This window comes from Biomphalaria glabrata, chromosome 11 (genome assembly GCF_947242115.1).
Source record: "Biomphalaria glabrata chromosome 11, xgBioGlab47.1, whole genome shotgun sequence".
Classification (NCBI taxonomy): Eukaryota; Metazoa; Mollusca; class Gastropoda; family Planorbidae; genus Biomphalaria; species Biomphalaria glabrata.
The window spans coordinates 9,378,850-9,510,674 of NC_074721.1; the positions used below are offsets into that span (position 1 = coordinate 9,378,850).

At 35.5% G+C, this 131,825-nt stretch overlaps 3 protein-coding genes across 16 annotated transcripts; 1 reads left to right on the forward strand and 2 right to left on the reverse strand.

Annotated features, from left to right (window-relative positions):
* Nucleotides 1–10,125: 10,125 nt before the first annotated feature.
* LOC106054769 (uncharacterized) lies at nt 10,126–72,020 on the forward strand. Its single transcript, XM_013210781.2, has 10 exons — nt 10,126–10,284; nt 48,177–48,348; nt 57,044–57,336; nt 58,821–59,666; nt 60,194–60,561; nt 60,752–62,497; nt 64,298–64,410; nt 65,978–66,043; nt 66,571–66,711; nt 67,972–72,020. Exons 2-10 carry the CDS (start codon nt 48,193–48,195, stop codon nt 68,143–68,145), a joined length of 3,903 nt encoding a protein of 1,300 aa, XP_013066235.2. The 5' UTR covers nt 10,126–10,284; nt 48,177–48,192; the 3' UTR covers nt 68,146–72,020.
* Nucleotides 72,021–78,646: 6,626 nt separating this feature from the next.
* LOC106054771 (uncharacterized) lies at nt 78,647–80,038 on the reverse strand. The gene has a single exon (XM_056004306.1). It carries the CDS (start codon nt 80,036–80,038, stop codon nt 78,824–78,826), a length of 1,215 nt encoding a protein of 404 aa, XP_055860281.1. The 3' UTR covers nt 78,647–78,823.
* Nucleotides 80,039–82,599: 2,561 nt separating this feature from the next.
* LOC106054772 (TBC1 domain family member 5-like) lies at nt 82,600–116,291 on the reverse strand. Of its 14 annotated transcripts, none has more exons than XM_013210788.2 (25): nt 116,039–116,291; nt 114,748–114,797; nt 112,982–113,089; nt 111,916–112,045; nt 110,520–110,634; nt 109,336–109,444; nt 109,141–109,230; nt 108,440–108,514; nt 106,931–106,998; nt 105,953–105,982; nt 103,957–104,059; nt 100,722–100,810; nt 99,954–99,974; nt 98,722–98,772; nt 98,519–98,591; nt 97,943–98,127; nt 96,912–97,054; nt 96,710–96,816; nt 95,147–95,255; nt 94,143–94,289; nt 91,891–92,055; nt 90,853–90,929; nt 90,632–90,731; nt 90,263–90,342; nt 82,600–89,649 (listed from the first exon to the last, which is right to left on the reverse strand). In XM_013210788.2, the coding sequence occupies exons 4-25, from the start codon at nt 112,043–112,045 to the stop codon at nt 88,777–88,779; spliced, it is 2,940 nt and encodes a 979-aa protein (XP_013066242.2). In that variant the 5' UTR covers nt 112,982–113,089; nt 114,748–114,797; nt 116,039–116,291; the 3' UTR covers nt 82,600–88,776. The 14 variants fall into 14 exon arrangements, with proteins under 14 accessions (XP_013066242.2, XP_013066247.2, XP_055901503.1 ...); XM_013210793.2 differs by lacking the exon at nt 116,039–116,291 and adding an exon at nt 115,550–115,981 and having other exon boundaries at nt 95,147–95,252; XM_056045528.1 differs by lacking the exon at nt 116,039–116,291 and adding an exon at nt 115,573–115,980.
* Between the last annotated feature and the right edge of the window lie 15,534 nt (nt 116,292–131,825).

A 131,825-nucleotide genomic window follows, 5' to 3' on the forward strand; every position in this document is an offset into this window, starting at 1 on the left:
TAAGACTAGATAAGATTCTATAGTTGTATATTGTTTGTTTCAATTTAGAACGGCGAATTATAAAGGTGACTAATTCAGCTTATACCACCACTTCATTCAAGTACAATTTCTTTCCTTTGTTCAAGATACCAAACAAAGTAATGAATTACCAGTAGTTAATTAACTAATTGGTCAATATTTTTTTTATTGATTATTGTGTTGTCAGGAATAATCGTGCAAAATTGATCCGATTGGGTGTCGCAGAAAGAACGTGTACTAACGTTTTACCAGACAGACAGACAGACAGACAGAGTGAGTTGATAGAAGCTTGGTAAAAAAAGACAACGATTTATTATCTTAGGGTCCTTTCATCTTAATTTGGGGATTTTTAAGCACAGTAAGATAGAAAGAGAAGAGTATACAATAAGGACAACTGTGGAGGTGATGTAATGGAATTTAACAGAAACACGCGAGAATATTTTGGAATAAATCCACAAACGAAACAATGTCAAAATTGTCTATTGAAACATCCCTGTAGCTAAACTCAATAATAAATGTCACGTGGTCCTACAAGGTAAAGAGCGTATAAAATTAAATTGACAGTGCTAAAAGGTTAACTTTTCAAAATAAGTAGATGATTAACAATCCCTCTACTCTGAACAGGGGCGTCGTGGCTGAGTGGTTCGGCGCTTGGCTTCCGAACCTGGGGGTCCTGGGTCCGAATCTCGGTGAAGACAGGGATTTTTAGGGCGCCCCTGAGTCTGGACATGTGATCGCATGTCTTATAACCGAGCTCTCAAAGGAGTAAACACAAGACCAGACTCTCAAAAAGCTCCCTAAATGAATACCGAACCGACACCCCCGACAATGAAAGGCTAGCCATCATTCTGGTGCAGATCAGTTAGTGTCGGTGTTTCAAGCTACGAGTAGGGTTAACCAGACAGCTGGACGGACAAAGGAGGACAGAAAGGAGGACAAAAACGTAGCAAAGGAGGACAGAAAGGAGGACAAAAACGTAGCAAAGGAGGACAGAAAGGAGGACAAAAACGTAGCAAAGGAGGACAGAAAGGAGGACAGAAAGGAGGACAAAAACGTAGCAAAGGAGGACAAAATGAAAACAAACAAAAAGACATTAAGTACACCCTTAAAAATAATACTTACAATTTAATTGATGAATCGTGTCAGAAATCAGAGGCTGCACTGCCAGTATACGCAGTAAATAAGAGGCTGCACTACCAGTATACGCAGTAAATCAGAGGCTGCACTACCAGTATACGCATTAAATCAGAGGCTGCACTACCAGTATACGCAGTAAATAAGAGGCTGCACTGCCAGTATACGCAGTAAATCAGAGGCTGCACTACCAGTATACGCATTAAATCAGAGGCTGCACTACCAGTATACGCAGTAAATAAGAGGCTGCACTGCCAGTATACGCAGTAAATCAGAGGCTGCACTACCAGTATACGCATTAAATCAGAGGCTGCACTACCAGTATACGCAGTAAATCAGAGGCTGCACTGCCAGTATACTCAGTAAAACTGGCTGCACTACCAGTATACGCATTAAATCAGAGGCTGCACTACCAGTATACGCATTAAATCAGAGGCTGCACTACCAGTATACGCAGTAAATCAGAGGCTGCACTGCCAGTATACTCAGTAAAACTGGCTGCACTACCAGTATACGCATTAAATCAGAGGCTGCACTACCAGTATACGCAGTAAATCAGAGGCTGCACTACCAGTATACGCAGTAAATCAGAGGCTGCACTGCCAGTATACGCATTAAATCAGAGGCTGCACTACCAGTATACGCAGTAAATCAGAGGCTGCACTGCCAGTATACTCAGTAAAACTGGCTGCACTACCAGTATACGCATTAAATCAGAGGCTGCACTACCAGTATACGCAGTAAATCAGAGGCTGCACTGCCAGTATACTCAGTAAAACTGGCTGCACTACCAGTATACGCAGTAAATCAGAGGCTGCACTGCCAGTATACGCAGTAAATCAGAGGCTGCACTACCAGTATACGCAGTAAATCAGAGGCTGCACTGCCAGTATACGCAGTAAATCAGAGGCTGCACTGCCAGTATACGCAGTAAAACTGGCTGCACTACCAGTATACGCAGTAAATCAGAGGCTGCACTGCCAGTATACGCAGTAAATCAGAGGCTGCACTGCCAGTATACGCAGTAAATCAGAGGCTGCACTGCCAGTATACGCAGTAAATCAGAGGCTGCACTACCAGTATACGCAGTAAATCAGAGGCTGCACTGCCAGAATACGCAGTAAATCATAGGCTGCACTGCCAGTATACGCAGTAAATCAGAGGCTGCACTGCCAGTATACGCAGTAAATCGGAGGCTGCACTACCAGTATACGCAGTAAATCAGAGGCTGCACTGCCAGTATACGCAGTAAATCATAGGCTGCACTGCCAGTATACGCAGTAAATCAGCGGCTGCACTGCCAGTATACGCAGTAAATCAGAGGCTGCACTACCAGTATACTCAGTAAATCAGAGGCTGCACTGCCAGTATACGCAGTAAATCAGAGGCTGCACTGCCAGTATACTCAGTAAAACTGGCTGCACTGCCAGTGTACGTATTGTATGCTATTTCTCAGACAAAGCGACTTTTTTTTTTTGCCAAAGTTTAATCCTTCGCATAGAAATGGCATGACATATCTTCTGCTTCTTCAACTTGGGGAAAGATGAGTTCATAGAGAGTCCATTTCTTTTGTCCACTATTGTAGGACTGTAAGTGGATCGAAATCGCAACACTGCAATACAACCCAGGCTCCTCGTGCCTTGAGAGTATCCTGCTTTTCAAAGAAAAGGTTAGCGTTAGGACCTTCTTATAACATTCAGCTAAGACCACGGAGAAGGTGCTTATAATTAATGAACGAATTACAGTAGCATCAATTTTTTTATTTCGATATTTAAAAAAAAAATAGTAATAATTCAGCGCAAGACGAAATTTTAATTTTACATTATCGTACATAGAAGTGGAATGAACAAAACTAGTTTCATTATTTTAGTTCATTTATGGCGTGAACTTTTATGTCTATGTAAGAACTAGTGCAAACATGTAGGCCCTATGTCGTTTATGTACATCAAAAACAGTAGTTACACATTGAAAGGACAAGACAGCTTTATGTATGGAGGACAGATTATAAAAGTCAACCAGGCAAAATAAATAGTTTAAACCAAGCTCACGGTTAATGTTAAAACTTACTAAAAAAAAAAAAAGACTGTAAACTGTCTATAGTAATTAGTATCATGATTCTCAGACTATGCGACCTTTCAAAGTAGTTCATTACATTGTAAGACCTACGAGTGTATGTAAGACTATTGCTTAAATTGGTGGTTTAATTGGTTGTTTAATTTATTGTTATATAATATTAACACATATCAGTGGCCTTTTCTTTTTCGGAACGCGGACTGATTTAAGTTTTTTTCCAGTACCTCTGAGTACTACACTATATGATATTTGTCACATATTATTTTTATATTGAATTCGGATTTGTCTTATATATAGTTATATCGTCTATGTTTTAATAAACTCTTTAGTTCAGAATGTTATTTTCTACCGTTTTTTTTCTATATTACGGTCTCTGGTTTGTATTCTCTCTCTCTCTCTCTCTCTCTCTCTCTCAATTTTATTTTTCGCTCTTTATTTTCACCTTTCTATTTTAGCGCCCCCCCCCCGAAAGGAGAAAAAAACAAACACTATTAGTTTTGTGTGGAATGTCTGTCCATCCGTCCGTCCGTCTCGTTTAGATCTCGTAAACTAGAAAAGATATTGAAAATCCGACATTATGATATTTTAGATCTTTCAAAGTTCTCATGCCACGGTTACTTTTTTTCTTTTCTGAAAGTGAATTTTTTTTTTTTTTTAAATCAACTATGCAAGCAGTTTTTTTTTCATAAACATACACCATTTTTACAACTATTCACTGTTAATAGTAACTTGCATAGGAGGCTATTTAGTAAGAGAGATAATAATGTACTATATTTGTAACACGTTTATGCAAACTGTTTTAGATTTTTTGTCAAAAAATATTTTTGTTTACAAATGTAGGCCTATTGCTAAGTTATGTTATTTCTGTCATACCGGTACTAACTACTACATTAACCAAAAAAAAAATGTTTTTTTTTTTCAAAAAGAAAAAAAAAACTATTTAATATGCATATAAATGGAACATAATTTAAAACAACAATTAGTAGTAGATTTTCATATTATCGGGTGAACTGCAGGATTGCTCTCACACAAACAAGACACCAAACTAAGGATTTTAAAAAAAAAAAATTTTAATGAGGTTTTGAATAAGAGATTGACCCTATACAAAACAATTAGATCAATAAGATAATCAATATTTGATATCAGTTAGGCCAGGTTCACATCTAACTTCACCTTCACTTTCACGTATCGTTTGGTCTGCTTGACCGTTGGGCACCACACAAGATCTGTCAACCTTCTTTCTCCATTCTTCTCTGTCATTTGCCTTTCATAGAATTTCACTCTGATATTCTTTCTGAAAATATTGAATCCTGCCTTTTACCTGCCTGGGTGGACCCACTTCGGGGGGGCCGATTTTGAGTTTGTGACGTAGGGCCTACGTCTTTGTAACGTTGTTTTGTTTTGTTTTGTTTTTGCCTGCCAACACTCTTTTACTTATTTTTTCACTCCCCCTCTCTCTATTTCTTTCTCTCTTTAGCTTTGTCTCTTTTTTTTTCTGCCTCTATCTTTCCGTATTCTTTCTCTCTCTCTCACTCTCTCTCTCTCTCTCTCTCTATCTCACACTTAAATTCTGCCTCGGATAATATAATAGGCCTACATCAAGAGGGACGCCTTAAATATGATAGGACAATGGTACATTTTATTGAACTATCTCGTGAATAGAGTCACAATCTAAGGAAAAGCTTTACGCTTTCATGTATGATGTTCGCTTTCATGTATGATGTTCGCTTTCATGTATGATGTTCGCTTTCATGTATGATGTTCGCTTTCATGTATGATGTTCGCTTTCATGTATGATGTTCGCTTTCATGTATGATGTTCGCTTTCATGTATGATGTTCGCTTTCATGTATGATGTTCGCTTTCATGTATGATGTTCGCTTTCATGTATGATGTTCGCTTTCATGTATGATGTTCGCTTTCATGTATGATGTTCGCTTTCATGTATGATGTTCGCTTTCATGTATGATGTTCGCTTTCATGTATGATGCTCGCTTTCATGTATGATGTTCGCTTTCATGTATGATGTTCGCTTTCATGTATGATGTTCGCTTTCATGACGCAATGTTACTGTGTTCTAAAGTGGGAAAAAACAAAAGATCACACTAAAAACAAATCTATCAACTCTAGAATTCAAACACTTTTCATGATATCAATCAACGTGGCATTTTTATTTTTTATTTTTTTTTATGTTGTCGTTTTCTGTCTGCCTCTTCTTCCTTTACCTGGTACTGTTCCTTGAAGGAAAGTCTTTGAAACAAACATTGATAATAAAGCTAAAAAGATTTTAAAAATAAAAATCACCCTTTGGGTCAGGATTTTGTGATTGTACCATCACAAAAGAGTTACAAGACACCGATAGTAAAAGGCGACAGATACAAAAACAGGATAGAAGACTTAAAAGTAAAGTAGCAATCATACATAAAACACTGAACCATATTCTTCAAATACAAAAACAAAATCTAATAAAATACTCAGAAAGACACAAAGATAAAGGCACATTCCTCATTCCATATGCTAGGACAAATTTGTACAAATGCCCCTTCTTCTCTAGTGCTATTAGAGCATGGAATGGGTTGTCTGAGCCAGCCAGGAAAACCAGTGACTTCGCAGAATTTACGTCATTGGTTAACGTCATTGGACAGAAGACACAAACAGACACAAAAACTCTTTTGTTCCCCTGGCAATCAAATCATTAAATAGAAACTATCTGATATGAACTTTTCGCATGTGAATTATGAGTGAGTCTGGTGGTGTGAATGTAGGCTACATTTTGGTCGTCTATAGTTATAATGTTTTGTTTGGTGTAAGGCACAAATTGTAAGACAAATTTCCGAATGGATAATAAAGATTATTACTTTTATTATGAACGGTATCAAGCAAAACATTTATGCCTTCAAAATATCGTCTTCCTAGTTCTTGTCTGTTAACCTTGGTAGAGTCAAATGAATATCTGGGATGATGTCTTGAAATACAAGAAAAAAAGATCCAAATAATAGGAGCTAGCATAAAACCAAATAAATCATCTGGACCTGATGATATTCCAGCAGTGGGGTAGCTAGGGTGGGTCCAAATGTGAAAATCCCCCCGGGACCCCACTTGAGGGAGCCCCCCAAATGAGTGTCCGAAATTTGTTTTTACATTAAATATTATCGCCATTATCTCATGAATATGGTGTTGAATGTCAAAATGCAGCAGTGGCGTAGCAAGTACTCGTGGGCCCGGGTTCAAGAATAAGTTGGTGGGGAAATCCCCCTCCCCCCCCCCCCGACCCATTAATAAGACAAATTAAGTGTGTAGCGAATAAATCGAGTAGTCTGTATATTGACCAGAAAGACATTCAAATGGACTACTTTTATTCGGCTTTCGTAGGCCCCAATTGGTCACGAGCCCAACGCAATGAAATCCACACTTGCCATGGTTGGTACGTCACAGGCTTTGGGCCTCTAACGGTCTAGGACGTAGGCCCGGGCTACGCCACTGAAATGCAGGGGCTCATAAATAAGTCAATCCCCCTGGGCCCCCAAATCCCTAGCTACGCCACTGTATTCAATCCAGAAGGCTTAAAAAACTAAGCGACAAGGTAGCACCAGTATTCAACATCACTTAATTAGTTAGCTAATATCACTCCAGTATTTAAAAAGGCAGATAAATCCGATCCAGAAAACTACGGACTAGTATCATTTACCAGAATCACATGTAAAATACCAGAACAGATACTATTTAGTAGCACCATAAGCCACATAGATAAACACAATGTTCTTACTCCGCGCCAATTTTGTGTAAGGAAAAATAGATCATGTGAATCTCAACTAATGGGACTCATTGATGATGTTTCAAAAAGCCTAGATGATAATGAACAAGTAGATGCCATTTCATTAGATTTTTTCCAAAGCTTTTGACTAAGTTCAACACCGTAGCTTGCTTAAAAAAATATTTCGGTCCATTACATCAATGTAGCAGTGAAGATCATAACTAACGAATATTCACATTTGACTAGACTAACACCTTTAGTAAAATCACTAAATTTAGAAAGCCTTCAGGATAGAAGACTTGAAGGTAAAGTAGCAATTATACATAAAACACTGAACAATTATCTTCAAATACAAAATAAAGCCTAACAAAATACTCAGAAAGACACAAAGATAAAGGCACATTCCTTGTTCCATATACTAGAACTAATTTGTACAAAGGCTCCTTCTTCCCTAGTGCTATCAGAGCATGGAATGGGTTGCTTGAGCCAGCCAGGAGAGGCAGTGACTTGGCAGAATTTAAGTCTTTGGTTAACATGCATGACTAGATGCATGACGCGTAGGACGTAATCATATTCTTTTTTGAAGTAACGTCTGTATTTTATAAGATAAGATAAGTCAGTGGCGTCACTAGGTTATCACTTCCACCCTCTCTATCAATGTTTCCTCAAAACAAAAACATTTTTTTTCAATAAAAACTATAATTAAAAAAATGTGGTTAGTTTGTTTTCTCTGTTAAACTATAATGCAGTGATCTAATCACACAAATACGTTGATACTACTGTAAAATGAAAGTAGGTTATTTTAAAATGTATCAATATATTAAAATGTAAGATGTCAGTTATTAAGAGTAAAGAAAAACTGAAACAAATAAATTCAACTTATCTTGTTCGTAGTAAATATGCATCCTCTGTTTTTTCCCTCAACTCAAGAAAACATTAATAAACTGGAACAGACACAAAATAGCCAGTGAGATTCATAACAAACTAATATTCACATTTGACCAGAGTAACACCTTTAGTAAAATCACTAAATTTAGAAAGCCTTCAGGATAGAAGACTTAAATGTAGAGTAGTAATTATACATAAAACACTGAACCATATTCTTCAAATACAAAAACAAAATCTAATAAAATACTCAGAAAGACACAAAGATAAACGGTGGTGTACCTAAGGGGGGAGGGGGAGAATTTTAAGATCCCCCCGGGCCCCCGCCTGGGGAGCGGACCCCCAAATGGGTGACCGAAATTTATTTGTAAATACATAAAATAATATATTTGATTGACAAATAGTGTCTACGGGTGTCTTTTTTTTTTTTCAAAATTTATGAATTAAATTTATAACAAAGACTAAACCTAGATCTAGGTCTATCAGTACGTTGACTTTGTTGACATTTTAAAATATTTTTCCCACAGAGATCAAAGTTTTTTTTTTAAAGTTAGTTTTAGATTTTAAACTTTGTTGCCACGAATAAAACTGCATGATATACGGCGAATTCCAGGTATCTTGTTACCTTTACTAATAATAGATCTAAATGGCGAGTATTTTATGGCTACACTAATTAACCTTGAAGCAAAATTTACAGAATCGAGTATAGCCGATTCAAAAGTTATTCTTAATAATGCTAGAATAGTCCATTATTCGGGTTTGGCGTCTATAATTTCAGAATTAAACTTCACACTCGAGTTATTACCCCTCTATTCATCTTTCCTCAATCCAATGGAAACTCTCTTTTTATTTCCATCTAATCCTTTTGCTTTCGCACAAAACATAAACAACAAACAATGACGTAATATCATATAATATTAGCACATCCTTCCTTTTGAAGTTATTATCACACCCTTCTTTTAAAGTTCTTAAGAGTGATATCTACTAGGAACTTTAACAATTCGTCCACTTCTGGTTGTCTTGACTGGCACAACAAGTTCTCTAGACGTTGGTCTATAACTGTCTGTTTCGTTTGTTCCGACAGTTTGCAGTTCATTGTCTCCATCGAAATCATAGTACCCAGAGATGTCTTCATCGAAACTCTTATTCAAAAAGCGTTGATTTCTTCTCTATGTTTTTCCATCGTTTGTCTTTATGATGTAAGATCTGGGTGCTGAATTGATTTTTTTGTGCGTAAAAAACAGCTTTCACGATAAATAATAGACACAAAACTTTCTAAACAAATATTTTTTCGTCATATGACTAAATAACCAAGATGAGGCATAAGCCAAGCCGAAAAAAAAAAATTCTTTCTAAACAATGTGTTCAATATTGTGTCTAGAGTAGTCTAGACAATGTCGGTTGTCTAAGTGTTAACAGCCTTAGTGAACATTTGACTTGCAGTTTTTCAGAATTAAGGATTATTACTTCATAGTGCCAAACCTCCTGCAAGACGGCAGGGTGTGTTGGCTTGCAGGGTTCAAACCCAGGATAATCGTGGGACAGTCCGGAGCGCATTCCACTCAACCAAGTAGCTATGAGGGCAATAAGAAGACCAAGTCAACGACACATGGATTGAATATGAATGGTAGGCCTACATATATACAAGGTTTTCGGGGCTCGCAAAGACCTTCCTTCAGGGAACAGTACCAGGAAGAGAAGAATGAGGCAGACAGAGAGAAAGCGATGGGAAGACAACATAAAAGAATGGACGGGCCTGCCACTGAAGGAGCCAAGGCAAAAGAAAGAGAGGCATGGAGAAAGATGGTCGACAAATCTTGCATGGTACCCAATTTAAAAGAAAAAAAAAACAACCTAGAAACTATATGGCATTGCAAGACAATGCGATTATAAATTTCGATTCCTTAAAAATTAATTAAGTTTGGATTTAAAATAATTGATGCAATTTCACTCAATATTAAGTAAGGTTTTAAAAAAAGCATTTATCATATTTAACCTGTTTAACTTTGCGACATCACATTCATTCTTTTTTTTTTTTCATTCGCTGTATAACGTATAAAAATAAAACAAAATAAAACATTGGTTTGGGGGAACAATGTCATTGTGTGAGATCCACTGCTCTGAACGCTAGCAGACGATGTTTCGCCCCTCACCGCACTCCCCCTTTCTCGGCCCTCTCCTCTTCACCCCCAAGAAGAAAAAAAAAAGTTCTTTCCTTTTCATTTTTAGGCGGGATTTATATCGAGACTGGCTGAGTTTCCGGATACCTTTGGTCGCTCTCGGTAGTTTTCGGTAAAGCTCGTGTTTCACCGCCATCTTTGAACAGAAGCATCTATGAGAGTAGAAGACCAGACTGTTTCCTTCTTGTTTTCGTGTTTATTTCGAAAGGACTATGCCATGAAAAGTTAAAGGAACATTTGGGTAAGTTACCTGAGTGCTTTGATGTACTTTTCATACAGTTTCACGCAGTATTTAGCACTAGAATTCCTATACACGCACAGGTTCTTGTCCCGGGAGTAGGGCTCCCTATGTTACAGCAGGCTTCGGTGCTTCGCTACGCGAGGCATAGCGTCGAGCGAGGAAAAAAAAATTCCTCCACTCTTTTCTTTGTCGTAGAAAATGCCTACAAATACTTTTCAAAAATTCTTTACATTGGCCTTTAATTTTACCACGCAAACGTTTTGCTTTCCCATTGACCTATTGACTACAAAATATAGCATTGTCACCTGATTGTGTATCTTAATTGACTTAGTTAGGACGTCTAAGAATTTTACAATATAATATTCTAGATCTAGATCTAGAATCTATAAACTATAATAAACATTGAATACTATTTTAGATTCCAGGTGTAGAGTCTTACTAGATTTAGTTACTAGATCTAGATCTAAATAAATCTGTCTAATAATAATAGATCTAGAAAAAAATACTTAAATAGCTCTATTCTAGATTGTCTAGATGATAGATGTATACTCAGTCTCAGTAGTCCTGAGTAGTATAGACTATAGAAAAACTACATTCTTTTAAATTTCAATCTATTTGATCTAGATCTATAGAATCTAGGTAGTAGAGAGTGGATTCTAGATATACTTATAATATATAGACTTTTCACTAGAGACAGTAAAGTTCTGTATAGATTTGCCATATATCTAGGTCTAGTTCTAGTCAATCTAGATTAGATTCTAGAAATCAAGATCTATTTTAGCAGATAAGATAGCTGATAGATCTATCTAGACTCAAGACTGATTGTTTAGAATAGTCTAGATCCAGTCAGTAAATCTAGTCTAGACTGTAGACTCTAGTATTAAAGTATAGTGACAGTCTAGCTAGAAATCTAGTAGATCTATATTAAGTCTAAGACTATATATATATATATAAAATTACAATATATAGAGAAATAGACTTAACTGTCTTAACACTCTTGTCCCTTGACTCTACCTAGTCACCTAGAGTAGATCTAGATCTATATTATAGATCTAGATTCTAGATAGTGTATAGAGTAAAGATCTAGGCATTTTTCTAGGTCAAATCTAGATCTATAGTCTATGTTCTAAGTTTAAATCAAATTACAAAAAAAAAAAAATGTAATATAGATCATTGCATTCTGTAGATCTACATATTAAATTAAAATCTAGATCAATATTTGTGTTCATTGTTCATAACTTTAGGGTTAAGCCTTAAAATACTGAGTTCTAGATCTCATTGCAGATCTCGGCTAAAATACTTATCCCCAATATTAATCTTGTTTTGTTTCTTGTTTACACAACTAAACAGAAAAATGAAATTAGTAGTCTAAATGTCGATTACATGTGATGCATTTTCTGACATAGACTTAGACACAGCATACCCTGATGGCATACCTAATAATAATGCATCATTAAGGCTACTTTACAAACAATGTATGTCTGTTTAAAGTCATAAATAGGCCGGTAGTGTTTGAATTATTTAAAATAATGCAATAAAAGTTTGGGGTTATGGGTTTAACAAACTAATTAAATTAAAAAAAAAATTGGTTATCTGTTAATTATATTTCTTATCTCTTGACTTCTTATGGCCAATTTATTGACATTAACAATTTCATTATTTAGCTTTATTATTTCCTACTTTTAGATATCTATAGATTGTGTAGCATATAAATGTCAAATAGATATAGTTATTTTTAAATTAATTTTTTTTTTATGAATAAAAAATTTTGCAATAAAAAAAAATATGGATGAAAAAAGATTGTCGTTTGTTGTAGCTTATTAAAGTTTAATGTCCAAAATATAATGAACTAAAAAAAATGGTACTTTGTATGTCAAAACATCCATATTCACATTTTATCAGCTATGGCATTCGGTCTGTGATGAGTGTTGGAAGTTAAAACTCTAACCAGTTACATCCTGGCTATCTTGAATATTTTGTTAAGTAATATTTGACATTATCAAATAGACATTAAATCTGTAAGCTTGAGACAAGATGTTCTTTAAATGTTATTTCATGTTTCATCGCTATTTCTCAATCATTGAATGTTAATAATGTCTTAGAACTTCACCCCTAGTGAACATAACAAGCTTCTTCTCTTCACCACTAATAAAAGTTCATTGTGTTAGTTTTCCACACAGGATCTTAAACTATTCGAACAATTTACACATAAGATTTTATTTTTTTTTACCTGGCATGGAAAGATGCTTACATTTGTAATTATATCTAGTCACTTGTTTAAAAGGAAATGTTAGACAAATAATGAACTCTTTGATTTGGTAGTCATTAAATTTCATGCATTTTAATTTATAAATGTGTAAGCTAACTAGTAACTGAAAATAATTGTACACATTTGTCTATTACTTAAATGTTCATATTTAATCAAGATCTAATGACATCCATCCTGGCTTTATAAATAATAGTCATCTAAAAAAAAAATCAGTGGGTAATTATATTATACTGACCATTAAATAGACTTTAGAAAGTAATGATAGCTGTTTTTTTTTTTTTTAAATATTTCAAGAGTGTATGGAAACATAATTTATTTAGCATAAAGTTCTCAGCAACAAGTTAAACTCAAAGCTCCTTGTTCTGATGCAAGGGAGGAGAGACAGCGTGCACAATGTAGAGACTAAACTTTGTTTTCAGAGCTGATGTATTGAAAGATGATATCACAAAGATTTATCTATTAAAGAAGAAAAAAAAGGGACCAAGTCACTTGAGTGTATTCTGATCTTGCAGTCTTTTGTCTCAGATTTATTCAGAGTCTGTAAGAATTGTCAAACATGTTTCACTCTTCTTAACAAATACACATTTTTTTTTTTGTGTGTATTAACTTAATGAGGTAATGAGATGTCTATATTGGCTCTGTACTGATTCTATTATATTGTATTTCTCTTGCAATACAGTCCAGCACTTTTTTTTTTTCCAATCCCATCACTTTTTGCCTGAATGAGAATGAACTCAAAATAGATTCCATTAGAGTGTACATAAATTTTTTTTTTTTCTATGTATAACTTTGATTTTCCCTTTTCCCCCATGTGAATCTGATCTACAATTGTACAATTTAAACAATCATTTCTTCTCAAGGAAACATAAGCCAAAAATAAAAACATTCAAACAGCAAACAAAAAAACTCAACAACCAAGAACTAACAAATCACTGCTGTTTTTTTTTTTTTTGTTTTTTTGTTTTTATGGTGAACTTCCAGATAATCTTTGTGTGATTGGGTTCCATTTGTTACAGAACTGCTTCCTGGGTACGATTTATTGGGGAAGGGGGGGGGGAGGTCAGGGAAGCTGAGAGCTCCAATGTATGAAATATTGTTCCTGTGTGGAAATTGCTTTGACCTTTTGACAGAATAAATAGTTGGTGGTGAGAGCTTTTTTTTTTTTTTGCAAGCTCTTATGAGATGAATTATGTGTACAACGGGAGGGTTTGTTGTTTTGTTTTTCATCTAAAAATAGCTATGAAGGTGGCTCTGTGAGTTTTTTTTTTCTTTTAAATATTTATAGTGTTTTTTTTTTTTATTCTATATTCTGGTTGTAAGAATTTTGAAGAGAAGCTACTTTTGTTTATTTCAAGTTTAATCATTTCTTTTCTTAATATCTTTAAAGTTTAACTTTAATTCTTTTTGCGAATTTTACGTACAAAAATATAACAAGAACGCACAAAATAAAAAAAACAACGATGTAGAGTTTAGCTTTAAGAGAAGTTGTGATTAAAACAGCCTCATTTTAGCACATATTCCACTCTCCATTGATACACAAACTAGGGTCCGCGGGCCATATCCTGCCCAGAGTGTCACGTGTAGTCACGAAAGATCACCTCCATTGGACTCAGCAGTTTTTGAGATGATGTTGCCCCCATGACACTTGCTTTGGAAATTGATATGGTCCTAAAACTGAAAGGGTTTGCTACCACTGAAATACTCTATATAGTTGACTGTACGCTCGGTATTTCCCTTTAAAATCGAGAGCTTAATGTTGTTATTGATCTTTTCATTAGGACCCTGAAGCCCCCCCCCCCCTTTATTTGATACAATTTATCGTCAAAGCTGTGGTCTTCACCCCCCCCCCCCCCCCGGTCCCCATGCCCCCAGTCAATGTGTCATCTGGCAATAAAGAACCAATTAGGTTCGGCAATAATGAGTCCAAATTGTATTTTCAAACGATGCAGCAGTCAATTTAAAACTCGCCGGCTGCTCGGGTCGGATCAATTGATTATGAGACGACTTCAATTATTTTAATCTTCTTACAGGCTCCAATCAATTATTTCTACAAGTATCTCTCCCTGCTCGCCACGACTCGAACATTTAATGCCTACTTTAAAATGTGGAGGGTGAAGCGAGGGTGGGGTGATTTTTTTTTATTGTTATCGACTTCGTGGAATAAGATGAGCCAAGAAAATATTAAAAAGTCGAAATAATTTTTTTACAGTTGTGTTCATTAGCTTGTTTCCGAAAAAATCGAAGGATTGTTATATAATAACCAAATTCACCTATAACATGTAGCTTTTACTGCTGCGTGAAATAGTAACAATATAAGAAACTATGTTTCACCTATCCCTTAGTCCGTTGAACCGTTGGAGCACCATGCAAGATTCGTCGACCTTCTTTCTCCATTCCTCTGTCCTTTGCATTAGTTAGAACCTCTTTCAATGGCTGGCTCGTCCATTCTTTTATGTTGTCTTCCCATCGCTATCTCTGTCTGCCTCTTTTTCTTGATCTAAAGGAAGGTCTTTGCGAAAAAATATGTTTATATTTTCTTATCATCAGCAATATCTATAGCGTTAGATGTTGGTCTTGAAGTGTAATTGGGTCGGGGGGGGATGTCTTTGTTCTTGGTATGCATCAGTTTTCAAGGACTCTTGTCGTTGGATGATAGTTGATCGCTTCCTGTCCTTGTCTTTAAAGATTAGATGTCGAAGTATACATGGAAGGTTGTGGGGGGGGGGGGGGAGGGCAGACGCAATATAATTCATTGGCATGATACTTTTGTTCACTTTGCTGGCCTGTCGTTTTACTTGGGGAGATTAGTGTTGCCAAGACTCATTCACGAGCTAGGTCCACTTTTTTTTTTTAAAGTTGTTCTGGTTTATTTTACCATATCATAGATAGATCTAGGATATCGAGTGTATTTTGATCCTGATTCCACCCGTCGCCTTCACATGGAATACCTTACCCAGATCGTGCATGAGGCATTTGGGTTTGAGCTTACGCCGTGTCACTTAGCAGGTGGAGAACTCTACTCCTCAGTTGTAATCCATCGTTACGTCTTGTCGTGATTTTTTTTTGTTAACTAATTTTACGAGTGGTGGATAAATGACACTGTCGGCTGGTTATGAGTTAAACATTCAAGTTATGCATTATGCGTTTAGATTTCGCCATAAGTAGACACATTGGATATAGAAGCGGTTACGAGCACATTGCTGTGGGGCACTAGTGCAGGACACACAGAAAGTCTCTGGTTATTCACTGCGCCAGAACTCGTCCCCGGACGTCTTGACAGAAATGTTGCTTCTGGAAAAGGCTTTGGGGCGAGAGGTCGACGTGTTGAGTTACATCAGTTCAATCAAAAATTTTCAGCGCGAGTCGCTCAGAATATTTTTTCACCAACTAATTGTGAATATCTTCAATCACTGACTACATTGCGGTGACGCTCTTCGGTGTGTTTTGTCTTGTCTTATAAATTACAGACGTTACTTGAAAAGAAGATAATTACGTCCCACGCGTATCCATGTACCCATCTAGTCGTATATATGTTAAACTCTGCTAAATCCTTGGCTGATACCGGCAACCTGTTTCATGCTCTGTCCAATTCATTACATTTTCGTCGTTTTGTGTGGGTTTGATATGGCCGGTCCTGAAACTTTAAATTAAATAAAGTGTGCACCTCATTGCCGTGGTCTTCCAGCCGACTTAGACGTTGAATGAGACATCTCAAGGAAAACGTTAGCATACCCATGCATCTGTTTACTTGACCTTGTATGTATCTCGATCTAGAAACTTAGTCTTACAGCAGCGGTTTATAGGATGGAGGTCTGAATGCAAAAAAAAAAAATACCATTCCTTCTGATTGCCAATGATTGAATCAATAGGTACAGACTGCTGCGTTACATTTGTTAAAAGCCCGTCTCGGGGTAGGACTGCACTGATATACAAAGTAAATTGAACATAATCAGGTTCCGACCATAAACCTGTTGATCTTGTCAGCAGCGGTCAGGATCACATACAGGTGACAGTAATTGCTGGATGTCTCGCGGTGTGCGTCCCTCAGATTAAAACTGCGTTTTATCGTAATGTAATACAAACACAGGTCTGTTGGCCTCCCCCCCAACCCCAGTGTCTTCCCTTCTCTTAGACTCGACTGTCTCTGGAACTCGTTGCTTTATGGCATTTTCTTGTTGAACTTTCTGGTTTCAATAGCGAGTATCGTCTCCACCTTTTTTCACCCTGTTTTTTTTTAAATCTCGATACGAGACTATATCACTGTATGGTGTTTAAACACCGATTCTGTTGTTAAATTATCGATTCTAAGACCTAATGATTACTTATTGTAATAGTCAACTAAAAGTCACGACTCTTAAAGAAAAAAAAAGGGGGGGGGGTGTTCATTCATCAATCACGATAACATTTTACATTAATGTTGTAATACTAACCGTATTCTTGATGGCGTGCTGCTAAAAGTGTTCGGTTAGTGAGTACCACATACAGAGTGATTAATGAAATATATTTTTTTTTGTTACTTGTCATTTGTTATTTGGTTACTCGAACTGTCACAGCGCCCCTACGACGAAAGTCAAGGGACAGATGAGAGAGGAATGTTGTGTCTTGGATTTTTTTTAAATATTATTTTTTTAATCGTTTTATAAATTACTGCTACTAAGACTTTCAGAATTCAGATTATTACAAACTTACCTGCTGGAAGTCAGGGGATGGAGGCGGACATTTGAGAGGACAACCCAGAGGGTATACCGCACGACCAGGAAGCCACCTAAGTCGTACCTTTTTAATTAAAAAAAAAAGCAAACGCTAATGTCTCTTACAATAAGAAAAAATATTTCTATGAAGATTTATTTTATTCTTACACCGTTAGTTTAATTACATTAAGTTTTTAAAAAATATACGGCACATGCATAATGGATCATTATTTCATCATCAATGGACGAATTTGTAAAATCTACTTGATACAGCAACCAAATGATATACCGACTTCCCAATACGTTCTATAAAATGTAGATTTTTTTATCCTTGTGTATGTACTCTAGATGCAAATCAGTTATATTCACTGAGAGTTAATGGCGTTTGAAGATAATTATAAAATACATTTTTTTTAAAGCGACTGTCGTTGTTAATGCACTGCATTGTTTTTATAATCATTAAGTTTAAGTTCTGCCTAAACATGTGTGCTGTTACTTTTGGTTTTAATCCTGGAAATCCTTTACCGAAATATTCAAATCTCTTGTTACCATTCAGACAACGGTAGGCCTATCTATATATCATGCTATTCTCAACTTTGCCATTTGCCGAATTTTATTTTTTTTTCGGAAACGTTGGGGGTTTATCCGGAGTGGGAAGGGGGTCATATTTTTTTTTTACCTTTTCATATCCCCCTTTTAGCCCCCATTCCCTCTGCCTTCATACACCTCCATACCCTGTCAAGGGAAAAAAAAAAGCACGAAATAGTCGAGCTTCGCGCAGCTGGGTTTTATTACTCACTTGTAGGCAAAGGAGATGGTTAGATGAGCTCACACTCCACAGTGAAGTTTGAGGCATTTCTCTCTCTCTCTCTGTTTGAATGTAGGTCATGACACTTCCCCCGCCCCCCTCTTCCATTCAAATATTTTTGATGATTTATAGAAGACGTTGTTTACGGAACGATTCTTTTCGGTTATATTTGTGATTTATAAATTGATAAGATTTTTTTTCTAAGCGGAAAGTTGGCATATGGGGCGTGATGGCCGAGTGGAAAAGCGCTTGGCTTCCGTACCGAGCGGTCTTAAGTTCGAATTACGGCGAAGACTGGACTCTTATTCGGTATTTCTAGGACCCCCACCCCCCTTGACTCCAACCAACTCTAGTGTTACCTGACCTACGTTGAAGAAAAAAGTCGTTGGTGGTAGTGCGTGGCTTTACAGCAATAGATTGCAAGATCTGAAAGGCATACGAGATGTTGATTCGCCATTCTCGTCTAACTCATTACGTTCCAGGCGTGTTAATGACGGGAATACAACAACTGGTCCATGCGTATAGAACTATCAACTATCGCTTGTTATAATTTCCATGTAGCCACTAAGGAAATGGTTTTATTTTGTTATTTTCACTCTCCTAAGAAAGGCGAACAAACCTTGCCATTGATTTTCTGTTCTCTCGCTATTTCGTAAGTCTTGCTACATGGCCTGCCTTGCTTGCATCATCCATTCCCATGACTGTATAACTCCCCGTAAGGTCCTTCAATATGCATTTAGACGCATGGGCATGCCCGTGTATCCCTACAGAGAGAGAGAGAGAGAGAGATCTTCTTAAAAGTGCACGGATCGCATTAGAATTTCTGAACATAAAACCTACAGTCAAGTCTGTTACATCGATCCTCTAAGTATTCTTTTTTGTTTACAATATTGTATATTTGCACAATAAACTAAACAACGCTAACTTGAACTCTACCGTTGCCAGCTGAATAATACACACACAAAAAAAAAGAGATTTATTGAGTGCTAAAAGTCGGAAGAGATTAGAAAAGATTCGGCAGTGCTACAAAGTCGATGCCTTTGGGTCATTGAAATATTACCATACCACCAGGTGTCGGCAAAGGTTATTAGGCTACTTGTGGTAGATGAATAAAAAGACTTACTGTTTTCTCAGTTATACATATTCCTAGTTTCTTTAGATTAAAAAAAAAGCGATGCGTCTTCGTGTAAAGATTGTTTTATACAAATATTCAAGACATTAAATTAGAGTGAACATCGTTAAAGATACATTATATTCAAAACGGCGCTTTGTCTTAGAGTTATAATTGAAAAGGGTCATGGGTTCAAATTGAAAGAGAGCAAAACGTATGCTAATATTTGGGGGTAAATGACTCGTATTATAAAAAGTGAAAGTTACTTGGAATCCCTATAATAATTACGGTATTCGAACACCGGACCGTCGTATCGTAATCGGCAGCGCACCCTCGTCTCATTCATTGTAGAGGACGCACTTTCCTAAACCGTTTTTTTTTTTTAACACTCCTTGCTAGTAACGTGCGAGTCACTTTTTTTTTGTGTGTTTTGTGGCCATCTTATCGTAGATCTTGGACAAGTTGACTTCCTCTAGCGGACACGCGATTATTGTAGCGTACGAGAGAGACAGAGAGAGGGGGCTACTCCTCTAAACTGGACACGCGATGTCTGTGCCCCTCTCGCCCCCCAGCCTATCTTTCTTTCCACCCCTCTTCATTCCCGCGAGCGCTTGGAAGAAAAGAGCCTCTAATGGCCCTCGCTTTGCCTGGGCGGCGGTCAGTTCGCACTCGGCATGAGCTGTCCGGTCCGAACAGATTATAATGATGAGTTACTACAAGCCTAATGCCTATTTACTTTTTTTTTTCCCTCCCGGGAGTTTATGGTTGGTTAAGCACGCGGCTGTTCTATATCGCGCCGCCTTTGTCCTGATTCTCCAGCATAGGCTCCCCCCGTCCTCAATCTTAAACCATCCCCTCCCTTCCCGACCAGGTAAGCCAGTGAAGAGGACTTGGCTGTGTTTTTTTGGGGGGAGGGATAGGCTCGTGCTAACTCGTGAAAAAAAAAGAAGCAGAAAAAAAAAGGGGGGGGGGATGAATCATGACATTGAATGCCTTGTGACCCCGTTTCGTTAGTTCAATCCCGACCAGTTGATGTTAACTTTGTGTGTGTGTATATATACTTACCTCCCGTTGGCCTCCCACGCATTCGGTCCTTCGCCATGTCCCTCGACGTTTTTTTTTTATAACTATCTTATCCAAATCCAAGTACTTTGACTATAAAAATTAATAGTTGATAGGGAATGTGGAGTTATCTGAAATGACCACACCATTCTTGTCCTCCCCCCCCCCCCCCCCGTTTTACGTTGAAACGTTTTGGAAGGGATCGGCTTGGCACGCCTGGAATTTTTGGCCAACCTTTTTGGTCGCAACGATGTTGACCATTGGGTTAGCCATTGTCCAGGAGAGAGCACATGACACGACACTTCACACCGAGTTTCCTCAATATCTCACATCAACAACTACACCGTCATCCGGTCAAGTGTCCAGAACTTGAAACTGGACATGGTCTCTTTTTGTAAAAAAAAAAAAAAGTACTCTATTTTACTCTGGGATCAGATCATTTCTTTATTTCCGTCGTTAATCCTTACGATACGTTCTAGTAGCGCTACTACCCGTGTTTCAATGGATTCATTGCCAGGTACGTTGTGTCTGCTGCACGAACCTTTTTTAACTTGTGGATGGATCGCAGCGGCTTGCATTTTAAAGTGTGTCAACTCCTAGTGGGAGATAGAAGCGCACGGAAAGAAACAAACCGAAAAGGCTTCTCGTGTCTTCTTGGGGGCTAAAAGAAACGTTTTAAAGTCTTCCTATTTCTGGTGTTGAAAGGGGGTGGGGAGTACTTTCAAACTTTAAAAACAAATTGTGTCTACTCTTCGCCGTTGGGATTTATTTGTCTTAAGGCACATTCTGTTACAGTCGTCTTGAACCATCCTGTTATGCTTTGAGCGCTAAGAGTATTTGATGTCTCAAATGTCGTAGTTTAAAATTTAGCCAAATTTAAGTTATTTTCTTCTTATACTTTGAACAATTAAAACGGTCAAACTAGTTTTCCCAGTGTGGCCAACGAGCTCGCAATTCTTTTCCCAACGATATAATTTCTAATTTCTAAGAAAATCGTAAGAGACCTTTTCGAGAACCGTTTCCACACATCCATTAGGAATGTGCGACCTGAATAGAGGTATTGTAAGAAAAAAAAAGTGCGTTCAACGTTGGCGTCTTTCTGATTTGCATGTTTAGCACTTAAACACATATATAACCCATACGACATGCTGGTTGTTTGACAGCAGACAATATCGTAAGGGAGATGTCCAAGTCAAATTCAGACTACAACCTTTAGCTGGTCAGTAAAAAGTTATATTTTAATTTCGCTATTGTGGGGCATCACAAGAGAATGCTGACCATGTCCTTCAAAGCTAGCATACTAGATCAAGACTCTGGCCCCAAAACCCTCATATACACCAAAAACTAGACGAAGAACTGCCTGATCTGGAAACCACTTCGCGGTTGATCTCAGATATAGGATTACTGATCTGAACTCTCCGACATGTAAAATGAGAACGAAGAAGAAGAATTTCGGTATTGGGGCTGGGGGAATTCGTTTATCAAGATTCTTTCTTTTAAAGGGGCCATTCTTCCCATCTGCAGTGTTTTTTTTTTTTTTTTTTTTTTTGTATTCAGCCTATAAAAGTAAAGATTGATTCGTCTTGCGGAGTACTATCTCGTGCTATCTCCCGTTATATTGTCTTAATCTCGGCCATGGCGTTAACGTGTCTCTTACTGATGTTCTATTTAGGCATGTCACTTTTTTTGTTCTCTAGAACATTGCCTCCCTTCATTTTTGTTGCCCTGTGTTGGATCTAGACACAGCGGTCTCTCCACTTATTTCGGCGCCTTCCACCCGGACACGCCCCTGTAGGACTGGTGCATGAGCACGGGGTTCATCTTGATGTATGTCGTGGTCTCTTGGGTCAGGTGCCTACGTCCATCCACTCGGTAGGCCAGTGATTAGTGACATCAGGTACAGAATCTGACACATTCTTCTTAAACGACGACCTCCTTCTGACCCTCCTTTCCTCACTCGGTTCCTGACAGTATGCGGACTTGATCTCATTCAGTTTCATTCCCAGCTGTTAGTCTGGTATACCGTCTTTATTATAGAGGTTGTGATCATCCATAAAATTTAGTAGATATTCATAGAAGTATCACATAGATTTTTTATATCATTTTACACGTTCCATTTTTCTTGTACCTCAGTTCATTGGAACTGAAATTCAAAATTATGGCATTCTACATTTTGATCAACAGAAATCATACGACTTTAAACAGTTTTTTTTATAACATACTAGCCTGGCATTACCCGCAGTCTGCGGGTCTAAGTGTGTGTTTACTAATGTAGTGGATTGGATTTAGATGTATGTTAAACTTAGCTAATGATCCTTTCAAGTTTCTTCTCTTTCGCTACGAAAATGGGTTTACCCGAAGCCGATACATACATATCTATTAAAACGAAAAGAGCGATAGCTTTGTTAAATGAATGGGATTATTAAGTAGACAATTAAACGAAATAATTTTTAGTACCGGTACGCGATTCATGAATGAATATAGGCCTATCTCAACTCGGCTTCGCAGCTTTCATAAACGAATGTAGTCTATTAAAAATGCTTTAGAAAACCAAATTTGAATGTTAATTTGATCAAAATATGAAATGAATGGACTATATTTAGTATGTTCATGTGTTAAAGTATAAAACTTTCTGTGCGAAGAGAAGTTTTATCATCCTAGAGATAAATTAGAGTTTTAGATCTAAGGATGGAAAGAAACATTACGGTATTGTCTAATGAAAGAATGTTCGTCAGGAAATCTGTAGTCACAGATATAAGGAACTAATTTATGTAAAAAATGGTTTTGAAACACAAATTTGAAAGTTAATTTTATTATCTAATGAAATCAATGGACCTTCTTTTGTATTTTCATGTGTCAAAGTAAAAAACTATCTGCGCAAAGTGTATTTCTTAAAATTAGATCTAGATCTAAATCCTTTCAATCTTTTCTCATGTCAACATTGTAAACATGGCCTAGATCCATAAAATACTATAGCTGTAATAGAGTCGGACAACTTTTTTTTTTTTTGAGGGTCTTAAGTTTGTTTTAGGGCTACAATACATACACTACGGTCTAAGTTGGTACCCAAGAAACATTCCTGCCAAGTTTTATCAAGATTGGTCAAGCGGTTTTGATGTCTATAAGTCACATACATACACCTCACATTCTACTTTATAGTATAGAAGATTTTTGAGTTGTTCATGTGCAAATGTCATTGTACGTTAACTCCTGGCTAATACGCCATTGTAGGATCCTACTTCAAAGCTCAATTGAGTTCTTGACTTTAAAGTAGGTTCATCTAATAACTCCACTCTATTTAACATAATTCTTTATTATACCCTTTCACGTGAACGATTCTCGGAAACCAAAGTTATTGAACTAACGTTAAAACTAACCAGTATATTTCGTACTGAATCATTAACGCTCGAGATCGCCTTTGCTGAAAACGTCTCAGTGGAAATCTATAGTTACAAACGCCTGACACTCAATTAGTCAGCGTTAAATAGTGGCGCTTCGTCATAAAAAAAAAGTCAACATCAAACGTGAGTACAGCTCCCACTGCTGTAGCTGTACTCTATTACTCTTTAACACAATCATTAAATCAATATAAACTAGAGGTTGTTTTTTTTTTCCCCTCGTACTCCCTTTTTTAATGGCTTTGAGAAAGTGTTAACCGCAGCTCAGTCGCTAGTTCTTATTGTTGAACTATTGATTTTGATAGTTCGATTGGTCACTTTATTATGTGCGTTTGTAGCTTTAGTTGACCAGGTGCGTAATTGAGTGACCATTTTGCTAAAATAGTGTATTGGCGAACATTTATCTTACTTCCCAGTGTCACAAGCTTAAATAGTAGTTTTACAATAGGCCGTCCTCTGTCTTAATCGAAAACATTTTATTCAAACTACATAATACCTGTTTGAAGTTGTTTGTACTCATGCTCAATTGACTGGTTGGTAAACATCTCATCGGGTAAATTGAAACTATAGGTGCTTTAATTAATTGATCTTCTTATTTGATGGTCTTAGGTCAAATACGTAGGAAGCAAAAAAAGATAAACTGACAGAAGTAATGGAACAAATAGCCGCAGGCAATATGATATTCCATAGCTCCCAGCACATACTTAAAGGCAAAAGTATCAAGGAATTCAAAGAAAACTATATACAAAAGTATTATGATAAGACCAGTAGCCATGTATGCAAGTGAAACCTGAACACTGAAAAAACAACAGAAAATCTGCTTAATATTTGGGAAAGGAAAATCTTTAGGAAAACTATATACACGATGAAATTGGATTAAAGACCCACTAACTAGATTATGTGAAGACCCCTCCATAGTGACGGAAATAAATAAAGAAATGTGGGCTGATCATCTCTAAAGAATGCCAGAGAACAGAGGAGCAAAAATACTATACCGCAGAAAAAAAAAGGCAGGCGCCCCAAAGGCAGACCACGAATACGATGGCTTGGTAATGCAGAAAGAATCGGAGACTAAAGGCCCGGCAGGCCAGGGCCTCCACTGGGATGGGTGATTCGATGCCCGTTATCTTATGGATATAATCGACTCTCCCTTTTATCACCATTGCTGAATCGATGCCAAATGTAAGGTTTCTTCTACATATACACACATAACGGCTTATGTAGAATTTATTACAATGTTATGTTGTCTAGTAATTATATTGATTTAAAATATTAATACTGTGGCTGAGTGGCTTAACTCGCTTGGCTTACCTATCATGGAGGGTCGAGTTCTAACTTCAGCCGCATTGTGTTTGCTTAGCGCCCAAAGGCAGGACGGAAACCACCTTCTCCCAGATACACCCTCCCCTCACTATCAAGAAAGGAGATAGGACCATAGCACACTGACCATGCCCTAAACAAAGTAATGGAGTAAATGATGATAATGTTTTGCCTTAAGTCCGGCATTAATTTATTTTTGGAAAATGGAAATACAGAACATCAGAAGACGCTTTCCAATCAAACTTAAATTGAGCGACTGTAGATTGTCTTGTAAATACGGGACTGTTTTTCTAGGGAACTACTTTGAACAGATTTCCAGTCTTGTGAGAATTGTCAATTAAGTTATTTTCCTTGTTAGGTGACACTTGTAATAGTTCCACATCTTATTTCTTTGTTGAGTTAGTCCCTGGAAATCGTTCTCTTTTGTGTATGTCTGGTTAAAATTGTAATTTGAATATTTGTCTCTTTTTTTTTTCTCTCTCTCGCTCGCCTCGTCGTTATTAAAACTCGTCCTCCTTCGACCAGATGATTGTATGATTGTGATTGTTCTGTTTACTTTTACTCCGTGGTGGGGGGGGGGGGGCAGACCAATGAACTTGTGTTGATTTATAGCTTCGAGAATTACACAAATGACAATTCACTGGCACACACGGGCGCGCGCGCCGCGGTTGACCGAGCCATTAGAGCCTCGTTTTATAACGTTGTGCTGGCTTATACTGTGTACACACGTGAACGGTACACAGCCCCGGCGCCCCGGCGTGTGTTTGTGTACACGCCCGACCATCACCCGCTTCACTCGCCCCATAGTCTTGGTCTCATGATAGGCGCTCTTTACTAATGATGATCATTTCTTGATGTATGAACAGCCTGCAATGTGCTTGTATAGTGGACAAGATTTTTTATTCACACCTAGATCTTGTTATTGTATAAACATAAAGGTGTTTGAACTTGTGATGATTTATCCAATGCACTCCGCGCTGAAAGTCTATACTCACACATGCACACACGTGTTTTGTGTACTCACATTATTTTAAAGTATTTGTATAAAGTCTTGTATTGCATTGCTTTAGGTGAATCGAGTATTGCACATGAGTGGCGCAATGTGAAGCAGCATTGTTTGGTAAATGTTGATACGTCGACCAATATTGCTTGTTACCTATCTGTCGATATTGGTGTGTGGGTGTGTGTGTTGTTTGGCTTGATATAAAATGAAACATGTGGTTTGGATTCCTAAGGTAGATCATATCAAACATTGTATATAAACATAGCAATTACAGGAAGTAATTTTTTTTTTTTTTGGAAATGATTCATTGCGTGCACTCATTGGAAACATCCATCGTTGTTGGTCTTACTGGACACAGACATCGCTGCTAGTCTTACTGGATACAGACATCGTTGTTGGTCTTATTGGACACAGACATCGTTGTTGGTCTTATTGGACACAGACATCGTTGTTGGTCTTATTGGACACAGACATCGTTGTTGGTCTTACCGGACACAGACATCGTTGTTGGTCTTATTGGACACAGATATCGCTGCTAGTCTTACTGGACACAGACATCGTTGTTGGTCTTACTGGACACTCACATCGGTGTTGGTCTTACTGGACACCTACATCGTTGTTGGTCTTATTGGACACTTACATCGTTGTTGGTCTTATTGGACACAGATATCGCTGCTAGTCTTACTGGACACAGACATCGTTGTTGGTCTTACTGGACACTTACATCGGTGTTGGTCTTACTGGACACCTACATCGTTGTTGGTCTTATTGGACACTTACATCGTTGTTGGTCTTACTGGACACCTACATCGTTGTTGGTCTTATTGGACACTTACATCGTTGTTGGTCTTACTGGACACTTACATCGTTGTTGGTCTTACTGGACACCTATATCGTTGTTGGTCTTATTGGACACTTACATCGTTGTTGGTCTTATTGGACACCTACATCATTGTAGGTCTTACTGGACACATACATTATAGTTGGTCTTACGGGACACACACATCGTTCTTGGCGCACATCAATATTATGTAGATCTACTCCGTGTGTGTGTATGAGTATCAAAATGTTTTCAAGTTTAAATAGCCTCATCCTTGGTACTCATACAATAGTGACTAACAGCCGCTCTTTTTGACAAAACGTTTGAGCCGAGCTAAGTGATGTCAGTCTGAATCTATTAACGACTCACGAATCCCATCTAACTTGCACGGGAGTTGACAACTGCCGACTTTGTCCAACAACTGCATGCTTGGTAACGTCATCGTCTCGTCAGCTAAACTCTTCACTTAACATCACAATTAACATTGAAATTAGAACCAAACTTTGAATTACTTCTATGACCGAGGCAGGGTGAAGTGCAGAAAGGTCTGTCTTTGTCCTGTCCAGCGCGACATTGTAGTTCCTTATCTACTGGCATACCAGTGCCTCCTGTATTGATATTGATATGCGAAACTGTTTTATGTCCGTGTCTGTACTTTGAGCATTATGTAACATACAGCCCTGGTGTACTGGATCTTTTAAAACTCCTTGGTGGATCTACTTGAATCAATTGTCTTTAAGTTTGGCATATAGAGTGCCACACAAACCTTGGGTTTTAGGTCTGGCACATAGTGTGCCACACAAATCTTGTGTTTTTCTATGTGTAGACCTTTTAACATTTTCTGTTCTATTAATTGAAAAAAAAATAAATAGAAGGAAGTGACCGTGCAGTATTTCTCCACCACCACACTCCCACGTCCCATGTGACTAGCAAGATGCGATCATGCGAGACGGGAAAGTGGGGTTGCCGATAATACGATGCTCGCCTAGTGCTCTTAACGTGCGGCTGGGAAAGAGAGGGCGGGGGAAAGTAGTGGAAAGGAGGAGGGGGGGGGTGAAGTGGCGGGTGGGTATGTGATAGGTGGCGAGTCCGTAGAAAACTGAACAAATCCTCGTTGGAGGGCCTCGATTATATCTAAGCCGTCGATTGAACAATCAGTGCAATGTGTGCGTGCGTGTGTGTGTGTTGAGGGTGAATGTGTTAAGTGTGCGCCTTGACCATACCTTTCCTACCTGTTTCTGACATCCTTCCAACGGACAAATGTTGTGTGTTCTCTACTCCGGCCAGTGGTCATAATAGAACTAGCGTCTTTTTTTTTCCTCCTGTTCCTGTGTATACTAACTGTGAAACATACGACTGAAAAAGTTTGTAATATGCGAATAAATATATTTTAGATTCAAATGTGTTCAAATAATTTCTGATTAGTACTGACAGATCTGTTTCCTTGTAAAAGGCTTATGTTTTATCAAAAGTACTTTTCCCCCCTAAACTACACCAGTGCAGACATAGCTAAATATTCATTCCGCTGGCTGGCTTGGACAGTTGAAGTGTGTACACCGCATTGGCCAGGCCGCCAAGAAGTTATCTGTGTAATAAGATAAATTTTGTGATGAGTTTTTGTTAATTAGCTCTTCTCTGTGTTCAGTGATATGTCGTAGTTCTCAAACTGGGTAGGCCGGCACCCTAACGCTATGCCAAGGAATGTAATACACTTGTGTTCAATTCAGACTCGGATAGCTCGTTCTTGGTGTGGATAATCTTGAAGACTTGATCAAGTGGATTTATCGCTGGATTGTAGTAATGGCCTTCTGGTAAGCTTTTATGCGATATTTAGTAATTAAGACTCAACAGTTTGTGTTGATTTCAAGTCTTTGTTAATGCGTTTACTGCCTTAAGAGTGAGTAGGAATAGGTCGACCTTTTAATCACAACCCTTACGTGCTGTTAGAAATCATTAGTCTCACGTTAGCTGTTTGTTTAGCGCCCATGTTCATTTCACTTCGGGTTGGGCTGCCTGCTCATTCATCTCGTTTATTTTGTAGTGGGCACGGCTGTCTCGTATATCGAAATGATGCTCGTCTTTACAATTGTAATAAATATAGGCTATAAGGGTCATATATGGGGTCAACTAAAGTGTACCCTTTCCTTCCTAGCAGTAAAAACACACAAGCCTATCCCTTCACCAGGCTTTATGCGACGGTTGAATTCTATTTTTATATAAAAAATTTCCCTTTCAGACCTTGCGATCTATGGGGCAGATGATGTTTAGGTCATCTGTTTTTATGGCCAACGGTTTACGAGCATTGTGTCATGTGGCCAGCACAACGACCAACCGCCTTTACTTTTCCCAACTCATGTCAGGCACCTATTAGTTATTTAGTATTAGAGTTTGGTGGATTCAGGGGGGGGGGGGCGCCCTAAAAATCTAATTTCGAAATCCCACTATTGTTATATCCTAGTGACTAAATGTAAGTTGTTGACATACTTGGGTCTAAGTCCTAAACACGAAAAAAGAAGGCTGAACATAATACTGTTTTAAATGTATGTCTTGTGTGTTCAAAGTTCTAAGGCGGAGTTTGTCATTGTGTGTCGTCCAGAGTAGAGTAACTATTTAGTCTAACCGTCTAACCTGTTGGTTTAAACCCTGTCTTTCATGAGTTGAATATATACTATACCGTAAAGTCAGACCAAGGTGTAGAATAGATGGTTAGACTATGCGGAGACAGAGCACAGTTTGGTCTTTAAAAAAGAAACACAGAAAAGAACCCAGTGGACGAAAGAGTTGATCCAGGCCTAAGGCTAAACCTTTCATGGGATGGGTTTTTTGTTGACAGACTATATAGTTCAATACATTATTTAAACGATTCGTCTTATAGATATGTTAACACTGGTGACATGTTTGGAGTGGTCTTGTGCTTTGTCTTGCTAAAGGTAGTTTATTTAAATTCTATTCAAAGTAACAATGAAGAATGTTTTTCATCGTATGCAAATTAAATAATGTGTAATATTGCCCCTACTTCCTTTAAACAAAATCATTCTCAGCAAGTAGCGACCCTGTCGATTAAATCAGTTCACAATATTTATATAAACGTTTTTTTTCTCATTATAGGTTAAAGTTGAATGTAAGATTTGTAGATATTTTGTATACTTTTGGTAAAGTAACAATCAGGATTAGTGCATTAAGCAGATAGGTTACACAAGTCTATTGTTTAAACAGCATAAAATATCTATCCTGTCTATTTTATACTTTTCTATGTGTATCTATTATCCTATTTATACTTGCTATTCTATTTACAATATCCGATGTCTCATTCTCCCTATATTGTGCAAGGCTTGGATTTCAAATGACAAAAATGTATACAAATACTTCATATATAACTCTAGACGGTCCCCAGACACATACAGTGTGTGAACCTTTCTCTCAAGACGACGCGGGACATAGGTGCATTCATATATCACCTGTCTCTACAGTGAATGTTTATTGGTTGACGATGCATGCATAATTACTTTCATTGTAGCATGAATACAAAGTGTGTCACATTCACAATGTGGACTCGGTGATTGTAAGATATAGAATATTTGCTCTGTTTGAAGTTCATCTTATTCATTGGAAGACAGTGAATCTATTGAGTACCGGGTACTGTTAAAGAATAGAACAGTAACAGTGAATCTAATGAGTACCGGGTACTGTTAAAGAATAGAACAGTGACAGTGAATCTAATGAGTACCGGGTACTGTTAAAGAATAGAACAGTGACAGTGAATCTAATGAGTACCGGGTACTGTTAAAGAATAGAACCGAGACAGTGAATCCAATGAGTACCGGGTACTGTTAAAGAGTAGAACAGTGACAGTGAATCTAATGAGTACCGGGTACTGTTAAAGAATAGAACCGAGACAGTGAATCCAATGAGTACCGGGTACTGTTAAAGAGTAGAACAGTGACAGTGAATCTAATGAGTACCGGGTACTGTTAAAGAATAGAACCGAGACAGTGAATCCAATGAGTACCGGGTACTGTTAAAGAGTAGAACAGTGACAGTGAATCCAATGAGTACCGGGTACTGTTAAAGAATAGAACCGAGACAGTGAATCCAATGAGTACCGGGTACTGTTAAAGAATAGAACCGAGACAGTGAATCCAATGAGTAACGGGTACTGTTAAAGAATAGAACCGAGACAGTGAATCTGATGAGTAACGGGTACTGTTAAAGAATAGAATTGGGACAGTGATTTCAATTTTATAACTGTGTATACATTTTAAATAATGATTTACTATATAATCAAATGACATTCTTCTAAACAAACAACAAAGTTTTGTTGTTTTTTAAGCGAACATTTTAAAAGTATATTATTGAGAGTTAAAAAATGCCCCAGAGGGATAGGCCTGAAACTTATTTTAAAATGTTGACTTGTGTGCTCGGGTAGGGTAGATGGCGGGACCCTGAACACCAACCGTTGTACGACCATGGTCTCTCACTGACTCTTATACCTAGGCCAGCCGAGTACATTATAACTTCATGCCTCTGTGGCCGTGTTCTAGTCATTGCTGTGTGTGTGTGTGTGTGTGTGTGTGTACGTACATAAAGACGTCTCTATGCTATACTTAGGCATGGTTACACTCTACTGTGTATTTCTTTATATATTTGTGTTTCAGAAGTGATGATATTAACATTCTCAAGTCTAAACAAATGATTGGTCTGTCTCCTTACGCAGAGATCATTTTTTGTTGTTGTAGTAGTTTTCTTAGTGTGGACATAGATCAGAAGTAAAGCATTACGTTAAAATAAATGTATGTCCCATACAAATGTAGTATTACTGATAAGTCATTGGTCTTATAGTTAATCTGTTCTCTATTGCCAGTGCCCAGTACGAACCTAACCAATAATGTCCCATACAAATGTAGTATTACTGATAAGTCATTAGTCTTATAGTTAATCTGTTCTCTATTGCCAGTGCCCAGTACGAACCTAACCAATAATGTCCCATACAAATGTAGTATTACTGATAAGTCATTAGTCTTATAGTTAATCTGTTCTCTATTGCCAGTGCCCAGTACGAACCTAACCAATAATGTCCCATACAAATGAAGTATTACTGATAAGTCATTAGCCTTATAGTTAATCTGTTCTCTATTGCCAGTGCCCAGTACGAACCTAACCAATAATGTCCCATACAAATGTAGTATTACTGATAAGGCATTAGTCTTATAGTTAATCTGTTCTCTATTGCCAGTGCCCAGTACGAACCTAACCAAGAATGTCTTCTCGTTCTTAAAAAAAAAATTCTTTGTGAATCACTTTGAAATCAAACGATAATAATACAAATACAGATCAAAGGCCGTTGCGGCTATTCCCTGAGATTGACCAATATGTGATTGTCCGATATTTGGGTAGGACTAATATCAATCAAGAAAATGGAAGACTCTTAAAAAATGTAGAATAGGGATGTTGAAGGTGGCCATTTTAAAGAATGTAAAAAAAAACCCAACAAACAAAAACTCGTTTCTAAAATGTTTGACTTGCTAAAAATGAATTAGAAAAGAAACTGCCGGAGCCTCTCAAAGGAACTTCATTTTTTATATTGTCAACAGCGGGGAAGAAATTTAGTTGTAACTTGGGTGTTTTTGCTTCAGCTGATCATTGAAGTGACCGTTGAGTAAAAGAACAATGTTATATTGAAGGAATTATTTTTTTTATTCACATTTCTTCATGTTCATTAAATAGACACCCTCACACGACAAAGGATTTGTCTGTGTCAGGTGTGGGATAATATGCAGGTCTCAACTAGGTTTGCGTAGTCATGGAAACACGATCACTCATACTCATAGTTAATCGGAATCGAAGACATTGTCATTATTAGTGAACACATTTATTCCGTATACATTTGAGCATAATATATAATTTCTAAATTTTGGGTATATGCCAGTCATGGGTGTCAACCGGGCTCGTCTCTTCTGGTTCCCCTTTCGAAACAAGCCTTATATGGCATATGGGTGGTCTGCCGCCATGTCTCTCAGATGGACACAAAATAGTCCAGAAAGTATGTTAGAAATCTGTTCATAAAACAAGAAGAAGAAGAAAAAACACAACAAAGAAGTCGAATCATAAAAGTGCCAGAAAAAAAGAATCCAACTATCGTGTGTCTGCCATCAAGGCATGTAAAGGCGGCGCCCATTAAGTCACGTCAATTTTCGGCATCAATGAGACAGTTCTCGCTCGAATAAATCCGCCCAGAGTCGCATCATATCGTCTGCCACATTGTCTCGGGTCAGTGAACCGTGTTTGTTTAGACTTAGTTAATAGATCTAGCCTCCCTTCTCACATGGCGCGCCGTTCTATCTTCGCTAGCGTTATTTAGAAGGATATTTAGTAGATAAGACATTTTTTTAAATGCTCTTCATGCAACGCCAGAGAGCGAGAATAAACTGAGGCCCGATGTCATTGCATCCCATCGTCATCTATGTAAATCATTTAGTTTTGAAAAAAAAATGACCACTACCAAAGTGACAAAAGTTGTGTTCTCAACTCGTGTGTCGCTATTTTTCCCGTACGTCTGAACTGGTGTGTCGCTATCTTTCCCGTACGTCTGAACTCGTGTGTCGCTATCTTTCCCGTACGTCTGAACTCGTGTGTCGCTATCTTTCCCGTACGTCTGAACTCGTGTGTCGCTATCTTTCCCGTACGTCTGAACTCGTGTGTCGCTATCTTTCCCGTACGTCTGAACTCGTGTGTCGCTATCTTTCCCGTACGTCTGAACTGGTGTGTCTCGTGCTTTCTCAAGACAGCCAGGAAATCCAAACTAAAGACACCTTGCTACAAAGCTTATATCAACTCACTGTTTGTCTGATACACATTTTGAACACGTTCCTTTCTCGCATCAAGTTAACTTTGCACAATTATTAATTCTCAAAGACAAACATACGAATCATGTTTTTGTTAGTATTTTTTTTTATATGTTTTACTTGTTATAAAGGTGTACCGGTATATGAAATAGCTGGCAACAAAACAATGAAAGAATTCATAATTTGTAATGTGATGAATAAAGAGTTGTGCGTTCTCGGGAGTACAGAGATCAACTATATACAACAACACAAAAATGTGGTTTAACTCTTTTTTTTTTTAAAACACTAACATTGAATAGAAACCATTGTGGATGAAAGAGAAACATTTGGTTTGATAGTGTGTGAAATGTAGGGATGGGTTACTTTGACTGGACGTCAAGACTGGACACCAGAGGCACCCAACTCTAGCATTCTCTCTACCTTGTCACATGTGACTTGCCCCCCCCCCCTTATACAATTCACAAGTACTGACAGTTTGAAGCGCACTTTTATATATAAGGTTATAGCAACGAAAGGTTATAAAGCATCAAGAGAGACTTAGCGCTCAACTTTCGAAGTCTCTAGGCCTCCATTTCTAAGGGTATTTGAATTTAAAATAGTCAAGCGAGCTCATTGTAGCTATCGAATTCCGTTTCGTCCCTTTCTTTTTTTTAAATAAATATTTGCTACTAATTTTGTCAAGCTCTTTTTATAGACCCGTCTAACTACAGAGAAAAGCCATTACAGCATTCAACAAAGTCTAGACGCCAGTTGAAATCAACATGGGGCAATAAAAAATCATCATGGCCTGCGATCACTAAAACTATGTCTGCTGTTCTGGATGCCTTTCCAACAAGCCTCCTCTTGTAGCAGCTGCCATTTCACCGCCCGAATTGAACCAATCAGACTCTTTGTTTATATTCGAATAGTCCATTCGGGGAAACCAACTGTAAGAGACATGCCCACGTGACGTTTTATTGATTGAATTTATTTATAAAATAGGGTGAGAAATTAAAAGCGCTCGTGCGCCCTTAAACCCCTCCCCCCCCCACCCCCACCCAACCACGCACAATGAACGTGTGTGTAAGGCCGGCTATCACCATCTGTCTTCCGGAAACATCAAAGAGAGTTGCACACCTTTGGCCCTTTTCATGTTGTGTCAATCTTCGCGCGTTTCGACAGAAAAGCCAATTTTCGGCTTAACGACCCCCCGCAGAAAAAAATCTGAAACCGGAGACGTTTTAAAAGTAGTCCTCAGGGTGTGAAAGTGCACTTTATTTCTGCTGTAGAACCATCATGAATGTCAAGGTGGGAGCCCCGGGGGTCAGAGGACGTGGTCTAAAAAAAAAGTGGTTTACAGTTAATGTGCAATGATAATAGAGATGTTTAAATATCTGTGATTGGAGGGCGATGATGTCTCGTTGTGTTAGGATGTACTATCCTGACCAGAGATACACTGTCGTGTAATTATTTTCAGTATTTAAATATATAGCAGCTACGTGGTGTCGAAAGTGCTAATGGACCGCTCTTTTCTCTTCTTTATTTAGAACTTTAATCAAATATAATGATTTTAAAAAATACATTAAAGACATTTAAAGAACTGACTATTTGGGATTTTCCCACTACAAGTTACAATGCATTAAACTACGCTTTGTTTACACTTTGACTTTTGAGATACGTTAACACTAGTGTAGTTATACAACAATCCAATAAGAAGGAAAATGAGTAGAAGCCAATATAAAGAAATATGGTGGTGATGTAATGGAACCTAAAGAAAACGAAATGATAGAGAGGTATTTTGAAATAAATAAACTATACATTGCCAGAGATGACACATGGAAAGGTCACTGTTGCTAAGTAAATAATACAATTACTTGTTACAAGCGAAAGACCGTAACATTTTGATTCTCTGGTGCTTCTGAAATGTGAAAAAAAAAAGGTTTATTTTAAACACGTTGGAGGCGCTGAGCGGTAAATCGCTTGACTTCGAACAGAAGGCCCCAGGTTCGAATCCTGGTGAAGACTGAGATTTTTAATTTCGGGATCTTTGGGCGACTACGATTCCAATCAGCTCTAATGGGTACCTGACACTAGTTGGGGAAAAGTAAAGGCGGTTGGTCGTTGTGCTGGCTACATAACACCCTCGTTGACCGTGGGCCGCAGCAACAGATGACCATTACATCATCTGCCCTATAGATCGCAAGGTCTGAAAGGTGACCTTTTATTTTTTTTCTTGATTTTAATTACGTCGCTTATCAATATTTCAACAAAAAACTTCACGGTGTTGCCTTTGTGTATAAATATCTCCTTTTGGACACCAAAATAAAAAACTCATAGCTTAAAGATTTAATCTCGTACTTTAGTCATAAGAGCCATACATATGTGTCATTCTATTTTATAAAGTTAAACTGTAGCTGGTCTTCAGAGCTTACCATTTTTTGGTCATCTTAGGGAGACAATTAAGTTACCTGTCATATTTTTGTACAATGCAGAGATCGAACGGCTTCTGCCAAAATCTACTCCAGTTTTGATTGCGCTTATATTAATTTTTTTTTTTTATTGAAAGAATTTGACTGCTATTTGTGATTTGTTAGTCACACCATAGACAACAGTACAGTTGGTTAGCCTTTATGGTTATAGTCGATTGATAAGACCAATGTCTACACTATTAAATCTTGCTTTTGACCGTTTCGCCCTGTAATTGCACGAAAAGATGCGTACAACTGGCTTGCTTGTAGTCTCTATCCTGTTTTATCTACTTATTTTTAGTTGTATATTATAAAGTGATGAGTTGCAAATATGTATATATAAATATATATTCGGCTGTAGGACATGCACACACTCAAATGTCACGGGCAGTTAACTCTGTGCACCAGAATTATCGTTCATTGTGCACAGTAGACAGAATATAGCATGGGCGAAGCCACGGGTCGGATATCTTCCGCGGGTTGTAGTTTGGGTATTGCTGATTACAAAAAAAAAAAAAAACGTGTTATATACCATATAGACCTAGAAGACCCCATCCTCGCTTGGAAAGGGTAGTCCTGGTAGTCTGAACCCTCCTCCCCGCAACTACTGTTTTTTACCTCGGCAAACGTTCGCCATTCAACAATTCAGCTTTGAATGCCAGCAGGCCCTCTGTGCCTCCTCGTCATTCCGTGGTCCCACTTGTGATTCCGCGGTGCTTCCTCTCGCCGTTGTAAGCTCCCTTTGTAGGACTAGACCTGCCATAATTGACCCAGTTTTTCCCTACCCACAGATAATGATCGTTTGCATGGTTTACATGTGGATGGGGGGCAGGGGGAGGGAGGATCCAGACGCGTGGAGCCTATTTCTCTCCAGCACCCTCTTCATTTAACCAGAATTTTAAAAATCCTGTTATCTGTCCCCCCCCCCCCAAACCTATTATCAGGAGAACTAAACCATTGAAGTTAAAACGTAAATTAAAATTTAAAAAAAAAAAAAAGAATTGTTAGATGAAGGAAACCTGGCCTTATCATTTTGAACTGTCCGCTTTGGTTCACTGTATTAAGTCCCCGGTGCAGAACTTAAGGGTATGTTCACACTTGGGGTGGGGGGGTGGGGTGGGGGGACCTGTGTGAGCCGAGCGTAGTTGGCAACCATTTACGTCGCATATTTAGTAACATTTTGTTTGGATAAACAATTGCTTGCATAGTTATCTAGTGGAAGCCACACTCTCTTGTCATTTTTATTTTGGTATCTATTTGATTAAAATGTTTTGTTGTTGTTGTTGTTTTTGTGTGTGTGTAAACTTTCGCCTTATATCGTGATTACTATCTCATGTATGTCCAGGGTTGGCTTGTTTATCCTGCTGTGTCACTATATCTGAATAGATGTTGAGACATTCTTTTCTTATACACCTTAGTTAATTCTCTTTTAATATGGATGAGGTAGAATTCGGACAGTTCTGTAGCTGATACAGTTCTGCGTTTGTTTTAAGTGATTTTAACATGTAAATCAATGACGAAGTACGATGTATGGTATCTATTTCATCTGAGACACAAGAATTGCAAAGCTTATTATTAACCCACTCTGTCGTCTGCTACAATTTGTTTTTACGTTATTTCTCCCACTTCCTTTTCTCTGGTCAAGTTGAAACCTTACACTTTACACTATTATTCACTGTACCTAAAAACATGAATCAATAGGAAAATAAACAAATTACTTAATTAATTAGTGGTTGTTTTTTTTTTTGATAAATCGAAAAGGGGAAATAAATCCTGCAGTGTTGATATTAATGGCTGTAAATGTGAAGTTATTCCCATTTGATAAACTTGATTTTAAAAATAATTTGATTAACAAAATATGCTGGGCATAAAAACTACTACACTGTTACACACTAATCGTTTCTCAAACCGTGGGACTTTTCCCCATTATGCGAGGCTCACTTCTAGGGGAGGAATTTCTAAAGCTCGGAATATAGGAAAACTCGTGATCCCAGACTCTTCAGGAGTAGCTTGGAGCGCACTTTCAGAACCACTAGCTTGCTAGGAGGTTGAGGCCAGGGTAAAATCTGTTGGTACACAAGAGAACCTAAATGGACCGCCTCCGGACAACGGTTATATCTTCGAATGAATTCGGGAAAATATGTAGGTCGCAGATGGGACTGCGTAGCCACGTGAAATACTGCACTCCTCATTAATCTTAGGACTGGGAGGAAAGCCTTATTAGTATTAGACCGTGTCCTGTCTCCAGTGTGTCAGACGTTTGAGTACAAATCATGTCTGTGTTGCGCAAGGAGGACCTCTTGTATGTGTGGTTGTGTGCTTGGATGCCGAGACAATCATTGAAATCTCATCTTGATCGTCTTTATTACACACACACACACACACGAAGGGAGCACCACTGTAACTGAATCATTTCTCTTTATGTCTAAGTCCTCTTTCACTTAACTATGTTCCCCTCAAAACTATATCAATAGAGCAGCCTGCTAGTCAGCGGTTCTCAAACTCCTTTTTTTTTTGTTCCGCTTTTGAAATTTCTCTTTAAATTATACTAATGCCAATTTTAAACCAGTTAATATGTATGCTATTAAACGACACCAATAGACATGCTTTTACCGTATGAACTCGACACCAATCAATGATAACACCTCAGCTTAATGATCCCCAAACTAAGTCCCTTGGACCATAGTCATCTCTTCACACTGTCTGGACCCTCGAAACTACTGCTCACATTGCATAACCATCTAGGCTGACTTCCAATGGCTTCAACGATTGTTATTATTATTATTATGTTAGAAAGGAACTAATATTCATTCTCTGGCAGTGCCAGGGTCGAGCTTCGTTAGTGAAAAACAAGTCATTGTACTCCCTCGAACAGTGCCCACTGAGACATTTTTTTTAGTGATGTGGCAGGCCTGCAGCAGTACCGACAGGCAACGAGAATCTTTTTAGGGATGTTAACATTCTTGAAGGCGTCGGTGGGATCAGTTGTCAATATCCCATCAGTTGATATAGCAACAAGATATATATTTATTTTAGACAACCTCCAAAGCTTACTTTAGGCTCTATAATTTATTTGTTTTTCAATTTTAGTTTTCCTCATATTAAGGGATAGTAGTATTATTCTTCACTAATTTGGCCCCGGCAGACGCGTTAGATAATGTAAATGTCTACGTGTCAACTGGTTTGTCTCATTATTAGAAGCAGCGGAACATCCTCCGTAAAAGTGTTGTAACTCTTGTTACTCGTTTTTTAATATATTCATTGAAGTGTACTAGTGGGGGAGTGAGATAAAAGTTATCTACACCAGATAGCGCCATTAACCCCCGTCACGGTTATCATTCCAGTGTTACATTTTTGACAGTTCGTATCGCGTATCGACGCTTCTCCCTCTCTAGCTTGGTATTCCCACCGGTGGGGCGCCCATGATAACAGAGTAATCCACGCTTTTTTTTTTTGGGTGGGGGAATGGTGAAGTAATCCAGCGCCCCACACTCCGTCCCCCTGTGGCTAGCAACATGAAGTAACACTCCTTTCTTATTTTGTATGTTTGTTTTGTTTTCCTCCGTTACATCTCCCAATAAATACAACTATGTACTTACCACTATGCATTTCATATTTTTGTTGAGAAAGTTCATCTACATTCTATGTAAACTGAGTCGATGTATTACAACAACCTTTTCAATAGTTTTGGGCATTGTCTTAAAAAGTATTCTATGAAAGTGGACTTTGTATTGGTGCTTGGGGACAGGCGAGGGAAGGGAATAGCGTCTCTTCTCCATTCCGCTTTCTCTCTCTAGACTGTGTTCCCCTCAAACTATATCAAAAGTGGTCAGCGTCGAGCCATATCAAAAGTGCAGCCTGCTAGTCAGCAGGGGTTCCTATATCTCTTCTTTCATTTAACTAGGCTTTATAGTGAGTATTTTTTTTAATTATTTTTTTGGCGGAGGGGCGCTCTTCAATTATGAGCTACTGATGATATTTAATATTTCCCTCTAATTTTTTTCTCTTGTACAATTTAATCCATAATTATATTTAGAAGTCCATTGCTATGCTTTGCCGTATAATACTATATTTTGACCATTAGCTACTATAAACGTATTTAACATAACTACTTGTGCTAATTAGATCTAGATATGTGAAGCATTTGAAGAAAACATAATGATATTGAATCGATGTGTGCAGCTTCAAGGTTTTGGATGCACCAACACATTGGCTTGCTGAAAACAATCCATACATAAAGGACGCTTTGTCGCAGGGCTTTTCAAATGAGGTCAGAAATGGGGACTGGGTTAAAAAAAAAGGGGGGGGGGGAGGGGTACAGACTGAAGGTGTCCGTTTCTTGCCAAGGTCTTTCAGGGATTTCTGGGGCTCCCTAGCGAATGGAAATGAGGACATTTATAGGGAGATTTTTTTTTTGGTTCTTGATCCCCCCTCCCCTTTTGTTTTCCCCTCTATTCACTGACTGTACTTACATTTTCACTAGGAGGCTCAAGTATTTGAACAGAATCTTTTAACATATCCCCGCCTGGCCTCAAAGTTCATTTTATAAACATCCCATTAGGTTTGTTAGAAAGTAATAGTGTTAACTTCCAGTCACTTTTTTTTGGGTGTGTGGACAGTTTCTTCAAAATACTGCATTATTATTTTTATCCACATTTGCTGGGCATTTTACGTCAGATATTTCTAGAGTTTCTGCATATGATTCATGATCATTGATCAAGTCTTTGAATTGTTTCATTTGATTTTTGTTGTGTGATGTCAGCTCATGTGGACACCACAACCAGTAACCATCACTTGGAGACTGACATTCTGTTTTGATAGATATGTTTCCACACAATATGCAATGATTATTCGGGTAGTAGATCCAATAGCGACAGAGTGATTTCACCAAAATAAAACATATATTGCTTCGTTCATTTATATGAAATTCGAGCCCACCCCTTTACGTGGATTTTCTGTTATTAGATCAAGTAAACGCCACACCAGTCTGGATTAAACAGACTTTACAAACAATGTATATAGCAATCTGTCTGTGGTGGAGTCTCGTAGGAAGTTCGTAGATCTAAAATGTAGCCGGCAACAGTGGAATTTTTAAGCAGTCTACTTAAAAATTATTGCATATATAGATTGACATATTTCGTAACGGCTGTCATCAATGAGTAAATGTTGATAACCTTGTACTTATGTTTTACTTTTCACGTTGTTTCGTTGGAATCGCTTAGAACCATTGTGTGCTTTTCTTTTTCTAAAGCTTTAATTTTGGCCTTGGTGATACTGGTGTAGTCTCTATTCAAACTCAGAGTAATGTGTTCAAGTCTAGGGGCGTGTTGTTAGTGTGTAAAATATCACTGTGTTATTACGTCGAGAAGCGTGTTGTCCATGTGTGATGTCAATTCGCTTTCTGTTTTTGTTAGTTCGTTATGTTGTTATGCTAAGCAAAGACTTGGCAGCGTGTTGTCTGTGCCTAGCGTCAGCGTGTAGTTGGGTGTGTGTAAGCCTCCAGAGTTTGAACTCACCTAGCGGTGGAGAGGCCTACGCGTACTTCCTGTTCCCATCCATAAGGTGTGACCGAGACTTCGTAACGCTTCGCAGGCTCCGAACACTGCCTTGATTAGGTGGGGGGGGGGGGGGGGAAATGGTGGAATGAAAAGCTATTGTTTCTCTGCTGTAGTAACACACCGTCTAGTCGAGCTATGTGGGAAAGAAAGGGGGGGGGACTGATTGAACTATTTTACGGAATAGTAATGGGCCGTAATCAATAGTATTGTGCACTAAGAATGTGATTGTGTTCGCCTGCTAGCGTCTTGAGTCTGTACATTAGGAAATGGATTCACATTTGACCTCTCAGTGCTGCTAGTAATGGGAAATAAACTACTGCTCGAGCAAAAAACAAAAAAGTTACTATTGATCCTTTCCTTTCACGATCTGCATCGAAGTTTTTTTAGTTCTTCTTTTTATTTGACTGAGTAGTCGACACGCATAGAGCCGATTGGCTAATCTTATTAGCTCTACTATTCTGGTGTACTTCCCTTGTATGTTTTAATGAGGACAACAGACGTTCTGAACCATTCACTGCTGACTAGACCTGTCACAAGTTTGGAGCAAAGATATCTTTCACTCTTTATTCAAAAAAAAAAAAAATAACAAAAAATTCTGTATCTACGTTTTCGGGAACTCTCCATTACTTTTTCTTGAGTGGAACAGTCAAAACACGGAGACTTTGGTGGGGCGGGAGCTCCTCTCTGCTAGATCTAGGTTTAGAGTAAATGGATTTGCCTTTTCTTATTGTTTTTATGTCATTCATTCCCTGGTATTTCATAAAACATTTGACCGGATTACTTGAATCGCCTGTAATTATAATTGGATTAGACAGGATACATAATGATCATTATTTCATGTCTTATTTTGCTGTCTCCTTGTGGACAAATCGCTTCTACTACATAGAAGTGAGTCATACTAATGGGGGGAAAATAGATAAATATTTCTATTGGCTTTCTAACGGGATTAATATCAATGTATACAAATGAATTAATTTGAAATATTTAGCTAAAACCATTTTTTTACTTAATATAAAATACTTCAGTACTGTCTTGAGAGTTCTTCTTTAGCATCAGCGGCTGACTTTCACAACGTGGGCGTTGAAATAGTTGCTTGTACGAAGTGTTACTTATATACTGTTGGAATATAGAACCAAGAATGTTGTTGTACGAAGTGTTACTTATATACCTTTGGAATATAGAACCAAGAATGTTGCTTGCCAATTTTAAGTCTATCTGTTTCGGTTTTATATTTTAAATCAGTGTTTCCCAAACTGTGTTCCGATGAACTCTAGTGTTCCACGAGGCCTGAATAGGTATTCCAAGAACTACTGGATTAATTAACTAGTATGCTGCCAGATGAATTAATATCTATATAAAAAATAAGCTAAATGTTCCGCTAAATATTCAGAATGTGCGAATTGTTCCATTAGAGAAAAAAAATTTGGGGAACCACTGTTTTAAATAAACAAGTAACAAATAGTATGACGTACATTAATTCATTAGGTTTAGGTCCTACGTGAAGTGGAAGACCAACAGATCTGTAGACTGAAGTAACAACTATAGACTAGGGAAGTAAAGGTGTACATTCGTCCTGGATGAATCTCAGTGACAAGAGAGATTGTTTGAAGTTCTAATCGCATTGGCAAATGAACGTGCCGTAATTAGTGTGCTCCTGAAGTGGAAGCGACATAATTGCCATGACGGAATGTTCTTTGAAAGATCAGAACCGTGTCGCTCAGATCGATGACCATGTCGGCCGGCCCCTCGCCATCAGCTCGTATTGATACATTCATTCCAGCTGAGTACCGAGGATGAGGAGGGAGGGGGGATATAGAAGTAGAAATGATTGCCAAGATTTCTTTGCGACCACACGCCCTATCATTGAGTCCCCGCTCCGATATCTCCCCCCCCCTCTTCCTCCATGTATATTTTGTGGCAAGTGATAGGGTTATGATGCTTGCAACAGGGCTAAGCACTTTTTTTTTTCCTCCTAGTGTCATGTCAATAAGAATCACCTTTAGGTCACTTCTGCTTAGCACGCATGCGCACTTTGTAATTATACAGAAGTGCGTGCTCATTCCTTTGAATTAGTGCAAAGGAAAAGTGAAGAGAGTTACTTATAATGATCCGAGTAGTGATTTGATTACGTCATTCCGATTTTACGACATAGTTCTCGTGTGCACGCAATCTCTTAAATTGCAAGATCATCGTGGTAAATGCTTAGATTATAATTACCTTGATTAAAAAAAAAGAAAAACATTTTTTTTTGAGTAAAAAAAAAAAAGGGCTGCCAGTTTTCCATAAGCGTTAGTTGTGCATTGCCCCACCACTTGTTCGGTTTGATCGCAAAACATTTAAAAAGGTAGAAGTTCCGTGCCACCTACAAAAAAAAAATTATTCTGCCTCTGATGAGCCCATCCAGAGTCACAAAAATAGCCGACCATGTTTCGAACCCTCGTCACCGCCTTGCTGCACACACTCCCCTCCCACACTGCGCATAAGCTCACCCATTTCCACCCTCTCTCCTTCCTCGGCATGTCCTATGCCGCTATCAACGCCGTGGTATATAAAATGAACAAAAGATCCCGGGGACCACACATCGACTGCCTAGGGCAAACAAATAGAGAATTCAGAACCTTCAAATCGTTTTGTGTGGGGGGGGGACCCTCACCCTAAGGGCCCCCCCCCCCCGCCCCCCACCGTCCAAACATAAAGGGGCCCCCAAGTGTTTGCACGAGATCGCTGATAAAATATAGGAGCATTGCACCAACTGCTCATGTTTGCGAAAGAGCCTCTACAGTACGGTTGCGGGGGAGATGATTAAGGGGGAGCGGTGCGGGCTGTACGGGTCGGTTGGGGAAAAAGTGGAATGGATTTGTTTCCGTTAGATTGCAAATACAACAAGGAGAAGGGATGAGCTGGGGACTGTGTGTGGGGGGAGGGGGGAGGATGGCTGTTGAGTCGAATGGAGGTGCGAGAAACCAAACCTGACATTTGTATTTGGGGTACATCTTGACGTCATTATAGAGCATGTCTGTCCTTGCACAACGTGAGACCCAACTTACTCATAGTCTATTATTACACACAGACTGTAGAAACCCAAGGTAGAAGGATTAATTCCTTATAACATTGCCTGTTTGTGTGTGTTTTATTTTATTGCCGATACACGCTCGTACAACCCGTAGACATTTTAATTTCTTTATTCACGTTCGTGAATACCTTTTTTTTTCGTACTTGACAATGTGCAGATTTAAAACGTTTACTACTGGAAGCCATACGGACATGAAAATGTCACATTTTGTCATCTTGTAGTTCAGAAGTTTAACAGAGAAGAATAAAGAAAAGAAACGCGAGACGGAGTTTCAATAGGGTATTATTTAAAACAAAAAAAGTGAAATTGAAGGAAAAAAAAAGTTGATTGTTCAGATGGTCGAGCCTTGAAAGAAAGAAACCCAGTGACGTTGCATAGGTAACCAAGATGTGTATGTGTGTTTGTCTGTGCCCCAGCAGAGCGTGAGCTCAAGGTCTTTAAATTGTCAATGTTTACTTGTCTCAAGAAAGATCAAATGTTTACTTCCTACTTGTCTCCCCTGCTTCTATCTTTAACTCTTCACACCTTTAAGCGAAACGAATTGCTGAAAGAAAGGGAAAAAAAAAAGAGACAATAATGTTCAATAGTTTCAAAAAAATACTTTTAAAAAAATCAATAACAAGTAAGCCAGTGTCGTTGTATGTTTCAAACCCACACACACACATGCACACGTTCTATCTCCCCCCCCCCCAACCCCCCAAAGTTTATCATAAAAGTTCCCAGTATATTGTTTCTGCGTTCTTATTGTAATAGTCTGACTTTTATCGAGCCATTCTACTTTATTTCTCAATCAGTAGTAATCGATTGAATCTGACGAACGTATTGTCGGCCAAACTAGCAAGTAACAAACTTCTGCACATTGCTATACCGTTGACCAGCGCTTCTCAACATATTGGACAAGTACCCATGAACTACCTGAACGCTTGTCAGGCTGAACCTAGGGCTTACTTTATAATTAAAACTTATTCATGAATATTTACATCTAACTTCCCGTTGTACACTTTTTTTTTCACCAACAGAAGCCTAGAGTTCTTTCAAAAAAAAGAAGAATTCTTAAAAAAGAAGTAAATGTGTTCTTTAAAAAAGAAGTGTAGAGTACTGGTTCTATGAAAAGAAGTGTAGAGTACTGGTTCTTTGAAAAGAAGTGTATAGAGTACTGGTTCTTTGAAAAGAAGTGTATAGAGTTCTGGTTCTTTGAAAAGAAGTGTAGAGTTCTGGTTCTTTGAAAAGAAGGGTAGAGTTTTGGTTCTTTGTAAAGAAGTGGAGAGTTCTGGTTCTTTGAAAAGAAGTGTAGAGTTCTGGTTCTTTGAAGCGTAGAGTTCTGGTTCTTTGTAAAGAAGTGTAGAGTTCTGGTTCTTTGAAAAGAATTGTAGAGTTCTCGTTCTTTGAAAAGAAGTGTAGTAGAGTTCTTTGGTCAGGAACTTTATGATATTATAGTCTTCTTTTTTTTAAATCACACTTTTAAATGCATGTTCTGACAAAGAAATTCTTTTTATTCTTTCTATTTCTCTGAACGTCTGGAACTCTATTATCAACTTCATAATTGGGCTTTAGTTCTTATGTATAGGCCTTTGTGAAACTGTCTACAGCGCCACTGCGATGTACTTTCGCTAGCAGTTCCTGCTGATCGAACGTCACTCTCCGGTGATCTAATCAGATTGCATACCGGCAACGATTTCTGATGTGGTCCGTTGAACATTGAACAGCGTCCTCTCCTCCCTCTTACCTACTCCCCCCCCTCCCCTCCCCCCGGGGGCTCGCTCATTGCTCATGTTAATTTCGCATTGATTTTTTCGTGTTCTCCGATTGTCACCTTTGTGTGTGTGTGTGTGTGTGTGTGTGTGTGTGTGTGTGGGTGGGTGGGTGGGTGGGGTGGGGGGGGGGAGTAAATGTTGTCATTTATTTGTTTTTCTCGGGGCCGCGTCTTGGGCTCTGATGGACTGTGAAGAGCGGGGCTCATTGATCCACGTGTGGCTAGGTGTGGCTACAGTAGCTGGACGCTGTGGATTTATATCTATGTTATCGACGCGCCGCTTTGTGAGTATACTGTATAAAGGCTCGGAAACACTAGCGGGTAACCCAAGTGCTAGTCGAGCATTCGGTCCTTGGCTGGGTGATCAAGCGTGACCGACGTTGGCGAGTATCTCAGTGTTTGGTCTAATGGATACAATCTTCCTTTCTTTAATTGTTAAACAAAATAAAAAATGCGACTCCTAAACTATTGTACAAAATTTGTTTAGTTGTTATAGTTCTATTTTTTGCTATCCAGTTTTTTTTAATTTTACAAATGTAAGTTATCCAAAATGATGGGGCGTCACCACACGAGGGAAGTCCATCCTGGGCTTTTTTTTTAAATCTCATTTGTATGGGGTTTTATTATGTGCTACGTGTCAACGTTTGTTATCAGTCTATGTCGTAACACAATTATTGATTGTTGATGACAACACATTAATTTAAAAAAAAAAAATAATCAAATAGTCGGAATTAATCATTTTTTTGTTTAATATAAAAAAAATGTACTAAGGGGAGATAAGCCTTGTGTAGCGAATTAGGTCGTTCGCTAAAAATTTTGTACTAAAAATAGTCGATCAAACCTCTCTTGAATAGCTCATTGGCTAGCATGGCGGCCTTCCTTCACGGAGGCTCGAGACCTTTTTAAAAAATCCCTTTGAAAAGTCAGTACAGAAACCTTCTCACAGGTAAACTCCGCCGCTTCCCTCCAATTGTTCCATACACGTGATAGGGCCATGACGCACTGAGCATGTTATAATCAGAACAGTTGCGCTGAACATAAACAATTAATACAAATTCCAGTCGCACTCATTTATTATTGTTAGTCTAGAATCTATTAAAATGAGTGTATATAATTGGTACAAAATGGCTGAAACGATTTCACTCACTAGAAGCCCCGTTGTTTGTTTTTAAAGTATTCTTTTTGCTTGATATTTAATATAATGTACATTAACTTACACAAAGTCGGTATCAGTCGAAATCAAATAAAAATCTAAATGCATAACAAACCAAATAGAAAAGTGACTGTCAATATTCTTGCAATTAAAAGTCTTGTCCCCTATTTGCATTTCTTGGTGACTAGAGACATAGTCGTAACCCCTGTTGAATGTTCGAAGCTTCTTAACAACAGTTTCACTTCACGAAAACTCACCCAAGTACAATAATTATTAATTAGTGTCTTCAGACAGATCTGTTTTAGTTTAGACAACTCACGTTTAGTGAACCGTAACAAACTTGTAGTATTGAGATTTGTTTGTAAATAAATATGTCAAAAGACTTATTATTTTCATTCTGTAGCTCTGGGAGTCTGTTGACATACAGTTTTATTGTCGTTAGTTGGGATATATCACATTCTGACTAACCTGACTAGACTTCCCTATCCCTAGCTACAAGGTTTAACCTAGCTAGACTGACTAGAATGATTTTTCTGACTAGGTTGTAAATGGCTGAAATGTTTTAACATTATTTTTTTTTTCAGCCGCTGCTGACCACAAATGGCGGTGAGAATGAACCAAGAACCCGGCGGGTTCAAGCTTCTGGAGGAGGATGCTCTGGACGACCGGCCGTGCCAGGCGGTCAAGACGTTCGTCTCCCAGGTGCTTGACCGCAAAGACATGAAGGACCAGGAGGTGGCCAACAGTTTTCGTAATGTAAGTATTGTTCCCATCAAGCTCGTCTTGTAGTCCGCAAACCTAACCAATGACTGTTGCACTGGATCTCACATACTCCTATCTCTGTCTAGGCTCTTCACGGTGTTCTAGATCCTAGGTGAATTAAGCATTGCTCTATGAAGCCATCTTTGTCTTAGAGGTTGCTAAAGAAAAAAAAAAGTAAAGTTCCCCTTTCAGGCTTTGCTGTCTATAGGGCAGATGATGTAAAGGTCATCTGTTTCTGTGGTCTACGGGTAACAAAGATGTCATGTGGCCAACACAACGACCAACGCCTATACTTTCCCCAACTAATGTTAGGTACCCATTAGAGTTGGGTGGAATCAGTCTCCCAAAGATCCCGAAATTAAAAATCCAAGTCTTCAGGATCGAAACTGGGGATTTGGGTTCGGAAACCAAGCGCTTTACCGCTCAGCCACTCGCCTCCCAGAAGTTGCTATGTTGTAGATTTTTTTTTTTTCAAAATTCCAGTTCGTTCCTTTTTTTTTTTTACAAGATCCTAACACTAAACCGTATGAAGCAGGAATTTCTCTTTTACTTGGATATTAAAGTGGTACCAACTTTGCTTCCCTTTTTAGACTTGAGACCTGCCGTTTCAAAACAAAGTGGCCATCGGATTCATATATTCGTGCATTAAAAATGTTTTTTCAGGTTTCAGACTTTGTCAGCAGATGCTTTGAGTTCCATGACCTCCTCTGCTCATTTCAACACTTTTGTTTTTCTACACACCGGATCTACCAAATCTGTAGCTCTTTAGAATCAGCCATTATCGGGAATCTCCAAATCAGATCTAGTGCCAACTGTTATTTTATTATGTTCGTGTTGGGCATGAGATCAGAACAAAAAGTAGAACCACACTTATTGAGATGTCTTTTGCTTAAAACAATCACGATTTGTCTTTATCATTGTGTGTAGTTATGTAAACCTCCAATTTCAAGCCATAGACTGGTCTTTAGCTGCTGCTCATTAACCCTTTCTGACCGTGACACAATTTTCATTCTTCAAACTTCCCCATAATCACTAGTGAGGCTTGCGTGCACACGCTAGAGCTAGATAAATGTGTTTGTTATGTACACGCACTGATGTAATTGCGTATAGCTAGTGTGGGCCTATTTATATAAGCATGTATTTCTGTGCGTGTGTGTGTTTTGGGAATGAGCGCTTTATGAAAGATGTGGATGCGCGCGCGTGTGAAAGAAGCACACACGAGATGGTAGTAAAACAAAGAGAGGTAACTCGCTGCTACGTCTGACCTGGGGAGTAGAAAATTGAAGTAAAAAAAAAACATAACAAGAAAGGCGGGGGGGGGGCGCGAGAGATGCCAATCTATTAAGAGAAAACTTAAGAAGCTATTCCAGTCGACTAAGACAGAGCTGCTTGCCCCTTGACTCGGTGTAGATTGCATGCCGTTTCCGCTCCAGATCACGTGCTGGCAATGCTAACAACCGTTGATAGTCTCCCCCCCCCTCCCTCCATTTCACTAAACAGCTGGTAGGATGAGTTGAATGTTTTTGGACTGGACACAGCAATGCTGCAGGAGAATGGAGGGGGGGGGGGATGTCATGCATGTTTAAGTATTAATTGCTTTTCATCGTAAGTGCATTTGGCCGGGGGGGGGGGAGTAAGTGCCAGACGCGGTTTTGGGTAAGTTTTTTTGTTTTTTTTTAAATGAGGGGTCGGGATTAATGGTCGTTGTTATCTCCCTTGAGTTGAAATGCTTCGTTTTATTGGTCACTCACTTCACTGGTCAATGGGAGCGCAGAGATTAAATGCCACGTGTCCGTTATTTTTTTCCCTGCTGGCTTTGGACCGTGAACATTGTGTGCGTGGTGTTTATTGACTGGTCAGTTTGACTCTCGGCCAAGATCACATCTTTGGTTTTAGCTAAACGAGTGAGATGACATGAGTGCGGCGTTGTTTGATATACCTCGTTTATGTCTTAGAGTTTGTCTTATTCTTTGATTGTGTGCAGTCTTGTCAACTAAATCTGGCATGCGCGACTAGGGTGGCGGGCCAGAAACAAGAAACATCTAACAGCAAACGAAATATCCAAAAGATTTACAAATGAGCACCGCTTTCTTGTGCCCCAACGAGTTCAACTCTTTTAGCTGATGCGGGAAGATGACGGAGTCTAATCGGTCTTTAAGTAAGCGTCTAGAGACGGGATGTTAGACGCTTCCATTCTATGATGAGCTGTAGAGTTAGTTGACGCATGGTCAGATATCATATCATTAACTTTATAGGAGGAATGACTAAGTCTTCGTCTATTTCCCCACACTATGTTGAGCTGTTGGCGGCTAATAGTGATTATAAACAATCCTTTCCTTGTGCCCGATTGGCGTAATTCTGTTGTCTGCGTTCACAATTCATGAGGCGATCATTTTTCATAAAAAAATTTGCGGGCTAATTGACATCTATTCGTGCATTTATTTCTGGCCTCATTAAGACGTGAACGTTTCATTTAACGGTTCTCATCTGTACCATAAGGTCACGTCTGAAACCCACAACGAGGAGTGTAATAAACTTGACTCGCTTGTTGTAAGGGCTGGGACGAGGTGACATTCCAAGGAAATGTCTAATGTCTGTGTCTCACCAACTGCTCTCTCTCTCTCTTTTTTTTAAAGGCCAGTAGTTAGCATTCTGTGGCGAATCACATTTTACTCTTTCAGGGGACCCCCTCCCAGCCCACACACCTGCAAACACCCGCTTATCTGACCTAGGGCCCGATAGCGGTACTTCGGTGCTGTTTATGACCCACGGGCTGTAGTGGGTCTTCAATAAAAAAAAAAGTGAAAGGTCCAGAGATAAGCCTGGACGAGGAGTGTGGCTTAAGGTAATCTTCATGGTGGAGCCAGGACCCTTGATTGGGATCTTACCTCCCGGGTTATTGGTTCAAGGCTTTCTGTCCGAGGGACAGGAGAGGCTGAAATGATGGTCAGATTATGGCGTGTTCACACTGATCGACTCGGGCTGACCCCTGAGCGGGTTATCTTCGAGTTTTGGAAAACAATCGGATTTAGTTTTGGGCTTGTTTACAGATTAATTGGTCAGAGACATTGGACGTACTTTGTCCAAGCTGGGGCGAGATCAGAGGTTCTCAGTGTAGTGATGGTCGTACACTATACAGGTTATGCTCCTTGACTAGAGGTTCTCATTGTATTGATGGTCGTACACTATACAGGTTATGCTCCTTGATCAGAATTTATAAAAAGGCTTGAGCACCAAGCTCCATAGGGAACTTTGTTATGTGAACCAACATTAGAGCAGCATTTGCTGGGACTAATCTTACTGATGTAGCTTGTCACACAATCGACTATACATGTTTTATAAGCAGTCGTGTCTTCACTAAGTTTATATCAACTCATTCCGTCCGTCTGTCTGTCTGGTACACATTTTGTACACGTTTTTTTCCTCCCATTTCTCATTCTCGAATCAAATTGAAATTTGCACAAATATTTACAGTCGATGACAATCAATCAAAAAGTTCATCAAATAGTTCACCAATTAGGCCTAGTAATAGTTGATTAATTGTATTTTATATAGAATAAGGTAGTTAAACCTTGCAGTAGACATATATGGCATTGATATTGCTGTTCTTTAAAAAAAAAATTTCCTATCACTGTATGAAATTTGTATTTGCTACTTTTACCTTATTGACATACTGCACCATCACTTTTGAAACATCTAAAATAAACATATAATAGGAAATTATAAACAAAGATTACATTCAATTTTGTCAGCAAAGCCTATGATGGTATGAGTTTGCAAAGCAAAGGGACCTAACTGTAACTTCACAGATGTCGTTTGATAAATAAGGGTACCCGAAAGCTTTTGGGAACTTGTATAACAGATTTGTTTTGAAGTCCTTGGCCTAGAACCACTCCCACCTCATTCGAAAGACTGTTTTAGTCTTGGCGAGTTTGACCCTACAGTCTACTCGTGTCAGAGTTCTCTCTCAGACATATCACGGGGTGGGGGGGGGACACACTGGACACGGCAGTTAGCAAATATATTTGTCAAGATTTACTTCAGGTGGGTGAGGGTCACGGGGTTACGAACTCGTAGATGTATGTATGTGTGTGGGTGCGTGTGTTTAGAAGATGTAGTGGGAAATTGGACTGACCTTGACCCCCGTCTCTATTATTAAGAATGTGCCATGTGACCCGAGCAAGACGATTAAAAACGAAAACTACACTGACAACCAAAAAAAAAAAAAGTACTAAATGAAAAGTAAAAAGCATAGACATAAATAAATATAGACTGGCCGAAGGAAGTAACTTCATGTAACTTGAAAACATGTATATCTATTGTATTCGGATTTCCGAATTATGAAAAATTGAATGATCTTCATTCTTAGAGATTAAACAAAACACTTGTGAATAAACAAAACACTTGTGAAAACATGGTTATGGCTGAAATAGATCTGAATACTTAACTTTTATACTGCTCATAAATGCTGTGTAATAAAGTACACAAAATTGCAAGTCACAAATTTTCGTTTCATAAAACTCTTTAATCGGCCAGTCTATATTTATTTATGTCTATGCATAGACATATATAGTAGAGTCACTATTGCGGAGCAGGCATGTTTGCGGAACAGCTCGTCGAAATTAGTTAAAATCTACTTTATTTTGAAATTTTCTGCTAAACTACTGTAACGGTACTGCGCATGGTCCATTTCTCTACATTTCCAATATAAGGGTTTTCCTTTCACAGCAGAAAATTAATTTTGACTCCATGTTAAAGTTGACAGGTGTGGAATCGTCCATTATTTTTCACGTACCAGGAGAACCGCATAGGCCATGGCTTAAGGCTTTTTAAAAGTGATAATGACATATCAGCTGCATGATACACATATTTTTCGGTTTACAAATGGATGAGAAAAAACTTCATTTCATAGCTATCTACCAGAAATTCAATTTTTAAAAAATTAGGAGGTGTTTATCCTGTTTTTACCTTTATAAAGATAGTCACAATTGTGGAACACTTTAGATGTTATTTATTTGACCTGCGCATTTACTGTCATTAGCTGAATATTTACATAGTGATTTAGATATCGGAATTTAAATATGAGTTTGTATTAGTATACATACATTTAAAAACATTTAGAGAATAATATTACATATAATATATAATCTATGACATGGGCGTAGCCAGGATTTTTTTCGGGGGGGGGGGGTTTGTATATGTATTTATATGTGTGTATGTGTGTGTACATGATCTTTATTACATTCTGACCCTTCATTCTTTTGGAAGACGTTTATTGTGCCCTAGAATAGTGGAAAAATTGTAGATTCCCCGCCATTATTAGCGATTGGGACTGGGGGAGTGCTAGGAGCTCCCCCAGCGCGGGGCGAAGCCCCGCCGCCAAGTACTATTTCTGATATTGAAAGCCAACAAAATGCATATTCTGAAGTATATACACTGCATTATTCCCCGCCATTATTAGCGATTGGGACTGGGGGAGTGCTAGGAGCTCCCCCAGCGCGGGGCGAAGCCCCGCCGCCAAGTACTATTTCTGATATTGAAAGCCAACAAAATGCATATTCTGAAGTATATACACTGCATTTTTCTGCTATTAAAAAGTTTTATTTCAAAAACCGCATGTGCTATTCTTACTGACTTAGACCCTCCCGCGCCGTTCTGCGCATTTGCCGTCAAGCTGTTTCCATAAAAATCTGTCACTGGTAATGTCTAAAGCCTCTTCCCATCTGCCATGAGGACCTCCATGAATGAGTGGCGTCAAGTTGTACTAGGATATCATTGCAACTCTTCTTATGCGTAATTCATTTTGTCGGAGAACATGTCCCGCAAACCTCATGCGTCGCTCTCTCACAATCTTACTAAGGGGTCGACTCCCAGTTCGGCATGGAATTTCCTTGATTTAGACCCGATCTCTATAACTGACTCCTAAAATCTGTCTTAGCCATCTTTGTTGAGCTACATTTAGTGTTTTTCAATTTCGGCAGATGACTATTCACTGCAGTTTATTAATGGAGCCCTGCCACTGGTAAAAATGTGTAACCTCTCTTGAATACGCTCTTGGAATTAGGTGACTGTAGTTTGCTTTAGATTTTATATCGAAAAGAGAAGTTTTATCGTCAAAATCTTCTGTTGGGGGTTTTCCACCTCAAAATGCTCTTTAGGGGGATCTTAAACTAAAAACCATCTGGAGGGGTTTTAAACTTTAAAAAAAAGCCATCTGTAGAAGAGGGGTTTAAACTCAAAACCCCCGACTGGATTGGCTACGCTCAAATAATTTTAGTGTGTAATTTGCTTTTTTTTTTATATTGAAGAGGTATTTTTAGCATTAAACCCCTCTGAATTGGGGTTTAAACTCAAAACCCCTTTTGGCAACGCTCATAGCATTTTGAGTGCGTAATTTGCTTTTTTTCTTACACTGAAGATGTATTTTTTAGCCTCAAACCCCCCTGGCGGGGGGTTAAACTCAAAACCCCTTTGGCTACGCTCATAACATTTTGAGTGCGTAATTAGCTTTTTTTTATGTTGAAGAAGGGGTTTATCGTAAATTTTAGAGGGGGTTTTAGAACTAAAATCTTCCTTAACTGTGCTCTTGGAATTAGGGGATTTTCGTTTGCATTTTTTTGGTTTTGTTTTATAGAAGAGGAGGAGTTAACTGCAAAAACCCCAGGTAAGGGTTTAGAACTCAAAACCACTGGTAGGGGGTTTTAAATTCAAAACCCCTGGTAGGGTTTTTTTTAACTCGAACCCCTATGGTAGGGGTTTTAAACTCGAACCCCCCTGGTAGGGGTTTTAAACTCGAACCCCCCTGGTAGGAGGTTTTAAACTCAAAACCCCTTTGGTTGTGCTGGGGCAAGTGATGGTTAAGTATTAAAATCTCACCTAAAATAAACAAAATCAAAGCAAAAAATCAGTCACTAAATTCCGATCCCCGAAAAGGGGGGGGGGGTTGAACCCCAACCCCCCCCCCCCCCGGCTAAGCCCATGATGTATGATAACCAGACGTCCAGCAAAACGAAAAAGTCATAATACCATATATAGGCCTATATCATAATATTAATATAACAAAAAAGAATTAAAGAATATTGGGGAAAAAAAAACTTGTAAGGAAAATATATCAGAGTAGTATGACGTCATTACAATTAAAGAAGAGGTAAAGAATCAAAAAGTGACAATGTGTGTCTTTAGCTTTAATAAAAATAAAATTAATGTAAAGGATAAGGAGTTCAAGTATTAGAGTAATAAAATATAGGCTTTATATAGGCTTTGTTCCGACATTTTTACCGTGTTCCGCAATTGTGACTTCTTTAAAAATCATGTTCCGTAATTGTGACTACCCATATCTCAGTCGAATTGAATGTAAAATTTAAATATCTGTTGAAAAACTAAACAAAGCGTCTATTTTTATCGGAAAATGGATGGGCAATGCCTAGATACTTTTAGTTTTTCCATAGGTCTAACCATTACGGAGCAAAAAATTGAAAACTAAAAGTAGCTGCAAACTGTTCCGCAATAGTGACTCTACTATATATATATATAGACTGGACGATAAAGAACAAATTATTATCGGAAACATTTGGGAAAAGACAAGTTTGTAGATCCACATCACAAACCTATATATATTTGCCTATGTCTATGATTATAAAACAAAGACAAAATATTGGGAATATGGCAGTTTTGCACTTTTCAAAACTAAAGATCAAAGGTATATATTGGCTGAAATGTTAGTCCTAGAATTTATAGCTCAATCGCCGCCATTTTTTTTTCACATAGATATAGTACATAAAACATATTGACTCCCCCCAAATAAAAATAACTTCCTACTTCCAGTCTATATTATTTATGTCTATGTGTCTATGGTAAAAAGCCAATTCTGACACAAGAGTGCTACATGCATAACAGTGCACAACAGTGCACTCTGATGAAGAAGTGCAAACCCACACACACACAGCGAACCAATACAAATAAAATCTTTAATATTCGTTGTTCCAGTAAACCCTATTTTCAAACTGTAATATTTTGGATTGGATTCTGTTTTGTTCAAACATCAAGTTGGAGCAGTGAACAGAACATAAAAAATGAGAACATTGAATTAAAAAAAAAAATTTTATATGCTGACAAATTCTAGGGACAACCCAATTTTAAAAAGTCTCTTTATAGTCTCCCCCATCCCCCCTAACATTCCCATGAAAACATCTGGCCAGACTAATGACCAACTCACATTTACTTTTATGTACAAATGCCAGGTACACACAATATGGTGGGCATCTTTAAAATCACAAATTATTGTCTCAGACTTGAATGAAATTTAAACTTGAGACTTTTCAGTAAAAAATCCCAAACTTATCTCTCTGCCACCAAGCTCCCAGAAAACTGAAGATAGTGTGATGTTAATTTTTTGAAACCTACATTCTCCAGTTTGATTGCTTCCCTAAGTAAAGTTTCTATCCCATTTAAGACTTGTAATGATAAGGCTATTAAAGTGTATTCATGTTTGAGGCTAGCAGTTAATATTATATAACCAGCACAGTGACCAGCTACATTTACTCTCGACTATAATTGTTCTGTACTGGTAGCACTTGATGGACTCAGAAATGTCATAAAACATCTCCCTTAAGTCTTTCTTACCCCATATTTAATTTGTTTTGATATTGTTTACTGAAATCTTTATAATAAATTTATAATTTTCCTTCAGCTGATGGAGTACAGGGACTCAACCTCCAGCCCCAGTGCCTGCAGTGTGGCTACCTCCACCTCAGCCCTGGATGGAGACAGGCTTAACTCCCCACCGTCTCCCTCCTCGCCTGGCACTGCACCAGCGCCCATGGATGACCAGCGGCTGCCCAACGAGCTTCTGGATGAAATCTGTGAGGACATTGGAATGAAGGAAGGCATGGAGCTGGACTTTGTGGAGTACCTGATGGAGCAGGACAGCAACCCACACATCTACATGACTCAAGAGGCCATTAGCTCTGGAGCCTACAACAGGTCAGTTGATCAACTCTTCAGTTTGAATAGTGAAACTTTGTTTCTATTAGTGCTATAGAAAGATCCTGGATATCAACTAGCTTGGAGAACCCCTTGTCCTATTCACCACCATGTGGCGACCCTAACCGTAAAATGATATTCTAAGTTAATCCAATTCTTAAGTAACTAAAGCTTTTGATAATGTTATAAAAATCATAATGTAGATATTTCATAAGCATTTCCCAAGCTTTATGTTTAATTACAAAATGATATTAAATTATATTTGTCTAAAATAAACTACTGCTTATAATTAAATATCTTGATATTATTTATTTTATTTTCTATTGCCCATTCCCCTTAGTCATGTTCTATACTTATGTGGCTATTTGAAAAGCAACATCTATCCTCATGAAAATTTCAAGTTTTACACTTTAAAAAAAAAATCAAAATTTCTGTTGGTCTTAGGCGACATCTGCTAAATAGTCATTCGACCCAAAAGGGGGTCACGACCCACAGTTTGAGAACCCCTCACCTACAAAGATGACACTACAAATGGGGAACACTGAAATAGGATTGAAATGGCGATTGGGCCTTACACTGACCTGCTGACCACTGTTAGAAAACAAAATAAAACAGACTATATCAAGTGGTCCTCAGGGCTCACAAAGACCTTTCTGCAGGAAATAGTATTTAGGAAAAGAAAAGGCAGACAGAGAAAGTGATGAGAAGACAACATCAAAGAATGGATATGCCTGAGAATCTAGTCATGGCAAAAGACAAAGAGGAAAAAGAGAGATGACTGACAGATCATGTGTAGACCGACTAAGGGAAAGGTGAAGGTGAATACACAAATCAAAAGATCAACATGAAAACATATTGAAGGACTAACAAAAGATAAAAAACTTGAAAACAACAGAATTCTCAAATTTCATTTCATATTGTTCTTTAAAAGGATTAAAAGGATTAAAAATGATTCTTGTTTACTTTAGCTTGTAAAAAATTTATAAAAATGGTATGAAATGAAAAACTAACAAAATAATTAAGGGCATAATCATCTAAAGTCACTATCAGTAGGTTACAATTTGCAGATATCCAAAGTCAATGTGGCACTAGCTAAACTATGTAACAGAATCATCTCATATTGAAAATTGGTCATTTTGTTCATGTCTTAAGAATGTAGAAAAAAAGACACCCAAAATTGACAGAAAATGTAGAGAAAAAAAAAAGAAAACCCAAAATTGACAAACTGACAAAGAGAAGTATCACATGGGGGAAAAGCAGGTGAAAGTATATTTCATAGAGGAATAGTTGACTTTATGATGAATATTGTTGGAAGCCTCTTACAAAGCTGGACATTGATTACAATCTGCTGACTACCAATAATTTTTTGTCTTAAGTATTGTAAATAGAAATCTTAATGTTATCATACAATTATATAACACATTTTGATAGTAAAATGAAAGTGTTTTGTTGAGTAATGTTTTTTTTTTTGTTATTGTTTGCAGTGCTGCTGGTTCTACTATATCAACACCGACAGGTAGTGCTAGTGGAGGCTCCAACAGTGGCAGTGGAAGTGGTAGCCATGGCAGTAACAACAACAACGACACCAACAAAACCCTCACTTTGCTTAACCCACCAACAACTACCACTCCAAACTTCCTATTCAAACCTAATTTCAATGACTCTGATTGGTTGAACCAGTTTCCAAGTCCCCTGATCCACTCAGGACAGTCCTCAGGAACCACAACTCTCCAGTCTTCGGAGAACAACAGCCCTTCCAACAAACGAATTCATTTATCTGTATCAACAGACACTAGTCCTAACAAAGGGCGATCTCTGACACCACCTGGTTTTAACCAGCAAGGGTATAGTCAAATGAACAACCAGAACATGTTTAAGATGCCGCAGTCTGGGCCGCTGACCAAAAGGAGTCACTCCTTTCCTCAGGGGGCCCCAGCCTCATCGCCTGTTCAGTCAACACACTCAAGTAGTAGCCAAGGGTCAAATACATCATCGAATGGTCACAATGCTTTCTCCAGACCACATGAGTTTTCTATGAACCCTCCGTCCTCTGCTCAGCCGAGTGATTCGAGTGACCAAGAAGACAATATGATCAAGAAGGTACCATGCATATCCCCTAAGCCGATAATGCCTACATCGTCAACATCATGTGACTTCATCAAGCCAGGTTCTCCAGCCTATGTCCAGGGCCAGCTGAACCCAGCCTCTATGGGGACAAGAGATGGTAGTGTCTTCCAGAGAGTAGGGAAACAGCAGCCTCCACCACCTAATATAAATGTAAAGTCTATGCAGCAACAACCTCAGATGCAGCAACAACAACCACAACAGAGGTAATGACTGCAACAGTCTCTTACATTGCTGAATAGTTTTTACATTTTAATCTTGGTTGACATTAACTAATGCAGTTTTGTAGCTTTAACTTAGGTCAGCGCTTGCTAATATTTTCACTGGTGGGAAAATTGCAGTGGGCAGTGAAAGTTCTTTTCATCCAGTGAATGAGTGAGCTGTTTAATTTTTGGCAATTATTAATATTAAGACATGGAAAAAATTATTCATAACTTGATTGGGGTTTATGATTGTTAATTGATTATTAATAATACATCTCTACTTAGCTTTAGTGTTATTTTCCTATAACATTTATTCAATCTAGACTCAATTTATTGGCTTAGCCCCTGAAATCAGATACTTTATAAATTTAGTTGCTAGAAGTTTGATAAATCTAAGGAAATGTAAGAAAACACAATTTCTATTGATTTACAAACAATGAATGCAAGGAATAAATAGTATTTTAAAACTAAATTTCTTGTTACCAAAGACATTACAAACTAATTAGCATTTCATTTTGTTTTTTAACCAGATGGCTTGGTCCCCTTCAGAAGCAGGCCCACCAGCACCCCAATTACTTCAACAAAGCAATGTACACCCCTGGACATTATCAACCCCATCACACCCACCCTAACATGAGCCATGTCCACATGCCCCATATGGCTGGCCCCCCTGGACCGCACAATCCCCCCATCAGAACCCCGGTGGACTCGCCACTTGATCAAGGGTACTTCTCCAATGAGTCGGCGGGCAATTGCAGCAATGGCTCTGCCCCGTCCCCAGCATTCACCACATCCTCCATCTCCTCCTACTCTTCCATCTCCACCATGATGCCAGCTGACCAGTCGCAGAGCTACCAGAAAAGTTCCATCATGCAACAGCAACCACAGCAGTCTCAAGGTGAGATTTTAAAGCATTAAGCCTGTCCAATTTAATTGTTTTGAAGCATCATAAGTTACATTGTTTAAAGAATATTTTATTGGACATGGCATTAATATATGTTAAAGATCTGCAAACCATTTTGAGTTTTAAATTGAAATTTCTACACTTTGAAAGCCTAGTTAATATAATTTTATTTTTTTTCCAACAGGAATGACAAATAATCGACCTATGGGTCAGAAGTCTGTTCACTTTGCTGATTTGCCAGAAGGCAGCCCACCAACATACAACCAGAATAATGCAGTGGGAATGGATATCAAACCCTCCTTTGGTCCTAATGCCCAGGCGGACTGTGCATTTGATGGAGACAGCAATGGCCAGTCAAAAGGTATGCAGTCAATGAAGATACTTCCAAGGATAAACCACAACATGAAGTCTGGGGTGGCCCCTTACACTGTGCCTAATCCCATGATGGGCCCACCAGGCCCTGGAGGATATGATTTTAGCAATAGGTCTACTTGTGCCATGAATGGTCCCAGCGGTGAGCCAGGAAACCCTGAAGCCATGCAGGAGTACATGTCCAAGTCCTCTCCAATCAACGGCAGCAATAACTCTTTCTATGTGGACGGGAACCAGAACATGATGAGAATAGACTCTATGGCAGAATACCCCCCTCCATCAGGTGCTCCACCCTCATCAATGATGCCCCAACAGCAAGGTGAATATGGTGTTATGAGGGCTGGTCAGCCAAGATATGGAATGGATCACCAGTTCACACCAATGCAACAACAGCAAACAGCCGCCCACTCCCAGCATGGACCGTCCACAAGCGAGCCCATGCCTCCACCTACACACCCGCAGATGCAGTCTATGCAACAGCAGCAACATTCACACCATCACCCAACACACTTCTCTAGCTGCTCTCACAATGGGCAGGGCATGGGACCTGAGTATGGGCCCCATATGAACAACATGCAAATAACAAACAATAACACCTCTGGCAATTTTCAGATGCCCTTGGCCATGTCAACGCCTATATCTAATAGAACTGGTCCAAACAGTAGAATGGGAGGCCCTTATGGCCATCAGATGGGGCCACCACCCTATGAAAATTCATATGGGCAAGGAAGTCACCCTGATATGTATTCATCGCAAACTGGACAGAACCATCAACCTTCTGGTCAGCCATCAGTGCACAGGGGATGGGGACCTGCTGGACCACAAAACATGCATAGCAACGAGGAGCTGCAAATTCAAATCAGCAGCATGCATCAACAGAATGTACCTATGAAAGCTGGGCTCCAGCCACCACACCCTCAGGGTTTACCTCACATGCAGCCGAGCCCAACGCCAGGTTGTGCTGCACCTGGGGCACATATGCAGGAAATGAACATGATGAACACAGCTGTGCACATGGGGCCCCCACCACATGCACACATGGGAATGCACCCTGAGTATGGGCCCTGCATGGGCATGAATTGCAACACTTGTAAAATGGCCCAGTCGGGAGGTAGTCCAACCCACCCACACATGGGCCCTTGCACAGGGCCCAGCTGCCCTACATGTAAGATGAATCAAAGCATGCCAACTTCGTCAAACCACGCAGGCCCATGTGGGGGTGCAGCATGCTCTGCCTGCAAAATGCAGCAAGTCAACCGACCTCAGATGCTGTCCTCCCAGCAGAAGTTCATCCAGCATCTCATCATGGATGAAGGGAACTCTGCGTACAGGTCGCACCCGTTGTTTCCCCTGCTGCGAGATCTGGTCATAGCAGAAATGAACTTTGATAACCCACGATTTCATTATCAGCAACTGCTGAGCCACCTGCCCAACGACTTTCCAAAACTTTTACAAAACTTCTTACACAGGAACCCACCGACAGGGCATTACCAGAGCAATCAGGCAGTTGAGAGTGTGATTATGGATAGCTTACGATTAGCTCACAGCAACCTTGTAGGTAAGTAAAACTGGACCATGACTAATTAGTTAACTTCACAAGACAAAGCTATTTTAGTTTAAGCTGTATCACAATAAAAATAAAAGATATGTAAATTTTTCAAGGCATATTTTTTTTTTAAGTAGGTTCATTGCCTTCTGGTCTACATTATATTCATTTTAGAGAAATAACTTTCACTGCTCTCTGTTAGAGGATTGAGAAATGAAATTGAATTCCAAATTAACTAGCTAATCCATCATTTCTCAAATTAATGGGACTGATGTCCTGACAACCATGAAGCTAAGTTATCTTTCAGGAAATAAAAAAAAATGTGTTTCATTATAGAACTTAAACCAAGTCAAATGATAATGTTTCAAAACTTTTAAAGTAGAAGCTGTTTCATCTTTTGAGTAGAACCTTTCAAAAAATGTAAACTGTTTGTAACAATACCAACTCAAAACATTTTGAAGAAATTTCAAAACATCATTCCTCTCGACTTTCTTATGTCAGGGATGTTAAATTTCTCCCACTCTAGTACATCATTATATTGATGATCTCAACCTAACAGAAAATATAGATACTTCACCACCACCATATACATGGGCTTTATTTTCTTCCCTTGCCTAATAGTATTTGCCATTACTGCCTCCTTCTTTGTTACACTTAAAATTAGACATGCACATTTGAGTGTCTCCCCTTTTTCAATGCAACCTTTTTTGACATTGACTTTTCTAACAATAAAAAAAGGGGTTTCATGACATCCAGGAGGATGAATTTCTGAAGCTCAGACTAAAAGATGTGCCTTGTGCTAAACGTCTGCTTACAACGCTCCTCTAGACACATCCCCCCCCCCCCCCCCCCCCCGCTGGCTGAAGGGAAACCTGATGCCTCTCCAAAACTATCTTCAGAATTATTTTTCTTGTATACAAAATATTAAAAATTTATCTACGAAGCTCTTCTTCCAATTAAGACAGACTAAATGGACTAGCTTTAGTGAACAAGCATTCATTGTGTAAATCTAAATTCCAAAGATATTGTAAATATACGTGTCAAGAAAAACGATCATATATGTCTCTAAGTTTCTTTTCTTTTTCTTTCATTACATTCTTAAATCCCTCTTGCTCCTCACTGCTCCTCCAGACCCCCACTGGCAAAAAGGGGGGGGGGGTGAAAACTAAATTGTATTTTGTTGGGGTGGGGGCCACTGGTAAAAGTTTGAGATCCTTAATCTTGTTTGGAAGTAAGCAGAAGAGTCTCTCTACCAAGATCTGGCTTGAACTATTTTGTATTAGTAACAATTTTTTTAAAAACATTCCTAGGCTGATGTAAACTGGGGGTCCCAGGTTCAAATCCTAGTGAAAATAAGGATTTTTAATTTTGGGATCTTTAGGGCACCTCTGAGTCCAGCCAACTCTATTGGGTACCTGTTGGGGAAAAGTAAAGGTGGTTGGTTGTTGTGCTGGCCACATGACACCCTTGTTAACCGTAGGCCACAGAAACAGATGGCCTTAACATCATCTGCCCTATAGATTGGAAGTCTGAAAAGGGAACTTTACTTTTTTTTTAGTCTAAAATTATTTTTGATTCACAAATCTTTTATCAACAATAAATAGAATGTCATAGATGTACTTATAGCATCTCTGTGTTTGTCCAACTTCAACTGAGCCATTGTTTACTTTATAAGGGTAAGGAGAGTTTAAAAGCAGTTGGTTGTTAGGCTTTTAACAAAAATCTGGTAGTGTATGCTCCCTGGACTTGATTAATTGGCATTCTAACTAGGTGGACAAATTATTTTATTATGTCATTACTCTGCTCTTTCAGATAAAATTAGGCACAGGCAAGAGATAGAGAAAATAAAAGCCAACTCTTCAGCATCTCTTAGATCTATGCAAGAATTCTGTAACAAATTTGACCACTCTGTTGGTGCTACTATGGTAAGTAAATGAATGTGGCACTTATTTCCCAAACACACTTTTATATAAATACCGTGAAGTACATGGTTTTGAAATACACTTCTGGGTAAATTAGTGGAACACCTAATTCCTAGATACATTTCTATGTAAGTAAATATATGAGGTACCTATTTACCAGACACGCAAATGAATGGATTTCCTTATGGCTCTCAATGCACAAGTCTAGTAACTTTGTGACATATTCTCTCCACTGAATTAGTTTAAAAAATTTTAATTTCAAAAACTATTGGTGTCAAATATGGTAGTTCTTTCACTGTGGTACTGTGTTGGTGTTTTGGCCTCTAACTAAATCAAGTATATATCATTGGAAATAACTAGCATACTTTGTACATGTGCTTGTGGCTATGGCAACCTATGCGTAAGAGTCTTTCATGTTTACATAGATCTGAAGTGATAGGTGTTGTATTGTTGTACTACCCTGCAGCCTGTGATGTTACTTATTAAACAGTGTTATCAGCACCAGAGATGACTCTCTTGTTTTGTTAGCCAAGTTTCAATGTTATCTCTTCTCAAATTTGCGTCAAATTTATAAGGACACCACTATCTCTTTGTTGCTAGGAAAAATTTAGGCCAAACTTATTAGTGCTGTCCCTTGAAATCTTTTGTTGATTTATCAAACTTGAAAAGTAGTTCACAGTTAATAAGTCTGCATAGTACTATTGCTAGCTTTAACCCATTGCTTTACTCCCTGTTATTTGATCTTAATTTATCACATAACTCTAAGTAAAAATCAAGCATGTCTTAAGTCACATTTCAACATGAAATAAAATGTGGCTTTAACTCTTTCTCTCCGTCATTATTTTCCACGTTCCAATGGAATTACTCATTTTGCTCATTTGTATTTCACTATCCTGTTTTGATTAAACTTCAATAACTTTTTTGTTTGTTTTGAGAAAATATTATATTTGGTATAGAATTAAAAAGGATTTGCATGCTCTTTTTACACAGCCCAAAGTAATGTTCATAAAACCAAACATTAATTAAATTTATTGGGGTCAAATTGAGGTTGGTACCGTCAATTAGGAGAGAAAGAAGAGTGTTTAAAAGTCCAGTCATCAAATGTGATCTGCTTGCTGTTGCTGCATATTTTTCTGTGCAAGTTTTCTTGGTTTGAGTCATGGACATTTTTAAAACAATTCCTACTTTTAGCTTTCACTTTATGGCTAGAAGGTGTTCAAAAGCTAGATGCGCAAGTGCTCAGTGTGGTGTAAATGCATGTTGAATAAAAAAATTAAAAAGACATGACATAATTTTGTATATATAATAAAGTATTTGTAATTAACATGTATGTTAAGGGTTTGATCCCCTACTGGACTTTTTTTTACTGTTTATTTTTAATGACAAAATATGAATGTGTAGTTTACTATTTTATTTCAACATAAAGTAGAATTGATTTTTTTTTTAAATTTTAGTTATAATGTAATTGTTAATTTTGCCATTACTAATTGTGGCCTGCATTGTTTAGCATAGATTGAAGAAACAAAACACTCGATATGACTCTATTAATGCTGAGACTCTTTGTTCCCAGGTGAGACCAGTCCCCAATGGGGTACAAACACTGACAATAGGGCATAACATGGGCAGTTATCCAGAGGTAAGCTCACTTACAAACAGCCATCATTTAGACATTGATGACTTAGTCATTTTGTTTAGACAATAGTGTCATCACCCCCTGAGTTATCTTTCCAATTTCTTCTTTCAAGAAACATTTTCTTTGCATTGAGTAATAAATATTTCCATTATTGTCATTCCGTAAAATGGCATAAATACTTGACATCATTTGTTAGTCATTTAAATGCCTTTACAATTTGATTTTATACTAGAACATATATGGTTACTTGACAGAAAATGTGGTTGATTCAGCTAAATTCTTTTTTAATTTTGTATTTAATTGTTGTACATGGATTTTAAAACTTTTTTTTTTTAAATTACAATTAAAAGAGACTATTTATAAAATGTTAAAAATGGTAAATTGAAATTAAAAAAATAATCTTCCTCCTACTTTTGTCCCTTTCCCTCTCCCCAATACATGAAGATTATTTTGGAATGTTTATAAACTAGCAACAGTATAATTATCAAAGAATTCATATTAAACCTTTTTTTTTGTTTTGTTTCTAATAGAGTGGCTACATGCAGCCAGGGATGTCTCATGTGAGTTACAGGTCTATGAAAGATGGTACAGAGATTATGGCAGAGACATTAGCAGTAGCAAGTCCACAAGCTAAAACTGAGTCAAAGAAACATCCAAGTTTGCCTAAGGAGGTCAGTCCTATGCATATTATTTCATATTTATGTCATTGCTAGTTAAGAGAGGAATGGAGAAAGATGGTTGACAATCTTGCATAGTGCCCCAACGGTCCAACAGACTAGGCATAGATAAAGGTAGTTACAGCTCTTCTAATGCTGGCGCATTTATGCCTGTGATAAATGTGAAAGAGAATGTTTCTCTTGAAAAGAATTTAGAAGCCATTAGAATAAATACAAGATGAGCCTTATTCATTCTAGGACAAAAGTGTGGCCCACTGTCCAGGCTGAGGCTGATGCCATGGGGGAAGGGGGGAATCTGCAGCGTTACCCAAGCGACTAATGCACTAAATAATGTTTTATTAGTTTTGGTGTTAATCTTTATGAAATTTTCTTAAGCTTTATCTGCAGCGCTACCCAAAAAACTACTCCACTGGATAATTTTGTTTTATTTGTGATGTTAATGTTAATGGAATTATCTGCAGTGCTACCCAAAAAAATAATCCAATGTATAATGTTCTATTACTTTTGGTGTTAATCTTTATAGAATTATCTAAAGCTGTATCTATAGGCCCCATCTTAAGTATATTAAGTTCAAGCCTCTTCATGTTAGAAATGTTTCTAATCCAATTACTACGTAAAGATGTATTGTTGATTTAGGATAAAGCTTCACCAATCTAGTTCTTTTTTATTTGCGATAAGATAATTTTATTGATCAACAAACAAATGGAAATTCAGTTTGACTACAGTAGTCCACCTCAGTATAACTACTAGAACACTAACAATATAGATTCAAATAGGAACAACATTCACTCACACACACACACAACCAGCGCTTTATGAATTAGGCCTCTGTATATTTCATCTCCAAGATGACATTTTCTCATTATTTTATTTTAGAAAATCAATTCTTGAAAGAAATAAAAGAACTGGTTTATGATTTTGGAGAGTCACTGTAGAATAGAAAAATATGTAAACAGTATTTTAAAATTTTAAAAATCCATTTCAAAAGCCTTAGAACAGTGTTTCCCAAATAGTGTTCCGCGAAACACTAGCTGGAATAAGTGTTCCATGAACTAATAACGTGATTAACTAATTGTCCACCATGTGAATTAATTTTTTTTTAAATACACTAAATACTCAGAATTGACAAGTGTTCCGTTAAGAAAAAGTTTGGGAAACACTGCCTTAGAAGACTATCAAAAAAAAAAAAAAAAGCTGTGATGATATTATAAATGTTAAATCTTCAAGTGACTAGTTTTTAATTTCTAATCCCAGGCAGTGAACATGATGATGGAGTGGCTACGTAATCACAAAGACAATCCCTATCCAAATGATGATGAAAAAGCAATGCTCATCAAACAAACTGGACTGTCCATCAACCAGATCAACTACTGGTTCACCAATGCCAGGAGGCGTATTCTCCCCAAGTGGGCGCAGTGCAAGACTTGAGAGAGATTAGTTTCTCCCTAGAACTAGATCTGGCTGTTCAGTCATTTGAACTCAAACGACTTGTTAGGATTTGACTTGTTATAGGATTGTTATCTGTTTTAATACAATGTCACAACTTGTAATGACTTCACAAACATTTGGCTATCATATAGGAAAACATAAGAAATCAAAGTAAATGTTAGAAATTGATTTCTTTCAAGCCTGTTTTAACAGTTAAGCATTTAGCTATTAGATTAAAAGTTTTCTGTTTAAATCATGGTGAGGGATTTGCAGATGCATATTAAAAGTGCATTTGAGCTTATAGCTCAGCACAACTCTGAATTACAAACCATCGGCTGTGGATAGATAAAAGGGACAAGACCTTATGTCTTTGGTCACATTGGCAGGGGAAGAAAGGTAACCTTCCTCCATTAATCCATTGAAGCCAAAACATTTTTTTCGAACAATGTGCCAGTAATTACATAATCAACTGCACTTTAACAATAAATACAAGGAAATGTTATTACCAATTGTTGGTATAAGCAGTTTAAATTTTATTTTATTTTTTGTGGTTTAAAGCAGAAAAACAAACATATTGCCTTGATTAGCAACCTTCATTTCATTTGAAGTGTCAATACAGAGAATGAAAGTCTATGCAATAAATGGCAGGTTCATTTTGTGTCTAGTTTTCAGTGCCTCAATAATAGACAATTGTTGACAGAATAGCCTAACGATTTCTTCATAATAAGTTAACCACCTCATAATAAATGTTTTAAAAAAAAGTTCAATTGTCCATGGTCACTAGAGAAATTAAATTTTAGACACAAACCAGCCATTTTTACTTCTCAATCAAAAAATGTTTTATTTCGGGCCATTGAAATCAACTAAATCAAAATGGATAATGAAATCATATCAATGTAACTGTCTTTTCAAATCCGAATTAAAATTTCATCTTTTATTTAGGAACAAAATGATATTATGTCCATCTGTCTTGTTGTTTTTTTTAACATCTTTAATGAATTTACCTTGAAATAAGAAGCACAAAATATTTTATTTCAGAGCATCTTCTGTATTTTTTTTTTTAAACTTTACAGAACAATAGAATAGTTTTAATGTTTTTAAATGCTAATTTAAAACTAGCAACATATAAAAATTTTTGAACAAAAAAGTTGAAAAAATTTTTAGACCATGATGTGTTTGTTTTTTTTGTGTACATTTTTACATGCATATCTTTAAGTTCATTTTATCACCAGTTTTTTATTCAGTGAGATAGAATATTTATCAGTGCTAGAACTAAGCCCTGTTTGAAAGAATTCGTTTTCTTTATTCTTGGTGAAAATGTGTTCTCAGGCATCAAAAAGCAAAGGCACTTTTAAGTCTCAACTGTATCAATAGAAATCTTCTGATTTGATTGTTTCTATGAAAACCACATGAGGCAAGAAAGAACCTGTGTACAAATCCTATATCTCCCTATGTAGTTAGTTCTTTTCCTAGTATTCAACTGTATCACTTGTAATAGATCTTTTTTAAGTACCTTAATATATATATATATATAAAATATATGTTTTGTCCATATTGACTCCATGATTTAACTAATGTACATAGTGTTATATATATAAATATACATATATAATAACAAAACAAGCAACATGGTATCCCATAATGTTTTTATATGTTCTAGGTTCACAACATAATTGTGTACAGTATATTTATATCTATATAGCTGTATTATGTGCAGAGTCTCTTTTACTTGGTAACAGAGTTGAATGTGTGTTCAAGAATGCAGAGATCATTTCAGTCCCTGAAACTTTGAAGAGTTCCTTGTGTACATACTCTCCCTCCACAGAGGATTAAAAAAAAAAACTTGTGTTCATTGACAAATGCAGTCAAATCAGTTCTAGTTTTGTATGGTGAGAATCTTGAAGTCTAGTAACATAATAGTTTATTTGATCTCATCGATTGATAGTTTTTTTCTTTCTTGCTCAAGGATGAGCGCAGTGTCACTTCCTTTGGACACTAAAGACAGATGCCACTTCATTGTAGCTCCAGAAGTTTCTTTCAGTTTTGATTGTGAACATTTGTGTGAGGACATACAGCCAAGAATCTCTTGTGCTGGCTTGAGCAACAGGGAAATAGTTTTAATAACAAGTATTTGCCCACGTTTGTAAACTTTCATCATTTTAACATTAAATACTTCTATTTTTCTAGAACATAAAACTAGATTTAATTCTATGTATACAAATTACGGTACAGTATTTAAAAAATTTTTTTTTTTTCTAGATTCTATACATTTTGTTTTTCTTGAACTTCAGAGGGAGAGGAAGCTAGATCTATGAGTTTAGATTCTTGGGCTTAAAGCCAAATCTTTTTTTCTATACACTTTCAGTGTCAGCACTACATGGCATGTCCCCAATCATTGTTTCCTGTTGGGGACTGTTGCTGTCTACTTTGTTCCCGCCTCTTCATATCTTGTGTATGTTTGTGTACCAGTGCCATATTTCTGAGAGAAGGAAGCTAATAGCCCAACACCATACAATAATAAATTCTTGGTTTCTCCGTCCTTACTCTCATGTATAGAGTAGTGAAGAAAGCGCCTTATTTCACTTTTTCCCACAATTCATCTTCCATTAAATTTTGTTTCGTTTCTCCTAAGATCATGCCCATTTTTATCTCTCTAAATAATATGTTAAATTAATTTTTTTAAATATTTTTTTTTTTAAATGAATGTCTTTTTTTTGTTTGTTTGTTTTTGTAATTTGAAAAGAATTTGAAATATATATGTACATATACAGCGCTACTTAATGTGGATATAATAATTAATATAATTGTTTCCATTTTTTTTTTGGTATAATGATATAAATGCACTCCATAATTTTTTGGAAGAGTACAAACCACTCTATAATGTTATCATTCTGTACCCAGCAGGTACAGAGCAGTCCATTGAGCTGAGACCTTGTGGTTGTGTCTTGTGTTGTGATGATCACTTACTATGTACTTGTCTAGTGGCCTTAACCTTCACATGTTGTGCTATACACCCATCCACCCCAATATTTTTTTTTTTTCTGTTTGTCTTAGCAAAACTACAAACCAACTCTAGTGCCTTTTTCAAGTGATATCTTATTTCTCTGTTCATGTTAACTAAGTCTACTGTGTGTTTTTGAAGCTTACTGTATGTTTTATAAGCCCTCAAGTGGACTGTGTCTATCAAGTATATTTATATACCGTATATTTATATGTAGGTAGTTAGTGATGTCACTAGGTTGAGCACTTGTGTAAAATACCCTATTGCTTCAGTTCAAACTTAATTTATTATCAAACATAGATCTGAACTTTTGTACATTAAGACCTTTATGTAGTTTTAAAAACTGCCCATTTTTTTGTGTATTAATGGCATCTTCATTTTCAGTCTACTTAACTTGGCATTTTAGTATCAACACTTTTTTACAATCAAACATTTGGATCTATTTCAACTCTTGGAATCTATGTATTTTGTAATTCTAGGTTTATTTGATATGTGTAAATATAAACTTAAAAAAAATGGAGAAAAAAAAAAAGCCAAAATGTAAAGAATCATTTGACATTTTGTGATTCAGAATGTAAATAAAAAAAAATTTGGGGATTTTGACCACTCGCCTTTCTGCATTTTATTTGGAACTCTTGCCCTCCACAATGTTTCACTATTACTGCTTGCTGCAACAGATTTGAAACTGTTCATTTTGATAGAGTTGTTTTTTTTTTTACATTTTTTAAAACTATTTTTGTCCAGAACAAATCGAGTACGTCATTATTTGTGTCCACCATTTGTCTAGAGCAGCTGTGTTAGACAATGTGTGAAGCGTGTGTCACTTTGAGTTCACAAACAAACTATAATACAGTTCATGAATTTGAAAAACTTGCCTACTTGTTGTCTTTATTTTGTCTGTACACTTTTATGTGCCAGTATACACATGGGAAAGGAAATTAAGTTCACTATATGGTTTAAAGCAAAACCAGGGTGAGAACAAAAATCTTGAAGTTTGTTACCAGTTTCAAGATGAATCAGAATACTGTATATTCAAAAGTTCTACAATTCACTTTACTACACTTACTGTCGTGTAACTCTGTCGTAATAAACAATGATTCTAATATTCATTTTAATGCTAGCCTAAAGTACATATTAAGGAGATTCTGTTACACAAGAGCTTATCACTAACTCTTAATTATGATTTCTAGATAAACCTTGTGGCTTACTAAAGTAAAAAAAAAAATTCAGCTTCTTTGTTCAAGTGCTGAAAAATAAAGCCACTTCTTGAATCTTTTTCTTCATTGGCTCAAAATACAGAGAGGGCAAACTGATGAGCAATTGAAATGATATATCTTCTTGTAAGTTAAGTTCCCCTTTCAGATCTTGTTAAGGTCATCTGTTTTTGTGGCCTAAGGTTAATGAGGGTGTCATGTGGCCAGCACAATGACCAACGGCCTTTACTTTTCCCCAACTAATGTCAGGTACCCATTAGAGCTGGGTGGAAATCCTGAAATTAAAAATCCCAGGACCGCTTTACCCTCAGCCACTGTGCCTCCATGTGTTGTTGTACTGCCTGGCATTGTTTTATGCACTCTGGACTGCCATCATGATGGACCCGAGTTTAAACCTTGTCCACTACCATTCCCTGTAAGAGGCTAAGGTTGGAGTGTAGTTATCTTCAGTTCTGAAAGAATGCCATATTTATAGGACAAGAAGAAACAATCAGTTGGCTAATAGATCTAGATTGTGCAAGAATACTTGTGTACTTGTAATTTACCATAAATATATTGAAATATCTACTTTAAATAGTTACTATTAAGACCTTCCGCACAAGCAGAAACCAAAGTAAAATTTCTTTTTTTTTTAAAAAAAAAAGCTTATATCAATTAAGTCATTTTTGGTACAGTCTTTTTTTAATACACATTATTTAACAACTTTTCATATTTATTCAATGACCTAACAAAACATTAATCAATCATAAATTTTAATTTATTAATAAATTAGTAGTAATTAATTAATTTGGTCTTACAGTACCATATCTAGATAGATAGACGGATATAAATGTAGTTATTTCCCTTATATAAGCTTAGTTGTTCTTAGGGTTATATTTTGCTTGTTTCTATTCAACGTAAATACTTTCTAACATCGGCAAACACAAAAGAGTGCACATTGTACTGAACTGAATAGTTTTACATACTATAGCTTCACTATAGCACATGTTATCTCCCCTTTTCAAGACATTATATCAAAAAATGTACCCGGTATTTTACATCCAATGTGATAAGGTGCAGAGAGAGGCTCACGGGAATAAGTCAGTGATAGGGGTATATTAACAAAAGGCTGACATCCAGAAATGGTAATCCAGTTAGTGTTATATTAGTTTTCAGTAAAAGCCAGAGGTACATTAGCCACTCTAGAAACATGATACCGGTAATTTCACCTCAAGAATATTTTGATTTAACAACTTTGATATAAAATGTTAGCAGACGTACTTAAACGAAATGAGCAGGCTTGTTTAGTCAGTATACCGGTACTGCTAAAGTGCTTCAGAAATCTTAGCAGGTAGGGCTTTTTTATGCCATGTCCTCTCAGAAAGACTACATATCTTTTGTTTTGGTTGGTGATTTTATTTCTTTTCCAGTGTGATGTAACTTTACCACTTAAAAAAAAAAAAGTCATTTGTGTTCACAAACTATTGGATATACAGCCAGCGTTAGTATTGAGAATCTCATGTGTGTATTCAGGGTCGGATTTAAGAGAGGGCTGGCGAGACTATGACCCCTAGGGCCTCCACTAAAGAGATACAAATAGGTATATCAGAATTTCCAGGTGTCAGAAAGTTTTACATTTTTTTAACGGACTGTTGTTTTCGTATTTTTACAACAAACATTAAATCTTATGTCGGCTGGCAACACTGTTGTGGTTAAGAAGAATCCGTTTGAAATCATGCTCGCAATTTCTGAATACAGCTCCGCATTTATGGCAGTGCGTCTACCAAAGGCCTTATCCCTCCCCATACTTAAATCCGGCCCTGTGTGTGTATTGTATCACATGTTAAGTTGTATAGCCTGTGTCAATGTTATTGTGGCAAAACTGATACTTCGCCTTCACAACAATAAGCTTCACTTTTAGGGTTTAGTCTCGTCAGCCCAGCCCCACAGTGTTATCACATAACTGACCAAATAAGACAAAAGTACAACTTCCTGTTTATTCTGAAACAATGTCACTTGCTCTATTGCTAAGCTTTGAACAGGATGACAAGTCAATCTCAACAAAAATAAGTCTAAATTATTCAGTGACTTTCTTTGAAGTGTATGTAATTCAATCTGTTCCTTTCAGATTCTACTGTAAATAATTTTTTGTACTGAGTCATCAGCTTTTGGAGAAAATGTGCTATAGTTTGTTTCAAAATTTATATCGACCAATCTTAACAATTTGGACTATTAATAATTATCACTTTTATTTCAGCACCATTTGTGTATATGCAAATTAAATGCAATACTTCAAGTCAGAAATACTACAGACTATCAATTAGTACAGGATAGTTTATTTATGAAAATTCAATACCATCAATGATGCAAGTTGTTGATTTTCATAATTTACATTGTTCACTGTATGCCACGTGACTTAACACAAAGATAAGAATCATCAATCCCCTTAGATTTCACATTTAGTAGAATCTAAATTATTTGAGAAGTATTTTGAGGTCGTAAAAAGGGGGCAAAAGCAATGTTTTGAGTGTTTGTGATGCCTGTATTAAATTAATCTGTTTTCAAGTGATTTTTATTGAATTAGTTCTGATGCGGATTTGAGCTTATGAATTAGCACCAGAGTAGGATTATTGAATATAGTACTAGCCTATTTATTGCTAGCACCGGTATTTTTTCATCAGAAGTCCATACTTACCCACATTGGGGAAAACACAACAGTATTACTCCATCCAAATAATCTAAGTTTGTGTAATCCAAGTTTGTTCAATGAAAATATTAACTCACTTTTTCTAACATTGGGATGTACTTTTCCCAATTGATGTCAGATACCCATTTGAGTTGGATGAACTCCTGCTAAATCACAGAGAAGTGATCCAGAAACCCAATGGTTCAGAAGCCAACCCCCCCCCCCAAAAGATATTTAAAAAAAAAAATCAACTTCAAGGACATCTCAAAATATTTGAAACAAATTTAACAACTATAAAGAGTTACTGGAATTCTTTTCACCTATATATACAGGTACATAAAAAAACAACATGTACTAACTAATAAGAAGACAAAATTATTTCCAAGTTAATGTATATATATATATATATATATGAGTTTATTAACATACAAAGTTAAAGGCACAGTTCAGCCTGTTTATAAACAGCTTTCAAATTGTGATACACATGAAATACTTCAAGAAAATGATGAAATTATAAACCATCAAATACATTTTAATCAATGGCAGAGCATCAGTGGGATGTATAAAACAATGTCCTGAAATGTGAAAACTGTCTAGACTTGCAGCAACAAACTCCTATTATAAAGTTAGGACAACTTACAAGTGTTCTTAGGAGAACAAATATATCTAGGTTCAGAAAGATCTATGACCTAGGCTATACAAATCTTGACTTTGCAAAAGATAGAAAACATTTTATTGATACATTCATGAATTGAAAAAAAAAAACAACTGGTTTATGTCAAAAACTAAGAAAAGTAATGTCAAAGATAATCCTCAAAATGAATTATAAAAAAACATATAAAAAATATTTATTTCTCAATAATAATACAGAACTTTCTTTTTCATCTGTATTGGTACTAATATCTATTAAATTAATTAAAAATCAAATGTTATTAATTTTTATAAACATTTTTTTAGTAAAATTCTTTGACTTTATGCTTCTTAGTTGAAAAAACAAACAAACAAGATTTTTGCTAATGTAACATGGAATTAGAGAATGATTAAACATTTTTACCCAAGTAAATTATACAGTTCATATATATATATATATATATTTACACTTTATGCTGGTCTTAAATCTCTATAATTGTTATGTTTGTTAGAATTAACAGTTGTCTTTGACTTAAAAAAAAAAAAAAAGTACCATATTTTTAATTTCTATTATCATACCAGAGTACACCATTTAAAAAAGACTTTAAAACCAGCAAATCATAATATTAATAAAAAGAAAATGAAAGGAATTTCCAACAGAATTCCTTAACACCCTAAACAACCAGTGTGGAGATATTGCCAGAACATTTAAGATACTGGTCATTGCCAAGCTGATTAACCCATTCACTCCTATTCAGATAAAATGTTTTTTTAACAGCTACTTCCAAAAGTGATACTATGTGACACACCAAGAGCTTTGTTTTTTACTTGTTTTAAGAAGAGCTTTTTCAGTAACTATACACTTTCTTGTCTCTTTTCAACACATGTTGAAAAAACATTTTTGGAAACAACTTTTTATTCTCTTATTATTAGACATATATCATACTAAGATTTTTTTTTTAGGTATCTATTAATATTTAGGAATTCAACTTCTTAATTTTAAATACAGTACAGAAATGGAGTGAATGGATTAAACACAACACAGTTGACCACCAACACAAAAAGTAAACTATACAGAACAAGCTTGGGGAAAGTGAAGCCATATCCAGACCTTGTCAACTAAGCAAATTTTTTTTTTTTTTTTTTTTTTTGCTAAATTACTTAGTACCGGTATTTTTTAAAAAAAGGTTAAATTATGCACATTTTCTAAAAAGTTGTTTCATTATTAATTTCAAGATGTGTAGCTTTACATCATGACAAGCAAACACATTTATTTAAGACTAAAAAAACAAAACCCTTATGCTAAACACAGACCTGCCTACCAAAAAAAATCCAAATGCGTAACGCTGATGGTCAAAATGCGTATTTTGGAACCAGAATGTGTAACACTTACGAGATCCACTTTGTCATTAATGTCATATATATATATATATAATAGATCTAGATGTCATGTTTAAATCTACAATCTAAATCTAGATCAATACGACAATAGAGATGATATCTAGACTAGATCTATGTCTATATAATGAATATAATCTACTCTAGATCTGGGCTCGAGAGTGTTACCGATGCCGTGGATCCGCTACAAACGTAGGTCTACTCCAAACTTTCGTATGCCTACCTTCATCCTTGATCTATTCTATACTAAGACTAAGAATCTAGTCTAGATCTAGACTAGATGGTAGTAGATGTTATCGATCTAGATCTAATCAATCTAAACCATACTACAACTAAATTGGATCTAGATTGTTGAGTAATGTAGAGAATCATGACTAACATAATGAGTACTAATGACTAGCTAGATCTATTCCTGTATAACAATGATAAGTTTTCTAGATCTAGAATCCAGATCTAGACTAGATATCTACAATGTCACTCAATGTGTTTTGAATCGATAGCACTTCGATATTTTTTAATATACAAATGAATTCGGGAATCAGGGATTCAACATAATTAATTTCTACTAATGAACTTACAAAAAAAAGTCACGTTGGTGTATCAGCTAACTGACGGTACCAACCCGCCACTCCCTCACTCTCGCGTTCTTCATTTCTAGACTAAATCTAATTGCTTTTAAGAACCAATCAACGTATAGATCTGGACACAATGTGTTCCCCCACCTTTTCTGCCCCCCCCCCACCCCCGGCCAACAAAACGGCTTAGCGTGACCTCCGTGACCGCTCGTAAGCTAGTCAAGAGAGGGGGGAAAAAAGGATACGAAAAGCGTAACGCGACGGGTTCAATGCGTATTTGCGTACTGACTGTCATTTTTGGGAGATTTTGCGTAACGGTAGAAAGGTCTGTAAACATCTTTAATGAAGAAAACAAAAGGACACTGATTCTGTATAGTTTACCATTTATAACAATGTTTATACTTAAATGTGTCAGATAATGGTAACTGCATTGTGTTGAGCAGCTTGACTCACTGTACCTACCCTTCTCCACATTTCCTTGACATTCCCTTGACATTCCCTACAGGCCTGACTGTACACAGGCTCACTCAGTGTCAAGACTCAGCCTACCCTCCTCCACCTCTTTGCCAACAGAGCTGCATGACAAAATAACATCTCATTATAAACAAACAGTACAAATTTAAAAGGATAAATGTGTTCTTAGTTATTAAGAACCTACCAATTGTTAAATCTGAATTCACTCACAAATTATACCTAAAAGCTGTCATGAATCTCAATAGAACAAAGTTTGTCATCATTTAATAATGTAATAAGCAATTAATGGAAGAAATTAGGATGTTATGTAAGTGATGGAGTGGTTTGCTAGATAATTACAACATTAAACATTATTTACATATTTACAAATTAAGTTAATGTTTTGTGAATTAAACTTAATTACTGGCATAATCTATGACTCTTTCCTTACCAAATAAAATAAAGATGAGATTGTGGGGGTACAACTTTTATCTGAGGGAAACATTTTGTCAACCTGCATGTGAACTGCAACAATAAAACAAGATCAAGTATTTTGAACCTAGAGAGTAAAGTCAAGGTTATTTAAAAAAAAAAATTGTAACATTTGATATATTATAGTACATTTTGACATTAAGAAATATACAAGAAAACCATTTAACTTCTCTTGAAACCACTCTTGTCCTCAAATGCCAAGTGAGAAGTCTTCGTTTTTTTTCTAAACCTCACCAATATGACATTTTAGCTACACTTCTGAGTTGTCAAATGTATTCTGCGCCATGGCAGCACAATGTGCACACAGTTCTAAACTTGCCTGCGAATCACTCACATGAAGACATATGCCTGCGCTCATTCTTTTATTTGACAGCCCGGATCCACTTGGTGTGGTCTCACAGGCTGTGTGTTCTAATTTGCGCTTTCTATTCATAATGGAAGAGGAAAGATTCACAGCACATGTGTTACCGATGTTTTTCAAAATAGAAGATAGCGCACTTGAATTAACAAGTACAGATTTGAGATATTCAACTTCTTTCTCAAGTTCTTCATTTGCAAGTTTATAATGACTATTTTCACTATTGAGCTCTGCATTGTCTTTTTTCAGAGCTTCAACTTCCAGCTCTAATCCTTTTACATAGGCTTTTTTCTTTTCACGGTTGAGTTTAGCTTGAATAGCATTTTTATTTCTAGATCTGTCACAATCAACTTCATTAGAAGATAAATTATACTCTTTATTTTTGTAAGACAAATTGAGTGATTTATTTTCTTTCTCTAGAGATTTTTTAAACTCTGTGTCTGTTCTTTCTGATTCCAAGTCAGAGGCACTACTAGCACCTGATGAGATAGAAGTAAATCTAGATTTACAATTTGAAGTTGAATTTGTTGATCTGATTGTATCGACTGAGTTTGCAAGCTTCGAATGGTCATTTTGGCTTAAAGTGAGTACAGTCACAGCAGCCTGAGGTGATTTGTTCATGTCTGTATTGACCAATTCAAAATGATTAGATCTCGATATTTCTTGCTGTTTGGCAAGATAATTGTTTTCATTGAAACTATTTTGACAATTATTTGGCTCATTAGCAGTATCAAATTCAATATTCCAACATGGCTTTTCATTTTCAAAACCAAACAAGTTTATTTCAGATTTAGATCTAATTATGAATCTATTAGATCTAGTATTAATATTATGGTCACTGAAAGTTTCTAGATCTAAATTGTTTTCTGGACTTGCAATAGTAATCTCCCTTACATTTTCTGAGACTCCACTGTCTGAATCATTCCAAGGCGATTTCAAGGTCATCCTTGTGTCAAGTGGTGGTGATGTTTCTTCATCATGTGTTAAGCAGCTGAATGATGTTACTGATAAGTCAACATCACTATACAATACATCATTTAAATTTAAAAAGATATCATTAGCATCCCCATTCCTTCCTAGAGTGAAATCACTAGAAAATAGATCCATGATATGGTTTTGCATGTTTTTTTTTCCGAGTCTACCAAGGCCAGCAATGTCACAGTGGAAGTTACTGGAAGACGAAGTCAAAAAGTTTTTGTTTTTTTCCAATGTAATAGTAATACCCTAGATCTTTACTAGATCTAGATTCTAGAATAACAAATCTAGAGTAGTAGAGTCTAGACCCTGTAGATCTATAAAATCTAGACTATTCTAGACTCTAGTCAGTGACTAGATCTAGTCTCACTCTAGCTACTCTACTTAGTCACTTACGACTTAGACTCTAGGAGTCTAGCTCTACCAGGCTCACAACTAGTGAACTACCGGTATCAAAATTATAGTGTTATTATAGTATAGTCATAGTCTAGAACTCTAGATTGACTAGAAATATTGAAGTTATTCGATAAAAGTAAATTCGGCTTATTAACTTCAAGATATATACTACTAGATCTATGTGACCATGTAGACCTAATACAGATCTAGATTAGATCTAACTTACTATGCTTTCTCGCAAGAAAAGTAGAAGTCTTCACAAACAACAACACATCATGGATTCCCAAGCACAAATGAAAGATATTGCACATTCGACTAAAACTAAGGCTAAGGAGAATGTGTTCATCCGCCGAACGTTTTGGCAACGTTTTTGGGATCTAGAGTTTTCATTGGTGGCAAAAATAGCGCTGACTATCCTGTTGATAGTCTCTATTTATAGAAAATGACGTATTTTATACGTCTGTTAAACGTTTTAGATATGAAGTAAATAGTCTAGGCTTCCGAGATATTATGTAGATCTAGACTGTAAATCAAGTCTGACTCTCGAGTTCTTTTCTTTTTTTGACATAACTTTAAAAACAACAACAACATTTTATAATATTTAACTTGTAGATGTAGATCTACTAATAAATAAGATATATACAGAATAGCATTGCTTAGGAGATAAGACATAGGAAAACTGTCACAAGTGACCTTGATCTACATTTTAGAAATATATGAATGCTGGAGTGGTTGGTTAGCTCGTAAAGGAAAATCCATCTATGACCTATGACATCCTCTCAAACTGAATTTGTATACCCCCCCCCCCCCCCCCGGAGGATGCCAAAAGCACGCACACGCAAGAAACGCTTAAACTTTATTATTTGGTAATTAAATAAAATTAATATACCATCATTGGGTAATTAGATCTAAATAATATTATTAATATTGACATAGATCTAATGATTGCAAAAATATGATTGCAAAAATATGATTGCAAAAATATCATAGTTGCAGCCAAGGGGTCATAATCATACAGGCCTATATATAAAGTAAAAAGGCTTAAGATTTAAACCAACCATAGACACACTAATATAACCAGATAAGAATTGCAACTTTATCATAACCAGATAAGAATTGCAACTTTATCAAACAAAAATATTCACACTAAAGTTATTAGACTACATAGATCTAGCAAAATCAAGAGCTTATCAATAATTTATTTGTTTCAGTATTTATAAAATTTTAGTTAACTCAACCTAAGCTTAAATTCCGATCATTTTCTTTTTATCTGGTTCTCTTCTCATGAAGCTGTTATGTGAACATTGCAAAGTAGGCCCTATACTACCTACCAATACATTTCATGGACATCTGTAAACATAATAAAGAGTAAGGTCCATCTTTTGCTTCGTAAATTCTTTTATGCTTTTGTTTTATTTCATCTGTTAATCTATTTCAAACATAAACTAGCAAAATATAGGCTAAATCCTTTTCTTTAAAAACAAAGCTTATCTAAAGGGAAAGAGCTCCGCCCTTAAAACTATATATTATATATGTATCAATAATGTACAAGTAACTTCCCTTATTCAATATGAAACAAACAATTAGCCTACCAATAATTATTTGACTAATTGGGTAATTTTTTTATTGATTCATGCTTTGTTAGGTACCAAAACTATCGAAGAATGGAAAAATACTGTTAACAATTATTTAAAGGGACTAAACCCAACAATTTAAGCCTTATCTTTGAATATTGAAGGATTAGTTTTCCTTGTTGGTATCAAACAAAATAATAAATTACCAGTAAACATTTGTTACTTTTTTATGTCTTTTCTATGCCAATTAATAATTGTGCGAAGTTTGAACTTCATAAGAGAATTGGTCTGGAAGAAATAATGTGTGCACACTTTTTACCAGACAGAGGGAGATGATATAGTAAAGTAAAAAAGTAAAGTTCCACTTTAAGACCTTGTGGTCTATATGGCAGATGATGTAAAGGTCATCTGTTTTTGTGGCCTACGGTTAACAAGGATGTCCTGTGGCCAGCACAACGACCAACCGCCTTTATTTTTCCCAAACTAATGTCAGGTACCCATTAGAGCTGGGTGGACTCAGAAGCGTCCGAAATTAAAAATTCCAGTCTTCACCAGGATTCGAACTTTCACTTGTTAATCTTTTTCAAACTTAAACATATAGTAGCTAGATCTAAAATATTTCAACTTAAGATGACTTTAAGTTTTTTTTTGTATCACTTTCAAAAATTTAACAAAAACAACATTTTAATACCAATATTTATATGACGGCATTAAACACTCAAAAATGATTTCTAAATGTTTTTTTTTATTTTACAATATATTTGTTTCTTAAAGAAGAGTTATAATTTGAGCAAAACAGGAAAAGAAATCATATAAAGACATTACAATCATGTCGCAAAGACCTCAATACAACATCCACAATTAACAAACATTCAGTTATAAAATAATGGCACCAGGGAAAAAAGACAACATAATGGAAAACATAATGAAATCATATATCTAGTTCTATGGTGAATTATGAATAATGAATTTTTTTGGTAACTAAAATAGGTTGTAGACATTGCTGAGAACAATTTCTAAGGAGACAGCTTGCCGCTCAGTGCGCTGAACAGCGCAGGAGAATCTAAAGTAGAAATAATAGTTAAAAAGTGTGGCCTGAATTAGTAGCTTCAATGATGGGTAAAAAAGCTAAGCAACTAATTACCTACTGCACTAATTATCTTCTCTTCTAGAATGCGATCTTCTGTTACCTTAAAACAAATATATGTGCATATATATTTAAATTATTCATGTTGCCAAGCTCCTCAATCTAGTTCCTTTTCCTTTACGAAGTATATAAAAGCAATAAAAAGAGGTGAAAAGATGATAAAACTAAAAAAACAACAACATGAGATTAGGAAGTAAATGACAGTGCATTTGAAAGCACAAAAGTGTGATGACTTATAGCGTACATTTCCAAAGGCAACAAGTCATCTATTTTGAGAGCTAATTTTTCTATTTTTTAAGTTTTGTAACAAAACCAACAAAAGTAACTGCTTAATAGAAATAACAAAAATGAAAGTATAAATTAAATATAAAAATAATTTTCCAGCACTAGGCATGTACATTCTTTCTTTACAATTCTACCAACACAAATAAATTGTTCCTAGCTTGTCTAGCATTTAAAACAATTATTATGTAATAATTTACAAGAGTATAAGACAAAATACAGTAGAAAAAAAAATTAAATTGAAAATAATACTGTACTGTTTTTAGGTTTTAATGTAGATTTAGCCTTATCTTATAGAAAGTAGGAGTGCACCAGGACTTCTTGATGTTAGGCTGAAGCTGGGTTTGGCCAGATAGTAAAATACTACATCCAGTCAGAGCCAAATACCATTGCTAAGTATCTTATAAATAGATAGTGTTACTGTAAATAAGACACTTATGTTAATATTATTTGTATTATATTTTGTCTCCTACCTATTATTTATTATTATCAATTGGATTGGACTATGGTTCTATAAGATGAATGCCAGCAGATTAGCTACGGTGTGAAGGATGTCGTCCACACAGAAGTTCCCTCTCAGGATGCAGCTGATATGTTCAATACAGTTTGGGATCAGCAGCATCACAGGCTCTATCAGAGAGTTGCATTGCTTGCTGCAAGGTGCTTATGGTAATAGTAAATATTTGACGCATATTCATATATTTTTAAGAACAATATTTTCTTTAAATAGATATAAATCATAGAAATCGAATTTTTATTTTTATAAAAATATATTATTGATAAATTTATGCGAATGAATACCATAACATATTAATTAAACCATGTCCACTTTATATTTATTAATATAAATGTAGGCACTAAAGTTTAGTTTTGCCTATCTGGCTAACTAGTCTGCAATGATATCCAACCAGAGGCCAGATAGGGAAAAACAGTTGGATTGTAAAAAAACAGCCAGATATCCGCCCAGAGCCAGAGTGGTGCAACCCTAATAGAAATTATGTAACCCAAGCACCTTTGTAATCTCAAGTATCATGCAAAATAAATCTCTAGGGTGTACTATAAAATTAAATTTTTCATTAAAAAAAATCATTTTTTTTTTAAACAAATATTTAAAACCAACCATTGGTAATTCTATGAAACAAACAGTTTATATTGGAAATAAAACCATTGCACATAAAAAATATAGGCCAGATGAACACATTTAAATTAATTATAAGATATGCAATCATACAACTATAAGCACACTGTAAGTAGACTCAAATAGAAATCAAATATGTTTTGTCAGCTGAAAATTATAAGACTGTATGACAATATCAAGTCACATTTTGTAAGTTCTCTATCATGTCTTTGCTTTTTTTCAAAACGGTCTTATTTCAGTTTAAGGACTATGGATGTCTGCAAATACTTTATGACATTATGCTTGTTTAATTACAGCCAAAAGCTTTTGCTTGAACAATGATTTAATAAAATAATCTTTCACAAATCAACGTAATAATAAATTAGTTTTAAATCACCTTGCTTCAATCACATCAAAGGTATAAATTAATCATTATATACAGAAAATCTTAAAATGATAAAATCATTCTATCACAATTATACACAGAATTATCTTCCCTGATCATGCTAGCATAAAATCATCCTTTACCTTATAAAATACAGATGTTTACTTCAAAACGAAGATGATTATGTCTTATGCGTGTCCCTTGGTCAAGCTAGTCATACATGTTAATCAATAACTTGAACCTTGCCAAGTCATTGTTTTTTTCTGGCTGACTCAAGAAACCCATTCCATCCTCTAATAGCACTAGGGAAGAAGGAGTATTAGTATAAATTTGTCCTAGCAAAGGAAACAAGAAATGTACCTTTATCTTTGTCTTTCTGGGTAATCTATGTTATTAATATTAGGTATTTTATTTAATTGCTAGACACTTTAAAATATTGAGAGGTATTTTTTTTTTAAATAGTGAAAAAGCAATACTTTTTGCTTTTCATTTTCCAATTGGAAAAAAAAAGAAAAAAAAAAGGGATTATTCCAGGTAACAAAAGTATATCAATGCAAATTTGCTGAACTTAAAATGATGTAATCAGTTACTGCAATTTAATAACTACTACTACTACTATATATATATTAATATATCACAAAAGAGATACAAGACACCGATAGCAAAGACAAACAGACACAAACACTCTTTTGTTCCCCTGGCAATCAAATCATTAAATAAGAACAATCTGGTATAAACTTTGTCACATGTAAATTATGAGTGTGTCTGGTGTGAATGTACACTTTGGTTTCTTATAGTTATAATGTTTTTTGTTTGGTGTAATGCACAAATTGTAAGACAAATTTCCTTACGGATAATAAAGATTATTATTATTATTATATATATATAATATTAATTATAATAATAATAATATAATAATTATATATATTATTATATATATATACACACACAATGCAAATCCTAACTCTGTATATAGAAGAAGATGCATATTGCCAAATCATCCTATACAATAACCACTTTACATTTCTTTGCAAAATGACTTCTAAATGTGTATGTAATCAAAAATTCCAAAAAAAAAAAAAATCACTCAACTTAGAAATTTCTGATTTGATAAATAAATGACATTACAGAAACAGTAATGATAACATTGTATTGACTTACTAGATGAAAACAGTACTGCCCAACAAAGCACAGAACTCTCACTGTCAACACAATACCAAATAGAAGATTTACCATACATATCTATAGATACAGTTTGATCTATCAGGGTGAACAACAACTAACAAAATATCACAAGCCAAATATCATGGAAACTGTACAAGATAATTGTTTCAAAGTAAAACAGCCAGTATTTAAAAAAAACAACTTTTTGACGAAATGAAATGCATCAAACAAATAAAGAACTTTAGAAGACCTTGGCATAGATATCCAATAAATTATTTACACAGAAATATTAGTAACATAACCATTTTCAATGCTAAATCATCATTAGAAATACAAATATACATTTGCATTTATATAAAACATATAACAAACTACTTTGCTACAGAATATCAAAGCTAAAATATTTTCAAAATAACATACATTTATTATGTTAAAAGCTTGTATAGATCAAAATAATTTTTCTGTTCCAGTAAGGGCTGGTGTAAACTACGTCACAACTACACGGCACTAAGAACATTAAATACATTTATGTAGTCTCCTCTACTTTCAGTTGATTGTACTATTACGAGTTCTGCCTATGTAAACAGTTTCTACTTACACTACAGACACAAAGTATGGATAATCCCTGTGAATGTTTGTTTCAAACACAACTTGTTCTCATCAGACAAATCACTACCCTGCACATCTCAATAATTTTTTGCTATAAAATTCAGCATATTTCCTAGAGAATTTATTGGAAAAGCTTGGCGTTGATAGTTGGATACACGGTTATTAATGTTAGAAACAATTCAAGTTTTCAAAAATATAAATGCCCATGTTGATCTAGTTCTTTATTTTATTTACTTTAGGTAAGAAAAGATTTTATAAAAAACAAAACAAAATCAATATTTTTATTAAATTGTTCAAGCATTAAAGATCTGAAATGCTGAAGTTTCTGTGGTTATGTCAATATGAGGTAATTTATGGCCAGCGCAATGACCAGTTGAGGAACCAATATGAAACTGGGTCAACTGAGTAGCTTCGTTTAGGTCCAAGATTTCCTAGACCAACCAAAAAGTAGATTCCAATAATGATAGGAACAGATGAAAAATAATGATAGGAAAAATATATGATAACTTGTACATCCTTTTCTGTATTTACGTTAATGATTTCTATCTGTAGCCCACACCAATACTCAAAATTTAACATACAGACATATATGTACATATATATATAAATATATATATATATACTATTATTAATGGGGCCTATATATATATTAATGTTCATATATTAATAAAATTAATCGCAAATTCAAGTTTATCATACCAATAATGTTATAATTTTAAATGCATATTTCTCTAATGTCAATAAAATGCATGGAAATATTGCAAAATGTTATGAAAGTCATGTCATGACCCCTAGCTCTGTCAAATGTGTTTCCCTCTAGAATGTTTTTCCTTTTTTTTTTTGTATTAGACTACTAAGTATGTTGTATCAATTCAATCAAACATGATTTAACAAATATTGTGAATTCATTTCTAATTCCCATTAAGGGAACTTTTAACTTTTATAACTTTTTCTTAACATTCTTTCCTGGTTGTTTTGTTTCACTCGATCTGATACCAGCAAGTTGTCTTTATACTTTCATGGACTTGGAATAATATGTTTTTACAATAAAAGCAGGGAAAAGTTAGAAGGAAATCTTCAAAATATTTTTTTTTTTAAATTTTTGTGGTGGGTTTGGGCGTAGCTAGGGTGGGGGGTCAAAATTCAAAAGTCCTCCCACTTAAGGGGGCCCCCAAATGAATGTTCTAAATTTGTTTACATTAAATATTAATATTACGCCACTGCCATGTAATCTAGCTATTCAGGTGGAGTAAAAAAAAACCACTAGACAGCATTGATCTAGAGGATGTTATACTGCACAGAAAGCACAAAAAGATATAAATGAGATTTCCCTTGTGCATTATCTAGCCAAAAAAACACTGGTATTATTCATTAAAAGAGTCTCAATGATTTTTTATATACTATACCAATTGGAATTTAGACTTGTATAGGCCAATTCATTTACAATGTCTCAGGTTAATGCCACTGGGTTTGGGAAACACCTTAGCAAACTCTCATATTATTACCTGATCAGTGTCCAAATTGATCATTCACACATCAGACATAATGTAATCACAAGCGTCAGCTAGACTACACATTCTTTTCTAAAACTACGACTAGACACCGGATATAAGATACTAGTTTTAAATTATAATAATATATTGCAACCATATAGAGCAGAAACAACAGTGTGGATTTATGTAAGCAAAATGTCTATGTCATGGCTACTCAGTTTATGAACATTGTATGACATCAAATCTAAATATAGACTGCTTACAATTACTGTTACAACATCAAAATCTCAATACACAGCCCAACGACAAGTTTTGCATTAACATCAATAAATTTCACAACTAAAAAAATTTATTAATTTTCATATTTTGCCTGAAGAGTCAGTGGTCCCAAAAGTATGGAAACCTAACATTAAAATCATTGGAATTAAATACATTGATTAAAATAAACGTAATAACAATTTGATATTAGCAGCATTGAATCTCTTTAGAAATATGATTACCTTAAGCTTTCTCAAAACTTTAAAATAAGAGTAATATACATTTTCATAACAATCATTGTTATCAAAATAAATTGAATTCATTTTTAGTCAATAAAATTTAAACATCATCTTTTGATCACATTAATGAATATAAAATAATTTTTCTAAAATCCTGATACTCACATAAATTATGCTAAATTAAAAAAAAAAAAAAAGGTTCATTTCTAATGGTCCATGTTGTCTTGGTAGTGTAGCCTGTACAGTGGATTCAGTCCTTGCATGTCATCATCCTGTCGATACATCAGTGTTGACGTTGAAGGCTGACTCTTGGACCTCTCTCGGCCAACATGCTCCTCTCTTCTTTTCCTTCCATCCTTCCTGTCCCCATGATACATCTCCTTGGAGTACCAGGGTGCTGACACAGCTGCAGTAAAGTCTGGCCAGTACTGGGTCTGGGTCTCGAGGTTAGAGCAGGCTCGAGGTCTAGTGTCAAAGGGCATCATCTCTCTCTCTGTCTGGCTGGACCTCAAAGGCTGCTTTTCATCTGACCTAGCTTTCTCTGGGGACTGGCTACTCTGGAAGGACATGGTGTCAATTGAGGATGATGGCTGGCTGGCTAAGTTTCCAGATGCTGATCCTGAGGTAGAAGTTGACATTTTTGAGCCAGATGGCTCAGACTTAAATAAACTTCTTATCTTAGAGGTAAACTGTCCACTGCTATTAGATGTCTGAGTGTTTGCATTTTTGTCTGCTATGGACTTTTTATCTTGAATATTTAAGTCAGTGTCAGCAGTAAATGTGTAATCCATAGCCTGATCACCACCTCCTTTCACTTTTCCCTGAACTGATGGAGATCCTGAGTCCAAAGAGCTAGCATCCTCACTGCTCATGTAGAACAGCCTTGCCTTTTGACTTCCAGATATCTTGAGATCATCATCAATACAGGAAGTGGCACCCAGGAGAATATCAGAATCAGGGGAAGTAATGCTTCTATCTCCATTTTGATTTCCATAGTACTCATCATTGATCTGGATTTCATCTTCATCAGCTGCGATATTCTGGGAAAACTTGAGAGTTCCATTTAGAATATCTCTTACCTGTGAACATAAAACATTCATTTCATTATAAAGAGACTATAAACTTTCACCAAATATAAAAATCTTTGAAAGTGGAAGAGAAACATTGAAATTTAAAATAGAGTTCAAACAGGAACACAAACCAATGTGAACCACTCTTCCATCTAAAGGGAGAGCTTTAGCTTTATAAGTTCAAGATAATTTGCTTTAACTGAAGAGGACAGTCTAGGGGTAATCAGAAAAACATTAATAACCTTTCCCTACATCTAACTGTAATAACTCAATAGCACTGATATCCGGTTTGAAAATCCCAGATATATCCTAAGCAAAGAGGGGTAACTAAATAAAAAAAAATTAAGATCTAAACTAATAAATAAATAAACAACGCTAAAAAAACAGAACGATGTCTAGTTTAAAAAAAATATATACTTATAAGGCATTGTCTTCGAATCAGAGACTGACATGCAGCCACTCAGTTTCAACCTGCATATTTTGTCACATCTATCACAGATTAAGCCTACCAAGAGTCTTATTTCTTTTTTTGTCTTCTGCACTTCTATTTGGCAAGGGTCTCAAAAGTGTGCCCCTTTGAACTTTGTAAGAGACACCTAACAATTAATAATTATTGATTTACCAGTTTGAGTCCTGCTAAAGATACCATAATATCATCATCTACTGCAAAACTCTGTTTAGATAGCTCCTGCTGGAGTCGACCTATGGGAAATAAAAAGTTTACTTTTTTATGTTTGCTCAATGTGACTGTTACTTGTGTTCCAATGTTCAAACTCTGATTTCAGTGTAGTCTTCAATGTGCTTAAAATAGATGACTAATCTACATAAGGTCTTACAAAAGTGTAGCTTTTTTTCTTTTATTCATTAATTATGCAGACTTCACATATGATATCTATTTAAATAATAATAAAAGTACTGGTACTTCAAAAGGAGGCAATTTATAGTGTTTCATAACGTTCGTAATAAAAAATTAAATAGAGCATCAACTGACCAATGTGGACATCTAGTTTACTAGCACAGTATCTGCACATAGAGTTCATGTCATTTTGTTCCCCTTGCAGACGGCTGATTTGATCTTGAAGTTCTCTTTCCTGGTGAAAGAAATTAAATATTTTGGCATAAATAAAAAGAAATTTAAAACAAACATAAAAAAATATAAGAACAAGTAGGCTTCTTTAAAACAAAAAAAATCAACTTAAAAAAAAAGGTCACCGATTTGGTCATTTTCTTCTGCCTGCCTCTTGACTTGCCTCCTGGCAATGGTGGACTAGTGGTGATGGAAACATCATCTAAAAAACAACAAGCAAGCAAGAAAAACACTTAAGACAGCAGATATAGAATAAAAAGGAATAGGGGAGAATAAGTCAGTTAACTTTTCTGTGACAAGACCTGTACAATAACTGACTGCCATACATCTCAAGAAACTAAATCTGAATCCATAGTCTTTTATTAAAATATTCTACTGCTCGGCTTTAAGCTCTTAATAAAAATGCAATTATTTTGTTTCTATTAAAAGTCCATTTACTTCACTCTTAATGTGACAGAAAATTTGCACTGAATTGTGCAGCTCCATCTCTGTTGCAGATAAGAATAACAATATAAGATACAAAGATCCGAGACTGAATGATAATTTTGAATAGCAGGTCCCACATGCTGGAATGCTCAGTATGCTCTTGGTCCACATTGCATTGATGGATTTCAGTTTAAAAATGCAAAGAAAGGAGACTACATGAGGCTAATAAATGAAGAGCTATTTCTAAGATGTCCTCAATAAATTGTATGATTTAACTTAACATCAATAAATAGTATGATTTAAAAAACGTATATCCATGGTTGTAATACATTGATGAAAGCCTTGACAAAGGAATGATGATCTGATGTGGGTGCTTATTTTAAAATGGACTGAAATAGGAGCCTGATATTCTTAGGAAAGGAGGTGGGGTGGCTGAGTGGTAAAATGCTTGGCTTCCAAGCCTGAAGTCCCGGGTTCAAATCCTTGTGAAGACTGGTATTTTTTTATTTCGGGTGACTGTTGAGCCCACCCAGTTCTAATGGGTACCAGACATTAGTTGGGAAAAAGTAAAGGCAGTTGGTGATTGTGCTGACCGCATAACACCCTCATTAACTGTGGGCCACAGAAACAGATGACCTTTACATCATCTGTCCAATAGATCACAAGTTCTGAAAGGGGAACTTTTGAAAGGAAAACACTTATGTTTTAAAATTTAAGCTTTGACTAACTATATTTACCAGGTGTCATTGGAAAGATGCTGGAAGGATGTAGGCCAGGACTAGACTGTGCAGACCTCAGGTTGGTGGCATCCATTCTAGCCATACTTGCAGCTGACGGTCGAAACATAGACTCTTCCACTTGAGACAAGCTTACTGTTGAGCCAATAGGATTGTTGGCAGTTTCTGAACAATTTAAAAATTATAATTAGTAAGCTACACATACTTCTGCACCTATATAGGTTTGTTTCAATCTTAAGAGTTCATGGCTAAAAATGAATATGAAAAACTTTTATAAGAAATCTGAAATTGATAATCAGTTTTAATTTTTAAACTACATAAAAAACTAGATTTAAAAAATTACCATTAAATTTTAATAATGTATTCCATTACCAGAACCAAAAGCAAACCTTTTTTTTTTTTTGGGACACCCTAAGCACATTGTTCTTAAATTAATATGGAGGTACTTTCGTAACAAAATCAATAATAAACAAAACAGATTCAAACAAAGAAAACATTTACCAATGATTGAATACAAACTACAAACAATAATTGAATTTTATAAAATAAATTAAAAGGTGATATTTCAATTTATTACAAATTTGTAAAAAATATAACCACAGGAAATATTTATAAACACTAGGATACAATGTCAATTATTTAAACAAAGATGCTTGTGTTACACACACAATTATGTTAAGATTTAGTGCTGGACACATGAGGTAATATGCTTTATCTAATGCAATGGTGTCAAAGTCTTGAGAGTTGAGTAAATCGTGTTGAAATTTGTAGGCTTAAGACCAATAGGTTTCATGTGTGTGTGTAAACCTTGTTCAAATCAAGACTTTAGCTGCAATGTTTGGATGAATTTTGGTGGTTCATAATGATTGCTATGAATATTTTTTAAGCTGTGGGACTAACTATTTATTCATAATGATTGCTATGAATATTTTTTAAGCTGTGGGACTAACTATTTATTCATAATGATTGCTATGAATATTTTTTAAGCTGTGGGACTAACTATTTATTCATAATGATTGCTATGAATATGTTTAAGTTGTGGGACTAACTATTTATTCATAATGATTGCTATGAATATGTTTAAGCTGTGGGACTAACTATTTATTCATAATGATTGCTATGAATATGTTTAAGCTGTGGGACTAACTATTTATTCATAATGATTGCTATGAATATATTTAAGCTGTGGGACTAACTATTTATTCATAATGATTGCTATGAATATGTTTAAGCTGTGGGACTAACTATTTATTCATAATGATTGCTATGAATATGTTTAAGCTGTGGGACTAACTATTTATTCATAATGATTGCTATGAATATATTTTTAAGCTGTGGGACTAACTCTTTATTCTATCTTTCATGTTTACTTTAGCACTAAGCAAAATTGCAACCATACATTTACATACAGCCATGCACAAAGTTTATAGTATCTGGGTAGTTAATTCAAAATCATTCAATTAATAATAGAGCACTATTATATTACACTATTTAATATAACATTCTATAAGCAATATTCAAGATTTGATTTGTCAGTTTCTACAATTCAACAAGAAAAACATTAAAAACAATTTTTTGAAATTCACTACCTCCTTTATACAACTTATTAGTTAACAACATATGAATCTTTCAATTAAAAACAACGGAACATTTAATTCTTTTTTACTTTGACAAATTATAATGGTCAAACTGTAGTTTTCCCAGTGTAACCAAATAGTTAGTAATTCTTTTCTCAGCGATGTTTAATTTGTAGGAAAATTTTTAGAACATTTTGAGATTCTCAGTTCCAACTGGTTCCTCCATGAAGTTTTGACTACAACAGATATCAAACATCTGACAAAACTGACAACTTGTTTAAAAGTATTATCAGATTTGGCTAAGATAAAAATACCTTTTTTACAGAAAGCATTTTAAATAATGAGCAAATTGATTTAGCATTGCTAAACTATTTATATAGCCCAAGAGTTGTTAGCCTGGCTTAGATCTAGGTACTGACATAATTATTTTTATGCACTGACATCAATCACTATGTTAATGCACTATAGTTTAAAAAAAAATAAGGACACAGAACAAAATTGTACAGCACAATAAAATAAATGGGCAATGATTTTAAAAAAAAGGGGGAGAAATAATCAATGCGATGGCTAAGTAATGGTATGTGAGAAACAACACCAATGTATATAGAACCAAATCAACTGAAACAAATATCAAGCCACACAGAAATAAGGGAACATGGCAGCAGCAAATTTTACCAGGAGAAATATCTGTCTGCAGGTTCATCGGCTCGCTGGAGGACTTAGGCACAGACAAAGTCCTGGGTCGGCTGAATTTACGGGAGAATGAGGAGAAACCACCTAGACTTGTGTTCTGGCGTTTTTGGCCAGTATGGTGGTGGGTGGCTGGGAAAAAGGTAAGGGTTACAAACATAGTTCTTCAAGTGATACTTGACACTTGCACTTCAACAACAAAGGATCTTTATTCGTTGAATTTAATTTATACAAGAAGAAACTAAAACTAATTCCAGCATTGGTATATATATATATATATATATATATATATATATATATATATATATATATATATATATATATATATATATATATATATATATAAACTCATTTGATTAAATTTCAAGGCAACTCTCTGACAATATTCTACCCTGAGATTATTTTGTGATTCAAGTTGAAACTATCAGGTGTTCTAAATAAGTTTGGAAAAATAAATAAAGATTTTTTAGAACATGTAGTAACATACAGTTGCCAAAAAATTATAACAACAGCACAAACTTAGAAAATTATTGTCAGATTAATTCATATAATAATTAGCAATAACACTCTGATTGCATTACAAACTTAATGCTAACCTTAGTAATAAACTAACTCTACTCCACAACACTAATCCAATAATTAGCCCTAAAATCCTAAATGTAACAATCATGAGTACTAAAATAGTACACCTAAAGTAATAGGTATATGCTAAAAAAGTTCACTTATTTAAAGAACAAAAAAAAAAAAAACAACTTAAAAATATAAACAATAGTAGCCTTGCATATTAGACTGAAAGTTAATAGAGCAACACCTTTGACTAAGGAGCAGGTAATTGATCAAATAGATAATATAAATCAAAATATTAATAAATTAAAAAAAAAAAACAACTAATGATGTTCCTAATGATAATCTCTTGAAGTAAGTTGTTACAGACTGAACTAGATTCACAGAGAAACAAGCCAGCTGATTAAGCAAGAGCCAAGACTTACTTGCGACAGTGTCTCTGGTGATGTTGCTGATACTCTCACTGCTCTCCCCCATGCTGGAGCTCATCTTGATACTTCCCTGGTGTGTGTACACTGGGGGACGAGGCTGCTGCTGCACACAAAAGCAACAATACAGTAAACTTGCAAATATAGTGACATGGTATTAAATCCTAGTTCCTTCTTTTGAGGAAAGACAAACATTTTAGTGTGGGACAATGGTTGTGATTACATTGTAGCATTAAAAAAATCAAGGCGTTGTATGAAAAGTTGTTTTTTTTGTTCCACTACTCTGTCTTAAGAAACGGTACTATAAATGTTGAAGTTATGATAAATAATGTGTCAAGAAAATTAAGAAAAAAAAATCTCTCATTAATGTGTCATCAGATCTTTTTTTCATAGGGTCTTGATTTCATTTAGAAGAGGCTTAATACCAAAGCAACGCTAAATGAATATATTATATTATTATTCTTTCTTATATATAACATGTCTAACATGCTCTTAAAGTATGCTCAGTATGGTCCAATACTTTGGGTGTGTAGACCTGTGGGAGAAGGAAAGTAGGCTAATTGAGACAAGGTTTCCATCTTGCCTTTAGGAGCTCAGTAAACACAACTCAGCTACAGCCGAATCTCAAATTAAAATTTCCTAGTCTACATCCACATTTGAACTTTAGCCCCATCAGGCTTTTAAAGCAGATGAAAAAGAGATTATTTGTTTCTGTCACTTGTTTACAACTATTTTCCTCAACTAATGCCAGGAATACATTAGAAATACAGTTTAAACTAACCTCAGACATTTCTCATAATAAATTAACTACCAATATTGTTCAATGTATATATTATTACCATCTGATAATTAACATGAGGGAAATGTTATTATAGTCCAGGCCAAAATTCAACTTAGTCAAATTGGATTAAAACTACAAAAAAAAAAAAAACGGCCTCTATATTGTTAAGATTAAAACAGAATCTGGCCAGAGGAAACTTTTGTTTGAAATAAAGCCCCAAAGATCAGAACTATGCTACAGAGAATGACCACATCAAATACAGGACTTGACTAGAGGCCCTGATTCATTAGAGGCAAAATTACCCTTTAGTCTCTCCAGTAGTCTTGCAGTAAACCTTGTTATTTCAAAGTAGCCCTTTCCGTTTACCTCACTAATAATAATAATAATAATAATCTTTATTGTCTGTATGGAAATTTGTCTTATAATACACAAGTTTAATTTTGACCCATTGTTCCCCATTACCATTCTTTTTTTTAGAATCCATAAATGAAATTTGAAAATGAATGTCAGAGTGTTAAGTTCTTTTTCTTTATAAATATATTTTTGGACCAACGATAACTGCTACAATGGGGTTGTTCTGAATCTCTGACCTACTGTAGTTATGGTCTTATACATGACAATAATGGCAATGTTTTCCTATGATAGATGTAGATCTAGAACTAGCCTAGATGATCTAGTAGATCTACTAAATAATCATATCAATTAGGGAATTATTGTAACCTAACAACCCCATTGTTACACTAGAAATGAATATTATATCTTATATTCTAGGAGCTTACATTAGGTTCCCTCAGCCATCTAGCTTTAACCACAAAGTAGTGAACATCAGTGACCTGTGGATACTTCATCAGTACAGTCAGACAAGTGGCATAGTCACTGGTCAGTACTGAAACAACAACAGGAATGAAATAGACACTTGACCAATTGCTTACAAAACATAAGGGTATGTTGAAATATAAACAAAAAGAAGATTAAGCTTACGATTGTCCTTGATATACAGCAGCATGGCCACAAAAATGTAGTCCACAAGATCAAAGCCAATACCATCGCCAAATATGGCATCCCACAACATGAGGAGGTCCTGCATGGGAAACTCACGACCAAAAAGCAAACGAAGCCACCGTCTGGAATTGATGTTAAATGAACAGTAAAATATTTTTCTACAACCTAATCATCACTTTTATTTAGATAAGGAAGAAGTTTAAGGAATGGAACATTCAATTAAAAAAGAGAGGATTAATGAAATTTGTGATCAAATGAATGTAGAGGTATATATTTTTGAAATGATCATATAAAATGACATTTTGTTACAAAAATATACTATTTTTATGATAAAAACATTCTTTAAAACAATATTCAACAATGGACCACATTCACCAATCGTAAACAAACAACATTTAGTCACGTGATCTTATTGATAAAACAACAAAAAAAAACTGTCATGTTGACAACCATTATGAATTAAACATTAGATCGTAAATTATATAGAAGAGATAGATCACCACGTGGCTAAATGTTGTTTGTTTACGATTGGTGAATGAGGTCCATTAATTTAACAGTTAAAAATATATGTACATATATATACACACACATATACATGTGTCAGCCAGAATGTTGCAGATTAAATAAATTTAATTTTGCTTTCCTAATTTAAAAAAATTATTAAGAATTTCAATCAAATAGAAAATGGTCAACATCAGAAAATGTACAAACATTTTCTTGCTAAGGAATGTCTTGCAAATTTTCAAAAAAAGAAACAAAATAAAACTTATTATTATCACTATTAACACACAAACTGACTTCCTAAATTAAAGTTAAAAATGTTGGGAGCCAGTCATTATATTGGTATATAAAAGAGTTTCAGCAGTAAGTGAAAATCTTTTCAAGCTCTAGAGATTGTGGCCAGTAAAATGTCTATCCATTTTTTATTTTTTTACTCTCCCAAATGCCAGCTAAAATTTTGAAACCACTGGGTTCCAGTTAAAAGTTGGATAATTTAGCTTTCTACTTACATGCCATAAATCTGTGGTGCTATCTCCAGACGCTCCAAGTGTTGGTGAAGTTCAGGGTCAAACTTTTTCAAAATGTAGTCTTGGATTCTGGTCAGCTTGGTCACGATGACACTAGATGGGTTTAAGTCCTGAGACCTTGAGAAAGGTGTGGCATTGATCATTTCCAAGTTTCTCATTGAACCAGTCTACAAAAAAAAAAAGTAGTCAAGATTGTTAATTTGTGTACATGTACATGTCAATAATTGTTTTATTTACAAGTCAAGCCTTTATGTATAGTTACATGATATATACAATCTTTCATTAAGTTTCCTCATACATATTTTCTAGCAATGTACAAGCTAAGATATTTAAAATTAGACTAGAGAGCCAATTTGAAATATTTTCAAACTAGTTTAAATTACATCATATAGAAAGGTTTAAGAGATTGCAATGTTGTAATCAGATTGAAACTGTGCAGAACAAACAACATGATGTAATGTTTAATAATCTATGGTAGTATTTAATGATTACTATTCCAGAAAGAGTATGCACGATAAAGTACAAGATAAAGTTTCAACAATATTTGATCCCCATTACCTTTGTGTTGTAGAAGATGTCCCGAGACAGATACCAAGGCTCAACAGTCTCCATGACTTGACAAAACATAGTGCTGGGGGGAAATCACCAAAGACAAGCATAACTTACAAACAAATTGTCATTAAACTATCAAGACTACTGAAATCAAGGAACTCCAAAGAACCCAAAATGAAATCAATTTCACATGCAAACCACCAACTTACTATGCATCATGTTCCAGGTAATTGGGATCCATTACAACTTTGATGATGTCCCTGCAGATGTAACCAAATACAAACAAAATTTGTTATGTTATACATTGAGAACTTTCATTTTTAAGAGCTGGAGAGATTTTTGTTTGTTCAAATCTTCATAAAAAACAAATAGCGTGTACATGCAGACGTATCTGTGTTTCATTCTCCTTAGGCAAATGAATAACAAGACAAAAGTAGAGAAAGAAAGAACAGTCAAATTACAAATTTATAGAATATGTATAGATGTGAAATATTTTCATGTATTTGTAAACTAATTTTAACCATAACCTTTTTTTTATAAAAATGCCAGATACAAACAAGGTAATATTATTAACTTTTAAAGAAAATTTTCAAGCAAGTGTATATTTTCATGATCGAAGCTATTAGTCATTATGATATTATATGATATATATATATGATATTTAGATGTCTAGATAATAATAATAATAATAATAAACACATTAGCTAGTGTGAGTATAGAAATAAATTCAGTAAGTTGTAAAGTAACTTCATTCACTAGAGAGCTCTAGGAAGCATAAGATTATACTGATTCAGAAACCCAAACCAAGTCAGAAAGAAAAAATTGTATAGATTAACACAGGACCATATATCAAGTATTTTATATTCTTATCATTATTTTAATGCCTTTTCTCTCCAATCACAAATAAAATAATTTTTTTAAAATGAACTGTTCACCAAAGAAAAAAACTAAAAGCATAATCATTTCATTTATTTTATCAAATATACAATTAGTACATGATAGTATCAATTCATCTTTTCCATTTAATAATAACATTGCATAAAAACATTTACTTTAAAAAACGTAACCAAAACTAAGTGTGATAGATTTACGAACTCCTAGAATTATACATTGTTTTTCAATACAGTAAACTTTTGAGAGACTTGACAATGTTAATTGACAAATTTTGTACAAAGAACATCTGAAAAATTCTTTATTTAAACTTTCAATCAACAACTTTTAATCATCATTGTATAAAATTTACACCCCATTTTCTTTTTCAAAGTAATAAAGTTAAGATGGAAATGCTGAGTGGAATAATGCGTTATAAGCAAGTGTTTGATTTTGAAGACACTAATGTTTGAATAAAAAAAACTTTTAAATTATTTGTTTAAACTTTGTGAAATAATAAAACTAGCAACAAAAATGTTTTTATGAATTATGAAATGGTCATAATTCTAACCTGGCCATCACAGAGAGGTAACTGAAAAGTTTAATAAAATGTATGAAACACATTGATATAAATTTGTTTCTTTTTTTCAAGATTTACTAGCTAACTAGAATCTAAGCTTAGTTATATGAAAAGCAAACATAAGCAACCCACATGATTTTTAAAAAATTAGGTATTATTATAAAAAAGTTTGTTGTTATTTTCTGAAAATAATTATAATTTAAAATCTCTACACTTATTCTCCATGCATGGACAAGTTGAGACAGCAATAGTAATTAAAAAAAAACAGTAAAATACTGACTCTTGAAAGGGAACAAACTGGGATTGAAATGATTGTAGTAAATGTTATAAACATTTTCTTTTTAAAGCACAAGTAAGATGAATATTCCTTAATCGTGGGAAAGAAAATAGTTAACATTGGGACGACTAGAAAACAAACATGTTAATTGTACACCTTTTGTATTATAGTCAAATAAATATTCAGCCACTTGCATTTTTTGGTCTACTTTTTTAACAAGCAGTTATTATTTATTAGTAATACTATCTTAATATGATGATCCACTAAACCCACTAGTTACTTCTACATAGACATTAATAAAAATTTCTGTAAAAAAAAATAAAAAAAAAAAAACAGAGTGGAGACTCCTTTAGTTATCATAAAAGCTACCAAGATGGCAAAAAAGAAGTCTTTGTTATTTACCATTTTTCCAGCACACAGTTCAATCATCATGACCTATTAAGACTGATGACCTAACACACAGTACTAACACCATGACTTACTTGACAGACTCTATCTCACAGGCATGCAGGAATGCTTGGTGATCACAGTGAAGAACAAATATCAGTGGCGCCAGCAACTCATGCATTCCCTGAAATGATAGATGTGAAAATATTTAACAAAGGCAGCCAGATAGATTGATTGGTAACAACATTATCAGAATTTTTTTCTTTTAATTAGCATTAAATTCATAACTTTTAAAGTTTTATGTATATTCAATAATTTTATTTAATTTATGTATTTTTGATAATTTTATTTAATCTAATTTATGTACATTTTTAACAACATTATATATACTGTCCAATAAATATATTATTTATTTATTTATTTATTCAAGAATAAAAAAAAAAAAACAATTTATGATACATCATAGTATGATAAAGAAGTAGGTAATTTATCAAACATTGAAAAGGAATCTAGAGATGAAACTAAAGCAAAAGCAAATGAATTAAACAAAGGGGGAAACAAATTCTTGAATGGCTTTACAAAATGTGAAAATTTAGCACAATATGAGTAGGAAATAAAATACATGGAAATGACAAACATGAGGTGAGCCAGAGGTAACAGAGAGATATGTTACTGTCAATTTTTTATCCCCACAGCATGAGAGTAGGACTTTCAAGGCTTCCACTATTCTTGATATACTTTGTTTTACCTTTGTCTCTAACACAAAATACTATTTAAAGAGGAGTGTCACCACCTCAAAGTTGGTGTCATACAGTAGATACCCTATTTTGATCTTGCATATTTTTCATAACTCATGTTTAGGGAAAATGAACATTTTTAACCTTGAGCTAAGTAGTTACTTGATAGGCATCAGTAAGAGCAGGAGTAAGGGGCAGTCATTGAAGATAGTCACCTGAGAAAGTTATTGTAAGCAGTCACTATGGAGTTATTATAAAGTAGTTGAGATTTGTACCAGTTAACGAGTTATTACTATATTTCTATTAAGGATTATTACTGATTATTCTTGGAGTGTGTATCATATTTCCTATGTGGTGTTTTTATTGTATATATTAAACATATTGTTTGTGTCTGCTACATCAAGAGTTATTTCCTCATTTAAGAGAGAGGTATGAACGTACAAGAATGCATCCTGATAATGCCTACAATATATAACATTATAATATGAACCCATTGTCACCCAACGACCATCTAAAATAACGTGGTGGCAAGCTTTTTAAATAAAGAGTTTTTGCCTTGACATTATTATTTTGTTCCCCAAGTGATCAACAAGGCAGCAGGCACAAGTTAAACTGTTTGTGCTGATTGTAAGGAAGTGAAACAAGATTTCATAACAAACCTGTTTGTAGGAGTTTGTAGCATGCTCACGACTATAGCAAAAGAGAATATCAATCATCATTTCATTCATCCCAGTACCTCGGAAGAACTCAACTTCAGGAAAACTTAAAACACAGAAAATAAAAAACACCAATACACACACACTTAAAATACACAAAAACTTGAACAAAATATAATGTATATATATATATATATATATATATATATATAGAGAGAGAGAGAGAGAGAGAGAGAGAGAGAGAGGGAAAAAAATGGACCTGAACTTTTAAAAATGTACAAATTAACCTGACTGGGCTGGAAAAAAAGTAACTTCATTAGAACAACACTACTTGGTACAATAGCCTGGCTAGATAATAAAGTCTTCAGCAACTACGAAATAATCCGCACTATACAAAAACATTACTAAAAAGTAGAAAGCTCTATTAACAGGATAATGGTTAGAAACAAAACATAAATATGCATGCAAGTTACATTGCAATTATAGCATAAACATATAATTATTATCTGAATGTGTGGTGAGGATTCAATAAAATTGACCTAGAAGTAAAAATCAAAATTTTATTGTCTCGTTATTATAGTTTCAAAATATGTTTTGAGGGATATCAAATCATAAAACAAACAGTGACTGCAACAAACAGACAAGCTATTTTTCTTTCCTTTTTCTAGATTTAAAACAAAATTGCAAGATATAAAAAAAGATATGGGTTTGAAAATTTCAGTTTTTTAATGTTTTTTTTATGATGTAGGAAAGCAGCAGACAAAATTATATCAGAAAAAAACAACATGAAGACAGATCAACTAAGGCCTAAAGACATTTACATTGCAACACTCATCACATAACACTGAGAAGAAGACATGAAGTTGGACACTGTCAAATCATATACTGGATAAAGGACAATAATTATATAAATTAAGGCCCAAAAATCTACAAATATAGATTTTATTTTCGTAGCTCCTCAAGCTTTAAAATATAATTGTGCTTTATTCCTTATTCTTAGGCCACTCCAAAAGCTTCTTACTTTGTTTTTTTTTTAATTTAGAGTAAAAATGTTAAACATTTTAGATTTATTATATTCAAAATGACATTCTTTTCAAAGAATGTGAAAAATTTTCAGTCTTTCAAATAGTTGTAAAAATGTCTGTAACAGTGTAATTTAATTCTTAGAGACATTTAGCAAACAAAAATGCTGAATATCTTCTAGATTGGAACTGCTCCCTTTTGAAATAACCTAGCATTTAAAAAATATTTTTTTTTTTTTACAATCCAATAAAAATGTTTTTATTATTTAAAAAAATTGAAAACATTTCAGAATGTTTGTGGGAGCAGTATATCTTAGTAGATGCAGCAATGTCGAGTTATTTATTTTTTAACAAAACAAGAACAAACAAAAAAATTAGATTTATATCTTAGAAATGAAAATTGAAAAAATAATTTTCCCTACATGTCAAAGATCTTTATCACATGCATTAAAGCACTTTTCAAATAAGCAGAAAAAAAAATGTAAAAAATTACACTTTCAGGTTGAAAAGAGAAATATTTTTTCCCTAAAATTATACAATCATTCACACACCAAAAAATGAAAAAGATGAAAGTCATATTGAGAACCAAGCCACAAGTAATGCAAAAGATATGAACACACTTCAGAACAAAGTTGAAGCAGCCTATTCAACCATCATTTCATTTTCTTATCTTTGAAATTCTAAGAACAATTATTAACTAAGATTTGGATGTCTGTTGCTATCTTTATCTTTATTTTATTTATTTTTTATCACAGCGCCATAGGCCTACATTATATATATTTGTTATCAAATTAAATTATTATTATTACACTGTAAAGCAAAACAGAATCTTTAAATTTTTGTCCTCTATTAACACAATGTTCTTGGATATAAGCTGCCACAACTTTGAGATGCACACTAAATTTTATATTGCACCTGTCTATAGGAGAGTTCAGGGTTTTCCTTGGCGAAAATAAAGAGAATGTTGACCATAAGATTCCTCAGCTGGTTAGATTGGAAGAATTCAATCTTTGGATAGCTAGCAGCAGGGGAAACAATAAAGACATTTTTCATCATCAGTATACAAACTTACATTGTGGACAATATTTGGTTACATAAATATATTGTCACTCTCACAGAACAGAATAATTAACAGAATCAGCTCTAATAATAATAACATTCTTTATTATCCTGGATGCCATTTGTTTTATATTAAAGCATTGCACATAACAAAATCTTACAACATTATTGAAGGCTGTTTTGAAATATATTTATGCATATGCACTTACAATTCCTTCACACAATATTTATTTCTAATTCCATAGACGAGCAGAAAAGATAAAATAAGGAAAAAAAATTAAGTACATCAGATTACATAACAATAAACATATGTATGTCAAATAAAGACACATTAAGTCACACTTACCAAATGGAATAAATTAATAAATTCACATACATAATACTCAAACACTCTCTATCATTAGATGTCTAATATTGTTTGGTTTAAACGAATCCTTTTGTTTTTTAAATAAAAATAAAATATTTTGAAAAGGAACTTTTTTCACAAATGTTTTGCAGACTAAGATGATCTCGGTCAACAGAACATTGGCAATCAAAAGTATTCAATTATCTTGAACATTTTCTAATACATATACCACATGTAGACTATTATAAATAGTACAATTTTATAAAGGGATTATATTTAATTTCAATTTTTATTTTTGAAGTTATAAAGATGTTTTGATGACCTTCACAACTGAATCTTTTAAAACAAAGTTTAAAAACAAAACTAAAAGGGGGGGGGGGGGATGAAAACTTGTGTAAATGAGCTACTTCAACTAAAAAAGATTAAAGGAGTCGTCTCTAAATAGCATCAGGAATAGGTTCTAGTTTTACATGCACTGATAGATTCACAAGCATCATTTCAGAAGAGAAAAAAAAAGTCTCTTAACATAATGTGACAAGTTTAAGAACAAAGTAGGCAAAGAAGGAGAGATTATTTAAACTGAACCTTGGTAACTAGGTGTGACAGACTTCACAGCCTTTAATTGTTTTTTTAAAAAAAGACAGCAACTAACAATTTAATACTTGACACTTTGCAGTTTTTCTTCTTGAGATAAAGAAGATTATGACACCCTATTGTATAACACATTTCAATGTTACACTGGAGAGACTAAGAAGAATAAGAGAATAAAACTGATATCTGGAACATCAATTTGACAACAAAAGTGTATATCACATGATCAACCAGTCCCAGTCATCAGAGTTTTTCATTTGCTTTGTAGATATAAAAAGGTCTTCAGTAACTTTTTAAAAAATATTACAAAAACGCAATAACTATTGATAAAAACAAAAAACTGATACAGACAAAAAAAAAATATAAAGTGTAACTAATAGTATTTTTAAAAAAATTAAATAAAAATACAATTAAGAGGGTAACATATAGCAAAAAAAAAATGTAACGAAGAAAGGGTTAAACAAAGAAATACAGGCATAATCTGGAGCAATAAACAGCTAAATAGCAGCTAAATTGAAAAAAAAAATCAAAAGTCCCATTTAAATCTTTAAATGTATATCTGACCGTTAACAAAGCAGTGTAGATTAAATACTCAAATTCACTCATGTTTAAATGCAATTTCATATTTTTAATTTACGCCTCATTAAAATAATGAGAAGTACGTTTACAGGAACTAAAAATAAAGGATTGGAGAGACATGTTGCCAGATGGTTAGACAAATGATACAAATTGACTTTATAATACATACATATATATATATATATATATTTAAAGTGATATGTCAAATCAAAAGGAGATGTTGCCATGGAGTCAAAACAGATAAACCTTCACCATTCGGAAACAACTTGATACAAAGACAACACCAACAAAAGAAGACAAAACCCCAAATAAATGTAAGAAAGAGCATGAACCAACCATTCTTTCCAAGTATGTTTGCCAAACGTTCTAAAATGAAAGTAATTGAAGCTTTTGGAATCTTTGTTTCTACATCTCCATTTTAAAAATATTAACTTTACTAACCATGACTGTGAAGATTTACATTTTGTTTTAATGGATTGTTTCTTTTATAGATAATAGTACACCATCTTTTGATAAAAATAAAAGAGAGGGCAAACTGTATTTTTCCAGTAGAACATTTTATTGCGAAAAAAAAAAAAGAAGAATGCTCATCCAATAATAAAATGAAATAGATCCAGGTTTTGTTTATGTTGTCTTCCAGGAAACATAACAAAAAAAAAAAAAAGTTTATTGTTTATTTCAACTTAAAAAAAAAAAAATATTTAAAAAACAAACAAGGAACATTAGACAATAATATCTGTTTAATAATGATTTACCAATGTTGACATGCATAAATATTTGACTTCCTTTATTTAAGGACTGGTGGAGACATCATAATGAGTATGGTATAAAGGCAACCAATGGTGGGAAGAGTGCACACACTCAACAGTAAACTGAGCAACTAGTAAAACAGTGTATGAAGCTGAGCCACTAAATGTATTGGTCTAATGCCTTCAAAGTGAGAGACAATCATTGATAAGTTCAGATGTAACCAAAGACAGATCAATTTAAATTTTTGCATTCAAGCTGCTTTCTTTTTAAGCAATAAATTTTTAAAATAAAATTCAATTTATTTTATAACTGCAAATACGTGTGGTTTTATATGAAGTTACAGGTAACATTAAATATTTAATGTCTTAACGTAGCTATTAATGGTGGGATAGAAAGTATGAGCTTAGTAATAATACCTATAAAGTTATTATTACTTTAGCTAAGAAAAGTAATCTGGACATTATTGCTGTTATCTGAGGAATCCAACAAAGTTGTTGATTAAATGCACACTTTAAACAATGATTGTGAACAAAGACTATCAAGCTATACATATAGAACACTTACGTTCTTATTACATCCTGCTTTATAGTCAACCGCAGCTCATTGTCTTGGAAAAATTTATTCCAGGGACTCTAGAGAGACATAGAAATATCACAATTAAATAAAAAGACCTGTGAACTTGAGAATGTCACATTTAAAAAAGATTACAAATACAAGAACATAACAAAATTTTTAAAAAAGCCTACAAACATCAAATCAAAACATTGTGTAAATAAATGATAAGTTAATCCAGAGCTATACCAGGAATCAAAATGGTTGTCTATTTCCCTATGACAAAAGGACTCCTCAATTCTTACACTAAAGTATGTAAAATGTAATGTAGAACTAACAGAAAAATAGTTTAATTGAAAGGAATTAAATTATCAAAATATGAGCAGTTAGATTTCAATAATGGCTAGTTTAATCTGATGTCTGAATCAATTTCTATTATGATGTATAGCTGAAGTGTACAGCAAAAGACTGGAGGAAAAAGCTTACTTACAAGCACAAGTTCATGGTTAACAATCCTTATAATAGTAGTATTTTAAAAGGTAACTTGGAATAATTTTGTACACTTTCAAAACTAACCTTCCACCAAATGAAACTGGTGAAATAAGCAGTGATGGGAACAGACTTTTCAACAATTTTAGAAAATATTCTGCACAAGCATGCTGGGGTAGCCCAAAATAGTCACTGAATATATTTTAAAAATAATATAGTATGTAATTATAGAACAAAAAGAATAGAATAAAATGTGGCTAATCACACTACTTGTGCTTTACTATATACACAAAATAATGCATGCTAGACAATTTTTGTACATTTAAAGGAAGAACTTAATGACTGCTTTTCTTCTTTTTTTTTTCGCACTTGGAGTCTACCTTTGCAGCTGGTCCAGGCAGTCTAAGCATATGGTGCTTTCATGGCACCACCTCTCAAACAAGCATAATAAAATATTTAGGAATTTTTTAAACAAAAAAAAATGGATCTGAGGAAATTTTAGGAATCCCTAATCACCGAAAGAGACTTTATACTTCATAATTTAATACTTTTTTTTCATCAAGAAGGTTGAATTCTTGTATTTCAAATGTTGATATACAGAATTTTGGTTTTTTATTGTTTTAAAGGGAGGGAGAAGATATTTGAAATCATTAAGTTGTCCTGTGCATTTAACAACATGAAGGACACAACTGTTAATTATTTGTATACTTCAACACAACAGTATACTTGTAGCTTTTCTGTGTCTTATGTACATTAATGTAGAATACTGTAAGCCAAGAAGCAATCATTTTTATTCAAACAATTTTCTTACATTAATCAATCATGTCCTTTCTTAAAAAAATGGAAATTTATTGTATTTATATGAGGCACAGGAGTAAACCCCAACACATGTGGAGTCATTCTATTATAAAGCCAAACAGACATACTTTCGTTATGGTGTTGATATGGGATTTTTTAAAGAGGTTTTTTTAGGGATCAACTTTCTTAAATTTATTGGAGATAATATTATTTTTTTGTTATACCAACACCAACCTCTTCATCTTGAGACAGTGGGTTATTTAACGTTATATCCACAGAATCCACAGCTTTTCTCGGATTAACAATGAGCTGAAATGAAATAGATTTATGTTAGAAATAGAAATGAACATTTTTATTTCTGTTCATTTTCACTTGAAAATAGGAATCAAATAACTAGCCCCATAACTGAAATGAGTTGAACAGTGTGCCCCAGTTCTACCAGTTTTCAATAAAGCTTTAAGACTTGACAAAAAAATTATATTGTGATAAAAGAAGAAAATGAAATTAACACTATTCTGTAAAATGGGAATCAAATTAGGTAAAAGTCCTCCTCCTTCCAATTTCTCAAACATAGAAGGGACTTAGAATGCCTTTTAAAGTAATCTGACATTCAAGACTTTAATGGTATGTATGCAAACAGGACACATGAAGATCTTCAAAATCGACGCAAACAGTAGGGAAAAGTGGCACTGGATAGACCCATATGGGGAGCGAGAATAAAGGTGATTGCAGATGCCATAACACAATAGTAGTAGAAAGAAGGGTGAAAGTGCAACGGCACCTGGTGATTACAGAAACCCAACCTGTGACTGCAGCTTTGTATCAAGAATTGGTCTCTTCAGTCACACAATAAGTTGCACAGGGAAAAGATTGTCTTTCAAGACATAAAATGTCACAGAAATGGTATGTAATTTTAACACTTTTAGGTCCCTCACCTTATTTTTTAAATCTTCAAATTTGTTTCGACTCTGTTTTGTCTTCTCCACCCACTCTTCCTTGCTAGGAGGTAAAACTTCTAGAAAAAGCTGAAAAAAATTGTTTAACAAAGTCATTTGATTGTCAATTTAAATTTAGAACATTTTTAAAATTGCATCGAGAAAATGTAACTATTTGAAAAGCTGAGTGCTTACCTTCCAAATTAAACTTCTAAATCTGCTGCTTCTTAGTTCCCCTTCCATTGACTTCTCTTTTAATTTCTTCATCATGTCTGGTGTATTGAACAACTTTTCCCATTCTGTGCTATAATAGGCCAAAAATCAAAGCTGTAGGACTTTTTTTCTTTGGAATAATACTTATGAAACAAATAGAATAAGATTTTGACACACACACTCAAAAACAATATTAAGATTACAGTCTTCCCTTGACTTTCATGGGGATATGTTCCAAGACAGCCAGAGAATGTCAAATTTCCATGAAGTGAAGTGAAGACATGGTATTTAATTTGATATACATGAACAATTTTTGGATATGAACCATATTGCAAAGACATCCCTTATGTTTATATGCCCAAAAGTTTTAGCAATCAAATCATTAAATACAATTCAACCTACCTGACATAAACAATTCACATATAAATTTTTGAGTGAATCTGGTGTGCATGTATATTTTGCTTTCTATAGTTATAATATTTTTTTAGTGTAATGCATACAATTGTAAGACAAATTTCCTTATTGGTAATATTATTATTATTAAGATTTATTATACAGTGAAGGCGTTTTGAGTGGAAAGGCTCTAGTGACTTAAAGATGCTTTTTAGATAAAATCTAAGTCTCTAAGCCTTACAGAAGAGTTATGAGAACCACTGTAAGATAGACATTGATTTTTGTTGGTAATTAACTCTGATGCCAAACTCAGGTTTAAAGATAATGTTATGATCTTTTTTGTTGATGACGATTTAAAAAGCTCTGCTAGCTTTACCCACACCATTTCTCTCAATATTGAAGAGTTACTGAATATTAAGCTGCCCTGATACTTAAATGATCTATCATATTAAGGGAAATGCAATTCTCAGTAATTTGAGGGGGGGGATGAATAAATCTCAATGGGAAATTTCTATTTTCTTTGTTAGATCAAATGATGCAGCAACAACACTTAAATATCAAGTACTTGACTTCATGTAATCACTATTTCATTTGGTTAAGTATTGCGCAAAAAAAAAAGTGTTGGAACCAGTACACACATACACATGTTATTTCTATTGATAGGACAATGTTATGCCCATTTTTTTTTTTTTTGCATCTGCTTAAGAATGGTTAGGATCCTAAAAGAATATTCAAGCAATACACCCAAATAGTGGTCATTTAATGTGACATACCTATACGAGTGAGACATACTGGCTGAAGAAGATGTTGGTTGGCTGCTATCAACAAAGTCAAATTTGGCATCTGTGCGTGATCCATGAGATATGCTGTCAGAATTATTGTTGTTTTCTGAAAACATTATCAGTTTACTATCATTACATTTATATACAACTGATAATATATTGAAAAATTGTTTGAAACTCTTTTAATGGATCTTATGTGGTCTTTAAATAGACAGGTTTTACACTACACTATACTAGGACAATCTAGGTAAACAAAGTAAGAAAACGTTGACCCTAAATATATATATATATATATTTTGGTACACTGAGTAGGCTAGTCTATAATAAATTCTTTATTGTTATTACTGTTAATGATACTCAAACTGTACAACACTTAGTAAATCACAGAAAAACAAGCTCCTCATCAAACTTTAAGGATCCAGATCAATAATTATTGATGTTTTGTTATGCCCTCATTAACTTGTGATTAGCCACTGTCGAAAAACGCAAACTTAAACTCTATGGCCACATCACAATGTCCCCAGGGCTGACAAAGACTTTCCTTCAGGGAACAGTACTAGTAAAAAGAAGAAGAGGCAGACAGAAAAAGTGATAGAATAGACAGCCCTTCATTGAATGAAATTCTATCCAAGGCTAAAGACAGAAAGGAATGGAGAAAGACAGTCAACAGATCTTGTGTGGTGCCCCAACAACTCAACAGATGAAGGGATAGGTATGATGATTGTAGACAACTTTATAAAACACAAATTAACTTTTTTTTTTATTAAAAAGAATGAAATACCTGCTTGAAGATGTGGTTTTTGTTAATACTAAGTTGTTTAGTGTGAAAAGAGATGTTAAAAGAGCTAGAACTACATATAAAAGAGAAGCCAAAGAATAGTTCGAGAATGTAGGTAAGAATTTACTTTTCAGTAAGGGATTCACTGCCCAGAAATATGTGTAGAGGAGCATTATAATGTAATGGGGGTAGCGAAGCATGAGTATCAGCAGGAACAATTACAGTCATAATATTGTGTGACTTAGCGAAGCATGAGTATCAGCAGGAACAATTATAGTCATAATATTGTGTGACTTAGCAAAGCATGAGTATCAGCAGGAACAATTACAGTCATAATATTGTGTGACTTGGCGAAGCATGTGTATCAGCAGGAACAATTACAGTCATAATATTGTGTGACTTAGCAAAGCATGAGTATCAGCAAGAACAATTACAGTCATAATATTGTGTGACTATGTATATTTGTAGTAATATTGTGTAAAGATAAAAATATATTTATGTTTTATGCTCTTTGTTGCAGTAATTTAGTTTACAACAGGTCAGCTGTAAAAGCAACCAAGTAAAACATTTAATATATAAACACTCTCAGAACTAAACAAAATCATTCACCATGTCTGTCCAGGGATTTGTTGATAGTGAAGCTCTCCAATGTGTTTAAAATATCTTCTTTACTAGGAGGTCCAGACTGATCTGTATTCTTGGAAGATTTTGATGGACGCAGTTTGTCAAGAACATTCATCTAAACAAAAAAATTAATTATATACACATTTAAAACAAGAAAAACATAAAAAATACTTTTAAAAAAACAACAACAAATGCTTATATGAAGTGCAGTTGTATCAATTAGTTTGGATGAGTCATGTAATTAAATTTGTAATTGGTCAAGACCAACAACAATAAATCTGTACGATTAGAAATATTTTTACCAATTGTTTTTGTTTAGTGCTATTTCATATTTTTAGCTTTCTCAATTCAGTATGATCCTATCACTTATCTGGACCAGTTGGGAAGGGAGGGGGGGGGGAGAAGGAGAAAGAAAGTTATATCTGGGTGGATTTTACTGTAATTGGTTTTTAAAAGCATTTACACAAAAAAAAAGAGAGGGGGGAATGACCTGAATTCAAACTAGTGACTCATGCCTCAATGGGCCGATGTACTAACCACTCTGCTAGTGAGGTACTTAAAACTAGAGAAGATTGTATAGTTATACATTGTTTGTTTCACTTTAGAGCGGCGACCTATAAAGGCGACTAATTCTGCTGATACCACCACTTCAGTCTAGTACAATTTCTTTCCCTTGTTCAAGATACCAAACAAAATAATTAATTACCAATAGTTAATTAACTAACTGGTTCATTTTTTAAAATTTATTCTTGTGTTGTCAGGTAAAAGAAATAATTGTACAAATTTTCAGCTTGATAGGGTGTTGGAGAAATAACATGTACATACTTTTTTACCAGAAAGACAGATATGAGTTAATATTTAAGCTTTGTAAAAAAAATAGAGCAAGGATAAAAACACATTTTTTACTCTATGCTAGAACACGTGCAAGAATTTCATAGAGAGATACAATAAAGAATTTCTGTAGTTACTTTTCATTACATTATCATGAGTTCGTTTAGAAAATATATTACAATTATTTTTGTTTAATAAGTACCAGGTAGTTAATTATTACCTTCACAAAGCAAATTTCTCCAGAATTATAAAAACCAATGACTTTACAGCTAAATGTTCTGTTCTTGAAGCCCAGAATCAATTAAAAAAGAACTGTTCATTTTACAAGCTAAGAAAGATGCAATGAAAAAAAAAAACTTGATTAAATGTTTAATTTCCTATTTAATAAATGCATAAATAATTGCTATATGAAGTAATCAACAAACTTCTTGCAAACCACACAATAGTTTTAATTCTAGGTTATCATCCTAAAACATTACAATTTATATAAACCTGTAATACCTCTCTCCTTCCAGTATATTTTAAAATTAAATTTAAAAATTTTCTTACTCAAATTCCATGTCAATGATAGGTCACTTTATAAAACCTTTGCAATGATGGAAAACTTCGACCCCAAGACTTGGAAATCTTTCTATAGGTATAAACTATTAGATACTATTACCCCAGAGGATTTAGTAAATATCAAAACTAAATATATTTAAAAGGTTATCTATCTTAAAAGAAAAGGATGTCAGATGCCGTAAAACATCAAACAATAGATGTGTTCATACATATCAAACAATTATATCCATATCAGTATTAGCATCAAGCATAGCTCAGTCCCGCATTTCTTAACTGTTTTTTTTTCTCTCTCTAAACATCCCGTCAAATTAATTTTTTCTCAACCCAACTCTATGTCCCCAAATACAGACCCATTAATTTTGTTGTCACCATTGCTTTAAAAAAAAATGTTTGACTGTATTTCAGGGTAATTATTTCGAGAGATAGTGCACATTGACAGAGATGAAAAGCTGCATGTGAAGACATTAGAATTTCCCTTTTTTTTTAAACATAAAAAGCCATTATTTCAAGTCTCTTTAATTTGGACCACATCTATATATATTTAGCAGTATCAAGAGAGGGATGAAGAATCTATGTTGAATAAGAAACCAGTCAACTCTGCTTACCAGAATATTTTATTTATTTAATAATATTCGTTAATTGTCAAAGGGTATTTTATTTTCTAAATAGATTCTTCTAGATGGGAATATTAATATGAAGGTCACCGTTCATTATCTTTCTTTTTCTTCATTGTTTCTTTCACACCATGGTCCTGCTGAGAAGGTAATTCATTTTTCCGTTCTATACAATGACCATTTTTGCATTAAGCTTCACCGTACTTTTTCATTTAAACCTAATGAACTAGCATAAATTTTACTGGAACAAATATGTCTTCTTAAGATTGTAACTGTTTTAAATAGAAATTATATTAATTATTGCTTTGGTTTGTAACCGAACACATATATAAATAGTTTCATGCCTGTCTGCAAAATTATCCTGAAAGAGATAATCTGTCATTTCTGTTAAATTAAATAAGAGTCAAACACTCCCAAACAGTAATCCTTCTTTAAGGACTCAGCTATGGGGGATACAAAGATATGAGATCTGAAGATCAAATAATAAATGTCCTTTAAAATGGCATTTTATTATATCTTTTATGTTTACATTAATGCTTAATTCCTAATCAAATTTATTTAACACAAAATATAATTTCTTATTCCACTAAATAAAAAAAAATCAATGTTTTGTAATTAAAAAGCAGAACTGCTAAACTTTTTTTCTGAATGCTATCTTGCCATTATACGCCCATTCATCAACAATAACTACAATGACATTGAAATTACATTATATTTCAGACTCGTATTAAGGATATTCCAAATTCAAACCCTGTCCACGTTCATACTGAAGGAGGTTTGGTCTGAGGAAATGTCCAAAGCCAAAACTTACAAGTGAATCTTAAAGATACTTGATCATAATCTTCAAATCTCAAGGTATGTCTGAAACAAGTCAAGTATCAATACTTAATTCTAGATTCAATTTGGATCATTAACAAGACGAGGGTGACTAAAAAAAAAAGAAACTATAGATCTATTAGATAAGACCTTTAAAAGTAAATCTATACTAATCTATATTAGAATTAAATTACATAGATATGAGTAATATAATGTTTAAGTTAAATGTAGTCTAGAGGAGTCTAGATTAGTCACTATTCTAGATCTAGAATAATCTTGATAAATAAATCTAGATTTAGATCCTAATAGAATTTTAATAGATCTATCATCTAGCTAGTTTAGTAGTTACATTACAATCATTACATGATAAAAAATTACTAGTCAGTATTGGCAGTAGACAGTCTAACAGGTCCAGTCTATAAACTATAATCTGTATAATAATAATATGTTACTGTTTCTAGATCTAGATCTAGAGTAATCTAGATTTTTCATTTATTTATGACTAAATTAACTTATTGAAAACTTATTGTGTTGACCTAGGGTTGTTAAGAGTTAATAAGAAATAAGACTAACTGTCACTAACTCAATAATAAGTCCTAATAAGTCTAAGTAAGTTGACTAAGACTTAAGACTAAGCCCCTGCTGGCCCCCTGCCTTAGCCTTTAAATTTTAATAGTAAGTTTAAGTAAGCCTATTTTAAGTATTTATTTTATTTTAATACTTGTAATTATTTCAATTAAAATGATAGTCTATCTAGAGTAGAATTACATCTAAAATAAAATAATCTAGACTCTAACTGTAAATAAACAAAAATAATAACAATCCATGAGTCATCAACACGAAGAAAGCTGACTACAACACTACGAAAGCTTGACTACGCAAGCCACAGTCGATATATTGATCAACAAGGGTTGAGAAAGTAATTTTAACTTAAAGGCTGGGGGCGGAAAGGCGAAGTTAGAAATAAACCGCGGTAACTGGTTTCATATTCATATGCTTAAATTTAGACAATACGTCAATAGGAATAACAATCACAATGAATACGGTAATCATCGCCATCGGTGTAAATCTAGATCTATATTGATCTATTATAGTTTTTCGCTTGTGATACGGTTTTTAAATCTATCTAGAGACTAAATCTCAATAAGACTCTAGATATAGAGTCTAGATCCATAAAAGAGTTGAAAGTTTGTAAGCTATCCAAATATGTGCCATGAAATAGATATCCGATATTAATATCTAACTTGATTATAATATATTCATTGTCATTGTAAAACATATGTTACAAGATTTAATGTAGGTCGAATTTATCAATGACAACATAAATGTCGTGTTGACGGCTATGATAATCCTGGAATGTTTGCACTGTATTGTTGTTTATATCAATAACGTCCTTTTATTCATAGCGCCCAATCACATTAATTGAACTAGTGTTAAAAATAAATAAATATTGACTTTTCGATTCGGAATATCGAATACATTAGAAAGTCGAGTATCGCTTAGCGAGAAGTCGTAATCGAATTATACAGGAGCACCAAGCAAGGAGAGAGAGAGAGAGAGAGAAAATTGAGAAATAAAATGATGAAAGTCAAGAAGTTCTAAGATTTTGATCTAGATTCTAGTGTCCATCAGAGTTTTTAAATCTTAAATAATAATATTCTTACTCATAACTATATCTAAATCAACGGGGGTGGTTTCAGATGGGTGAATAATGTTTTGAAGGAGAAAAAAAAATGAGTCCGAGTGCGGAATGGGAGATATGCAGCTGATGGGTTGCTGCCACGCAGTGTATGATAATAGCTTTTACCACGTCTCGGGGTTTACATTTATAATTTAGTTATTGGGTCTACAATACATACATTGCTCCAAAGAAAAAGAATAACTTTTTTTTTACTTAACTTTTTTGAGATCTGTAGTTGTAACTAAATCTAATGGCGGCAGATGAGCTACTGAGATATATTAATAAGCCTAAATGATTTATCATATTTATGTTTTCTTGTTACTGTAAGAGCACTGGTACGTACTGATAGTGGTTGTTATCGTTTGCCTTGTCCCTTTTTCTTTTCTTCATAGTAGGCCTACCCCTACGCGTCCCCTGATTTGACGAGATTATTTAAAACAAAATGAAAGAAATCATAAGGATTTATATAAGAATTCAAATATTGGTTTGACCAATTTTAGAATAGGGTATGCGTCCTCATTTTTTGGACCCTCCCCCTCCCATACTAAAATAAACAAAGCAACGAGTACAGAAAAAAAAAAAAGAATATTCACATTAGACTAGAGTGTTTCTAGATTAACACCCCCTCCCTTAGTAGGATCACTAGATTTTGAGCCATCTAATGACAGAAGACTAAAAATAAATATACAAAATGCATAAAAACACTGATCCATAACTTACAAATGCAAAAACACAACCTAACAAGAAAAACATTACAAATACATTATTAAAAAGACAATACCTCATTTATGCAACTGATAGAGCGATTGCTTTTCTCTTAATAACTAATAAGCTATGGAGCATGTTTTGCCCCGCTACATCCTCCCTTTCCCCAGAGAAAGAATTCTTGTTAAGCGAATGCATAGAACTACTAGGCCTATATTATATTTTATAATATCCCAATTCCAATGCTAGGCCTTTAGATCTAGACTTAAGAAGACGGGCGAAATTTTCCTGAACAATAATTATTATCATTATTATTATTTAACTCTTAAATAATAATGCCATACATTCGGAGATTCCCGAACTCAATAGTTCTTTTTAAAAAAAGTGAAAGGGCTTTAAAACCGATGCTGGATCTAGATATAGGCCTAGTTCACTAGCCATTTTTACTTTGAAAAATTATAAAGGTCAAACTATAATAGAGTTTTCCAAGTAGGCCAATGTCTAATTCTTTTCACAACAATATAGGCTACATCAAATTTTACAATTATATGAAATTGTTAGAGCCGTTGTTGTGATAAGCTTCCAGCTTCCATGAAATTCTGACTTGAATAGAGGTATTGTAATAAAATACACAGAGATAAAGGGACATTTGTTGTTCCATATGCTTGGAAAAATTCGTAGGCTACAAGTGCTCCTTCTTCCCTTGTGCCATTAGAGCACGAAATGGGTTGTTTGTCTCTAATTAGCATCCACAACTAAATTAACACTTGGACACGCTTCGGACGTAATTATATTCTCTTTTGAAAGGACGACTGTGATTTGTAAGGATAAGATAAGATAAATGCCACGGATAACGACTTAAGATAGTTCATGTTATAATGAAACATTCCTCAACATTTAATAAACCGAACAGAAGGCTAACGTCCATGGGACACATTGTGATTTGAATTGGAAAGAAAAAAAAAAGGTGGTACAGTAGATCTCGAACCTGCGTAAGTAGTTCTCGGCATTAATTAATAATTAGTATTAATTGTTTAATTTAAAAAAAAAATTACAAAAAGAGTTTATGAATATGGCCTTCGCAGTATCAATGGGGTAAAACAGGGTTGTATCCTAGCACCCACGATGTTTAATCTCATTTTCTCCTCTATTCTGACAGATGCATTCAGAAATAGTGATAAAACTGAATAAATTTATGGTACAGATCTAATAGTAACATATTCAACCCACGGCGCCTCAAAGCAAAATCAAAAACAAAATCAGCAACAATCAGTGACCTTTTATTTGATGACGGTACACTGTGCCCTAAATGCCTGCCCTAAAACTGATCTGCAGAGCATCGTATGTAATTTTTTAAGAGAATGCTCAGACTGTAAATAAAAAAACTGAACATTACCACAAGTACTAAGATTGAAGTCTATCAGTTGTTATCCTCCTCACATTATGCATCAGAAACGTGGACAATATACAGAGGGCATGAAAAGAAATCTGTATCACTTCAACATGATCTGTCTCAGAAAAATACTGAATGTTAAATGTCAAGACAAAATACCTTACACTGAAGTCCCCCGAAGAGCAGGCCAGCAAAGTATTCACACAATCCTAATATAGTCTTAGTTGCAATGGGTAGGCCACCTGCAATATGGAAGACTCATGCATCCCTTAAAGACTCCTATGTGGCTAATTTAAAAAAAAAAAAAGAAAGCGATCTACCAAACGTCTCTGAAAGCCTTCAACATTGAACCTGCCACATGGGAGACGGAAGCCCATGATATAGCATCATGACGTCATGCTGTTAAAACTGGCGTCAAAGTTGCAGAGAACAAGAGAACAGCGCTGGCAGAAGAAAAGAGCAAGAGAAAAATCAATCAAGACAGCCGACACAAGCTACAGCTGGACTAACCTGCCCAGTGTGCAGCCGAACATTCCGGGTTCACATAGGTCTCACCAGCACATGAGGAGGCACGAAACTGCACCACGGATGACGAAAGTGGTCATCTTCGAACAACGATGGTTGCTTATGTTGCTTTTACAAGCAGCCCCCTGACGGATCCGCTCATTCCTGTCCTTTGGAAGACAGCCTTTGGTACGACTCTTTAGATATGTAGGCCGCAGTGCAGCGTGCCATGACTTAAATATCACTTTAAAAAATTGGCACAGACACGTGCATTCAATGTGCGTTCTTAGTTGTTGTTTTTCAAGTTATTAGTAAAGATAACAATTTTCTGTTCATTGTTAGTAGCTGATTCACCAGAAGTCACACAAATAAGTATATAGAAATATATTTTATAACATTATTTTGATAATTGACAAAACTGTATGTATGTTACCCCCAAAAATATACAAAAATTATATTTCATTCGTTTATTCTGTAATACACATAAACTTATGCGTTGGTTTATAAGAGTGTATTATTATTTTTTAAATAAAAATTATAATATAAAAAATATAACGGTTTGCTTTCGAAAGACAAAAGTAGCCGCTGTGAATAAACTTTGCCACAAAAAATGGTGAAATAAGCTTTTCAAAATGCCTTCTAATCCTTAAGATCTAAACGTGACAGACAGACTACACAAAACTATTTAAAAAAAAAACAACTAAAACAAAATAGTTAAGCCGCGAAATTGTCTCCACTCCACCACGCCCCTCACTTCACGCCCTTCTCTTCAACCCCTACCCATGTCTACATTTAGCTGTCTTGAACTGTTCCCACACTTAATGTTTTAATACTTCAGAATGTACCGACAGTGTCACTAAGTTTTCCCTAGAGTGAGATATAGTCAAAGTACTTTACGAAGACCGTTCTTCAACTTTATAACTAAATTGATCTTTTTTTTTTTGATAGCCTAATTAGCGTTGGATTTCCTGAAATCAAGGGGAAAAAAATTATAGAAAAGCCGCACAATATGAAAATAAACAAGATTATAAAGGGAGTTTGGGTAACGGTAAACGGCTCTTGTATCACGTTCCACATAAACTCGCATCAAAAACAGATAGACAGTTGCATATTAATACATGAATAGCGTTATTTTTTAAATGAACATTCTTGGGCCTACATTATGCTTACTTAGCTTTTAAACAAAAGTACATATATACATACATACCAATATATATATATATACTAGTCGACCGGCGGCGTAGCATTCGCCGCTATTTTGCAAGGCCGGCTTTAGGCCACTGCAACCTATTCGACCGCAGTGGGCCCCGCACTTGCATAGGACCCGCGCTAATTCTAGGTGTATAAATTATTAAATTAAACCATTTTATAACTTATTATAACAGATTTCCTGCGGCCTCCTGTCGATTAACCAGGAGCTCCTGGAAATCTCCTGAAATTGCAAAATATACAAAAAAAAGTCCTGGAAATATCCGGAATTTATTAAAATCTTTTGAAAACTCATACAAATCTCCTGAAATATATACACAAAAATTGTCATTTTGGGGTGTCATTAAAAAAAACCGGCATTATGCAATACCCGTAATTGTGGAATCTAGCGAAAGAAGCTTCTCGCGCCTCAAACTAATGAAGAATTACTTGAGGTCAACAATTCTCGTAGATAGACTGAAACATTTGTAAATTCTTGCTATTGAGCGTGATCTATGTAAGAAATAAAAATTTTATGATATACTGTATGACTTCGCTATACGCAAGGCTCCTAAAGTAGTTCTGTACGTAGTAAAGAATGAATAAAACTCATAGACGAATTTATTTTCTAATACAAACTCTTACATTTCACTTATTATCCGTATCCCTACCCAAACTTGGCCCAGCGAAATCCGTTTCGCATAGGGCTCCACAACGGTTGAGTCCGGCCATGCTATTTAGTGACGGGTGAATACAGAGTAGATTACTTGGTCTCCTCCCCCACCCACTTTTTTTTGCCGCTAAAACTACGTGGGGTACAAATAAAAAAAGAGAGATATTTCCATGACTTCTTGGTCACAACTGTTAAGTCTGCTATTTTGTGACGGGTAAATAGGCTACTACTTGTTCTCCCCCCTTTTTTTTTCGTAGGGTAACTCTAGTATATGTATATTAAGAGAGAGAGAGAGAGAAGGGGGGGGGTCTATAGGCCTATATTTGTAGCCTCGTTATAACAATACTATGGAACTAGCCACGAGGAACGCAAGTAAAACCAGTAAGTTTGATTGACGGTTATCTTGAGCAAAGCACGCAGCAGGCTTATTGAAATAGCTCTAAAACTCACGTATCAGCCAATCCGTTTCTCATCGAGATAGCCGGCAAGCCACATTACAGCCTTTCCCAAAGATTTAGAGTTATGCCCCTAGGTCTTGTACAAGCGCAAATATTGCGATGAAAGTTGAAGTGGACATTTTCTTTTTGTCATGGTTAGCAATTAAGAAAGGGGAAGGTGGATCTCTTACCTATCCACTATGGCGACAAAAAAGTATAGCAAATTAAGTTGACGCTGATGCAGACAGGAACATAACTCGTAATAAAAAAAAAAGGGCTCAATTTCCATTGGGCTCTAAAACATTTTTTTCAAACTAATTCGTAGGCCTGTGATTTGAAACACCAATCATCATGTGACACTATGAACATAAGGCATTGTGTTCCATTCCGAAGATTAATGATGAATGCATAGTAGCAAAGTACCGTCTGATTTGATCTTTGTAGAACTTTCGGGGTGGGGGGGGGGCACACCTCGCAAAAAAAATATCGCCGTTGGCATGAGGTCATCTCCCAAAGTGGATCGAATGGTAAGTAGTGTTTCTTTACTATGCACACCAGCCAGCCACTCTAGCATAACATGGTCATTTGAACATAGGCCTACATGATACCGGTATTTTCAAAAAAGTAAAGTACCATATTCAGACCTTACGATCTATAGAGTCATCTGTTTCCATGGGCCACGGTTAACGAGGGTGTCATGTGGCCAGCACAACGATCAACCTCCTTTACTTTCCCCAACTAATTTCAGGTACCCATAAGAGTTGACTGGACTTAGGAGCGCCCTTAAAATCCCGAAGTAAAAATCCCGTTCTTCACATAGATTCGAACCCTGAACCCTTCGGTTCGTAAGCCAAGCGCTTTACCACTCTGTCAATACGCCAACATATGATATTTAGAACACTGAAACTGTTTCTTCATTTAAGGGAAAACCTCGAGCAAGAATGCTGGATTAAAACTCTGCAGTATCTGTCAGAAATATCTTCCCCCCCCCCCTTTTTTTTTATTCATTGATGGACTTTGGTGTTTTGGTACACCCTTAGGGGCTATATATGGTAAGTTTAGAATCATCAACAACTGAATCTATCCAATACATTTTTAAGGTCTAACTTGACTTTCCATATAAATAAGATCCTCCTCTTTGAATATCCGCCTGATTGTGTGGTATGCGCTCTGGACTGTCGTCTCGTTTGTGCCGGCCTCGAATCCTGCCCGCCGTCATCATCGCCGTTCTGTGCTAGGTGCTAAAAATGTTAAATTCCGAAGGAACATCCGTAAAAATATATAATATAATCAAACAAATTATAAACCCCATACATTGGGCCTAGGAGAATATGGTTTTAACATAAACGCTCTATTCTCACGCGGGCCAACACTTAAACAATATTTTTCAAAACAACTGCTCAGTTGGGTGTGATTATGGGCTGTACTCCATAATTCAACAGCAAACGAATCGAAGAGTTAACAGTTTGGAAAACTTAATCGTAGAACTCGTGGCCGTGCACAGCAGCGTGCATTAATTCCATATGGTGACAGATGGGGGGGGGGGGAAAGTTGTGGGATCTCGTCATCGTGTTACCCCCCCCCTCCCTCATGCATTTATTTTTAACTGTGTGTCCTTTTTTTTCCCCAGTATTGTGAACTACACGTAAGCAAAAGATAAGCTTATAATATAATATATAACCCCATAAACGTGTGTGGGCTTAAGGTATTATTATTCTCTTGAAGATTTAATTTTTTTACTGTTGCCAGATGGATCGGTTGGAGGGGGCCTGAGATCAAACCCTCATATGTTACGAAAACGTACTTTGAAAGTAGCGAAAATTCTCGGTTGCTTTTTAGTGGAGTATCTTTTGGTGGGTAAATACTAAAATAGAATCTATTATATGTTTTATGTATAATTCTCTTCATGGCTCAACAGTCTGGACACCAAGAAGTAAAGAAAAGATCACTCTTTTATTTCTACAAGTCAAACTAGAGTTACCCCACGTAACTTTAGTGGCGAAAAAAAAAAGGGGGGGGAGAACAGGTAATCTTCTCTGTATGCACCCGTCACTAAATAGTAGGGCCGGACTTAACCATTGTGGGGCCCCATTCGAAACGGATTTCGCGGGGCCATGTTTGGGTAGGGATAAGAAATTAAAATTAAGAGTTTGTATTAGAAAATAAATTCGTCTTTGCATTTTATTAATTCTTTACTACGTACAGAATTATTTTACGAGCCTTGCGTGTAGGGAAGTCATACAGTATATCATACAATTTCTATTTCCTACATGAATGATACATTTCCTTACAACCAAAGGAGAGTTGCCACTTAAGAAAATGTTTTAAATTGTTGTAGTGTAGATTCTCGCTACTGCTATAGGCTACTAAGTAAAGTTCCCCCTTTCAGACCATGCGATCTATAGGGCAAATGATGTTAAGTTCTTCTGTTACTTTGGCAAACCACTGCCGATCAGAGTGTCATGTGGCCAGCACAACGATCGACCGCCTTTACTTTTCCCCAACTAAAGTCAGGTACCCATTACAGTTGGGTGAACTCAGCGGCGCCCTAAAAATCCAGATATTCAAATTCCCAGTCTTCACCGAAATTTGAACCCAGGGCCCTAGGTTCGGAAGCCAAGCGCATAACCACTCAGCCACCGCCCCCTCCACTGGCACTGCCTACATAAAATAAATTTAGCCATGTAGAGGGGAACAGCTGATTGTTAGTTTTTCAAATGTGTCTTAAAACTAGTTAAAGCGTGTTTAACTCAGAGGCGAAAATACCCAACGAGAAGAGCCACTGATCCGTCTCACTCCTAGATGCAGATAATCATAATCTCATAGAAGATCTGTAGGTGTGTTGTGACAGTTCACGTAACTATATCCCTCCATTTTTTTCCCGCCCAGCAGCTGCTCTAAACAGCCTATTAAGAGAGAGAGGCCGATCCATTCTTTTACATAGTCCAGCCAGCTTTTCTTTGGACGATCCATTCTTCGTGCTCCCTCCACTGTACCTTGAAAGATGACCCAATGTTTTACAATATAACCAAAACAATAAAAAAAAATAGGACCTATGACATTTGAGTTTGTTTGTTAGGATGTTCCTTCGGATATTACATACTAGCAGGACTGCGGGAGATGGCGGCGGGCAGGATTCAAGTCTGAAACCATCAAGACGACACTCTAGAGCGCATACCCCGCGACCAGATAGCCAGCCATAGGGATAAGAAATATGTTTTTTGACAACACAGTTTAGACTTGGATCCTCCCGCGCCTTTCTCGAACATAGGGCGGTAAGCTCTCTCCACAGTCTCATCCCACATTACACTATACTTTATATACGCCAATATAAGAAAAAAGTCCTGTTGACTCTGGTCACACTTTTTAAATGTCAACCCTACAAAACATATCCCATAGGCCATACCGATGCTTGAAAGATATGCCTATAATTAGTAGGACCATTATTATTTTGTTATATGATATAGACTATAGACCAATCATTCTTATTTATTTTAATAACTCATGGCTCTGCCTCTCGCGGTCCGCTAGATACGCCTATGGGCGCAGTCCTACACATTCTATACAGTGCCATCTGTTGTTTTATCTTAATATGCTGACTTCGAGTGGCTCAGATCACCGCCAAGGGCGATTGTTTGTGTAGAACTTTGTGTGACACAGGCCGACTGGTGCAGCGAAATTAATAATTTTGCATCAAAGAGGTCTGAGTTGTATGTATTGATTCTGTGTCCTTAACACGTGCATTGTTCATAAGTATAACCATTGATTGAAAATAACAACTGTTGAGTGGATCTTGGTTAGTGTTGGCTACGGCTTCTGCGAATATAGAACACACAGGAGTCTCTCCCCCCCCCCTTTAAAAACCATGTTGATAATGTATGTAAATTGCCCACATTATTTCTCAAGTTTGTTTTTTATTGTGTTTACAAATCTTATATTAACTCATTCCGTCTGTCTGGCAGGATTCTATTACGCGTCGTATTCCATTCTCGGATAAAGTTGAAACTTTGCACAATTATTCCTTGTCGAGGAAAACACATGAATGTATCGAAAAATTAACATTGTCTTCCCATCGCTTCTTTTTTCATCCTCTCCTACTTTTTCCTGGGTCTGTTTCCTGTAGAAAGTTCTTAGCGAGCACCGAGGATCTAGTAATATGGTCGTACTATCTTAGCTTGCGTTTCTGACGATAGTCAGAAGGTAATTAGCCTATATAAGTTCATAAAATATCTACTGTTGTCATGTTTCTTTAAAAAAAACAACAAAGAAACCTGTTTGAAATGTTTCTCAGATATTTCGAATGATGTATTGAATGACACTATTCCTTTTATGAGAAAACCATCATGCTTGGCCTCTAGGGTCGTCTAAATCCTTTTAATTACATAATTATATTATCATGTATATTGGTGACCTATTTCATACGTATCTTCAGCTTGCACTCATTGTGTTGATAACATGATAACTAGGAAGAGAGAATGGTGGATAGAATACACCTTCAGTTGTAGCACGCATAAAATACTCTTTCATTATGTTGTTTATGGCAGATGTGGCCAAACTTCAGCACACACACACACACATATATAAGATTGTTGTGGGCTTTTCTAGATCTCTCTCTCTCTCTCTCTCTCTCTTTCTCTTCGATCCCGAAGACACAGGGTGATTACAATACGCAAACCCATATGCAGCCTGTATATTTTGCCATACCTAATGCAACTTCTCAAGATTATCCATTCTATGATGTAAGAAAGCTCCGACAATATGGCTGAACCCTATTTCACCTGGTTATATATTATAAATAGGTAAAAAATAAAAATGAAAATTCTCATTTGTCTTTTAACAATTTTTGCATTTAAAGTCTAAGTCTTCTAGATCTCCCTCCACCCCACCCCCCACCCCCATTTCCTCCCACCATCTCTCTCTCTCTATCTGAAAAGCGACGTTCTGCGTCGTTTTTTTCTTCATAAAAGTGACAAATGCTTCCCCAAAAGATTTTAAAATGGAGCAAGACGTTTTATATCAGCGTATAAAGAAATGCCTGTCAGTCAAACATAAAGTATTCATATAACGCGGGGAAGGGAGGTCTGTAGTCAGGCCTATTGAAGAAACAAGCAATGAATCATTTTTGTGGTACTCTTTTGCAATTGAAAAAAAAAAGCGTCTATGTAAAATGTATACAGCGAATTTATAATAGTTTCCAGTTTGCGGTTATTACTTTATTACTTAACTGTGGGAAGCGTGGTCGAGAGGCCAAGTGCGCTTGAACTTGGCCTGGCTTGGCTACCTAGAAGGGGGCTCGAGGTTCGACTAGGGCAGAGCTGTGTTTAGTGAGCGCCTAAAGGCAGCACGGAAAACCAACTCCTAAATACCCCCTCCCCCCCCCCCCCCCCCACTGGTCCACAAATGAGATTGGACCAAAAGCGCTCTGAGCATGCTATAAGCATGAAAGTAGCGCTATATAAAATCTATAATAATAATATAATAATAATAATAACAACAACCACAGATCTAAATGAAGAACTCTATTATGGGCTGGGTCGATGTTGGACAAAGGGGCAAGTGCAGGGACGTAGCTAGGAAATTTCCATCCCGGGGGATTTTCAAATTCTCCCTCCTCCTCCCCCCACCCTAGCTACGCCACTGGGCTACTGGAAGTAGTGTCTTTAAAAACCAAAGAAGCACATACACTAGCCGTACACTCTTATCTCTCTATTGTCCACCCAGAACACGTTCTGAGCATCTTATTTCACCAATTTATTTACAACCTGTTTAGATTCAGATGACCAAAACCAGAGGTAATCCAAGGCACTGCTTGAGGCTATGGAAAATAATCATTCTAATTTTGTCTTAAATATCAGTTCCGCTGACTGCGCCTAGGTAAGATCATGAAGCGAATGTTGGATCGCAAGATAAAAATTCTGGAGTTAAGGACATTGCATGGTAGTGATTTAAAACACAAATATATTAACAAAGGCAGTGAAAGGTCCAAGTCAGACTTTGTTTTTCTCTTTTTTTTTTTTTAGTATGAAAATTTGAATACATTGAATGACAACGTTGAAGGCAGTGTTCTTTTGGCAAATGAAATGTTAATGTATGTGCATGTTAAATCATTTCATACAAACTTCTCTTTGTTCTCCAGTCAGGTGTTTTGTCATTCCATTTCGCTGGAAACTGAAAATCCACCCATCTGTCTTCCTGCCTGGCTGTCTGTCTGTTCTATCTATCTATCTATCTATCTATCTATCTATCTATCTATCTATCTATCTATCTATCTATCTATCTATCTATCTATCTATCTATCTATCTATCTATCTATCTATCTATCTATCTATCTATCTATCTATCTATATATCTATCTTTCTATTTTGTCTGATTGATTATCTGCCTGCTTGTCTATCTGCCTTCCTGTGTCCATCCATCGATCCATCCGTCCGTCTGTCCGTTTGTCTCTCCAACTGCAAAAAGGCAAAATGTTTTTAACTTTGTTTAGTCTGTTTTTAAAGAAAAGAAAATATTTTTATGTTTTATGATTTAGTAGTAAATGCTGAGTCAAAGGTCAAGAAGTTACAAGATTACATAAACATTTGACCTGTAAACGAATATGTAAACAAGCAAAATATACAAAATCCTTTTTTGAAAGACAAAGTTTGTCTAAGGAGAAGAACTTCGCAGTTACAACTATAATGTAAACGTTATTTTCCTTAATTGATATCAAACAAAATAATTATTACCAATAATTAATTGACTTTTTTTGTCATTTTTAGCTATTAATTTTATGTGGTCTATTCGTCCGTCCCATTAAGTTCTCGTAAACTAGAAAAGATATTGAAAATCCGACATCATGATGTTTTAGACCATTGAAAGTTCTAATGCAACGGCTACTTTTTTCTTTTCTGAAAACGAAAAATTTAATGTTTAAAATCAACTATGCAAGCAGTTTTTTCATTCACAACTATTCACTATTAATAGTAACAAACTCGGGAGGCTATTTAGTAAGGGAAAAGACTATTTACCATATTTTCAACACATTTATGCAAACGGTTATAGATTTTTTTGTGTCAAATTTTTTGTTAAAGAATTGTATTGCTAAGTTATGAAGGTTCTGTCATACTAACTATACATTTACAAAAAAAAAAAATGTTTACTTTTATTTTTAAAGAGAAAAAAATCTACTTAGTATGCATGTAAGTGAAACGTAATTTTAAACAACAATTAATAAGTAGTTTTTCATGTTATCGCGTGAACTGCCATGCACACCTGTAACAATATAACCCTCAACTAAAGGAAGGGGACATTTTTTTTTTAACGATTTTTTTTTAATCCTGAGTTTTGAATAAGAGATTGACCTTTTACAGAACAATTAGATCAATTACATAATAATTATATGACATTAGTTAGGCCAGGTTCACATTAAAGTTCTCCTTCACTTTCACCTATCCTTTGGTCTGCTGGACCGTTGGGGCACCACACAAGATCCGCCAACCTTCCTTCCACATTTTTTTCTGTCATTTGCCTTTGATAGAATTTCATTTTGATATTATTTTTGAAAATATCTTTTTACATGCCTGGCTGGGTGGTCCACCCAATCGGGGGTCGATTTTTGAGTTTTGCGTTTCCACGCAAACTGTCTTTGTAACCTTGTTTAAAAATTGATTCCTGTTTTGTTAGATACAATAAATGTTTTAATTTTTATCTTTATCCGAGAATGGGTGTGAGAGAAATAACGTGTACAATTATCTAAAGGGACAAAACCCTAAACTGTTAGCGATATCTGTGAATACTGAAGGATTCATTTCGCTTGTTGGTATGGAATAAAATAATTAATTACCAATAATTGACTATTTTTTATATATTTTTTAAAAAATTCATGTATTGTCTACGCCAATGAATTATTGTGCAAAGTTTCAACTTGATCCTAGAATGGGTGTAGTAGAAATAACGTGTACAAACGTTTTACCAGACAGAGTGAGTTGATTTAAGCTTTGTAAAAAAAATACACGCTAAATAAGAAGGAAATGCAGAATCTCTTAAATATTACACTTATGTTTATGATGAACTGAAACTGTTAATCATACCCTCTTTGAATGCCCATATTGAACCCCCTTAGGCAGACCCTATTTCCACTACAACCCAACATAACCAAAACTCTGTATGGCAATGCTGAACAGCTGAAAAAAAAAAACACTACTTTTCCTTGGCATGAATTGTGTTTATTTATGAAACTCACCTGCTAATTGTAATTGACATGGAGTACACTTTACTTTCATTCTTTCTATGCCCAAAAATGTAATCCTTCTAGCGCTGTAGAACCAAGTAGAACACAGTTTTTCCCGCCTTGCTAGGCAAGCGGCACAAGATTGTCGTGGGGTTGCGCCTATTACAATAATTACTATTCAGAAAGCGCTATACAAAAAGGGCTGAGCATGATCTATTGATCTTCGCCCGGCATTTCTCATCCTAAAACACCGTGCACGCACGTCATAATTAACGGCTAATATGTTTACGCCAATAACAGCAATGACTTGATCTATTTTTAAAACTGAAAAAAAACTCAGTACAGAAAGTGGGAAGTTCGGGCCCGCTAGCACATATGAGTATGATTCATTGACTAAAATTAGGCTATCTTTGGTGGCATCAAGACCGGATTTAAGTAAGTAATTAAGTACCCGGGGCAGGAGTTTTGTGGAGGCCCTTACTTTTTTTTTTCAAAAGCTGTTGAAAAAAGCTAACAGCATGAAATTACGCTAAAAAAAATGTAATCGCACAGATTTATTATTGTTAGACTAGATCTATTACAAATTTAACTACACGACTGCGCCCAACGCTTAATATAAGCTTTTTATTTTTAGCGGCCCCCGAAAGGGGAAAAGACGGTATTTGTTTTGTGTGGCCTGTCTGTCCGTCCGTCTCGTTTAGATCTCGTAAACTAGAAAAGATAGTTAAAATCCGACATCATAATATATATATATATTTTTTTTTTTTTTTTTTTTTTTTACGGAAATGTCTTTTTCTTAAGGAATAAGACATTGACCCTTTACAAAACAATTAGATCAATTAGATATTCATTATAAGACACCAATTAGGCCAGGCTCACATCTAACTTCACATTCTCTTTTACCTATCCTTTGGTCTGCTGGACCGCTGGGGCACGACACAAGATCTGTTAACCTTTTTTCTCCATTCTTCTCTGTCATTTGTCTTTGATAGAATTTCATTCTGATAACATTGAAAGCTGCCTTTTTACCTGCCTGGGAGGACCACTTCGGGCCACTTCGGGGGCCGATTTTCAGTTTGTGTTTCCACACAAACTGTCTTTGTAACCTTGTTTTAAGTAGGCCTTTTTTAAAAAATGTTTTTCTGGCAGACACACAGCAAAAGCCAACATAGGCTTTTTCCTAGGTCACTAAATAAGCAACAATGTCGTCTTAAAAGCATCTCAGATCAGATGCGGCCTTAGGGGGTGGCGAATGAGGCAACCGCATCAGGCCTGATGGGGCCCCGCGATAGCAAAAATTTTATTATGTAGTTTATTGATTTTTCTAGCAAAATGTTTCTGAATCATTAGTTACGTGTAAAGGTCACTAAATCAATTTAACAGGACTGGGGACACACTCTTACAATCAAATTCTTACATGCAGAATGGATATAATGCAGTAGCATACGTAATGTAGCCAAACGGCCAATAGTAACTACGAAAGGTCATCTGTAATCATCGTGAAGTACATAAAAGTCTAATTCATAAAGCGTTGGTTGTGAGTGTGTATGTGTTTCTTGTGTGAATGTTGTTCGTATATTGTTACTGTTACAGTAGTTACGCTGAGGTGGTCAATTGTAATCAAAATGTATTTCCATTTGATAGGACCAATAAAAGTGATCTTATCTGTGTAACATTAATAAGGCCTACAGCATTAGAGGTGGACTGGGCCAGTTAGCGTGATGTGGCAACCATGTGGTACGGCATTATGAAGGCCTATGTAGTCAATGCTTACGGTTTACGGGGCGCATTTTGCATTCGCCCCGGGCCCCGTGTAGCCTACTTTAAGACCTCCTCTGTCTTAGATATAATCCTATTGTATACACACTTTAATGGAGTCGCACTTAATGTTGCTGTTATCCAGTATGACACCCAATGTCTTAATATGATTGTGGGTGTACTCGCATACCTCATCCTTTCATTCAGTTGTTATCCCCCTTTAAAAGACAGCAATCAGTGAGTGTGGGTTTGTGAACAGATGGTTCCACGTGTAAAGCAGAAACTGGTTTTAAATATTAAGCCAGTAGCATACTTCAGACTGGTTGCGTCAGAGGCGGCGACACGTGTAAAGTGGTTTTTTTTTTTCAAACCATCAAAAAAAAAAAACATAATTATATGAAAATAAATTTGAAAATATATCACTTCTATGTAACTATCTGTATTCCATTGCCGCCTCTTGTTTAAATAGTGCGAAATATATTTTATCTTTTGTAATGTCGTCCGCAAAAAATAAATTATTTT

What these genes read in the sequence shown, in the direction of transcription:
- LOC106054771 (XM_056004306.1), bottom strand. Translation starts at nt 80,038, where the DNA reads ATGGATCTATTTTCTAGTGATTTCACTCTAGGAAGGAATGGGGATGCT.
- LOC106054772 (XM_013210791.2), bottom strand. Translation starts at nt 112,045, where the DNA reads ATGAATGTTCTTGACAAACTGCGTCCATCAAAATCTTCCAAGAATACA. An exon ending in ACATCTTCTACAACACAAAG is followed by an intron (nt 98,128 to 98,518) that starts GTAATGGGGATC and finishes TTTTTTTTGTAG; the next exon opens with ACTGGTTCAATGAGAAACTT. An exon ending in GCAGACAGATATTTCTCCTG is followed by an intron (nt 92,056 to 94,142) that starts GTAAAATTTGCT and finishes TAAATTGTTCAG; the next exon opens with AAACTGCCAACAATCCTATT.
- LOC106054769 (XM_013210781.2), top strand. Translation starts at nt 48,193, where the DNA reads ATGGCGGTGAGAATGAACCAAGAACCCGGCGGGTTCAAGCTTCTGGAG. An exon ending in TGGCCAACAGTTTTCGTAAT is followed by an intron (nt 48,349 to 57,043) that starts GTAAGTATTGTT and finishes ATTTTCCTTCAG; the next exon opens with CTGATGGAGTACAGGGACTC. An exon ending in AGCTCTGGAGCCTACAACAG is followed by an intron (nt 57,337 to 58,820) that starts GTCAGTTGATCA and finishes TATTGTTTGCAG; the next exon opens with TGCTGCTGGTTCTACTATAT.